At 42.0% G+C, this 139,539-nt stretch overlaps 1 protein-coding gene across 2 annotated transcripts; it reads left to right on the forward strand.

Moving 5' to 3' along the window:
- Positions 1-52,651: 52,651 nt before the first annotated feature.
- On the forward strand, positions 52,652-106,895 carry SMS (spermine synthase). 2 transcript variants are annotated; one of them, XM_054471800.2, is made up of 11 exons: positions 52,652-52,940; positions 79,262-79,382; positions 83,927-84,020; positions 84,532-84,596; positions 89,082-89,257; positions 89,978-90,132; positions 90,907-90,996; positions 96,355-96,469; positions 97,191-97,270; positions 104,642-104,757; positions 106,371-106,895. In XM_054471800.2, exons 1-11 carry the CDS (start codon positions 52,892-52,894, stop codon positions 106,408-106,410), a joined length of 1,101 nt encoding a protein of 366 aa, XP_054327775.1. In that variant the 5' UTR covers positions 52,652-52,891; the 3' UTR covers positions 106,411-106,895. The 2 variants fall into 2 exon arrangements, with proteins under 2 accessions (XP_054327775.1, XP_063516499.1); XM_063660429.1 differs by lacking the exon at positions 52,652-52,940 and adding an exon at positions 53,416-53,435.
- Positions 106,896-139,539: the final 32,644 nt, after the last annotated feature.

The following is a 139,539-nucleotide window of genomic DNA, read 5'->3' on the forward strand; positions in this document are numbered from 1 at the left end:
CTAGATTGGAGGTCAACAAATTATGGCCTGCAGGCCAAATCTTGCTCACTGCCAATTTTTGTACATAAACTTTTATTGTGTTTTATTGGAGCACATTCATTCATGTATTCAATGGCTGCTTTTGTGCTACGATGGCTGAGTTGAGCAGGTGCAACAGAGATCATATAACCAAAAGCCTAAGATATTTGCTATGTTTTACAAATATTCAGAACAACCCATGTTCCAGATCAGTCTACTTACAGAACAACCCGAGTCCTAGATATCAATCTCTTGTCCATTGTAGATGCTGCAAATAACTTTTCCCAGTTTGTCACTCGTCAGTAAATTTTATTTATGAGGTTGTTTGTTGAACAATGATCTTTAGTTTAATATAGTAAGATCCATTAATTTCTTGAGTTATTGTTTGTGTTTTGTGGGTCTTATTGAAAAAGTCCTGTCCTGTCCCAGGGTCACAACAGTATTCTCTTACATTTTCTTCTATTTGCTTTAAAGTTATACTTTCATGATGAGATCTTTAATTTCTGGAATATATGATATGAGGCAGGGAATCGAGGTTTATTTTTCTATATAGACTTAACTATCCTTAAAATAAACATCATAGTATTTTCTTTTGAAGACTATTATATAAAACAGCTTACATAAAGTAGTTAATATGGTGCCTGGGATGCTCAAGTTATTACTGGTATTATGAACTTAAAGTACTTATTTTCAGAATGCAGGATTAGGACTTAATTTGCCCTGAAATCTCAGTGTGTACTGGTGTTAGCTGTTGCCTCCTTTTGATATGCCTTCTAGGCTTCCAGCGTCTTCAAGCTGGTTCTGATTGTCCAGAGTATCTTGCAGGCCTTGGCTCTTTTAAGCATTTCTTCCCCCAATCAAAATGGACCAACAATCGCAGTATTTAAGCAAATGGCTAAGGATTTTGCTTCCTGTAACTAGTCAAAATAACCTGTGTTCATGAGTGTATTAGCTGATAGTAACATAGGCCAGCATTTACATCTGGTCTTATGAAAACAGCATATTAACTCAGAAGGAAGCACTATGAGAAACCAATATAGGAGAGAATTCAGGATAGGATGGCCTTTGAAGCCACCAAATCAGACAATAAAAAACTTTCTACTCTGTGCATGGTCTGGGATCTTATATTTCAAAATAATCTGTTTTTTACATGTTCATTTTAATTTGCATTTTGTTGTTGTTGTTAGAAAAGAGGCTAAAGTTTTTAATTTTTTTCGAGACAGGGTCTTGCTCTGTCACCCAAGCTGGAGTGCAGTTGGCACGATCACAGCTCACTACAGCCTTGACCTCCTGGGCTCAAGCAATCCTCCCACCTCAGCCTCCTGAGTAGCTGGGACCACATGCACGTGCCACCGTGCCCAGCTAATTTATATATATATATTTTTTTTTTTTGGCAGAGGCCTCGCTATGTTGCTCAGGCTGGTCTCAAACTCCTGAGATCAAGTGATCCTCCTGCCTTGGCCTTCCAAAGTCCCAAAGTGCTGAGATTATAGGCGTGCCCAGCTTAAACTTCTTTGTTAAAATGTGTGTGCTTTGGTAGATTCCTTATCCATATCCTTTGCCCATTATTTCCCTTCAGTGGTTGTCACCTTCTTATTCCTTTTCATTGTTCAGGAATCACATTTTTACAAAGGATTTACAAACATATTTGACCATACCTTACAGTTCCTTGGCTTTCATACTTTATTCCTAGCAGTATTTTCTTACCTTTGAACCTCTTTGTTTCCATCTTTTAATGGCTTCTACTTTTTTCCTAGCCTTTATGTATTACCAGAAATCTATAATGGGAGGTAGCACTTTGCAATTTATAACATATTCCCTTCTCCAGTTTAGGGTACCCCTTTTCTGTCGAGGAAATACCTAGGGAAAAGAAGTTAGAACAGAAGGAGACAGGCCTTTATAGAAAAATAATTTCTTATCAGAAAATAAATACACTTTTTTTTTTTTTTTTTGAGACTGAGTCTCGCTCTTTCGCCCAGGCTGGAGTGCAGTGGCGCGATCACGGCTCACTGCAAGCTCCGCCTCCCCGGTTCACGCCATTCTCCTGCCTCAGCCTCCCGAGTAGCTGGGACTACAGGCATCCGCCACCGCGCCTGGCTAATTTTTTTTTTTGTATTTTTAGTAGAGACGAGGTTTCACCATGTTAGCCAGGATGGTCTTGATCTCCTGACCTCGTGATCTGCCCACCTCGGCCTCCCAAAGTGCTGGGATTACAGGCGTGAGCCACCGCACCCAGCCAGAAATACACTTTAATCACAGAGAACAGGTTAATAAAAATAAATTGTGATTTTTTGAAAACAAACAGGGTTGTATTATGCATAAACTGGTAAGCCAGTGTTTAAACTTGACAATATATTACAAACACTTTTATGTTATTAATATTCTAATGTTATTTCAGTGGCCATATAATATTGCAGTGTTAAATATGCCATAATTTTATCAACCCCTATTATTTCTAATTTTGCAATATTATAAATAAAACTGTTAGGAATATCCTTACAACTAAATCTTTTTGCATTCTATGACTCTTTAGACAATTCTAGAAACTCTTAGGAAAATCCTAAAGATGACTTTCTTAAAGCATGAACAGTTATATATATAGTATACATTTAATTTTTTTTCTGTTAATTGGGTATCCGAAGATGGCATCTTGTTTTAATTTGTACTTTTTGATTTTTAAAAAAAGTTGAATATTTTAAAATGTGTTTATTGGCCATTGTCTTCTTTTTTTTAATCCACAATCTTTGCCCATTTTTCATGTGAGGGATTATCTTTTTACTGCTTTTCCTCGTAAGCTCAGCTCTACCATTCGATCTGTTACATGTAAATATATTAAAACTTCATTTAAGTATAATGCTTATTTTTGTTTTCAATATATTGTGGTCTGTCAATCTTTGTTTTGTTTACTGCCTTTGGTGATATGTTTTGAAAGTTTCCCTCACTCCAAGATTTTATAAATATTCACATTTTCTTGTAATAATTTTGTGATCTAATTTTTTAAAATATTTAACTCTTTAACCTATGTGGGATATATTTTCATGTTGGTGCAAAGTAGGGATATAATCTTATGTTTTGTTTTCCTCAAATGATTGGCCAGCCATCCAAAAGAGATGGCTAGTCTTCATATGAGAGGCAACTATTTATTAATTTACTTTTACAATTCAGTAATACAATGAAATGAGTACATACCTCATGTGTTTCATTAGAATAGAGTGCTTAAATCTTTTTTTTTCCTTTAGGTGGCTTTATGTTTTTATGGAAATAGTGTTTCTCATTCCTAAACAATATAGACTAGCAATCTGGAGATTACCCTTAACATATATCATTATCTAAAGGTACTGTTTTCACCACCTTCTTAATTAAAATATTTTTTGCTTCATAGATTTTCAAGCTTTAACTCTTCTATCTATCTCTGAATCATTTACTATTCATTTTTAAAGGTTAAAAAGGCAATCTGTCTTTAGAACAGATATCCTAATTTTAAAGTAAGTATTTTATCTTCATCTGTTTTCGTTATATAACGATTAAGCATGGAACATTGCATTTCTTGATTACTTGTTCAAATACATGCATTAATTTTTATTGTCATAATTTAAATCATGAAAATTAGGGGTAATGCAGATACTATGAATTTGTATTTTATTATAAGATTTAAACTGTTTTTTCTATTTATAATAAATGATGAGTTTAAAAGAAGTTGGTTAGCTGTGCTTTTTTCCTATTTGAAATGTTTTTCTTCTGAGCTCACTGTAGTTGGTTTTTAAGCTTGCCAAATTTTAGAATATGACTCTTACAAATATGATACACTAAGAGATGGCTATTGGTTTTAAAAAGTTCCATTTTTCATATTCATCCCTATTCTTTAATCACTGGAACCAATACATAAAGTCTTTCATTCATTTAACAAATGTTTATTACACACTTATTACGTGCCAGGCACTGTTCTAGGCTCTGGGGATACAGCAGTAAATAATACAATTTTTCTCTTTTGTATTTTGTAAGAAAAAAAATCCCATTTGTTTTTATATGTTAAGGAGAGTGTGCACTTTAGCCTCATCACAAATAGGAAGTCATTGAAAATTTCAAGCAAGATTTGCCTTTTAGATGGATTATCTCAGCTAAAGGTAAAGCATTGGTGGGAGAATAGCAAGTCTGGTAGCAAAGAAATTGGTTAGAAGACTATTTCACAGCTCGGCGTGGTGGCTCACGCCTGTAATCCCAGCACTTTGGGAGGCTGAGGTGGGTGGATCACATGAGGTCAGGAGTTCGAGAGTAGCCTAGCCAACATGGTGAAACCCTGTCTCTACTAAAAATATGAAAATTAGCTGGGTATGGTAGCAGGCACCTATAATCCCAGCTACTCGGGAGGCTGAGGCAGGAGAATCGCTTGAACCTGGGAGGTGGAGGTTGCAGTGAGCCGAGATCATGCCGTTTCACTCCAGCCTGGGTGACAAGAGCAAAACTCCATCTCAAAAAAAAAAAAAAAAAGGCTATTTCAGTAATCTTCAACAAGAGATGACAGTGATGGCGAATACAGTGGTGGCAGCAGAGGCGAATACAGTGGTGGCAGCAGAGATCAGAAGGAAGAAGAGAACAAACCAAAAGTAGACTCCACTGTATTTGATGGTTAGGTGTGTATTAGGTTCAAGGAGTCAAGAACGCAATGAAATGATGGAAATGCCGTTGACAGAGCTAGGGAATACCAGAAAAGGAGCAATTCAATTTGGAACTCCTTTTTTTTTTTTTTTTTTTTGAGATGGAGTCTCATTCTGTCGCCCAGGCTGGAGTGCAGTGGCTCAATCTTGGCTCACTGCAACCTCCACCTCCCGAGTTCAAGTGATTCTCCTGCCTCAGCCTCCCAAGTAGCTGGGATTACAGGTGCACGCCACCACGCCCAGCTAATTTTTGTATTTTTAGTAGAGACAGGGTTTCACCATGTTGGCCAGGCTGGTCTTGAACTCCTGACCTCAGGTGATCCGCCCACCTCGGTCTCCCAAAGTGCTGGAATTACAGGTGTGAGCCACTAGGCCAGCCTCAATTTGGAACTCTTGAGTTTGAATACCTGAGAGACTTCCAAGTGGAGATGACAAGTAGGTAGTTGTATGTACAGATCTGGAACTTAGGAGAAATTAGTTGGAGATGCCATCTGTGAGCTGATGCACCCCAAATACATAATTGAACCCATGGAAGTGCATATTGTCCAGCAAAAACAGGGAAAAATGAAAAGGGAAGGTGTCCTAGGATAAAGATCTCAGGAATACCAGCATTTAAGTTAAAAAAAAAAAAAAAAAGTACAGGAAGAGGAAACAAAGGAGCTTCAGAAAATTAGAAGGAAAACCATAAGAGTTTGGTATTAGAGAAAGGGAAGAGAATGTGTCAAGAAGAGGGGGATGTCCATAATATGAGGTGTTGCTGAAAGAGAAATGATGTCGGATGAGGACTGAAAAATATCCATGGGTTCTAGTAGAACAGCAGTCCCCAACCCTTTTGGCACCAGGGACTGGTTTCGTGGAAGACAATTTTTCATGGACCAGAGGTGGGGAATGGTTTCAGGATGATTGAAGCACATTACATTTATTGTGTGCTTTATTTCTATTATTATGGCATTGTAATATATAGTGAAATAATTAGACAACTCACCATAATGTAGAATCAGTGGGAGTCCTGAGCTTGTTTTCCTGCAAATAGATGGTCCCCCATCTAGGGGTGACGGGAGACAGTGATAGATCATCAGGCATTAGATGCTCATAATGAGCATACAACCTAGGCCCCTCGCATGCACAGTTCACGATAGTGTTCTCACTCCTATGAGAATCTAATGCTGCCACTGACCTGATAGCGGGGAGATCTCAAGTGGTAATGCAAGCAGTGAGAAGCAGCTGTAAACACAGATGAAGCTTCTCTGGCTCACCCGTCGCTCACTTCCTGCTGTGCAGCCCAGTTCCTATCAGGCCATGGACCAGTACCAGTCCGTGGCCTTGGGGGTTGGAGACCCCTGTAGTAGAAGAGTTCATAGATGATCTTGAGAGAGAAACTCTAGTGTGGCAGGAGAAGTTGAGCCAGGTTGGAGTGGATGGATGGTGGATGGTGGAGTGGGTGGGGTGTGTGCGTGTAGAGACTGCAAATACAGAAAATGCCATCGAGAAGTTCAATTTGGAAGGGGAGGAGAGAAAAACTGTGGGACCTAGTGAAGGATGTAGGAGAAAGTTGTTATCGTTGTTTTAGCAATAGCAGAATCGTGTGCATGTTTTTGGTGCTAATGGAAAGGACCCGAGATAAAATAATTGAGGGAAGAGATGGGAGCCAGGGCACGATAGAGCCTTCATTAAGAGGGATGCCCTTTCTAAGAGGGGGAAAAACGGATGCAAGTATAGTTGTCGTGGTTTTGATAGAGAACCTCATGTGGCTCTCCATCAAACATCACTTGAGTCATAGGTGTCTGGAACACTATTTTGCACCTTAGAAATATTTGAATAGACACCTTAGAAATCTTTGCTCAGTAAGACAGATTCCTTGCATAGCTGCAAGAAGCTTAGCCAACCCCATTTCTAGATTAAAACTACCAGCAAAGAGGTACTTGAGGAATAGGCACCGGTGCTCAGCTCTGGGCTAATAGCATTGAATGTCCTGATTTTTAGAATGTTCTGTGCTTAACTTCTCAGGCAACACAGGCTGAAGTATAAGAGTTGAAGGGATTTAGAATAAGTCATTATTTCATTAAAAATTATTTTTGGCTGAAGGAGAAATAAGATTTGGATGGGGACACAGCTAAACCATATCATATACCATCTTAATTGGGGATGGTGTTTTTTTTTTTTTTTTTTTTTTGAGACAGAGTCTTGCTCTATGGCCCAGGCTGGAGTGCAATGGCATGATCTTGGGTCACTGCAACCTCCACCTCCCGGGTTCAAGTGATTCTCCTGCCTCAGCCTCCCGAGTAGCTGGGATTACAGGTGCACTCCACCATGCCCAGCTAATTTCTGTATTTTTACTAGAGCTGGGGTTTCACCATGTTGGCCAGCCTGGTCTTGAACTCCTAGCTTCAAGCAATCTACCCACCTCGGCCTCCCAAAGTTCTGGGATTACGGTGTGAACTACTGCACCCAGCCAAGTTCCTGAAATCTCTTATCTGTCTAAAAGCAGAATCTTCCAAAAAACAAAACAAAACAAAACAAAACCCTCGATTGCCATAAATTCCCTCCCTGAGAGCAACATAGATGGAGATGAGAAGTTGGCACCACACCCAAACAGACATTGTCACCAAACTCATATCTCCCATCTATTCTCCTAAGGGTTCATTTATCTTTCAAAAAAAATCATTTTTTTTCCATAAGTGCCCTTCCCTAACCCCCTTCTAAGAAGTTATTAGTTCTCCCAGAAGTGTCCTCTGACCCTCCCCAACCCCAATTAAGATGGTATGTGATATGGTTTAGCTGTGTCCGCACCGAAATCTCATCTTGAATTGTAGCTCCCATAATTCCCATGTGTCATGGGAGGGACTCAGTGGGAGGTAATTGAATCATGGGGGCGGGTCTTTCTCATGCTATTCTCGTGATAGTGAATAAGTCTCATGAGATCTGATGGTTTTATAAAGGGGGCTTCTCCTGTACATGCTGTCTTGCCTGCCACCATGTAAGACATGCCTTTGCTCTTCCTTCACATTCTGTCATGATTGTGAGGCCTTCCCCAGCCGTATGGAACTGTGAGTCCATTAAACCTCTTTCCTTTATAAATTGCCCAGTCTCAGGTATGTCTTTATTAGCAGCATGAGAATGGACTAATACAGTATATAAGCCCCAAATTCTAACCACCTCCTTGAGTCACATTTCCTTGTTAATTTCCATGCCAACCAACATAATTAAATGTTGTTGTCTCTTGTGAATCTGTCTTTTATCAGTTTAATTTACAGGGCTCCAAGAAAAGAACCAAAGAGGGCAGAGGAACAGTTTTTCCTCTCTGACAGAATAAAAGGGCATGGTGTTTGAAGCTTACTTCCAAATGGTTCTGAGAGAATGAGCTAATAGAGCAAATGTAGCAAAACATTAACAATTGTCGAATCTGGGTGAAGGATTTGAGGGAGTTTTTGTACTGTTCTTGAAACTTTTTTTTGAAATTATTTCAAAATAAAATTATTTTTAAAAGAAGAATAAGCTTCTGCATTTATTCATCACCTCTGCTTTTTTTTTTTTTTTTTTTTTTACTCTATTTCCACTTTCAACGCTTTTTTACTCACAACTTCCTATGAGTGGAAAGGATGAGGAATTTGAAAAACAGAGCTGCCTTTTGGGTTTGTGCAAAATCTCTGTGTCTTAATTTTTCTATCTGTAAAATGAGGATAATATCTTCAAACGTTTGCTACATGAACTGAGATGAGGATACAGTAGGCCCTCAATAAATGTTATTGCCTACCCTTCTAAGACCAGTTCAAGTCCTATTTCCTTTATTAAGTCTTCCCTCATCATATCCATGATAAAAACTTATTTTATATCGTACCATACATTTAGCTAAATGGCTTTCTCATACATTACCTCATTGAATTATCCCAATAACCTTACAAGTTAGGTTATCATTTTCTCTACATCATAGTTAAGGACATTTAATGAAGTTAAAAGATTTGGCTAAAATCACACAGTCGGTCAATAGAAATAACAGAATGAAAACTCAGGCTCTTTTAGCCCCAAGTTGTATCCTTTATGTTATACCACAATTTGATATTTCTCCTACTCAAGTGTTTTAAGTGTGGTAAGAATATATTTAACATAAAATTTACTATCTTAACAATTTTAAAATGCACTGTTTAGTGGCATTAAGTACATTCACATTGTTATGCAACCATTCCCACTATCCATCACTAGAACTTTTTCATCTTGCAAAAACTGAAATTCTGTACCATTTCAACACCGACTCTCCACTCCTCCCTTCCCCCCAGCCCCTGGTAACCACCATTCTACTTTCTGTCTCTATGAATTTGACTGCTGTAGATATAAGTGGAATCAGGCCTATCGTGGTGGCTCACACCTGTAATTGCAGCACTCTGGGAGGCCAAGGTGGGAGGATTGCTTGAGCTCAGGAGTTTGAGACCAGGCTGGGCAACATAGTGAGACCTGTTGTCCACAAAAAAATTAAAAAATTAGCTGGGAGTGGTGGTGCATACCTGTAGTCCCAGCTACTTGGGAGGCTAAGGCAGGAGCATCGTTTGAGCCCAGGAGGTCGAGGCTGCAGTGAGCTGTGATGGCGCCACTGCACTCCAGTCTGGGTGACAGAGCAAGACCCTGCCTCAAAATAAAATAAAATAGGCCAGGCGCAGTGGCTCACACCTGTAATCCCAGCATTTTGGGAGGCCGAGGTGGGTGGACCACCTGAGGTCAGATGTTTGACCAACACGGTGAAACCCTATCTCTATTAGAAATACAAAAAAAAATTATCCGGGTGTGGTGGCGGGAGTCTGTAGTCCCAGCTATTTGAGAGGATGAGGCAAGAAAATCGCTTGAACCTACGAGGTGCAGGTTGAAGTGAACCAAAATCAGGCTACAGCACTCCAGCCTGGGCAACAAGAGCAAAACTCCATCTCAAAAAATAAATAAATAAAATAAAATAAAAATTTAAAACTAAAAAATAATTATACAAAAAGGGAATCATACAGTATTTGTCCTTTTGTGATTGGCTTATTTCACTTAGCATGATGTCCTCAAGGTTCATTTATGTTGTAGCATGTGTCTTAAGTTTTATAAACACTTGTGCTCATGGCACTCATGTACAACTTCGTGTGTACTTATTTCCTTTCCTGGTTTATAAACTCCTTGGGGGCTGAAATCCCAGGCTTTCTCTTGGTATTGCCACCCTCATAGTGCCTCGTTCATAACAGTGCCCAGTGAGCTCTCTTGAATGGATAGATACAGGCCACTCTAAAGTAGAAAACGATCCACCTCCTATACTTGATGAAACTTGTATACAGTTTCATCACTGCTCTCAGCTATTGGAGACAAGGAGCTGGACAAGCATAATTGTTCTCTCTACTATTGAAACGGGAGCCAGACAAATTAAGAAGATTCCCCAGGTTGGAAGTATGACAGGCAGGTGAACTTTAGTCAAGTAGAATTAGCTCTCTGCCCAGTGTAAAAACATATATGCAGTATTCTTCGAAGAGGAAAAAATCTCATCTTTTAGTCATATGAAGTGAGAGAGAGTTTGGTCATGGCTTTTTTTTTTTCCTGAGAAAAAGAAAAGAGATCTGTCAAGACTGAACTTTGCAGGAGAGAAATCATCAATCTTTGGTGTCATCTGAGTGCATTGGAAATGCATTTGCCTTGTCTTGCGGTTTGATTGTTTTCTAATCCCTGTAAACATTAAAGGATAAAAACAGGAGAAATGGAACAAGAAATATGTGGGATCCAGGTTTTAGCTGTGCTGCCCACTGGTGACTTTCGAGGTGAAGCTTTCAGGTCCCTTCTCCCTAGCACGCCCGTGCCTCCACCTCTATGAAGCAATAGAGCTTCAAGGGCAAATCTGGCCTCAGAGCCCAGAGGGGAATATGGCCACGTCAGGGGCCACCCCAGGAGACTCAAAGGCCTGCATCTCTTTGTCTTGCAGGAGTTGCTGCTGGACCACATGACACCAGTCCCATTCTTGAAGCAGAATGTTCAAAGAGTGTGTACAAAATGCAGAAGCCACCCATTTCCAAGAAAAATGGCTATGCTTCAACCAGCCTAAGTCTGCTGCAAGCGAGGGCACCCATAAGAGATGGACCTTGAGGGATTCAACCTAACTAACTGTGAGTAAGGGCGTCTAGCACATTTTGGAGAGTACTGGTGTGAAACAGATTCCAAATAAAATAACTGGAGGCAGGCTGGGTGCAGTGGCTCGTGCCTATAATCCCAGCTCTTAGGGAGGCAGAGGCAGGAGGATAGCTTGAGCCTGGGAGTTCGAGACCTGCCTGGGCAATGTAGGAAGACCCCATTCTCTACAAAAAGGAAAAAAACAAACAACAACAACAAAACAAAACAAAACAAAACAAAAAAACAAGAAATAACTCGAGGCAGCCTGTAACATACTAAATTATTTCCCATTAGCACATTAGCACATAAACACCATTAGCACATCTTTTTGAATACGTAAGGTCTGTGGAGACAAGACTACACACAGGATCTCAAAGAATCTCCCTTACTAAGGGGGAAATCAAGTTGGCTTTTATCCTAGCAACTTACTTAAGCCCTAACATACTTACAATTGTTTTACATAGTATATAATATTTCCCATACTTGATTGTGTTTCTTAAGTTTCATTTTTAATTTTCAAATCAAAACAGGAAATATGAGCTGGGCACAGTGGCCCACATTCTCAGCATTTTGGGAGGATAGCTTGAGGCCAAGAGATCAAGACCAGTCTGGGCAACACAGCAAGACTCTGCCTCTACAAAATTTTTTTAATTAGCCAAGCATGGTGGCATGCATCTGTAGTCCCAGCTACTCGGGAGGCTGAGGCAGGATTGCCTCAGCCCTGGAGTTCGATACTGCAGTGAGCTAGGATCATACCAATATACTCCAGCCTGAGTGAGAGAGGAGGACCCTGTCTCAAAAAACTGTCAAAAAAAAAAAAAACCCAGAAAATATAGAGAAGAGGTAGCTAGTTAGAATGCTTGTAGAACTTTTGTAACATTACTGTTTTTTAGACTTAGGAACATTCTCCAAAAATATGATTTGCACACACTTTTGATTGCCTAACCAAAAGTCATTTCTCTCTCTCTTTCCCTTCTGGCAGGGCCTGCTTCCCATAAGAAGGGCTAAACATGCCAGACACTCTCTTTCAGCCTCTTTTGCAGGTAGGGCTGGCCACATGACCCATCTGGCCAAATTAACCTTTCAGCCACACTCTTCCAAAGGCTTTTAGAAAGATTTTTCATGGTAATGAAAACAACAGATATTCAAGGAGAGCTTTTTTTCCCCACCTCTTCCTTCCTGACATTTCATAGGCATTTCATTTCATGGGAGCTATGGAGGCTATATTGCAGCCATTAAGCAGTAGACAAAGCGAACGTGCTGAGGATGGCAACAAACAGGGATGGAAAGAACCTGGATCACTGATGATGACACAGTTTAGCTTGGCACCATCACCTTCTGTATTAGTCAGGGTTCTCTAGAGGGAGAGAACTAATAGGATTTATATATATATATATATATATATATACACATAAAGGGGAGTTTATTAAGTATTAACTCACACAATCAAGAGGTCCCACAACAGGCGGTCTGCAATCTGAGGAGCAAGGAGAGCCAGTCCGAGTCCCAAAACTGAAGAACTTGGAGTCCGATGTTTGAGGGCAGGAAGCATCCAACACGGGAGAAGGATGTAGGCTGGGAGGCTAGGCAAGTCTAGTCTTTTCACATTTTTCTGCCTGCTTTATATTCTACCCATGCTGGCAGCTGATTAGATGGCGCCCACCCAGATTAAGGGTGCGTCTGCCTTTCCCAGTCCACTGACTTAAATGTTAATCTCCTTTGGCAACACCCTCACAGACACACTCAGAATCAATACTTTGCATCCTTCAATCCAATCAAGTTTACACTCAGTATTAACCAGCACACGTTCTAAACATCTTATTATGTAAAATGATACAATCCTGTTGGATATGCCACCTTTTTTTGAAACAGGGTCTCACCCTGTTGCCCAGGCTACAGTGCAATGGCGTGATCACGGCTCACTGCAGCTTCAAACTCCTGGGCTCAAAGTGATCCTCCCACATCAGCCTCCTGAGTAGCTGAAACCACAGGCGTGTGCCACCATGCCTAGCTAATTTTTTTTTTAGAGAGAGACAGGCTCTTGCTATGTTGCCCAGGCTGGTCTCGAACTCCTGGGCTCAAGTGATCCTCCTGCCTCAGCATCCCAAACTCCCGGGATTATAGGCGTGGAGCCATTGTGCCTGGCTGGATATACCACTTTTAGCTGGATATTGTTATTCACAGCTGAAAGCACCTTAACATATTCAATGCGATTTTAAATACAGTCCAAGAGGAAACTATTTTATACCAAATATTGACTAACTTTCTCTCAGATATTGGAAGGGCATGTTCCTAAACATAAGCATATGAGAAAATCCTTGTAATGACGAGATAAAGGGAGTTTGCCAGTTTAAACACCCTCAGGTTGCCCTGGCAAATGTCAGGTGTCACAGGGTCGAAAAGATTAGTTCATAATGTACTAGGAAAAACATCCTGCAATATATATGAAAATATATATTGTAAAAAATCTTTTTGGCTAAATGTATTGGCACAATTATTAGAATACAATCTAGAAACATTTACTTTAAATTTTAAGAGCAAAGACAAGACTTCTGATCTTAATTAGTCAAAGTTTTTCTTAAGGATTTCAATTCAAATGTGTCCTTTATTCTGATTGTGATGGGACTTTTGATTTGTCCTATTTGAAATGCCATGTAAATGCCTTAGAAAACCCAGACATCTGACCTTATATTTTACTTGATAAATAGAAAAAGCCACTTGCTGATAAAATTTTGTTATTCACAGGTAATTAATTACATGAGTGAATTCATTTTTCTACTTGCTATTTTTCTAGACAACTATCTTCATTAAAATTTTAGATTACTGTAATTTACATGGAGCTCATACATTCAATTTACAGATTTAGAATACTTATCAATTGATGTCCATTTTATTTTTTCTTTTAGTTGCTGAGATAAGACATCCATTTATCTCAAAATGTATCAGGTCAAGCTAAAAAAAAGAAGTGAAATTAATATGAAAATATCTATTAAAGGACATCAGTGTCCAAGCTCACCATCCTTTCTAACTATCTTTCATCTGGACATAGTCAGGGCTTATACAATAGAATTAAATATACCATCCCAGAGGACACCTGGCAGTGTCCGGAGACATTTTTGGTTGTCACAACATGGGGGCGCATTGCCACTGGCATCCTTGGTAGAGGACAAGGATGCTGCTACACATCCCACAGTGCACAGGACAACCCCCACAGCAAAGAATGCTCCAGCCCAAAATGTCAATAGTGCCAGGGTTAAGAAACCCTGTTCTACACCAAGCACCTTGATGTCTAAAATACAACACAAACTGGTTCTTTGTTCATTAGAATTCCTACAGAGGAAAGAATAGATTACTATCATTTTACAGTCATCTCAACAATTGAAGTCAGGAGAAGCCTTGATTCTTATAAACTGCAAAACATTAGTTTGAAGTCTAGTTTGTAGGTATCATTTGTTTTCTATGAGGAATTCCTTCTTTTGATGTTACATTTTCTTTCACTCAAAGACAGGACTTACATGAGCCTTCCTTTCTGCTGTTCCTTTTCTTAAAAAAAAAAAAAATTGTCTTATGGCTGGGTGCGGTGGCTCATGCCTGTAATCTCAGCACTTTGGGAGGCCAAGGCAGGCAGATCACCTGAGGTCAGGAGTTTGAGACCAGCCTGCCCAACATGGTGAAACCCTGTCTCTACTAAAAATACAAAAATTAGCTGGACGCGGTGGCAGGCACCTGTTATTCCAGCTACTCAGGAGGCTGAGGCAAGAGAATCGCTTGAATCCAGGAAGCAGAGGTTGAACCGAGATAGCGCCATTGCACTCCAGCCTGGGTGACAAGAGTGAAACTCCGTCTCAAAAAAAAAAAAAAATTGTTTTATATCTAGTGTGTCTTGAAGTGAACCTGAACTTCACTAACATTGCCAAGAGTCTTCCCCAAGATGTGGACCATAGATGTGAGTTCAGTATAAATTATATGGCTATAGGAAAGTCACTTAGAGAAACTTTCACTGTGCCTCGGTATCTCCCTGAGATGCCTGCCTTGCTTGTAGAGATAATGTGAAAACATTTCACTTGGAAATAAAGTCACCATCCAAATCTAAGATCTGATATAAAAGAGATGATAAAGAACACTAAGTTCACATTACCCTTCCTGGTATTTTAAATGTCTTTTCTATCTTTGAAAAGCTGACCTGGATCACAGAGAAGGGAATTTTTTTTTCCTTTTAAAGATCCCTATGGAGGATTGTTCTGGAATCCATCAGAATGTTCTAATATCTAGCCTCTAATTTTTCATAATAAGGCATGACATATTACAATGTAGATTGATAAAACTAGTTTGGAAAGCAATTTATCAACACTCATCAACCTCAAAAATGTTCATGCCCAATGCCTGTAGTCCCAGCTACTTGGAAGCCTGAGGCAGGAGGTTCGCTTGAGCCCAGGAGGTTGAGGCTGCAGTGAGCCATGATTGTGCCACTGCACTCCAGCCTGGGTGACAGAGCAAGATCCCATCTCTTAAAAAAAAGAAAAAAGTTAAAAAGAGTCCACGCCCTTTGAGGCAGTAATTCTTTTTTTGGAAATTTATTCTAAAGTTCTAAAGTAATAATCCTAAATATATACTAGGCTTTCTACAAAGAGATGTTCCTAAACCTGTGATTTACCACAGTGAATAACTGTAAACTACCTAGCTGTCCAACAACCAAAATAGTGGAATGGATACAATAAATTCACTAACTTAACTCAGCTTTATGTCTACATAAACATAGTAAGAATTATTTTTATAGAACATGTGTGATAACATGGGGAAATATTTTTATTAAAAAACAATATGAAACTATAGCCACTATATGATTATAATAGCATAAGAAATCAAGCAAAATCCTATAAATTGGTGTAATCAAAGCTGTGTACCCAGAAATTCCACTTCTAAGATCCTTAATCCTAGGGAAATGATTGGCTACAGGGATTTTTTTCTTTTTCTGAGACAGGGTCTCACTCTGTCACCCAGGCTACAGTGCAGTGGCACGATCACAGCTCACTGCAGCCTCAACCTCCCAGTCTCAAGCAATCCTCCTGCCTCAGCCTCCCAAGTAGCTGGGGCCACAGGCAGGCACCACCACGCCTGGCTAATTTTTTGTATTTTTAATAGAAAGGGGGTCTCCATACGTTGCCCAGGCTGGCCTTGAACTCCTGTGTTCAAGTGATCCTCCTGTCTTGGTCTCCTGAGTAGCTGGGACCATAGGCACGTGCCACCATGCCTGGCTAATTTTTTTTTATTTTAAATAGAGATAGGGGTCTCCCTGTGTTGCCCAGGCTGGTCTCGAACTCCTGGGCTCAAGTGATCCTCCTCGGTCTTTCCAAGTCCTAGGATTACAGGGGTGAGCCACCATGCCCAACCTGTTACAGGGAAATTAATCACCATGCAAAAAAGTCGAAACAATTTTAATTTTTTTTTAGTAAAAAAGTGGAAACAACTCAAATGTCCAACAACTCAAATAATAAGAGATTCGTAAAAATCAATTACGGTACAACAATACAGTGGAAAGATGAGCAGCCAATAAAATGATGTTGAAACACGTTTATTAACAAGACAACATGTTCATAATATATTAAGTGAAAATTCAGGCTTAAAAGGGTAGACGCATTAAAAATCCCTTAAAAGAGTAGGAAGAGGTAAGAATGTGTATGTTCAGTATATAAGAAGTCCAAAAGAATATTCTCTGCAAAAGTAGTTGGTTTTCTTTGAGTGGTAGAATTATAAGGAGATTTTTTTTTCATTTTGCTTGTATGTATTTTTCGAAATTTCTATAGTAAGCATGAACTATCTGCATAAAAAAAGAAATACATCAAATGTTATCAAAGCCTACAGAATAGAACTATGGATCTCTTCTTATTACATTTTGTTTCCTGTATTTTCCTAATGGTCTTTACTTATTTCACTTGAGAAGAGGTGAACCATTAGAAGAAAGCACTATCCAGTGTCTTCTTTAGGAGAAATATCTTGGGTCAGTCACTTTCCTTCTTTAAAATACCTGTCTCAGATGGGATAGGGTAGGTTATGTTGTTGTAACAAACAAGCCCAAACAACAAAGGTGTATTTCCCACTCATGCTACATGTCCATCACAGGTTGTCTGGCAGCTCTGACCGCCATAGTGACTCAGAACCTTAATCTGTGGATCAGCTACCATGTCAAACTGTGCCAGTTGCCACACTAGAGGAAAAAAAGAGCTCTGGAAAGTCACACATCAGCAACAAGTTGCCCCAGCCTGAAAGTTACTCTTATTACACAGTGGCCACAATTAGTCACATGGCCCTATCCAATTCATAGGAGGCCAGGACATGGGTAAGACAGATTGTGTTTGGTGAACGGCACCTAATTCACCAGCTCAGAACATTGTAAGCAAATATTGAAACAACTATAAGGAGACATCAACAAATTTATAATCACAGTGGTCATATTCCTGGCACCTGCTACTTGAGTCTGTGGCCAACTTTATCTTGTTAGATGCAAGCATTGTAGAAAGCATACCAATGTGTCAGATGGAGACCACTTACCACAAGCAAAATAGGACATGCTTTTTGTGAAATCAAAAACTAACAATGCATTTGTTGATTGTGTGGCAAAAAGAGGATAAAGGAGCATGCAATACATACACAATATATACATAGGTGACAGCATTTCACATTTACTCGGGATATACTCAGCTGGGCAAAGAAAATTGTAGCTTTCATGCCTTCTTGGCCTTTTGGCTAAGATCAAGTTATTGTAGCTTTCTTCTTTCTCTCTGACTGCTCTGATTTACCTTACAAGCCCCCACCCTCTAGGTAGAAGTAGGGAGGGGAAACAAGATTGAATTCAATTTATTAACCTCAATTCAGTCCCTAACTTAAAATGTCTTTGTGGGTAAATAGTCCCTACTTGGATGACTCAGTTAAGTGCTCAACCAGTAAGAGTTCCACCCCTTCCTCTGCTCCTTTCCAAGATGGCATCAGGTGTGTGAGGGAGGGGTGTAGCTTTCGAGACCTCTTAGTGGCAAAGGGCAGATGTTAATCCTCCCAAAGAAAAGCAAGATCCAGACCTTCCCATTTGCAGTCCTCTGCCTTCTCAGCAACCTAGCTAACATGCTTCCTGCCCTAGGACTTCAACCTAGAAGGAGGCGATCAGAACCACTGTGTCTTGTGACCTGCCCCCAGACTGGGAAGTGGGAAGGGGTTAGGGAGTGGGGAGAGTTTTTCTCTCTACTCTTTACAGCCTGACCAGGCCTCCCTTCTATCCTGCACACAGGCCTGTGTATTGAAAAGGAAGCTTTGTTATTTAGAAATCCCTTTCTCCAAAAAGCCTGGGTTTTACATATATTGTTTTACTCAAAAGGGGTCAAGAAAATCAGCTTTGAAATGCAAAGCTGGTGAATGGGCTCTGTTCTAGACAGCACCTGTTCGTCCTTTCTTTCCTGGGACAATAACCTTGATGACTCTATCAAAAGGCTAGCAGGAAGTGGGATTTAAAGGGGAAAATCAAAATGCATTGGTTTAATTATTATAAATGCATTGGTGTTCCTCAGAGGCGAGATTGGAAGAACTAAATTAATGAGGTATCTATTTTCTTGGGTGTCTTGTGAGATTTATCTCTTTTCTTCACAGAGACAAAGTAAAATTTTCAAAAATATGACCCTAATGAAAATACAGAATGAACACCTCACTGGTTTTATGCATTAATGAGGGAACCAGCAGGATGGTAAATCTGGTACAAAGGAGAATTCAAAAGATATGTTTAAAAAGAAAAAGCATGCCGAAATAAGCTTGCTAAGTTAGAGGCAAAACAGGGCAATAAAACCACAACCTTTGAGGTCAGCCCTTCTACTGCAAAGAAATCATTTGCATCTCTACTGGACAAAAACCTCCAAGTTGACATCCTGGGCTTTAATCAAGCAACAGTGCATTCTCACAGAGAACTGAATAATCCTTGGGTGGGCGCTTTAAATGGAGGCCTTTTAATAAAGCTTCAGTCTGGAAATTGAAAGGACAAGCAGTCATTCTGTCTCCTTGTTTGCAAGTGTTAGGGAATTTTTCTTCACATACTCAAACATTGCCTACATCCCACCCACCTTAACACACACAAAACCGATCTGCTGAGAGCTCATGGAAGAAAGAGTTATGAATGGATTAAAGAGCCTATAGGAATAAAAGATGGGGATTTAAAGCAAGCACAGGTTTCTGCTTCAGAGACACAAGTGAATGGGTATCTTTAAAAGCCTAAATATGTGATTTTGTTCTAAACCTACATATTTTAAAGATGTTTAAATTACGCTTTCCTTTTAAAATTACCTTTTCCTTTTCAAAATCTAGATAGACTTAACTAGGCCTGAATGATTCCATTACCAAAGCAGATTAATCTGGTTAAATGAAACCGTAAGGGCATGTGATAATTATTTTTCAGTTGTCACAGGTTACATAGGTTACCACAGCCCATTAATGTATGCTAGCCTATTAAGTTACTGAAATGACAAACATTATTGCATCGGTAAGGCATATTCAGTCCAGTTGAGATAGAAACCATTCTCCAAATGATAATAGTTTCCAAAAGAAACCTATTTTTAAAAATCTCATAACAGCTCATTTGTAATACAGCTTGCTACTCAGATGGTTTCTGAAAAATATCTTCTTAGAGAGAAATCAAAACATCTCATATACTTCATAAATATACACACCTATTATGTATGCATAAAAATTAAAATTTTAAATTTTAAAATTTTAAAAAACAAAACAGACAAAAAAAGAAAACAAATATTATAATAGGACAAAGCCTACTCTGAATAGCAGGTTCCCCATGGAATTTTGTTTTCTGAGTAGAGAGCAAGATCATCTGATTAAAAGGCTCAAATTCTCTGAAACTTTCTGTTGAAGGCTATGATGTGTAACCTGAGCACATTTCCATATGAAGGTTATTCAGCTGTGGAAAACACCAGAACCCACACAAAGCTTTTCCTTTAAAAGCTGAATAAAATCTAAGACACTGCATGTTAGTGCAGAAATGAGAAATCTTAAGTTGTTGTTCGCTGACTGCTTGGCTGTGTTTTTTTTTGTCCTGCAAGAAAGCAGAGACACACATTTGAGAAAGCATTGTAACTCAAACGCATGACCACAGCTAAGAAATTTAAGTAACCATATCACAGAAACACAGGAACGTAGAGTCTGTTGGCTAATCTAAATAGATAATTAATCATGTTCCTGGCAGTGTGGAATGCAGATTTGCATGCTATTCACAGAGACTTTGGCAGGCAGGCTGAGAGCTTTCTGGAATATCAGAATCTGGAGTGTCTTGAGGAGCTGGTAAGTCAGTCACTCTGAGATCTACAGATTTCTTGGATCAGTAACATTTAAAAGTAACGTTGAAGACCAACATGGTATTAACAACTTCTTGTTTTGGCAAATAATAATATTGTAAAAAATACTTACTCTTTATAATTGCCATTATTTCATAAAAGATATGGTTTCACAGACTCTATTTTTTTAGGCTAGTTCGTAATTGGATTTGCTGTTGGATTTGGGGGTGAAGATATCTTTAAGTAACTTATTTCTCAAACCTTTCATTAGTGACTGAAAGGCATATTGAAGTACCTGCCATGTCCAGTCAAAATGAATGTTACTTCTGAGACAGGTGAATGTGACAGGACTAGACTGGCTCTAGATAGGAGCTTGGATCTTGAGAGTTCTTCTGTGGGATCATCTTGTCTTAAGGAGGGTTTTTTCAAATGGTGGGGAGATAGGAGATTTAAACATTGACCAAATTCCAACTGTGGCATGTTTTCAGCTTTCTTCTGCCCTTCCTGACCTGTAAATAAGAATTAAATCAAGTAATACTGCCCAAATGCCTATTACTAAGAGTGCAGGGTTAAGCTTTGGGGCAAAACTTCTCAAACTTAAGTCTTCGTAAGAATAGTCTGAGAACCCATCAAAAGGCAGATTCCTGGGTCTTAGTGCCATGGGTTCTGAAGTCTGAGATGGCAACCATGGAATCTCAATTTTTAACAAGCATAACATGATTTTGGTGGAAATGGTCCATGGGCCCCATCTTTAGAAACATTAGCCTAGGAGTGAAAAAAAAAAAAAACACTTCCAATTTCTGTAATGACATACTAGGTATTCAGACCAACTTTCCTGCTGAACATAATATATTAAACATCTTCTTAAAAGCATCAAAAAGCTAACAAAATAGCAGTAAATTACTGGGATGCAATTCAGAAAAGAATGGAAATCCACAGAAGTGAGCCTGACATTCTGAACCATTTTTGCCTTCCCATTACTAGCAGATCCTGAAGAGACAACTGAGAGGGTGAGCTGTCTTCTTAGCCAGCTCATGGGAATAGGGAGACAAAAATCAGAGATCAGGACCTGCCAAGGGTGGACACATGGCAAACCAGTCCTCATCCCATACACATGCACACACATGTTAGGAGGAACGGTGAACTGGAAGTGGCTTGCTCAGAGAATCTCATATCTTGAACTTGGACTAGGGCGATCAACTTGGGCCTCAAATTATTCTAACAAGTAATTTTTCTTATATAGTGCCCAGCACACAATCAAAGATAATCAAGCCTAATTGGGACAGAAAACCTTGAGCAAGAACCACTAGGAAAAATGAACAACAAAATGGATTTAGAATGACTCCAGATACGAGTAAATCTAAATGAGTATTAACTATGTGAAACAATTAGTATAGTCCCCTGTGGGAATAGATAGATAGATAGATAGATAGATAGATAGATAGATAGATAGATAGATAGATAATTTATTTTAAATGCATGATAATCATAGTATAAAGTCTTGAGAGGAAAATAAATGGAGATAAAAATGTTCTAAATTCCTAACATTATCCAAAAGGAGAGGAAATGCATCAATTAAAGTTAGATATTTGGCTGGGTGTGGTGGCTCATGCCTGTAATCCCGTCACTTTGGGAGGCCAAGGCAGGAGAATTGCTTAAACCCAGAAGTTTGAGACCAACATAGGCAACATAGTGGGACTCTGTCTCTACAAAAAATAAAAAAAGTTAGCTGAGCATGATGGTGCACGCCTGTAGTCCCAGCTACTCTGGAGGCTGAGGCAGGAGAATTGCTTGAGCCCAGGAGGTCGAAGCTGCAGTGAGCTATGATTGTACCACTGCACTGCAGCCTGGGTGACAGCAAGAGACCTTGCTTCAAAAAAAATGAGATATTTAGGCCAGTCGCGGTGGCTCACGCCTGTAATCCCAGCACTTCGGGAGGCCGAGGCAGACAGATCACCTGAGGTCAGGAGTTCGAGACCAGCCTGGCCAACATGGCGAAATACCGTCTCTACTAAAAGTATAAAAATTAGCTGGGCATGGTAGCAGGCGCCTGTAATCTCAGCTAGTCAGGAGACAGGCAAGAGAATCGCTTGAACCCAGGAGGCGGAGGTTGCAGTGAGCTGAGATTGCACCACTGTACTCCAGCCTGGGCAACAAGAATGAGACTCCATCTCAAAAAAAAAAAAAAAAAAGGATATTTATAAGTGAAACATACATGCTGTAATTCTAGGGTAACCACCAAAAGAATAAAAGAAGAGTATATGATATATAAACTGTAAGAGATTTTTAAAAATTGAATGTAAAAGTCATCAATCCAAAAGAGGGTGAGGACAGAAAGAAAAAAAAACACAAAACAGACAAGAAAAGAAAAAGTACATAATAATAAGATTTTAACACAAATATATCACAATTACATTGAATGTAAATGGACTACATTTTCCAGTGAGAAAACAAAGATTATAAAATAGAAAATAGACAAACAAGCAGTACTACTATGTGTTGTTTAAAGAGACACATTAAAACATAAAAATAAAGAAAGGTAGAAAGTAAATAAATGACAATAATTTACTCCACAATTGGTAACTAAAAGCAAGTTGATATAGCTATATTAATATCACACAAAATAGACTTCAAGCAAAAAGCATTATTAGAAACAAAGCAAGTCACTTCTTAAGAAAAGTTAAATTCACTAGGAAGACAGAACAATTTTAAATTCGTGCATAACTAATAACCTGGCCTGAAAATATATAAAATAAAAATTGAGGCTGGGCATGGTGGCTCACACCTGTAATCCCAGCACTTTGGGAGGCTAAGGTGGGTGGATCACCTGAGGTCAGGAGTTCGAGACCAGCCTGGCCAACATGGTAAAACCCCGTCTGTGCTAAAAATACAAAAATCAGATGGATGTGGTGTTGCATGCCTGTAGCCCCAGCTACCAGGGAGGCTCAAGCAGGAGGATCACTTGAATGCAGGAGGCGGAGGTTGCAGTGAGCCAAGATCATGCTACTGCACTCCAGCCTGGGCAACAGAGTGAGACTACATCTCAAAAAAAAAAAAAAAAAAGAAAGAAAGAAAGAAAAAAAAATTGAGGCTCATACCTGTAATCCTAGCACTTTGGGCGACGGAGAAAGGAGAATCAATTGAGTACAGGAATTTGAGACCAGCCTGGGCAATATAGCAACACCTTGTTTCTACAAAAAAAAAATTTTAAATAGCTGGATGTAGTGGCATGTGCCTTTAGTCTCAGCTACTCGGAAGGCTGAGGTGGGAGGATCACTTGAGCCTTGCAGCTCGAGGCTGCAGTGAGCTACAATGGTGCAGTGCACTCCAGCCTGGGTGACAGAGTGAGACCCTGTCTCTAAATAAATAAATAAAAATAAATAAAAAATAAAAATGTATAAAAATAAAAATTGATAAAATCAAAATTAAAAGTACATCAAGGAGAAGAAAGAAAACCCCCAGTCATTTTGAGTGACATTAATACAACTTTCTTAGTAACTGGTGGAACCAATAAACAAAAAAAAGTCAAAACACATAGGTGTACTCTACACAGCCGCTACAGGTATGACCATGTGAAATAGTACACAAGGCCAAAGTCCAGGGAGGATCATGTACAAGGGAATTCCTCCCAGAGGGCAGGACCAAGGTCTGACAGGAGAACTTCCTTCACTACTAGGGAGTCTTTGCACATCTTGCCAAACACGATTTCATCATTTCTATGCACCAGTGACTGATGAGTGCTTTCCATTCTACATTTTCCCAAATGGGAGTTTTCTCTGTGTCTATCCTGTTCTTGCTCTATATGATGTGCCAAATGTTGAGTAGTGTTGGGGGAGTAATGTTCTATTATTATATAGATTTCTGGATCATGAGACAGTAGATCTAGACCTGATAGAAAAGACTGCACATTACACAGAGGTGTCAGACTTTGTTTTGTACTCAGGAAATGGATTGTACTTTGAGGGATGAGTGTATTCTGTGTGTATGGATATTTAGATGCCAGAGGTTTGGAAGTGTCAGAGTTTGCTAATTGTTCCCTGTGTCCATTTTGCCTTTCTACTTTTTGGTAACAGAGGCCCCCTGCATGTGAGCTCATCACATGGCTGCCCGGCAAGATACTACATTTTCCAGTCTCCCATGAGGATAGATGTGGTCACGTGACTGAGTCTGGGCCAATGGGATGTGTGTAGATGTGATGTATATTTATCTCCATAAAGATGAAGCTGGTTGCCCTGAATATTCTGTCCATTAGTTGGGAAGTGGCAATGAATGGAACAATGCCTTGGGCCCCAAGAGGGATCCTGAGTATGGCAGAGCTTCCCACCAGCCTAGGTTCCTGTATGTCATCATGGGACAGAGAGGCCTTGTAGACCCTGGACTGTTATGTTAATATAAAAAAGAAATAAACTTCTATCTTATATAAGCTATTGTACTTTAGGATTCCTTTGCTACAGCAACATTGCCTGTACCCTAACTAATACATGTGTTATGGAGTGACAAAGGTCAGTTGGGAAGGTGGGGGTGAAGAGGAAACACTTGTTGTTAGCCTTAATAGTAAAACTCAGGAGTCAAGATTTGACAGGCTTGGTAATGTGACGCATTGCCGAGGGACAGGGCAGATGGTGGTGCCATTAATGGTGATTGGGTAGCTGATTAAATGGCTTCAGCTACCTTTTGTGTGATGTTTGTAATTCCATATCTCTGGGTAATTCTCTCCAGCATATCATGTCCATATCTCTCTTGAGATCAAATAGGCTCCTCAAACTCAACATTTCAAAGCTTAGTTTTCTTCTCCCCAAAGCCTTTCCTTCTTCCTGTATTTTCTATAAGGTTAATGACTGTACCTTTCAATATCACCCTTCACCCACTTGTCAGTAGAAACTAGAATCACCCTTGATTCCTCCTTCATCACCACACAGTGTCTCACAAACATCACCTACTTCTATTCTTTTTCCTCTATTCCCATCGCTAGTGCCTTAATTCAGGTCTTCATCATCTCTTACTTCAAATATTGCAGTAGTCTCCTTTCTTTTTTTCTGTTTCTTTTTCTTCTTTTTTTCAGCATTCTTCTTTCTAGCTGATTTCTCTGATTTCAACCTCCCCCATGCCTCATACTGCTCTCAGGACTCTTTTTCCAAATAACAAATTTGATCACGTCACTTACCCTGTTTAGACATCTTCTTCGATTTCTCAATTTTCTTTTTTTGAGATGGAGGAGTCTCACTCTGCCACCCAGGCTAGAGTGCAGCGGCGCCATCTCGTCTCACTGCAGCCTTGACTTCCCAGGCTCAAGTGATCCTCCCACATCAGCCTCCCTAGTAGCTGGGACCACAGGCACACACCACCATGCCCAACTAATTTTTTGTATTTTTGGTAGAGATGGGGTTTTGCCATGTTGCCCAGGCTGGTCTCAAACTCCTGAGCTCAGGCGATCCACCCGCCTCAGCCTCCCAAAGTGCTGGGATTACAGGCGTGAGCCATCGCACCTGGCCATCTTCTCCAATTTCTTATAAGCTAAGGAGCCTGGACTGGTCCCCTTTGTACCCTTATCAAGCCCCTCAGTACACTGTGGGCCCCAGGCACAATGAGCCTTTATAATGTCCTCTCTGCCTGGAACACTTTTACTCTGTCTTCATTTAACAGACTCCTACTCTGCCTTCAAAACCCAGTTTAAACATAACTCAATGAAATATCTTCTCAGGCCAGGCAGGGTGGCACACTCCTGTGATCCCAGCACTTTGGTAGGTCAAGGCAGAAGGATCACTTAAGCCCAGGAGTTTGAGACCAGCCTAGGCAACATAGTGGGACCACATCTCTACAAAAAATTTAAAAATTAGCCAAGCATGGGGGTGCACGCCTCTAGTCCCAGCTACTGGTGCGGCTGAGGCAGAAGGATCACTTGAGCCCAGGAGATCAAAGCCGAGGTGAGCTGTGAGCATGCCACTGTACTCCAGCCTGGGAGACAGAATGAGACCCTGTCTGAAAAAGAAAGAAGAAAGAGAAAGAAAGAAAGAAAGAAAGAAAGAAAGAAAGAAAGAAAGAAAGAAAGAAAGAAAGAAAGAAAGGAAGGAAGGAAGGAAGGAAGGAAGGAAGGAAGGAAGGAAGGAGGAGGGAGGGAAGGAAGGAGGGAGGGAGAGAGGGAGGGAAGGAAGGAAGGAGAAAGAGAAAAGAGAAAGGAAGAAAGAAAAGAAAAGAAAGAAAGAAAAAGAAAGAGAGAGAGAGAAAGAAAGAGAGAAAGAAAGAAGGAAAGATCTTCCCAGAATCCCTTGGCTTAGTTGTTTAGCTATTCCCACCTCAATATTTGATATATGAATGAATGAATTAAAGATACATTAAGAACCAAATCCCAAAGAACACACCTGGCAGAAAGACAAAAAATTTCCAAAGTATAGAAATTTATGACTGGAAAGGGAGCTTATAGATTGTAAAGATCATCTAAATGTGTTTACAGATGAGGTTCAGAATTATTATGTGACTATCTCAGGATCAGACAGGGTCTGACTATGCTGCCCAGGCTGAAATGCAGGGGCTATTCACAGGCACACAGCACACTACACAGCCTCAAGCTCTTGGGCTCAAGCAATGCTTCTGAGTAGCTGGCACTACAGGTGCACATCATTGTGCCTGGCTCTTCCTGTACTATTTTTTTCTGTATTTTGCTGTGAATGCATTAGAGAATAATTTTAATAGAAGGATTTGTTTGAAAAGCTGAATTTAAAGGTTCAATGCTTCAGCTTGCCAACAAAGTTGCACTTCAAGTCAAATATGAAATGATCACAATGTCAGTGTGATCTTGTCACAAAGATAATTATCTAAGTTACAAGCCATTCTCCCAGAGAGACTAATAGAAACCCTGTGTACACACCAATGTAGACATTGAAAACAAGAGATCATCCAGTCCAAGAATTCTAAACATATTTTTTTTCACCTAGGAGTCCTTTGGCAGGCTGGCTTCTCAGAATAATGCTTTTGAATGCATAAAACATCACACATAGGAATACAAAGGAAATCAGTATATTGAAAATATGCCTATCAAAATAGTAAATATTATAAATGTGTGATATAGTATTATATATGTTTCTTCATTTAATCTATTAATTAACAACATCTATCAGGAGTCTAATTTTGAAGCGGTAATAAGCATAAATGATATTTCAAGATATATGCAACAATTGTCATGTGATACAAAAATATTTCTGATTTCTATTAATGACAAATCACAGGTTCTGCTAGCATGACTATGGTTTAACACTTGCATTTGCAGTTAAATAAAACACATGCTTTTGTTAGAGATTACTGAAAATAAAAAGGAAATGTTTTTCTCTTTCAGGTTCACTGATACGCTGAACCCCAAGTTAAGAATCCCTGGGTTAGCTCAATCCCTCATTTTAAAAGTAAGGGATCTTTTGTCTGAGATATGTAAAATTAGGTCAAATAAAATTAATTCAGAGAAAACCATTGATGGGTCTATGACGTTGGCCTTTTTCAAGTCAGCACAGTTCCCTTGAGGAGCTTGGGTTTAAAAACAAACAAAAAGACTTGAAAAGGGAGGCTGTTTTTATACAATTTCTGCTTTCTGCTCAGTGTTCCTGGTCCCTAAGTCCTGCTTGGTACAAAGGCCCTTGAACTAGGGGAAAGGACATGTAAGAACTAAACTCAAATTAGTATCTCAATATGTTATCTTGCCACCGTACTAAGAACAACAAGAAAGATGACACAATTAATTTTTGAATAAATGTCAACAGTAAGAAGTGTCCAAAAATGCCCTATTAAAGAACAGAATACCCAGCCTTGAAATGAACTGATACTGTACAGGGATTTGGGGCAGCTGGATCTTTCAAACCTTTGTGATTGCAGCTCACAGTAAAAAATAGACTTTTCATTGAGACCCATCACTCACGTGCATGTATACACATACGTGTGATTCAAACAAAAGTTTCCCCAAACAGGCTTACCTTAGTAAGTGATGAGACCCACTGATAGTTTTTGTTTTATTCCTTTCCATTTCATTCAAAAAATGCTAGTCAGTGACTCACTATTCGTGAGCAAGGATTGGGTTACAGCCCATAGTTTCATAAATATCGGACTGGATGAACTTCAAGGACTCTCAAATTCTAAGATTCTATGATGTATGAGTGGATCATATAAATGAATACAGTATTGCAGAGGTGGTAAATGTTTTTAACTTTATTTTTTATTTCCAACTCTTCATTTTGAAAAATTTCAAAACTACAGGAAAATAAGAAGAATGGCAAAATAAATGCCCTATATAGTTCACCAAGATTGACGTGTATTTTATCACATTTGCTTTTTCCCTGTCACTGAACACACACACATAGGTATTTATGTATATACATACGGAGACAGAGTCTCCTTCTGTAACCCAGGCTGGAGTGCAGTGGCACGGTCTCGGCTCACTGCAACCTCCACCTCCAGGGTTCAAGCGATTCTCCTGCCTCAGCCTCCCGAGTAGCTGGGATTACAGGCATGTGCCACCACACCCGGTTGATTTTTGTATTTTTAGTAGAGACAGGGTTTTACCATGTTGGTCAGGCTGGTCTCGAACTCCTGACCTCAAGTGATCCACCAGCCTCAGCCTCACAAAGTGCTGGGATTACAGATGTGAGCCACCATGCCCGGCTGGTATTTAAGTCTATTCTTGTTATTTTTGCTAAACCATTTGAAAATGAGTTGCAACATTATGATACTGAATCTTGAAGTGAAATACTTTAGCCTGTACTTCTTGAGAACAGGGATATTTTTCTACAAAGCCACAATACCATTGTCATATCCAAGAAATTTAGCATTAATGCAACAATATTGTCTAGTATACAGCTCACATTCACATTTTCCCAATTGCCCCAAATGTCCTTTATAGCTGTTTTTCTATCCAATCAAGAACTATGCAGTACACTTGTTATTTCTCATTAGTGTCCTTTCATCTTAGTTCTTCATGACACTGAGTTTTCTTTTTAATAGGTTTTTGAGGAACAGGTGGTGTTTGATTAAATGCATAAGTTCTTCAGTGGTGATTTCTGAGATTTTGGTGCACCCATCACCCAGCAGTGTACACTGTATGCAATGTGTAGTCTTTTATCCCTCACCTCCCTCCCACTTCCCACCTCCGAGTCCCCAGAGTCCATTGTATCATTCTTATTCCTTTGTGTCCTCACAGCTTACCTCCCTCTTATGAGTGAGAGCATACCATGTTTGGTTTTCCATTCCTGAGTTACTTCACTTAGAATAACAGTCTCCAATTCCATCCAGGTTGCTGTGAATGCCATTATTTCATTCTTTTTTATGGCTGAGTAGTATTGCATTACATATATATATATATATATATATATATATATATATATATCACATTTTCTTTATCCACTCGTTGGTTCATGGGCATTTTGGGCTGGTTCCATATTTTTGCAATTGCAAATTGTGCTGCTATAAACATGCGTGTGCAAGTTATCTTTTTCATATAATGACTTTCTTTCATCTGGGTAGATACCCAGTAGTGGGATTGCTGGATCCAATGGTAGATCTACTTTTAGTTCTTTAAGGAATCTCCACACTGTTTTCCATACTGGTTGTACTAATTTACATTCCCAGCAGCAGTGTAGAAGTGTTTCCTTTTCACCACATCCACGCCAAAATCTATAATTTTTTGATTTTTGATTATGGCCATTCTTGCAGGAGTAAGGTGGTATCTCATTGTGGTTTTGATTTGCATTTCCCTGATTATTAGAGATGTTGAGCATTTTTTCATATGTTTGTTGGCCATTTGTATATCTTCTTTTGGGAATTGTCTATCATGTCCTTAGCCCACTTTTTGATGAAATTGTTTGGTTTTTTCTTGCTGATTTGTTTGAGTTCCCTGTAGATTCTGGATATTAGTCCATTATCAGATGTATAGGTTGTAAAGATTTTCTCCCACTCTGTGGGTTGTCTGTTTACTCTGCTGATTATTTCTTTTGCTGTGCAGAAGCTTTTTAGTTTAATTAAGTCTCATCTATTTATCTTTGTTTTTGTTGCATTTGCTTTTGGGTTATTGGTCATGAAGTCTTTGCCTAAGCCAATGTCTAGAATGTTTTTTCCGATGTTATCTTCTAGAATTTTTATGGTTTCAGGTCTTAGATTTAAGTCTTTGATCCATCTTGGGTTGATTTTTGTATAAGGTGAGAGATGAGAATCCAGTTTCATTCTTCTACACGTGTCTTGCCAATTATCCCAGCACCATTTGTTGAATATGATGTCCTTTCCCAACTTTATGTTTTTGTTTGCTTTGTCAAAGATCAGTTGGAGGCCAGGCGCAGTGGCTCATGCCTGTAATCTCAGCACTTTGGGAGGCTGAGGCAGGGGCATCACTTGAGGTCAGGAGTTCATGACCAGCCTGGCCAATATAGTAAAACCCCATCTCTACTAAAAAATACAAAAATTAGCCAGGTGTGGTAGCAGGTGCCTGTAATCCCAGCTACCTGGGAGGCTGAGGCAGGATAAGAGCTTGCACCCAGAGGGCAGAGGTTGCAGTAAACCGAGATTGCGCCACTGCACTCCAGCCTGGACAGAGTGAGACTCTGTCTCAAAAAAAAGATCAGTTGGCTGTAAGTATTTGGCTTTATTTTGGGGTTCTCTATTCTGTTCCATTGGTCTATGTGCCTATTTTTGTACCAGTACCATGCTGTTTTGGTGACAATGGCTTCATAGTATAGTTTGAAGTCAGTAACATGATGCCCCTAGATTTGTTCTTTTTTGCTTAGTCTTGCTTTGGCTATGTGGGCTCTTTTTTGGTTCTATATGAATTTTAGGATTATTTTTTCTAGTTCTGTGAAGAATGATCATGGTATTCTGATGGGGATTGCATCAAATTTGTAGATTGCTTTTGGCTGTATGGTAATTTTCACAATATTGATCCTACCCATCCATGAGCATGTGATGTATTTGCATTTGTTTGTGTCATCTATGATTTCTTTCAGTGTTTTGTAGTTTTCCTTGTAGAGGTCTTTCACCTCCTTGGTTAGGTATATTCCTAAGTATTTTGGGGCGGGGGGCAGCTATTGTAAAAGGGGTTGAGTTCTTGATTTGATTCTCAGCTTGGTTGCTGTTGGTGTATAGCAGTGCTACTGATTTGTGTATATTACCTGCATCTCTGGTATGAAACCCACTTGATCGTGGTGGGTTATCTTTTTGATATGCCATTGGATTTGGCTAGCTAGTATTTTGTTGAAGATTTTTGCATCTATGTTTATCAGAGATATTGGTCTGTAGTTTTCTTTTTTTGTTATGTCCTTTCCTGGTTTTGGTATTAGGGCAATATTGGCTTCATAGAATGATTTAGGGAGAATTCGTCTTTCTCTATCTTGAGGAATAGTGTCTATAGGATTTGTACCAATCCTTCTTTGAATGTCTGATAGGATTCAGCTGTGAAACCGTCTGGCCCTGGACTTTTTTTTATTGGCAATTTTTTTATTACCATTTCAGTCTTGCTGCTTGTTATTGGTCTGTTCAGCATTTCAATTTCTTCCTGGTTTAATCTAGGAGGGTTGTGTATTTCCAGGAATTTATACATCTCCTCTAGGTTTTCTAGTTTGTGCCCATAAAAGTGTCCATAGTGGCCTTAAATGATCTTGTGTATTTCTGTGGTATCGGTTGTAATATCTCCTGTTTTGTTTCTAATTGAGCTTACTTAGATATTGTCTCTTCTTTTCTTGATTAATCTCGCTAATGGTCTATCAATTTTATCTTTTCAAAGAATCAGCTTTTTGTTTCATTTGTCTTATATATTTTGTTTGTTTGCTTGTTTCAATTTCGTTTATTTCTGCCCTGATCTTTACTATTTCTTTTCTTCTATTAGATTTGAGTTTGGTTTGTTCTTGTTTCTCTAGTTCCTTGAGGTGTGACCTTAAACTGTCTATTTGTGCTCTTTCAGACTTTTTGATGTAGGCGTTTAATGCCTTGAACTTTCCTCTTAGCACTGCTTTTGCTGTACCCCAGAGGTTTTGATAGGTTATGTCACTATTATTGTTCAGTTCAAAGAATTTTTTAATTTCCGTCTTGATTTCATTGTTGACCCAATGATCATTCAGGAGCAGGTTATTTAATTTCCATGCATTGCATGGTTTTTAGGGCTCCTTTTGGAATTGATTTCCAATTTTATTCTACTGTGGTCTGAGAGGTATGTGATATAATTCTGATTTTCCTAAATTTATTGAGACTTGTTTGTGGCCTATTATATGGTCTATCATGGAGAATGTTCCATGCGGTGATGAATAAAATGTATATTCTGCAGTTGTTGGGTAGAATGTTCTGTAAATATCTGTTAAGTCCATTTGTTCTATAGTATAGTTTAAGTCCACTGTTTCTTTGTTAACTTTCTGTCTTGATGACCTGTCTAGTGCTGTCAGTGGAGTACTGAAGTCCCCCACTATTATTGTGTTGCTGTCTATCTCATTTCTTAGGTCTACTAGTAATTGTTTTATAAATTTGGGAGCTCCAGTGTTAGGCACATATATATTAGGATTGTGATATTTTCCTGTTGGACTAGTCCTTTTATTATTATATAATGTCCCTTTTGACTTTTTTAACTGTTGTTGCTTTAAAGTTTGTTTCGTCTGACATAAGAATAGCTACTCCTGATCACTTTTAGTGTCCATTTGCATGGAATATCTTTTTCCACCTCTTGCACTCTCTTGGATGTCCAGTCCAGTTGAGTCTTCATCTGACTCCAGCCCCAGCTGCCATCTTATTATGCTGGATGAGAGACCCTGCTTAGCTGAGCCCAGTCAACTCACAGAACAGTAAGAGATAATAATAATTCAAAAAATATTTATTGACATAATTTCAGACTTACCAAAAAGTTGCAAGAATAGTACAATGAATTCTCAGATATCCAGAGTCCCCAAATGTTAATCCTTTACTATATTTGCTTTACTCTTCTCTCTCAATCTCTGCCCACCTATCATCTATCTCTATCCATATCTTTCACTCTTATCAAAAATAGTTAATTAACATTCATACAATACTATAGTCTGACCTATATACTTGATTAAGATTTCACCAATTGTCCCAATAATGTCTTTTATAGCAAAACAAAAAACAAAAACTTCTAAAATATGTGTTGCCTTCAGTTATCATGTCTCTTTGGTCTTCTTTCATCTGAAATAATTCAGCCTTTGTTTGTATTTCATGACATTGACATTTTTTTGAAGCACGCAGGCCAGTTATTCTGTAGATTGTCCTTCACTTTCAGTTTGTCTGATGTTCCTCGTGACTAGATTTAGATTATGCATTTTGGGCAGGAATCCCACAGAATTGATGCAGAGTCCTTCTTAGTGCCTCATATCAGGAGGCACATGCTGTCAATTAGCTCCATTACTGATAATGTTAACTTTGATCATTTGGCTTAGTTGGTAACTGTCAGTAACTGTAAAGTTACTGCTTTTCCCTTTGTAATTAGTAAATACTTTCTAGAGAGATACTTTGTGACTCCGTAAATGTCTTCTTACTACTCAAACTTTCACTCACTGGCTTTAGCATCCATTAATGATTCCTGCCAGAATCAATTATTATTATAATGGCCACCAAATAGTGATTGTCATATTTCCATTATTCTTTCTACATTTATAATTTGGCTTTCTACTGTAAGGAAGATCTTTCCCTTCTTATTTGTTTGTTTGTTTGTTCATTTAAGTGTGGACTCATGGATTCTCACTTTATTCAATAAATTATAACTCTTAATACTAGTATTTGCTTTCATGCTCAAATTGTTTCAGAGTTGACCAGTGGGAGTTCTTCAAGCTGGCTCCTGTGGCCTTTTAACCTGTCTCCATTATTTCTTGAGTGCTCCTCTACTTTTTAACACAAGATGATCCAGGCTCATCTTGTATTTTCCTTGCCCCAGCTCTGATTCCTTTTAGTGGAGAATGTTATGTAGAAAGCAAGATATGGGTGCTGGGTGTGTTTATCATTACTGAGGTATCATTGCTTCTACAGCCTCTCAACAGACAGAGCTGGGAAAGAGAGGTCTGTATGTACATATTTGCACATACATATATGTGTACACACACATGCATTTACATATGTATTCAATACATATATATACATATCTATATTCATTTCTATATCTAGCTATCTCTATCGATCTACATATATATATATATAAAATATATATAGTCATAACTTCCCAATGGTACCTCCAGCTCCAATCCAACACAATGACATTCAATCTGTTCTTCCCACTTTCCATAATGGTAACTGCCTTCCCCAATAATGAAAAAACTGGATCCCATTATCCACAATGTATTTACTTATTTGCTTAACCCTAGACCATACTGAAAGTAGTTTCAGAATTGTGAATTTATGCCTATGCCAAAAATAAGCTTTCTGACTAGAGGTCATTATTTGTTTAAAGTTATTTGAGGGCATGTGGTCCAAATTCTAAAAGTTACTTGGATTAATGCCCCCTTTCAAATATGGTTATGTTTTTATTTGAAAAATGCATCAGTTCACTTGTTTCTGTTTGTATTCAATTTTAAGGTCCCCTGATTGTTATTTTAAGCCACTATGGCTTATCATGCGACAATGGATAACCCTGACGCCATTGCATCACATCAGGAGGCATACGATGTCAGTTATTAGTGATGGAAGTTGGATCATATAGATAAGCTCTTATCTAGCCAGACCTCTCCATTATAATTAATAAGTAATCTGTGGGGTGCCTTACTCTATTTTTAAAGTAATTCTTGCTATTTGAACTTAAAACCACCATAACTACTACAATTGAGGGACCCTAAGTCAGATTTACATTTTTCTCTATGGAAATGCCTGCCTTGATGCCATAGGAATACAGACAGAAAGAAGAGCATCTATTGATGGATTACCCAGTGGGTGGGGTCCACAGCTGGCGAGAAGGGGGATATCCAGCTGTGATGAAAACATTGGATTCTACTTGTAGTTCAACAGCACTTAAAACAGAACACTACACACTGTGTGTAGGTTTGCCAAGTTGTGATTTGGATCCCAAGTCATGAGATAGGAAGGAAGGAAGGAAGAGAGAAAGGAAGGAAGAAAGAAAGAAAGAGAGAGAGAGAGAAAGAAAGAAAAAAAAGGAAAGAGGAAAGGAAAGAAGGAAGGAAGGAGAGAAAGAATGAAAGAAAGAAAGAAAGAGAAAGGAAAGAGGAAAGGAAAGAAAAGGAAAGGAAAGAAGGAAGGAAGGAGAGAAAGAAAGAGAAAGAAAGAAAATAAATAAATAAATAAATAAAGGAGAAAGAAAGTCTTTTTATTTTAGGTTTTTCATATGGAGTTAGAATTGGGTGCCTGCTAAGAAAAATGTCTGTTTGTAAAGAATGTTGCTTCTCTTTTTGACAATAATGCATTGATTTTCTAGTTAGGATAAACATCCTACTGTATAAAACTAGTCGAGTCTATGTTGCCCTCTTGATTCCGTGTCTTTTAATTTCTGTCATTACATATATTATTTGATCATATTCAAGCGATTGAATCACAGTCCTCTTACATTCCAAATGTACAGATGTTCATGGCTATATTCTCAGTGCCTAGGATGGCACAAAGTATGGCTGAGTGGGAATTCCTTTTTTTTGTTTTTTTTGAGACAGGGTCTCACTCTGTAGCCCAGGCTGGAGTGCAGTGGCGTAATCACAGCTCACTGCAGCCTCAGACTCCCAGGATCAAGTGAGCTTCCCACCTCAGCCTCCTGAGTAATTGGGACCACAGGAGCACACCACCATGCCTGGCTAATTTTTTAATTTTTCGTAGAGATGAGGGTCTCACTATGTTGCCCAGGCTGATCTCACACTCTTGAGCTCAAGCAATCCTCCTGCTCTGGCCTCCCAAAGTGCTGGAATTACAGGCGTGAGCCTCCATTCCTGGCCAAATTCTTATTCTTTCATTCACTCTTCACAGATTTATAGCATGCCCACTCCCCTGTTATATGCCAGGAATTATCCTGGGCATCAAACCACAGTGGTTAATAAAATATAGCCCCTGGGTCAAGAGCTCACAGACTAGATCTAGAGAAAAAGAAAAAATAAAAATTATTAAAATCTGTAGGGCCTAGGGAGAGGAACAGGCACTGACAGAACTATGCACTTGGTTTTTGTTGTTACATTTGTAAGGCGTTCTCCATTTATTCACAATTTAGGCACATGGAAGTATTATTCACAGGAAAATGCTTTAAAAAAAATGCACAGCATTTCAGTAAGCAGTTGAAAAAACAGCATAGTTATGGAAGTGACGGGTAGAGGACTCCAAATTCTTGTATATGTATTTATCATCATTATCATCGTTTTTTTTTTTTTTTTTTTTTTTTTTTTTTGAGACAGAGTCTCGCTCTGTTGCCCAGGCTGGAGTGCAGTGGTGCGGTCTCTGCTCACTGCAACCTCCGCCTCCTAGGTTCATGCCATTCTCCTGCCTCAGCCTCCCAAGTAGCTGGGACTACAGGCACCTGCCACCACGCCTGGCTAATTTTCTGTATTTTTAGTAGAGACGGGGTTTTACCATGTTAGCCAGGATGGTCTCGATCTCCTGACCTCGTGATCCTCCCGCCTCGGACTCCCAAAGTGCTGGGATTACAGGTGTGAGCCATTGCGCCCGGCCCTCATCATCATCATTTTTAAAAAGTAATATTTGAGTTATCTGAAAAGTACCCAGGATTACCACTGTTGCTAAATGTTTTCAGAGTAAGGCCTGGGTTTTATAGGATCAGAGAAGAGGTGATGAGAAAAAGCCCCCTGTAGTGAACCTGAGTTTAAAAGGATGTAATACTTGCGGGGTATTTTTCTCAGTACAACGGTAGTTTTAAAAATGAAGACAGCCCCCCAAAAATATTTCAATACCGTGCATAATCGCATCCACAGGTAATGGTAAACAATCTTTGTTTATATCCTTCCTATTTTTCCGGAATATAAATATATTTAAAAGCATATAAAAATATAACCAATCTGTATTTTTTCTTTTGCGATCTGCTTGTCTCACTTAACAATATTTTGTGAATATCTTTATGCATCATCAAATATTCTTCTACCATATCAAATTTAAGGGCAGCATTATATGGAAAGAAATAATGCTGAAATAACATTGCTGAGAGTAAGATATAAAGTTATATACAAATGCAACTATTGTTGTGTTCATTTTTATCTGGCAGAAATCATTTGCATTTCTACTGAACCAAATAAAAATTGCTCATAATCTTATCAGTCTTTTCTGAAAGTTAATATGCAAATATGTAGTTTTGCATAATCTAGGCCCTAATCAGTAGCCATTAGTAAGTTAAACAAAGTTACATTTCTCTGGAACTGTGCTTTACAATATGGTAGCCTCTAGCCACATGTGGCTACAGAGTACTTGAAAGACTAGTGCACCTGAGGAACTAAATTGTTCTTTTTATTTCATTTTACTTAAGTTTAATTTAGAAACAGTAGTGTCAAAATAGTTTTCCATCAAATTCAACTTTATTATTTAGGCAGGACAATATTTTACTTTAACCGTGGAATCTTGGCCTATGTTAAGTTATTGCTGCATTGGGCCGGGCGTGGTGGCTCACGCCTGTAATTCCAGCACTTTGGGAGGCCAAGGCAGGCGGATCACTTGAGGTCAGGAGTTCGAGACCAGCCTGGCCAACATGGCGAAACCCAGTCTCTACTAAAAATACAAAAATTAGCTGGGCATGGTGGTGGGCAATTGTAATCCCAGATACTCGGGAGGCTGAGGCAGGAGAATCGCTTGAACCTGGGAGGCAGAGGTTCCAGTGAGCTGAGATCACACCACTGTACTCCAGCCTGGGCAACTGAGCAAGACTCTGTCTCAAAAAAAAAAAAAAAAAGATATTGCTGCATTGTACTGTGTGTGTCCAGTGCATGAGTCATTTTCAGTATTACATGTAAATATATTATTACTCTAGTCACTGTCTGACATTGATTCAATTTAAATGATGTTTTTCTATGCACTGATGTAACACTGAAATGTGTTCATTTGAATATTTTATACAGACAGCACTAATTACAATGATACTTATGTAAATCAAAATTGGTAACTAAATTGAAGTATTTATGCCTTAAATTATGATATAATTAAACTGCTTTTTTTTTAATTAAAAAAAGCGTGAACTGTTTTAAATGTAAAACGAAGGCAGAATTGAGTGGAGAGGTAGAGATTATTACTGCTGTGCCTGGAATAGAGAAACAGAAACAGGAAGAAGGTATGTTGCAAATTTGAGGCAATTTGCCAAGGCAAAGCAAAACAAAAAAAAGCTGTTTGTTGTGTAAAAATTGTTCAAAGATAACAAAGCAGACAATATTAAGAGACATTTTCAGCAAATACAGAGTGAATTTGATAACAAAATTGAAAAAAATCAATAAAAGTAGTTGTCAGAATTCAAAATTGAATGTCCAATAAAAATTGTTTAAAAAGTGATAACAGGCTCTGAGCTTGGAACTTTGGCTAGCTTTATACTGGCTTGGATTCTTGCACAAAAAAGAAAAACAGTTTTAGATGGCAATAGTAAAAGAAACTATTTCAGTTATGGAAATTTTGTTTAAAAGTTGTAACGAAAAGACTTTAAAATATATTTTACAAAAAATGAAAGCTCTTCAATTAAACCACAAAATAACTGCCTGTAGAATGCAAGACCAGTATCCAAGATTAATTAATTTAAAATTTGAAAAATTGCAACTACTTTAGCTTTAGAGGATTCATGTGATCTATGACACTGCCCAATTAATACTTTGGGTATGTTTTGACTCAAAGGACTCCCATGTTTACAAAGAAATGCAATTCATACCTTTAAAAACTTATAGCAAAAATTTTTAAAATCTTTTACATCTGTCAAGGAAGAACTTCAGTTAGATATGAAAAAAAATCACAACGAATACTGCTCAGCCATGTTAGGTCAAAATTCCAGATGTATTGGAATTTTAAAATAGGAGTCTGATGTTTTCCTGGTGACTTCATATCACTGTATGACACATACCGAAAATATTTGGGCTCCCTTCTCTGAAACAGACTCTGTGAAAGGAGTCATGAATACTTTGTTAAAATTGTTCAGCATATACGCGCAAATGCTGTGTGACTCATCAACAGTTTCAAGAACTGTTGAAAGAAATTAAAGACAATGAATTTACTCTTGTGTTCATTGCCAGTGCTCATTGGTTAAGCCATAGAGTTTTACCAAGCTGTTAACTCCAATTCAAGATTTTCTTGAAACAAAAGGAGTGCTTGCCAAATATACAGCAATCAAAGAAAAAAAAATAGCAATGTGATTTATGTGTTTTCTCACGGATATCACACTGCATAGGAACAAGATAAATTTAAAACTCCAAGAAAAGGAAAAGCTTATTTGTGACTTAGCTAGACAGTTAAAGGATTAATGTTGAAATTGAACTTTTTTGTGATACAAGTCAATAATAATGATTTTATACCTTTTTCTAACATGAATCAAATATGCATAAGACTTTATTAATAGACAGTTATGTAAATTGGCTGCAAAAACTATAGAAAATTTTAAAGAATGCTTTGTTTATATTGATAAACTTAGAATTGCTTCTCAAATCATGCAATACCCCTTTGAATTCAATGTTAATAATATGGAGTTGACACAAATTAGTGAATTTACTTAACTTGGACAGACATGATTTTGAAACTGACATCCTTTTTCTTCAAAGTAAAATCACTTCTTCTAAAAAAATTAAAAAAATAAGCTAGTTTTGTCAATGAGGATGCAAATATTAAAGGAAAATAATTTTTGCTACTCAGTTCAGTTACAGGAAAACTTTTAGGTATGTTAAAACAACTTGGATATGTGAATCCACCTTTCTTCCAAATGCAAATTTTATGAAACCTAAATACAGATGAAGCACTTCCCGTGAAAATCTAGCATCTGAAGATGTGCTGTGAGTGTAAAATACTCATTGTATTTCAAAGGCTTAGGATGAAAAAGTCAATCTAAAATATCTCATTAACAATGTTTTTACATATTGAAAGAATAATATTTTAAATACATTAGGTAAAATGTTACGCATTATTAACAGCAATCTATCTGGTTTCTTTTTCTTTTTCTTTTTTTTTTTTTTTGAGATGGAGTCTCACTCTGTCACCCAGGCTGGAGTGCAGTGGCACGATCTCAACTCACTGCAACCTCCACCTCCCGGGTTCAACCAATTCTCCTGCCTCAGCCTCTTGAGTAGCTGGGATTACAAGCGTGCACCATCGCACCCAGCTAATTTTTGTGTTTTTAGTAGAGACAGGGTTTCACCATGTTGGCAGGGCTAGTCTCAAACTCCTGACCTTAAGTGATCCACCTGCCTCAACCTCTCAAAGTGCTGGGATTACAGGTGTGAACCACCGCGCCTGGCCTCATCTGGCTTCTTTCTACCTATTTTTTAATGTGGCTACTAGAAAACTTAAAATTGTATCTGTGGCTCAATTGGACAGCACTGCTCTGCATTAGGCAACGTAGATTTACTTTTTAAATAATACTCCAGTGGGACACAGAAAGACCAGAGAGTAATCTTTTTATTACTTAATATGTAATCTTATTTCCAAATTTTGGGTAACTTTTCTTAACATTATTAGCTCATGAAAGACCATGCTGGCCGGGCACGGTGGCTCACACCTGTAATCCCAGCACTTTGGGAGGCCGAGGCAGGTGGATCACGAGGTCAGGAGTTTGAGACCAGCCTGGCCAAAATGGTGAAACCCCATCTCTACTAAAAATACAAAAAATTAGCTGGGCGTGGTGGCAGGCACCTGTAATCCCAGCTACTAGGGAGGCTGAGGCAGGAGAATCGCTTGAACCCAGGAGGCGTAGGTTGCAGTGAGCCGAGACTGTGCCACTTGCACTCCAGCCTGGGCAACAGAGTGAGACTCCGTCTCAAAAAAAAGAGAAAGACCATGCTATGTCTAAGACTTACACCAACTTAGCAAGTTTAGAGTCCTGTGTCTTTGGAGGAATAATAGGAGTTGAGTGACAAAAGGCAGGCTAAAGCCAGATCATGAGATGTCTTTAAGCCACATGTAGCATTTGATCTTTCTTCTGTAGGCAACTGGCAGCCATTGAAGAGTTTTAATGAGGGAGTTGTTGCATTATTAGATTTGTATTCTGGAAAGATAACAGTTGAAGAAAGCAAGGCATGAATTGCAAGGAGCCAATTATTATTGTACAGGATAGAAAGAATAAAGGCCCAAATTTAGATAATTAGAAAGAGGGCATGGGGGAAATGATGAGATGAATTTAAGGAAGATTTGGTGTGGGAAAGGAAGATTTGGTGATAGGGTGTGGGAAGTGAAGGAAAGGAATCAAGAATGAGTCCAAAGTGTCTGATGTGGTCAGCTCCGTGGGCTGTGGTACAGAGTCTGTTCTTATTCACTATTTATGAGCATGTAAATGTCTCAAGTTTGAGATTGCACAAGAAAGACCAAGCGGGGGAAGAAGGTAAAGAGTTCAATTTGGTCATTTGACTTTGAAATTGTAGAGGGTAAAGAGGAACAATAAATAGATCCAAAGCTCAGGGGAAGGAATAGGAGCCAGGGATGGAGATTTGGGAATCTGCATACAGGTGGCTAGAACTGTAGGCATGGATGAGATCACCTGGAGAAAGAGGTTTTCCACCTTGCCTACACCTTAGAATCACTTGGAGGGATTTAAAAATAACCCAATGCCTGGGACATACCACAGACAAATCAGGGATGAGACCCAAGCATGACAATCTTTTAAAGCTTTCCAGTTGATTCTAATATGCAGCCAGATTTGAGAACCATTGGTACAGGGAAAAGAGAGAAGACGTGCCAAGGATGGAAGCTGTGAGAAGCTCAACATTTACAGAAAAAACATGGAGACAGGAAGAAGTTGGTGAAGTCACCATCAAATTGAAGAAGCAGGGGGAACCAGAAGGTAGTGATGTCATGGAAGCCACAGGAAGAGGAGGTTTCAACAATCTATTATAAAAACAAAGATCAAATAATGAAAGAACTGAGAAAAGGTCAACAAGGATTGCTGAATGGGATGAAAACCCAATTGCATTGAGGAAAACACACACACACACACACACACACACACACACACACGCACAGAGTATATATGAGTCAGCACCAGTGTGAGGTTTTCCATTATCCTGAACAACAATTGAGAAGCACGGGAGAAGGCAAAAGCCTGGATTGGTCCAGGGTTGGGAGTTTGCAGTGTCAAAGGATGAGGGATTGAAGAGTTGAAGACATGATGTGACTGATGTGAGCAACCATGGGGAGAGAACTAAAATGAGAAAGTGAGGGACCAAGTGAGGAGGAAATGAGGTGGTCAGGGGACTGAAGGTCCTGATATGGTCACAGAATGGGTATAGCACACATATTCTGAGTGGCCTCATTCCCTTTACACCAGCTGCCTCCTCCTCCTAACTCCTCCACTTCCTCCCTCCCACCCTCGATCTCCTCACCCACAAGTGCATCCAGAATGATTGGTGCTGTGGAGGTCAAAGAATTGAGATGGGGCATTGGCTGCCTCATGCACGGAGAAGCCAAAACTCTACCCAGGATGAGGCAGGCATTGAGGTAATGGCTGCATCAAAGTCATCAGTGAAGGTGGGAGGGTGACCTAGAGGCCTGCTAGAGTGGCTAAATGAGGCATGAATCTCCCAAGGGAGGAATGTGTTAGTTTTTTGTTGTTTTTAAACTGAGTTTGTGAACAATGGGGCTGAAAGTATAAAAAAGGCAACCTTCCTTTTTTTCCTCAACGCTGCACTTTAAAATGCAGAATGTTTCTCTTAAATCAAACTTGCCCATTAACAAAAGATTTAAACATGCCTTAGACTCCGCTGTGTCATGTACATTTCAGGAGCATTGCTTTTTTTTTTCTTTTTCTTTTGTAATATTCTTTTACCTTCTATACATCTATTGTTTTTTGATAATCTTTAATTTTGATATAGTTTTAAATGTGTGCACAAAAAGTTGCAAAAATAGTACAAAAAATTTTGTATATATACCTTTACCCAGCTTTGACAGTTGTTGACATTTTGCTCCATTTGCATTATCAGTCTCTTTCTCTCTCTTTTTATTTGTACATGCAATTTTTCCCCCAAACCATGTGAAAGTAAATTGGAAACATATTGCCCCTTTATACAAAATGCTTCGGTGTGTAATTCCTAAGAACAGGGATATTCTCTTACATAACCACAGTACACTGATCAAAGTCAAGAAATTTAACATTGACACAATGCTTTTGTCTAATCCACAGTCCTTCCTCTGCTTTGGTCAACTGTCCCAATAATGGCTTTTATGGCTTTTATGGCTTTTTTTTTTCTGGTCTAGGACATTATGATTTAGTTGTCACATCTCTATAATCTCTTTTCATCTAGAACAGTTCCTTACCCTTTCTTTGTATTTTTTTACCTCGACATTTTGTGAAGAGCATAGACCATTAATTTTGTGGAAGTTCCCTTAGTTTGAATTTGTCTGATATTTTGCCATGATTAGATTCAGGTTACGCATTTTTGGCAAGAAGATTACAGAAAGGATGTTGAGTTCTCAGTGCATCACAGCAGAAGGCACATGATGTCTGTTTGGCCCAACTGGCGATCATCACACCATTGCTTTGTCATAGCAAAGGAAAGTTCTTTTAGCTTTATTTTTTCAATTTAGAAGGCATCTTGCATTGCAGCAAAATTTTCTTTTTTACACAAGCATAACTAGAGGCTTTTAAATTATTTTTGATTAATTGCAAATAACCAAAGAGCAATAACCTAGGTTGCTTTTTTTTTGAAGAAGAAGAAGCAAGTTTAAAAAACTTGTGGAGTTTTACTGTCAACAAGTATACTTACACTGAAACAAAATCTATTACTTTCAGAGAAAAATGAGAAAACTATACATTTGTAAATAAGCTTGATAAAATGCAATTTAAGATTATTAAAGGACAAAGTTTCAGACACAATGTACATATGTGTGTGTGTGTGTGTATATATATATATCTTGTCTTGAGACAGTGTCTCACTGTCACTTAGGTTGGAGTGCAGTCACACAATCATGGCTCACTGGAGCCTCCTGGGCTCAAGCAAGCCTCTCACTTCAACCTCCCAAGTAGCTGGGACTACAGGCCCATGCCACCACGCCTGGCTACTTTTTGTATTTTTTGTAGATGCCCGGTTTTTCTATGTTACCCAGGCTGGTCTCAAACTCAAGGGCTCAAGCAGTCTGTCCACCTTAGCCTCCCAAAGTGCTGAGCGTGAGCCACCGTGCCTGGCCAAATGAACATATTTTTAAAATACTGATATGAATATATCCTTAAAGTACAAGGCCTTTATAACTAACATTGTAATATGCCAGGCAATACAATATAACCAGAAGAGACATATGGCTTAGTAGAGAGGAGTGAATCCTAGCAGTGATCGCTACGTAATGATTTTAGGCAGATACTCAAGCGTCTGACAGAGGGCAGTCATGGGACTGGTTGTGCCACGGGGAAGAAATTGAAAATGGAGTTTAAAAAGATTTGAAAATAAGAGTTGGGTCAACACGCATAAATTTACTTGCTTTGAAGATGTTGAAATGGGATCCAGGAACAGGAAAAAAGAATATTTATTGTTTTGCCTTTGCATGCCAAAATGTAATCTCTCTTTTTCTTCTAGACTTTCCTTAAAATAACAATTGTCTGCATGTAGAATGAGTGTGTTTTAAAAGAGCCATTCAGGGCTTTTTTCGGTGCTCATTTCCTGTACTGAGTAGCAACATGATGACAGACTAGAAATTCTACTGACTTTGAGTCAGACTGACCCTCAAGCCAAGCCTCACTCTGCCACAGACTGGCATGAGGCCTTGAGCAAGTCACTTGACCTCGGTGTCTCAATACAGTATTTAAATGAGAGAATGAACCTTGCTGGGTTCGGAAGGTTAGAAATAACACATATAAATAACTCATAATACTTTACGAATACCGTGGTCTATCCTAGGTATTCAATAACGGAATTTAAACATGAGGACAATTTCATGAAAAGTTTAGTTTAATGAAAAGAGCTCTGGTCTGGGAACCAGGACACCAGGGTTATGGTCCCTTTCTAGTTTATTTAACTAGCAAGCTCCTAACCTTGGCCTCAAACGTTTTGGACTGTAGTCCCATTAAGCAAGGAGTGTTGGCGAGAGATAAACAGGTCAAGTTCTTGGGGAGCTGGCAGGGAGCTAACATGGTACCATTAATCCAAGTTGGGCTGTTTTTCACTGGCAGGCTGAACATTGTGCTGTGGAAACACGGAGGTGAGTGAGTGAGTGCACAGCTCTGCCTGGGCCAGGGGGTGCCACTTGAACTGGGCCTGCTTGAATGCTCCTGTATGGATTTTTCCACTGGAGAAAGGAGGGTGTTCCAGGTACCCAAGATTTAGCAGGTGAAGAGACAGGGTGCTGCCACCGTGCAAAATGGTGCTTCACATCAAATGCCACTGCAAGCAGCTTCTGAGACTGCCCCTGACTATTAAGTTGTATCAAATACATGTTAAGATAAGTAGGCCAGGTGTGGTGGCTCACGCCTGTAATCCCAAGCACTTTGGGAAGCTGAGGTGAGTGGATCACTTGAGGTCAGGAGTTCAAGACCAGCCTGGCCAACATGGTGAAAACCCATCTCTACCTAAAATACAAAAATTAGCCAGGCATGGTGGTGTGCATCTGTAATCCCAACTACTCTGGGGGCTGAGGCCAGAGAATCGCTTGAACTCGGGAGGCGGAGGTTGCAGTGAGCCAAGATCATGCCACTGCACTCTAGCCTGGGTGACAGAGGAGACTCTGTCTCAAGAAACAAACAAACAAACAAACAAAAAATAGAAATAAAGATACGTAAAAAAGTAAGGAGTCCTGAAGGAGTGTGACACCTTCATAACAAAATCAATGCCCTCTTCAATGGAGCTGCTATTTAATGAATACTAGTCATGTGTCAGACACTGCCCTCAGTGTTTGCCAGATATCTATTCATTTAATTCTCACAACTTGATGAGGAGTTTATTACCTCGATGAGGTAATCATTAGCTCCATTTTAGAGAGAGGGAAGGAAGCACAGAGAGGTTGATGAACCTGTACACTGTCACACAGCTAGTAATAGGTAGGGGTAGGAATTTCACCCCAGAAGTTATTTGGTGGAGTTAGGGAATAGCTTCAGAGAGCAGGGAGAGAGGACACCCCCCTCCAATCACACACACATTGATGGGGATGGGGGTGCCTACTGGTGGGAGGTAAGCAGACTCACACACCTGAGGTTTGTGGAGTCCTAAGAAAAGTGGAGACACTTTGGGACAAGTAGGCAGGGCAATCGGAGTCAGCAAGGTGAGGGGGTAAACAGCCTGACTCCTGAGCCACCCGCTTGGGTTCAAGTCCTGGCTCTCCCACTTTCTAGCTACCTAACCTCTTTGTGCCTCAGTTAACCCATTTGTTAAATGAGGATAATTTCACCTACCTCTTAGAACTATTGTAAGCATGAAATAATTTTGTATTGGAAGCTGAAGAAGCTATCAAACCAGGTAAGTGTTAGTGGAGCTGGCCTCACCTTCCTTGTGGCCCAGGAAAGATATTTACCGCAGGGCATTCTATAGGCTTCACTGGTGAGATGTCTTTCCTCTTAGGCCATCAAATATTTAGAATTTTTTTACTTGCCCAGTCATGATGGCTCACATCTGTAATCCCAGCATTTTTGGGAGGCCAAGGCGGGAAGATCTCAAGCCCAGGAATTCCAGACCAGCCTGGGCAAGATAGTGAGACTTCGTCTCTACAGAAAATAAACAAAATTAGCCTGGCATGGTGGTGCGTGCTTGTAGTGCCAGCTACTTGGGAGGCTGAGGTGGGAGGATCAATTGAACTCAGGAGTTTGAGGCTGCAGTGAGCCAAGATCGTACCACTGCACTCCAGCCTGGGTGACAGAGCAAGATCCTGTCTCAAGAAAAAGAAAAAAAAAAGAATTTTTTGACTTAAACTTTATGGTGAAATGAGAGAAGACCTGAACTTAGGGATAGTGGTGGTCTTGGGGCCAAGACAGAGAAAAACGTTTCTTTCAGTCTCTGCAGGCACTTGTAACACTTGTAAAGTGCTAGGCCTCTGGGTTATAGGATTATCCCCACCTGTCCGCACATCTCTGGGAAAACCACAACCAGGTAGCTGGTTTCCCAGCAGCCTTCATTTTTGCTTTTTTCTGGCCAACACCTCACTTCAATTCCCTCCCATTAGGCATTTACCTGAAATTTTGGGGTGATGAAGTCTGCTTATTAAAAATTTCTATACAGCTTTACCTTTCAAACTTGGTGTGACTATAAGCTGCTTCTTTTTTTTTTAATTGAGTTAAAATGAAACAACATAGAATTAGCCATTTGAAAGTGAACAATTCAGTGGCATTTAGCACATTCACAATGTTGTGCAACCATTACATCTAGTTCCGAGACATTATCGTCACCCCAAAAGGAAACGCTTACCTATAAAGCAGTCACTTTCCCTGTCCCCCCCCCACTTCCTGCCTCTATGGATTTACCTATTCTGGACATTTCATATAAATGGAATCATACAACATATGGTTTTTCGTGTCTGGCTTCTTTACCTTGGCATAATGTTTTTGAGGTTCATCCATGTTGTAGTATACATCAGGACTTCATTCTTTGCATGGCTAGATAATATTCCATTGTATGGCTCTACTACATTTTGTTTATCCATTCATCTATTGATGGACATTTGGATTGTTTCCACCTTTGGGTATTGTGAATAACTGAATAATGCTGCTATAAACATTTGTGTTTTTGTTTGAACATCTGTTTTCAATTCTTTTGTGTATATACCCAAGAGTGGAGTTGCTAGATCATACAGTTATTCTGTTTAACCTTTCAATAAACCGCCAAACAATTGTCCACAGCAGCTGCACCATTTTACATTCCCGCCAGCAATGTACGAGGGATCCAATTTCTCCACATCCTTACCAACACTTATTTTCTGGTTTTTAAAATGTGTTTCTTTATTTACCTACATATAGCCATCCTTGTGGATGTGGAGTGGGATCTATTGTGATACAAGCCGCTTTTTGATGTGGCAGTGGTGCTCTTGGCTTTACATTGGAATCTCCTGGGTTGGTATTTATCTATTTATTTACTTATTCATTTATTTATTTACAATCCCAATGCCCAGGCTGTACCTGGGGCCAATTTCATTAGACACTAGGGCTAGGCCCAGGCAGTGGCAGTATGTTTAAGGTCCCCAAGGTGATTCCAGTGTGCAGCTGAAATTGAGAATCACTGTAAACATCCTAGCCCCCTCTTGCTTACATACTTTTTTTTTTTTTTTTTTGAGATGGAGTCTCACTCTGTCACCCAGGCTGGGGTGCAGTGGCCTGATCTTGGCTCACTGCAACCTGTGTCTCCCAGTTCAAGCAATCCCTCCCATTTCAGCGTCCTGAGTAGCTGGGATTACAGGCGCCTGCCACCATGCCTGGCTAATTTTTGTGTTTTTAGTAGAATGGGATTTCACCATGTTGGTCAGGCTGGTCTTGAACTCCTGACCTCAGATGATCTGCCCGCCTTGGCTTCCCAAAATGCTGGGATTACAGGCGTGAGCCACCACGCCTGGCCTTACATACTCTTTTTAATCAAAATTTTCAATAGTGTTAAAATAGCTGGGTGAGTCCCACATTCATCTGAAAAAATGGCGGGGAGTGATCCAGATCTTTGTCAGCCACTCTAACACTAATAGCTAATGCTAAGTTTTTAAGAGGGGACGTGATTTCACCACAGTGGCACACAGGGGCCAGGGAAGCAGAATGTCTCCAAGGGTCCCAAATGAACTGGTGAAAAAAAATTATATTAAAAAAAATGAAACAAAAGGCTACTGGCTTTGATGACCAGGGCAGCTGTTAAGGACTGCCAACCCCCATCAGCTCCCTCACCCGCCCTGCAATGAAAGTTTGGGACAGCAGCATGATGGGTGGCCTTACAGTGCAGGCCAATAGCCTATGGATATTTCCAATTAGCACCTCAGCTACCCATCCACTGCCACCACCACCACCACCTCCTCCTTTTTAACAGAGGGCTCTTTTCTGCTTTTGACTTCCTTCTTCCCAGTACACACTTGCTCACTGTGTAGGACAATGTGGCTCTTTCTCTGAATTTTTAGAAACTCTGTTGCTGATGTCCAGCTTGGCCTGTCTGCTCAGAAGCAAGTGGGCCCATTTGAAAGGGAGGTAGGGATAGGGCTAATACGTAATACTAGCATTTTGCTAAGTGGGTCACCAAAGCTTTCACTCTAAGCCTGGACTTCATCTTGTTGTCTATATTGTCACTGCACTGCAGCCACACACTCCCAGGAACACACCTAGAGTTGAAGAAGCAGTTTTCTTCTCCTTGCAGGTGGGGGAAACACATGCCATGGGAATAGAGGCAGTGATGGGGCAGGGGCTCTCAATAAGAGGGTGTGAGAAAGGATGACTTAGAGGATTTGCACCTGGGTATGTTAGTGGCACCTGACAGCAATAACCTGTCAGGTGAGAATGACCATGTATGTCAAGTGCACCTGAATGTGTGTTTGGAGTTCCCAGCATGGCCAACCAGAGAGTTATTCCTTATCTATGGGGAACATCTGAGCCTCTGGCCTGGCCAAAGCAGTGTGGGTCCTGAAGGGGATTGAGGCCCTTTGTTTAGGGTAAATGAAGGTTGCCAGGTTGTTAGGGGGAGGGTGTTCTCCTGTTGAGCCCACTGCCACTGGATTGTCCCCGTATGTAAGTTACCAATAAACTCTATGTCTTTGAGTCTCTTCTTTGGCCCCTTGAACCTGGTGCCATCCCTACTGAATAGGCATCTGGCATGACACTGTGTCAGGTGTTTTTGGGGAGCGTTTAGGGAAGCCAGGTGTTGCTCTGGATTGGAAGCTGGTGCGGGGGGCGGGGGTGGGGGGAATTCTATGATTGGATGGTTTAATAAATGTTCTCTAGAAGCAGAGAAAATTAGAGCCAGGCTACAGCTGTGGTTGGTAAAGAAGCAGCAGTCCCTCATATTAGCCAGGATTGGGGGGAGAGGTGGTGTTTGGTCATATTTGTGGTTTGGACAAGGCTTATGTTTTCTCTATATTCAGACATGATTACAGAGTGGTCTTGTTTGTGTTTTGTCCCACCCTGGTCATAGAGTGGCCTTGCCTGATGTTGGTGTTTTTGGGAGTTGTTTCTGATCAACAGGACATCCAGGCACAGCTGTGAGTGCCTGGCCAGCTCCGTGAAGGCAGGACTGCTTTACTCTTTCTCAGTCTTCCTTTTCGGGCAAGAGTAGTCAGCGGCAGGCTGCAGGACATGAATCCACGATATCCACATTTTCACCATTGGCAAGACTTTCAAGAATGCAGTCTCTAGTCGGACTAGGGTAAATCTAGTCTCTGCTGAGTCTTTTGTTGCAGGACGAGTCGCTGAAGAGTCTGATAACAGCTGTGCAGTATTTAAGACTCTGCACAGGATCCACTGGTCGACTGTAACACAATTACCACAAACAAAATGATTATTAGTCCTGAAACAGGCCTGGAAGCCAAGGGCCTAGATTATAAAACTCAGGTAATGAGAACATGTTCCTGAATCCAAACAGATACTCACGGCCCAATTGGAGGTGTTTAAAAGAGGCCTCGAGCAGGATTATGTTACTGCTCGACGTGCAGTGGGAACATCCTTGCAATAACTCCTAATGTTACCCCAACAATGTAGGTTCCTTATTGAGGCCAATTTAACTCTGATGCTGTGCTAACATCATGAAGCATTTGTTGTGGTTTTTTATTTTTTGTTTGTTGAGACTGTCTCGCTCTGTTGCCCAGTCTGGAGTGCAGTGGCATGATCGCGGCTCACTGCAACCTCCACTTCCTAGGTTCAAGTGATTCTCATGCCTCAGCCTCCCGAGTAGTCGGGATTACAGGTGTGCGCCACCAAGCCCAGCTAATTTTTGTATTTTAGGTAGAGACGGGATTTTGCCATGTTGACCAGGCTGGTCTCCAACTCCTGGCCTCAAGCGATCCGCCTACCTCGGCCTCCTGAAGTGTTGGGATTACAGGCATGAGCCGCCATGCCCAGCCAATGAAGCACTGGTTAAACTCCACTTTTGTTATGGCTGTCTGATAAGTTAAGCAAAAGCATCTCAGGTTTTTCATCTCTGCTTTGTACCTTGCAGGAAACAAGGTGAGGCACAAGTGCCGGGGATGAGATTTCAAGCTTGAGCCCGAGGGCCACCTGTGCTGCCAGACACAAGCTGCAGAGCATAACCAGCTACACAGTTTGCAGGCCAAGGGCAAAATAAAAACACGGGGCCCCTTGTTCGAGAGTTAAGAATTTCAAGATGGCAACAGCAGAGAATTAAACCAAGTGCAGGGCTCTTTTGATGTGAGGCCCACACTGGTGCTGAGTGGGGAAAGGCACACCTGAGGCCCATGGAGCCCTACTGCTCCTGCAACATGCAGGACAAAGACAACTCTATTGTCAGTGACCTGACTCCAGAGGAGTGGCAAGAAGTGAAGAACATCCCAGGAAGAAAGAGGAGCTGCAGACTGACATAGCTAACTGAAGGATGAGAATTGCAATAGTTAACAAAATTGAGAATCTAGGACACAGAGAAGAATGGTAAGACATGCAGAATAACAAACAGGTGGCCATGGGTAGACAAAAATTAATGCAGGTCCTAGAAAAAGATTCAGTTCTTAACAGAGAAAGGTCTGTTCAACAGACCCTTGTAGAACATTTGTGAAGACACTGCCCAGTTTTTGTAGAAAGGTGAAGAACTCAGCAAAACAGCCGTTGCCTGGAGGAAGAGATGAGTTTAATATCCAGGTGCTTCGTTGCTTTTGTGGAGGCACATGAGTTCATTGATTTAAATTTTGTCTAACCATTACAGCAATTCCTGTGGCCGTGAGAGGCACATAAGCCTGACACGATGATGGAGGCATTTGCCCAGGGATATTGTCAGTGCAATAAAGAATAATTTTAGTTCAGACGCTCATGCTCTCTCCCCTTTGCCATCATTTTGTTGAACAGCAGCCGTAACCCCAGTGTCAAAAATAAGCCCACCGCAAAGGCTATTGCCCTGAATAGAGGCGCCAGTGATGGAGGAGTCCTGCTAGACAAGCAACTCCGGAGTCTGCAGTTTCCTAATTCAATATTAACAACAATGCTGTCCTCTTACTGGTTTCTCCCTCATTTTATTTTGCGTGAAACTGTAGATAACGTAAATGCCCAAGCGCTTTCTATTCAGTCCTCAAATGCAAAGCAGACCCTTGCTAATAATGGTAATAATCCGAATGGGTTTAACTGCAGCATTGTAAGAAAAGGCAGGCAGTACTCTTAGACTACAGGGGTGGATCTCATCATTTGATTTTCCCGACTCCGCCAGGAAATAAGAGGGGCCTTGGCTTGGGGAGAGGTGTGTGGGGAGGCGTAAGGGGTGGGCCCCCCGGAAATCCTGCTGCGCTGTTTAAACCTAAGGTGACCTAACGGATGGCGGGAGCGGCCGCGCGAGCCTTGGAGCAGGGCGCGGCCATTGGTGACGCACGCCGGGGAGCACGGCGCCCACGTTTCCACCATTAGCGAGGCCTCACACCCGGCGCTCCAAGTTCGGGGCTGGAGGCGTCCCGGCTTCCTCCCTCCCGGAGGCGGGACCGGCCCCGCCCCCGCGCCCCGGGTCGCTCCCGGCGGCCCCTCCCACCTCCTAGTCCTGGCCTCCCCGGGCGCAGCGCACTCCCCGCCGGCCGCAGCCTGACACGCCGCGCGGCCCCCCAGTCTCCCGCGGCCGCTCCCCCAGGCATGGCACAGGGCCTCGCCTCACTATGGCAGCAGCACGGCACAGCACGCTCGACTTCATGCTCGGCGCCAAAGGTGAGGGCGTCCGCCGCCACCTGCGCGGCCATCCCAGCCGCTCCCGCCGCCTGGCGGGCTGGGGCCGGGGTCGGGCGGGGCGTGCGCCGCGGGCCGAACAATGCGGGCGGCCCGCGCGGCGCCGCACTCTCCCGGACTGCCGCGCACAGCGCGCTGCGGGGCCGCGTGCGCCGGCGGTCGGGCGGAGGCCGCGCTCCTGCTGGCTCCGCGCTCCGTCCCGGCCGCAGCTCGGGGCCTGGAGGGGCAGTCCCGGGTGCCCGCCGGCCGCGCCGCCCTTCCGGGCCCTGGCCGTCCACCCGCGCTCCCACGCGGGTTCGCCGTTTTCGCGCTCCCGCTCGGGGAGTCCCCGGGCTGCCGAGCGCGGGCGGACCCCCCCATGGGACGAGGGTTGCAGGGTCTGCGGCAGAGCGAGGCGTGACCCGCGCGGCGAGCCCGGGCTGGGGGCGTGCGCCGAGCGGGGCTGCCCGCGCGACCTTTTCCTGTTCTTGCAGGCGGGTAAATTTCCCTCTTGGGGGCGGGGGTTTCCCCTCCTAGGGAGCTGGGGCTGGGGAAAGGTCTGCGGACGCGCAGCGCTTGCAGAATTCTCAGCCGACTGCGTAGGAGACGGATCCCCCGGAAAGGAACTGGGGGACGGGAAAAGGAAACGATTATTATTATTGGGGGTGGGGAGGCATGAGGTCTGGGCGCGGGAATCGTTTACACCCCGAATCGGGGGGCTATCAAAAGACAACCGGCCGGGCGCGGTGGCCCACGCCTGTAATCCTAGCACTTTGGGAGGCCGAGGCGGGCGGATCACGAGATCAGGAGTTCGAGATCAGCCTGGCCAACGTGGTGAAACCCCGTCTCTTCTAAAAATACAAAAATTAGCCGGGCGTGGTGGCACGCGCCTGTAATCCCAGCTACTCGGGAGGCTGAGGCAGGACAATCGCTTGAACCCGGGAGGCGGAGGTTGCAGTGAGCCAAGATCGCGCCATTGCACTCCAGCCTGGGTGACAGAGCAAGACCTTGTCTCAAAAAAAAAAAAAAAAAAAAAAAAACCGACCAGAAGAGAGAGGCCTGCTAAAGTCGGAACTGTGTGCAGGAAATTTGAAGGGGAGGGATAATTTGCAGGCTTCTTTTCTCGGGGTGCCTCTGTCGTGGGGGGTGGGAGTCGCGGGAAGGATAGAACTGCCCTTTCTTTTTCTGGTGGCTTTTAAACCTGTGACTGCCGAAGACTTGAATCTGCACTTCCCATAGGTTCCACTTGGAGTGTCTCGCTCATACCTTGCTTTTCCCACTGTTTTCCTCGAATTGGATAGAGCAGGCTTTTCTCTTACCATTTTTAACACTGACTTTTTCTTTCTTTCTGAATTTCTGAGTACTCACTTTGCATTTTCTCCCGCAAATTTAAAGGATCTCCGAAGGCACAAGATTTAGTGGAGACAGGATTTGGAGCAGCACCTGGGTTTGAGTCTGGCTTCTTCCTGTTGGGGTCTGCGTGTGGCCTTGCGTTTATGTTAACCTTTCTGAGCCTTCCCTGTCTATTAAAAAGAAAAAAAAAAGTGTACACCTCTTCGGGCTTTTACTCTTAAGGGGGTAGCTGTGGAGCACACTGTAGGGTTTTTAAGCAATGTCAATGTATTTAGGTGGTCTGAAGTGACTTAGAGAAAACAAAGCATGTTAATTTTAGTTCCCACATTTCTTAGGTGAGGATGTAGGGCATGGAGACTGCTAGAGATGAAATGGTGCTTGAGTGGTGGAGCTGAAGAGCCAAGTTTTCATTAATTACCCTGCCAGCCTTAGGGCTGAATGGTTAATGAAAGCTCTAGCATACTGAATTTAGTGGTGAGGAGAAATAGTGTATTAGGGTCACCCAGCTAGTAAGGGGTGAGTCTGGGAAGTGTCCTTGTTGTGAGCACCTTGTGAACACTCACCTGTATTTATCGTCCATGGATTTTCTTAACTTTTTTTTTTTTTTTTTTCCCCTGAGATGGAGTCTCACTCTGTCGCCCAGGTTGGAGTGCAGTGGTGCGATCTCGGCTCACTGCAACTTCCGTCTCCTGGGTTCAAACACTTCTTGTGCCTCAGCCTACCAAGTAGCCGGGATTACAGACTCGAGCCACCACGCCCAGCTAATTTTTGTATTTTTTTTTTTTTTTTAGTAGAGACAGGGTTTTACCATGTTGGCCAGGCTGGTCTCAAACTCCTGGCCTCAAGCGATCCGCCTGCCTCAGCCTCCCAAGGGGCTGGGATTATAGGCATGAGCCACCGTGCCCGGCCTGTCCATGGGCTTTCTTTTATGCTTTAAGGAGGGTGATCTCAGCATGGGGCCCAAAGACTCTGGCACTTCCCTTTGTCCTTAAACCTCCTTGGCCAAATTTAGATTTAGTCTCTTGAAGTGCTGGTTCACAGTAGGATGTTTCTGTTGTTTTGTTAAAGTGGGAAAAGCGAATGAAGAAAAAGCGAGAGAATTTTAACACTTTGGGCTGACACTGTCCAGGAAAACCATGGATGTATAGTGTGGGAGGGAGGAGGAGAAACTGGCGTTTTTTTAAGTTGGAAAGGTGTGGAAGTGGCATCTTAATTTAGTTGTGCAACGAGGAAGTAAAAAGATTGATGATAAAGACATGTATAGATCAGAATAGAACGTTAAGAGGGAAAGAAGAAACATAAGCTGTTAATATTTTAATTCCCAGTCTGTTCTTAAAGATGAGAAAGCTTTGATGGCAAGGTGAACATTCTAGAAAGAAGTATTACATGTGTGTGGGGGTTGGGTGGGGAATGTGTGTATGTACGCATCTGTCAGACCTTGAGTCATTACAAGTGTTCTGGGCATAAGAACTCCGATTCATATTGTATTCTCTCCCATCACTTTATTTGGGGTGAAGCACATCGCCCTGTCAGTATCCACATTTGAAAAATAAAGAGATCCTGGCTAGATTGGGATCTAAGTTCGCTTAGTTTTTAGTAAGGGGAACTTGGTGAAAAATCGACTTGTGAGGTCTCCAAAAACATTTAATTGATAATGAGTCAAAAGGCATTACTCTTGGCATGTGAATATTGGATGTGACTCAAGGGTGAGTCAAATGCCTGTGGAGCCTGGATTCGTGTTCTTTTCCCCGTTTGTCAGTAATCCTTTCTAATGTTCCAGTTCCATGATGTGATTTTAGTGGAATTAAACTTGAACCACTTAGTTATTATGTTGTTACTGTGTTGGGAACGCAGCAGCCACCAGACCACCAAGAGCAACTGTAGGTTGGGCTTGATGGTGCTGGTTTAGTGTTCTGGGTGATGAGGTGTAACCCAGGAAATTTTTATTTTTGCTTTTAAAAAAACAACTCATCTGTGGTCATCTTGTAAGTGAAGTATTGGACTCTAAGGACTCTTGAGCCCGAAAAACATTTTGTGACTTAGCCTGAGGCTAACAGGAATAAATTTGTCCCATGTTTAGATAGTTTAGGCACATCTGAGCTGGTGGAGGAAATGTGATCTGTGCCTAGCCTTATGTGCTAGGCAGAATGCCTGGGTATCCAGACGGTGAGTGAGAGGCCGGGCGTGATGCCGCATGCCTGTAATCCCAGCACTCTGGGAGGCTGAGGTGGGCGAAGTGCTTGAGCCCAAGAGTTCAAGACCAGCCTGGGCAACATGGGAAAAACCTAGCTCTACCAAAAAAAAAAAAAAAAAAAAAAATTAGCCAGGTGTGGTGGGTTTTCTGCACCTGTAGTCCCAGCTAGTTGGGAGGCTGAGGCGGGAGGATCCCCTGAGCCCAGGAAGTCGAGACTGCACTCCAGCCTGGACAGTGGCATGAAACTCTCTCAAAAACAAAACAAGGGCCAGGCGTGGTGGCTCATGCCTGTAATCCCAGCACTTTGGGAGGCCGAGGTGGGCAGATCACCTGAGGACGGGAGTTTGAGATCAGCCTGGCCAACATGGTGAAACCCTATCTCTACTAAAAATACAAAAATCAGCCAGGTGTTGGTGGCCTGTGTCTGTAGTCCCAGCTGCTCTGGAGGCTGAGGCAAGAGAATTGCTTGAGCGAGGGAGGTGGAGGTTGCGCTGAGCCCAGATCATGCCACTGCACTCCAGCCTGGGCGACAGAGAGACTGTGTGTCAAAAAAGCAAAACCCGCACGCAAAAACAGTGGTGAGTGAGCTGCTATAGCCTCTTCTTGCCATGTTGGAGTGGAACATCTCTAACAGGCCAGCCAACTCTGAAAAGATCTAGCAATCCTATGTCCATTTTTTTCCTCTGGGCTGGGAATATCTTTTGAAAGCAGACCTCCACCAGGGTCTGTATCCTGGAGACAGCTCTGGTACATGGTAGATATTTGGTACACGCTGATTAAATAGACCAAGTTTATGTTAAGGTAAAAGTGGAATGCTGGTTCACGTCCATTAGGGGAAAGTGAGACACTCATTTACCTTGTAGAATTAGGAGGATGGTCCAGAATTCAGAAATGTGGCAGATACTGTTAGGTCTGTCATTTGGACCATTGCTATATGATTTGTGCAGGGACACAAAGTGATTTGTGTCGCTCAAATTCACAAATTCTATAACAAACCTTGTTTAATAATTTAAGAACAGAAGGCTACTTGGGAATTATGGGCTTAGCAGAGAAGGTTTGGGCCAGGGAGTTCTGTTGTACCCTTGACCCTCATCAGGGAAGCCCGTGCACCTCTTCTCAGAGTAAGAATTTTAAATGCGTGAAATAACCCAATCTTCAAAATACGAAACCCCCACCGTGTGGTATGGTAACATGACATGTGCTTCGCTTCCCACCCGCCCCCCCCACCCCCCCGCCCCCCCCACCCCCCCACCCCCACACACACTCCACACTCCCTCTGTCTCCCTGAGCTGGAGTGCAATGGCATGATCTCACTGTAACCTCCAGGTTCAAGCAATTCTCCTGCCTCAGCCTCCAGAGTAGCTGGGATTACAGGCACGCGGCACCACGCCCAGCTAATTTTTGTATTTTTAGTAGAGACGGGGTTTTGCCATGTTGGTCAGGCTGGTCTCGAACTCCTGACCTCATGATCCACCCGCATTGGGCTCTCAAAGTGCTGGGATTACAGGTGTGAGCCACCGCGCCCAGCCCATGTGCTTCTTTATTAACACATCAAATAACAAGATGTGGCAGCAAGGCTAATAACTTTCATAAGTAGAGCTGAGCAAATTGATATTTAACAAATTGTTAGGCAGGGAGAAAAACCTGATTGTTTGTGACAATGACCAGGTGTAGTTGACAATGTGTGATTTTTTGGCCTCCAAGCATAACTGAAGAAAGTGCTAAATTTCTATTAGTGAAAATAAGTCTTTGTGTTTTTTTCCATTCAAGTTCACAGGCCCCCTGAATTGTATCCATTGGCCCCTTGGGCATCCATGGACCCCAGGTTCAGACCCCAGGCTGGGAAGGGGGAGGACTGAGACAGCCCGTTCTGTATATTGTATGTTCCTTTTAGGGGGTGTAGGTTTCCATCCAAGGCCAATGCTGGAGGCGCATGTCCCTAGTTACTCTTCAAAAACAAAAGCGGCTCTTTGAACTATTTGAAAACATAAAAGTTGTACTTCGTAATTGCCACAGGGGCTAGGTGCCCTGAGTGCTTTGTGCGTTATTTTAGGTAAATCCTCAAAATAACCGTAGGTAGGTCTTGTTATCCTCATTTTAAAGACAAATAAATAGGCCTAACCTTGAGGTTTTTTACTTTTTGAGTGGCAGAGCTGGAATTCAAAGCCATGTCTGTTTGATTGGAAGGCTGGTTCTGCTTCCACGATTCTGAAGCCTCTTAGTTTAAGGCGATGATTCTCAGTGTGGGTGCTTCCCTCCATAGGTGACATCTGGCAATTTCTGGAGACATTTTTGGTTGTCACAACTGGGGAGATGCTACTAGCATCTAGTACGTCCTGCAGTGCACAGGACAACTCCCCCACAGCATTGACAGCCCAAAATGTCCGTAGTGCCCAGACAGAGAAACCCTGGTTTAAATTCATACTAGACCATTTCAGTAATTTGGATGACAGATCATCAGCAAAATTTCCCTGGTCCTTCTTGGAAGTGTCAGTTATGCCCACAAATTGTTAGGCAGGGAAGGAGGATGGGCCCTGTCTTTCTCTAAGGTTGGCACTGGGGTCTGTTAGGAGCTTGGTCATCGCTTCCTACTCAACTGAGCCTGTGGTTTGAGGTGACCTTCCCTCCTTGATTTCCTGAACCATCGCTCTTTTTAACCAGCTCCCACGCTCCCCTGTATTTGAGCTGCTGTCTGGTGGAGGCATGTCTTCTTTGTGTGTTTTAAATAGCTCTAACTGTCTAAATAATAAAACCTAAACAATGTAGTTCAGATTGCATCTAGCTTTCTCAAGAGTAGAGAAAGCTTCCTTCCTCCCCCTCCTTCAGCATTATTATCCCGTCCCACTACACTTTAATCCCCCATTGTGATAACACTGCAGGCGCAGACAATGAAGCCTTTCGGGGCTGATGACTGGGAGTGGGGAATGCATGGTTGGGCCCTACTCTACACGGACTGAATCACAGTTGGTGGAGGGGGGTGAGTTCCTGGATTTTGCATTTTTAATCATCTGCCTCACAGTAATTCTGTTGCTGATTAAAGTATGAGAACTCCTCTAGTAGGTTCCTTATTTAAAACAACAACAAAAACTTGTCTGAAACCTTTGGCACACCTACCTCACTCAGCCCAACCCAGTCAGCCTAGTCAGTCATTAAGTCCTGTGGCTTCTGCCTGCCAATGTTCTCAAATTTGTTGCTCACCACCTGTTCCTTACTTTAGTTTCCTGGCTACAATCTCCCCATTTGTCTCTGTTTGGGGATGGGTTCGATCATTAGGAACTCAACAGGATCCCTGTCCCTTTTCCTATTTAAAAACCCTTCCATGGGTCCCTATTACCCCATGGATGAAGTCTAAACTCTGTATCAGCACATACACGGCCAATTTTTACCCGGTTTTTCCTCTTCCCCCAGTATATTCCTTGTGCTTCCCAGTAGCCAGGAAGCACCTGGACTCAGGATTTGACAGCTTTGGAGAAGACTTTTTTGTGTGCTTTACACAGGAATTCTCATGCGTTAATTGTGTTTGAAAATATTTTATGGGCTGCTTCCGGGAGATCCCTTGTTGGCATTGCCTTCCTTTGGCATGCGCTTTTGCTTTGTGATTTTTTTTTAAATGCTCTTTTCCCAACTCTGCAAAATATTCTTAATTGCACAGGTTATGCTCTATATGACTCCAGGCTGAATAACCTCATGTTGCCGGGAATTAGTTTTGTGGGCTTGCCATTAAAAAATTGAGTAAACCATAATGATTCTTTTTAGATTGTAGTTTCCAAGTCATACCGATTTCTTTAAACCTATGGAGGTAGCATATGGTAAGACTTTAGTTTCTACTTTATATCTATAATCCTCATCTAGTTCTCATTGGGTAGTTCAGTATTTAAAATGCTTTGGAAGGGATGACAGATGTTTAACAAATTGACTCCATAATCAAGGCACTAGGAGTGAGCCCCATCCTGGCTAACAAGGGAGGGGTACTTTTTCAAGTAATCTGAAGCCCTGCATGAGACATTCTAATTTAATAACCAGTAGTCAGTCAATGTGTCTTTTTTTTTTTTTTTTTTTTTTTTTAGAAAGTCACTTTTGCATTTGCAGTGGAGGAATTACCAATTGGGAATCTTCTCATCCCCTTAATATGTAATTTACTCCGTTTTGTTTGAATTGGTAATTTCAGGCCTTAGCTACCTTCTCAGGAGATAAAGATTAAAATGCTCTCTAATAGCTTTAAAAAGTTAGAGCTTTTGATTTTGGATTTGATACCCAGAAGATTTGAAATTATGGGCTTTATAATTGCGATCACCATGGTTATACTAATCTTTCACAGGTAAGGATTAGTTATAAAGTTACTAGTATCTGTTTAAAAACGTCAATAAAGTTATTAGTTTAGTTTTGGGAGTCTGCATATTCCAGGTGTTTTAATTCACTATTTCACTGCAGTTGTAACCTAAGCCTGCTGGTGTGCACTGTGGCTCCAACCACCATTTCGTGGTATAGACTCAGTTCTTTTGAAAAGTCAGAAAACCTCCTCAATTGAATCTGCAAACCACGTATGTAAACCATGCACAAATGCTCTTTAAAACCCTTACAACTAGGCACTTTTCCAGACCCCAGGAAAAACAACCCTGCGGCCCTGAGGTGTGGTGGGCCTGGATTTCATTAAATTGACACTGTCATCTGTGTTCCGGAAGGAGCCACCGAGCTAGCTAGTGGTGATAGTGGTGATAAATGTGTTTACGTGCTAAGCCACAGATTCAAAAGGAGCTGGTAAGAGCCAGTAGCATGTTCTAGATTCCTGAACTGACTTGACTCTGGGTAGTTTTACACACACCTTAATTTTTCCCTCTCCATGAAGGTGCTAATGATACTAAAATCCCACACACTGTGTCGTTGGGTGGAATGTCCAATAAAATGTTTGGAAGAATGTCAAATGATACATAAAATACCTAACACTAATTGCAGTACTTAGGGCCGAGTACTTTGAAATTGTGCCAGTGGATAAAGATGCGCAGTTATAAAGAGGTGTGAATTTAACTTACTTGAAGGGTAACGAAAGCTGCTGGCAAGAGAAGAGGCAGAAAATAATGGGTTGCCCTATGTTTTGAAGGTTGGTCTACTTTATTTAAAGGGCTTCCTCTCTAAATTATAAAGCAGAAGTTTTAAAGGACACTTTGATTTAAGATATCAATTACCTGTGTTGCATGACTCCATTTTTTTTCATAAATGAAAATTTCTCCAGTGAGAATCCTGAGCAATTCCTAGAACACTGCTATATTTAATTCTGAATTCTCCCTTCTAGAAGGACTGTAGATCACAGTGTTCAAACAAGACTTATGTGCCTGTAGACATTCCAGATTCCTTTGCTGGCCTTAGAGTGTAGAGATGAATATAGAACTGTTCCTCAATCCTTTTTCTTAGAGTACAGGTTGAGCATCCCTAATCCGAAATGCTCCAAAATCTGAAACTTTGAGCACCGACATAACACAAAAAAATGCTGATTCGGGATTTCCGGATTAGGGACTTTCAGTCAGTGAGTGTGATGCAGATATTCCAAAATGGAAAAAAAAAAAAAAAAAATCCAAAACACTTTTGGTCCCAAGCATTTTGGATAAAGGATATTCAACCTGTATTTTCAGGGCCAGTGCCTTGGATCATGCTTTGGAAAACAGTAGTGGCATAGTTTTTTGTTTTTGGTTGCAAAGATGGGGTCTTGCTGTGTTGCTTAGACTGATTTCAAGCTCCTGGACTCAAGGGATCCTCCAGCCTGAGACTCCTGAGTCACTAATGTTACTGGTGCACACTGCAGTACCTGGCTGAAGTTTTATAAATGGCTTAACATTGAATCTTTTAACTGTATAATGCTATAGCTAAGTGGCCCAGTTGCATGTGGGATTTTGAGGAAGATGGTCATGGGTTTCTCAGTCCAAGTGTTTGTTCCTACGTGGAGGTTTGTCTGATTTGGAGCTGGAGGCTTGGTGTTGAGAGGAAAAGAGCTTACTATTAACTCCCTTTGGTATGAGATGCAAGAATATGACAGGACTTTTTTTTTTTTAATTTGAGTTCTGGGATGCAGTACAGAACGTGCAGGTTTGTTACATAGGTATACATGTGCCATGGTGGTCTGCTATACCTATCAACCTGTCATCTAGGTTTTAGACCCTGCATGCATTTGTCCTAATGCTCTCCCTCCCCTTGCCCCCCCCACCCCCTGACAGGCCCAGGTGTATGATGTTCCCTTCCCTGTGTCCCTGTGTTCTCATTGTTCAATCCCACTTATGAGTGAGAACATGTGGTGTTTGGTTTTCTGTTCCTGTGTTAGTTTGCTTAGAATGATGGCTTCCAGCGTCATCCATGTCCCTGCAAAGGACAGGAACTCATTGTTTTTTATGGTTGCATAGTATTCCATGGTGTATATGTGCCACATTTTCTTTATCCAGTCTATCATAGATGGGCATTTGGGTTGGTTCCAAGTCTTTGTTATTGTAAATAGTGCTTAGTAAACATACGTATGCATGTGTCTTTATAGTAGAATGATTTATAATCTTTTGGGTATATACCCAGTAATGGGATTGCTGGGTCAGATGGTTTTTCTGGTTCTAGATCCTTGAGGAATCGCCACACTGTCTTCCACAGTAGTTGAAGTAATTTACACTCCCACCAACAGTGTAAAAGCATTCCTATTTCTCCACACCTCTCCAGCATTTGTTGTTTCCTGACTTTTTAAGAAAGACCATTCTAACTGGCATGAGATGGTATCTCATTGTGGTTTTGATTTGCATTTCTCTAATGACCAGTGATGAGCTTTTTTCCCATATGTTTGTTGGCTGCATAAATGTCTTCTTTTCAGAACTGTCTGTTCATATCCTTCACCCACTTTTTGATGAGGTTATGTTTTTCTTATAAATTTAGTTCTTTGTGGATTCTGGATATTAGAGCTTTGTCAGATGGGTACATTGCAAAAATTTTCTCCCGTTCTGTAGGTTGCCTGTTCACTCTGATGATAGTTTCTTTAGCTGTGCAGAAGCCCTTTAGTTGAATTAGATCCCATTTGTCAATTTTGGCTTTTGTTGCAGTTGCTTTTGGTGTTTTTTGTCATGAAATCTTTGCCCTTGCCTATGTCCTGAATGGTATTGCCTAGGTTTTCTTCTAGGGTTTTTATGGTTTGGGGTTTTACATTTAAGTCTTTAATCCATCTTGAGTTAATTTTTTGTATAAGGTGTAAGGAAGGGGTCCAGTTTCTGTTTTCTGCGTATGGCTAGCCAGTTTTCTCAGCACCATTTATTAAATAGGGAATCCTTTCCCCATTGCTTGTTTTTGTCAGGTTTAGGGACATTTTTTTTTTTTTTTAAGCATTTTGTGACTGTTAAATTTTTAGTGGAGTTCCTGTAATTTATTTCTTTGAACAAAGGGTCTGGCTTTGTTTCAGAAGGCTGCAGGAACTGTTCAAGTAGTGGTTTGTGCATTTGTCTTTTTACTACATCTGCTCATTTTACGCTATGGGGTTAGGGAAATACAAAGAAAGAGGGGATACAACTCTGATACTATCACAAGTAGATAACCACTTTGATGTGTGGTACAAATGGCTTGCTTATTCTTGTTGCATATATAACAGTGTTGTACGTAAAAACACTGGATTTTGGAGCCCAACTGTTGGGGTTTGAATCCTGGTTCCACTACTTACTAGTGTGTGTGACCTTGGGCAAGTTGTTAATCTGTGTGCCTTACTGTGCTGGCTATACTTTGGTTACCCTTGAATAGCAGCTGTGAGAACAGACATCCTTGCCTTGTTTGGACCTTATGGGGAGAGCAGTCTTTTACCATTTTGAGTATTATGCTAACTGTAGGTTTTTTGTAGATACCCTTTATCGAGTTGAGAAAGCTCTCCTCTATTCCCATTTTTATGTGTTTATGTTGAATGAGTGTTGGATTTTGTCAGGTTCTTTTTTGCTTAAATTAATATAAAATGTGGGTTTTTTTCTTTAACCTATTATGGTGGATCACGCTGTTGTTTTTTGTTTTGTTTTGTTTTGTTTTGTTTTTGAATGTTGAACTAGCCTTGTATACCTGGAATAAATCTCACTTGGTCATGGCATATAATTTTTCTATATTGCTGAATCCTATTTGCTAATGATTTTGTTAAGGATTTTTGTGTCTATACTCATGAGGGATATTGGTCCATAGATTTCTTTTTTGGACTGTCTTGGTCTGGTTTTGGTATTAGCATAATACTGGCTTCATAAAATAGGGAGGCCTTCCCTTCTGGAAGAGATTGTGTAGAATTGGTGTTAATTCTTTAAATGTTTGGTAGAACTCTCCAGTGAAACCATCTTTGTCTCAAGATCTCTTTTCTGGAGTGTTTTTTTTTTTTGAGAGAGGGTCTTGCTGTGTCACCCAGGCTGAAATGCAGTGGTGTGATCTCAACTCACTGCAGCCTTGACCTCCAGGGCTCAGGCAATTTTCCTGCCTCACCCCCTTCCCCTCCCGCCCCGCAAAGTAGCTGAGACTACAGGTACGCACCATCATCACTGGCTAATTTTTGTATTTTTTTTTAGAGACAGGGCTTCCTCATGTTGCCCAGGCTGGTCTCAAGCTCCTGACCTCAAGCAGTTGATGCACCTTGGCCTCCCAAAGTGCTGGGATTACAGGCATGAGCCACCATGCCTGGCCTCTTTCTGGAGTTTTTAAGCTATAAATTCAGTTTCCTTAACAGTTATAGGACTCTTCAGGTTATTTCATATTGGGTGAGTTGTGGTAGTGTAGTGGGAACCATAAGGCATCAGAGAGACCAATGGGGTTCACGAGAATATTTATTATTTAGGTGCACCGGCCCAGTCGGATTAACATCCAAAGGACTGAGCCCTGAACAAAGAGTTAAGGTACCTTTTAAGCATTTCGTGGGGGCAGGGGGAGATCTGTGCAGGGGGAAGCATATTACAGAAGCAAGAAACAAAGACAGTTATTCAATTAATTGAGACATGCATTACATCATTTCTTACTTTTTAAGGAAAAACATGTTTTACGACTTGAGTTTGTCTAGTGACCTTGCAGCTGCACAGCTAGAGAAACAGGGTCTTCACAATGCCTGGGAAAGGAGGAGAGATAAGGCTCACTAGCCACAGAAAAACAAGCAGTTAATTTTTAAAGGACTCCAGCTCTTTCTCTTTCTCAGGGGGAATTGGGTTTTCTTACATACAACTGAGTTTCTGCTTACACATTCTTTAATTTCTTTTAATTCCTATTTCATTAGTTTGTGTTTTTAGAGGAATTGCCCCATTTCATTCTCAAGTTGCCACATCTATGTGTGTAGAGTTGTATTCCCTTATCCTATTGGTGCTTGCAGAGTATCCATAGTGATATCTCCTGTTATTCCTAATATTGGCAATCTGGTTTTTTTCTTTGTAAGTCTTGTTAGAATTTATCTTAATAATCTTTTCAAAGAAATAGCTCTTTGCTTAATTTTTTTCTCCTCTAGTTTTTATCAATTTTTTTTTTATTTTTTTATTTTTGCTGTTATCCTTTTCTTTTTGCTTTGGGCTTTTCTCTTTTTCTAGGTTCTTGAAGTACTAGTGTGGATTAGGGATTTGAGATTTTAAAGTGGAATTTGATACTCTTAAGTATTCTCATTCTCTAGTATGCGGTTTCTGTTGATAGTAGTTGATAATGTTAGTTTCACGTATTCCTTAAAAAGCAAGAGTCTTAGTTATGTTGGTTGTTAGCTGTTCTTTTTTTCAACACAATAAATTGCTAACTTGAATATAGGAAATATTCCTCAGATTATTCTAGTTTCAAATGCTAAGAATGTTCTAAGTCCTTGGACCAGATTCTGCTCATCTGGCCTATTTTTGTGTGACCCTCCAGCTAAGAATGATCTTTACATCTTAAAAGGGTTGTAAAGCACACACACCAAAGAATATGTGACAGAAACCTGATTTAGCCAGAACGCTTTACCATGTGGCCCTTTACAGAAAAAGCTTGCCCGCCCCTGCCTTTAGACCATCTAGGCACAGTGATTTTGGTTGCCTGTTTCAGAGCCATCTGGAAAAATTTTAAAGTACAGATTTCCAAGCCCTTCACGTGGCTGCCTTCTCATCTGGAATCCATCATAGTGCACGGCCCTCTCCGTGTTTGAGTAGTTTTGACTTGTGTCCTTTGTCTTTCATCTTTATTCTCCAGTGGCACTTACTTGTCCAGCACCTCCTAGGTGCGGAGTAATCTCCTTGGGGGCCCAGTTGAATGTGGACTTGGCTAATAGTACTCTGGTAAAGCCACAGGAAGGAAAGGCAGAGGGACCTCCTCAGCGACATGTGTATCAAGGACAGTCTAATATAAATGTGATTTTTTTTTTTTGACATCACGCAATTCCCAAAGTCCAAACTGTTTTATCTTTGGAAATGCTATTTCATTGTTGATACACAGCCTGGCATAGATGCTCAGACAGAACCCTTGAAGTATTGTTTTTTTTGAGACAGAGTCTTGCTCTGTTGCCCAGGCTGTAGTGCAGTGGCGTGATCTTGGCTCACTGCAACCCCTGCCTCCTGGGTTCAAGGGATTCCCTTGCCTCAGCCTCCCGAGTAGCTGGTATTACAGGTACCCACTACCACGGCTGGCTAATTTTTATATTTTAGCAGAGACGGAGTTTCACCATGTTTGTCAGGCTGGTCTTGAACTCCTGACCTCAAATGATCCGACCGCCTTGGCCTCCTAAAGTGCTGTGACTACAGGCGTGAGCCACTGCGCCCGGCCTTGAATTATTTTTAAACACAAAAATGGTATGACCTGTAAGGGATTCTGCCCGGTTAAGGTTAGTGAGAAGAAAGCTGGATGTTCATGATAGTGATACAGTGCTCAGAAAGCATATTTCATCCTTCCCATATAATAAAACTGGCAATCCCATGGTTTCGACTTTGGCAAAGAAATCTTGTTTGCCCTTCTGGACGGAGCTAAAGGAACCATTGTCATTTGACCAGGGCCAACCTGTGTCCTCTGTTTCAGCCTGCCCCTCTGTGATGAGGGGGTGAATGTAGGTTGGTGGCTGGGGCCGTCTCCACACGTCACATGCCAATTTTGAACTAAAAGTAGTGGCTGGTCACTTGACCTGGTCCAGATGCATTCCTAAGTCATCTCCTGTTCCCTGACCTCAAACACTGCAAGTCCCCTCTCAAAACCTTCTTTTTGTTACTTCTCTAACTTCTCCTTTCTGTTGGGTTGTAGCATGACCCCCACCCCCTGCTTTTCTGTGGGTTCTGATCTCTTTTCCTAATCCTCTGCCTTGGTTCTTCTCTTCCACAGCTCTGGGCCAGAGTTCCTTCCTCTTCTCAAAAAACATGGTCCTTAAGCTGATGGGGCCCACTGAAGAGCATCGTAGGATACCTTATGTTGTTTGCATGATTCCTTTCAGGAGAGGTCAAGTGGCCTGGTTAATCAGTGTCGCATAGCCACAAACTAATAGATAATATTCCTTGCAGATGAAAGGCAGGCTTTAGTATACTGTCTTTTGTCTGTGCCTTGTTTTCTAAGTCTTGACTAGACTCTCATATGGGTTAAATCAGAAGGGTGAGGATGGGTGAGTTTGAATCACTTGACAACCAGCAAGATGCTGCCCTCCCCAGTCCCAGTGTCTGTGGGAAATGCTCTCCCTTGCAGTGGGAATGACAAGGCAGGGCAGTGAAATAATTAGCAACACATTTAAGTTATGCTATAACTTAGCGCATTGAGTTTTAAGAAACAGTCATTGTGGCTGGTACTCTGTAAACATGCCCATATGGCTTCCCTTAGTGCATGTTTGCATGAAAAGAGCTTGGTGTCATTTCTGTGTTGATGTTGTGTTTTTCTTCTGTAGTTAATTTTTCTTGTCTGGTTGCCCTTCTCTGTGAACATCAGAAACCATTCTATGAAAAAGTCCTGTAAATTTTTCACGCCACTGTCCCTGTTCTGTCACCCAGGCAGGAGTGCAATGGCAAGATCTCAGCTCACTGCAGCCTCTGCCTCCTGGGCTCAAGCAATTCTCCTGCCTCAGCCTCCCAAGTAGCTGGGACTACAGGCACGCACCACTGCACCTGGCTCATTTTTTTTTATTTTTATTTTTATTTTTTTATTTTTTGAGATGGAGTCTTGCTCTTGTCACCCAGACTGGAGTGCTGTGGCGCGATCTCGCCTCACTGCAACCTCCGCCTCCCATGTTCAAGTGATTCTCCTGCCTCAGCCTCCTGAGTAGCTGGGATTACAGGCATGCGCCACCACGCCCGGCTAATTTTTGTGTTTTTAGTAGAGACGGGGTTTCATCATGTTGCTCAAGCTGGTCTCGAACTCCTGACCTTGTGATCTGCCTGCCTTGGCCTCCTAAAGTGCTGGGATTACAGGTGTGAGCCACCGTGCCCGGTGTATTTTTAGCAGAGACGGAGTTTCACCATGTTGCCCAGGCTGGTCTTCAGTGATCCTCCAGCCTCAGCCTCCCAAAATGTTGGGAGTACAGGCGTGAACCACCACGCCTGACCCCTGTCTGTATTTTTGCAGCCATACCTCACGGAGGCCTGAGATTGGCTGTAGGCACTTTAGTGTTAGGAAAGCTGTGTGGGAGCTGGGCACCAGCCACCTCACTGTGCAGTGACAGTGCCTTCACACAGCAGCCACTCAGATACTTGGTAGTCTATGATGGATGGGGACAGGTAGAGAAGACCACTTCTTGCAGCCCCTTTACCTGATGCGTGTTGCATCTGAGCCCGTGCCTGGTGGGCAGCTTGTGGTGGAGGAGGAGGAGAAACCAACTACTTTTTTTTTTTTTTTTTTTTTGCATAAGAATGTATGTATTAGTTTTCTATTGCTGTACAGTAAATTACCACAAATTTAGTCACCTGACACATAATCACAGTTTATGTGGATTAATAATCTGAGAATGGCTCAGTTGGGTCCATTTTTATTTTATTTATTTATTTTGAGACAGAATCTCTTCATGTCACCCAGGCTGGAGTGCAGTGGCACCATCTCGGCTCACTGCAACCTCCACCTCCTGAGTTCAAGCGATTCTCCTGCCTCACCCTCCCAAGTAGCCAGGGCTACAGGCGCCTGCCACCACACCCAGCTAGTTTTTTTGTATTTAGTAGGGACGGGGTTTCACCTTGTTGGGCAGGCTGGTCTCAAACTCCTGACCTCAAACCTTGGCTTCCCAAAGTTCTGGGATTACAGGCGTGAGCCCCTGCGCCCGGCCTTCTTTTTCAAATAATGGCTTTTTTTCCTCTGGGTAGATACCCAGTAATGGGACTGCTGGATGCAATGGTAATTCTACTTTTAGTTCTTTAAGGAATCTCCATGCTGTTTTCCATAGTGGTTGTACTAGTTGATATACCCACCAGCAGTGTAAAAGTGTTCCCTTTCACCACATCCACGCCAACATCTATTATTTCTTTGACTTTTTAATTGTAGTCATTCTTGCAGGAGTAAGGTGGTATCTGATTGTGATTTTAATTTGCATTTTCCTGATAACTAGTGATGTTGAGCATTTTTTCATGTTTGTTGGCTGTTTATCTTTTGAGAATTGTCTATTGCCCATGTCCTTTGCCCACTTTCTGATAGGATTATTTGTTTGTTTGTTTTTTTCTTGCTGATTTATTTGAGTTCCTTGTAGATTCTGGATATTAGCCCTTTGTCAGATGCATAGTTTGTAAATATTTTCTCCCACTCTGTGGGTTATCTGTTTGATGATTATTTCTTTGGCTGTGCAGAAGCTTTTTAGTTTAATTAGGTCCTATTTATTTATTTTTGTTTTTGTTGCATTTGCTTTTGGGTTCTTGGTCATGAATTCTTTGCCTAAGCCAGTGCCTAGAAGAGTTTTTCTGATGTTATCGTTATCTTCTAGAATTGTTATGGTTTCAGATTTTAGATTTAAGTCTTTGATCCACCTTAAGTTGGTTTTTTGTATAAGGTGAGAGATGAGGATCCAGTTTCTTTCTTCTACGTGTGGCTTACCAGTGGAGAAACCAACTTCTGAGACTTCTCCATTGCCTTGGCAACCTTGCAGTAAGTGGGATTCTGAAGGCTCAGCGTGTTAGTTTGGGATTTTTGGGGAACAGCTTTATTGAGATATGATTCATATGCTATATAACTCCTTTATCGAACATGTACAATTCATTGGCTTTCAGAATATTTGCAGAGTTGTGTGACCATCATGACAATCAACTTTAGAACATTTTCATCACCTCAAAAACAAACCCTGTGCCCCTCAGCCATCACCCTTATTCCTCCCCACATTCTTCCCAGCCTCTGGCAACCACCAATCTGCTTTACATCTCTATGAATTTGCCTTTTCTGTTTTGTTTTTTGAGGTAAAGTTTCGCTCTTGTTGCCCAGGCTGGAGTGCAATTGCGCCATCTCGGCTCACCGCAACCTCGGCCTCCTGGGTTCAAGCGATTCTCCTGCCTCAGCCTCCCAAGTAGCTGGGATTACAAGCATGTGCCATCACACGCGGCTAAGGATTTGCCTTTTCTGGACATAACAAATAGAATCACTTATTTCTCTTAGCATAGTGTTTTTAAGGTCCGACCGTGTTGTATGTGGCGTGTATCAGTACTTCGTTCCTTTTATGCCTGAATAGTGCATGGATAACCACAGTTTGCTTCTCCATCTATAACCTGATGGAAGTTTGGGTCGTTTCTACTTTCTGACTATTAACATATCATGCTACTGTGAACATCTGTGTCAGCTTGGGTTGTGTGTCATGAGCTTCATTTCATCATCGTGCAGCTGTTGTAAAAAGGACTAGACATAGGGCTATAAAGCCAAGCTGTTAAGTAAGGCATGCCAAAGGACCACCTGCTTGACCTAGAAATTCATTAAGCTTCTAATATCTGAGAAGTCTAATAGGCAGATCCTTTTTTAAAATTAAGTTAAACTTTTAATTGTAAACTAAAATTCTCTTTTGTGAAATTGAAGTCTTTTTTGCATATCACTTGATTTCTGTAATCTGGACCTGCTGCCTGTCAGTCTTCGTGCTTTTGATGGACCTAGCACATTCTGAGTTCAAAAGATGCTCTCAGACCCTTAGGCAGTGCTCAGCCATGGGCTAGGGTGAAAAGGAGACTTGAGGGATGCCGCGCTGTTTGTCATTCTTTTCAGAGGGGTTATGCCAGTGGTGTTGGTGACTCCTGAACAGATACTTCTTTAACTTGACTCCTGAACAGATACTTCTTTAACTTGGTATAATTTATGTAAATTTTAATGTACCAGTTCTGAGTTTTGACCAATGCATACAGTTGTGTAACCACCACTATTATCAAGATTAGAAACATCTGAACGTGGTTTTAAAGCAGCTACCTGATTTCAAATTGGATTGGAATCCAGTTTCCTTTTCTCTTTTAGGTTTAGGGGTCTATCAAGAAAAATCAGAAAGCTGCTTTATGTGTGAAGGGAAATTGTGCACAACCTGAGTCTGGCTGTTAGGTTATCTGATGTCAGGATCTGGGGTTTAGGGGAAAGGATGCCTGCGTTTGTGCTTCCCCTTGCGGGGGAGTTGCAGACTGGCCCTATTGCCAGCCAGGTCGCATGCCGTCTTCCCGTGGAGAGAGTGCAGATCCCTGAAAGGAGCAGGCAAGAAGGGGCTGGGTATAAGCCAGACCAAAGGTGGGCCCTTGGACTTAGGTGGCAAGTGGTAAACATGGGTGGGGAAGGCGTGAGTGAGTGTCTGTGTGTACATCTGTGTGTGTGTGTGTGTAGGGGCACTGAGAATAAAGTGTGAGTGAGGGCATGGAGCTCTGGAAATCTCGGCAGTTCTATGGTGGCTGGGGCTGCAGTTGCTGGAGCAGTAGGTGGGCTGGAGGTTCGGCTTTGGGTCTTATCACTTGGCATGATGCGATGATGGGGATGACTAAACACCCCTTGGAGCCAGTTCTGGGAGAGACCTAGGAGGGAAAGGGGCTTGATAGTGAGGTATGAAATTTTCAGCCTTCGTAACTAAAAATATGCTTGGCGAGAATAGAAATTCATCTCCCAGTTTCACAAGCCAGGTGCTCCTTGACCATGAGAGAGCTGAAAGGAATGTGAATGTAAATCTTCTGTTCCTTTTTTTTTTCACATGTATAGATCATGTATACAATAAGGTAGATTATCAAACATGTACAGCAGAAGGCTCATTTCAGATCAGAAGTTCTACGTTCAGTGTCACAGGGTGGTAGACATGAAAACATTGTATTTATTTTGCATGTTGCCTATATTTTCTAATTTTAAAAATACACATATTGCTTCTTTCTGTATTAATGAAAGCTTATTTTAAATGACCGTACTAATACAGTTTGTACCGTGATAAAATATACATGACCTTGACCATGAGAGAGCTAAATCTTCTGTTCCAACCGCCTCATTTTGCAGAGGAGAATGTCAAGGCTCTGGCCTGTCGAGTCTGATGGCTCTGCCTGAGGGGAGGGGTGGTGACGACACACAAGACAGCTGGAGTTGTGTAGCCTTCAGAAAGCCCCGTGTGCTCATGGCCTGAGTTTTCTTAGCTAAAGTTTTTGAAGTTGAAAAAACAGCCACAAGCCAAGGTCACAAGTAGAGAGAGGTTTTTTTGTTATTGTTGTTTTTTGTCTTTCTGGATGTGTGAGAATTGCATATTTCCTTAGGGCAGCCTCTAATGGAATTTCGTTTGTTAAGGAGGATGTTAGATTCTCAAAGCTGAAGGAGGAGCAGGAATATAACATGCATGTCTTTTTTTTTTGTGCCAGGTTCGATTTTGATTCGGAGTGACTCCCTGGCCTAGTAAGGTTGGCTAGTACAGCTAATCTACTTTATGCACACGGGGCTGCATACCATATGGATCAGTGATTAAATAGCAGTACAAGACCATGAGGGAAGGAAGGAGCTGATGTTGATTCTGGGTTCTATATAGGAACCCTACAAAGTAGTGTTTCTACCTTATGAGGAAGTTAGGTCCGTAAGTGAAAAGTCCTGGCCAGCGAGTTTGGTTGGGGTAGGCTCTGGTGGGAGCCTTTGGGGAGCCTGTTACGGGGAATGTTAAGTGGCTGGTGATGTAACCATTGATGAGAGTAGGGAACTAACAAGCCTGATTTTGATCCAAGGCTTGTGATTGAAACAGTGCTAGGAGCAGTTGCACAGGAGGCAGGTTCCAGCTAGATAAACAGATTTGGGCTTTGGGCATCTGGAGCTGATGCTTAGGGTCAGAAGAATGAGTTTCTCCATGACGGGCCTATAAATGGTTCCCTGGTAAAAAATGAGGCAGGAGGGTGAAGCTTAGGCCTTGATTCTTTTTTTCCCCTTCCTGTCTTCCCTTCCCTTCCTTTAGTAGTGGTGTATTTAATTTGGACCAGTTTATTCATTTTAAGTTGTTGTTGAACAAACACACAAAGTAGGCAGTGGGCTGGAAATGGGGACATTGCGTTGTTCAGTAGACAAAGGACACGTTTTGCCTTGGGAGAGGTCACTGCGTTTCTGAGCGCTTTGGAAGTCTGACTGATCTACTAGTTACAATATATTGTTCTTGCCTGGCCATTGAAGTGAATTTTCTGAGAACTTCTGCCAAAGAAGAACATTTCATTGGCCTAATATGGATGACTATGTCTCCTTCAAAGTAGTGTGATGAGCTCTTTCAGCATTTGAATCTGTCTTCACATTTTCTTCTGATTTGTGGACACTTAACGACCTTGCTATCCTGTGTTCTCAAGTTTGGGTATATTCTGACCTCAGGCTCGTTTTCACCTGTGTATAGAGCATCTAGTAGTTCTCAAGGGATTGTATTGCTCCTCTCCTGCCCTTGGGGCAGTTGGGGTGTGGGGTCTTTTATTGACAAGCAAGGGCATTCCTGACATTTAGTGGGTATGGCTGGGGTTACCAAAGTCCTGTGAAAGACAGGGCAGCCTTTCTTACCATGTTGTTAACCTTACCCCTGATATCAGGGAACCCTGATAGAGCAAGTCTGATTTGTTTGGTCATTTTACAAGTTCCATACTAGACAGGCATAAAAGTTGAAATTTGGAATAATTACAAAACATTTTCTGGGGCATGTGACAGGTTACCCGTGGCTTCAGTTAGTAAAGAGTTCTAACTTTTTTCAGCCCCTCTGTTGAGCATTTTCTATAACTTTTTGATGAGTTGAGTATAACTGGTATGGAAATGGTAGGGGGTTTCTTTTCCTTTTTTTGTGTTGGGTGATTTAGATTAGTGGTTCTCAACTGTGGCTGGACATTGGAATTTCCCAGGGAGCTTTTGAAAATACTCACCCCTGGGGCCCATCCCCACATTTCTACTTAATTGGCCTAATGTGTGGCATTGGAATTTTTTAAAACTCCTCAGGTGATTATTATTACTTATTTTTTTGAAATAGGGTCTCACTGTTGCCCAGGCTGAAGTGAGGTGGCACAGTCATGGGCCACTGCAGCCTTCACCTCCCAGGCTAAGGTGTTCCTCCCATCTTAGCCTCCTGGGTAGCTGGGACTATAGGGGCGTGCCACTATGTCCGGCTAATTTTTGTATTTTTGGTAGAGACAGATTTTACCATGTTGCCCAGGCTGGTCTCGAACTCCTGGGCTCAAGTGATCCTCCTGCCTTGACCTCCTAAAGTGTTGGGATTACAGGCGTGAAACACCATGCTTGCCCTCCCTGGGTGAATGATAATGCACAGCTAGGATTGTAAACCACTGGTCTAGATGTTTTTGAACCTCTGCAAAGATACAGTAATAAAGGATGATGAATTCAGCCAAATAAAATAATTTTTTATTTGCCATCAGACATTTATTGAGCACCTGGGATCAAGATGACTAAGTGAGCCACCTCATGCTTTTGCTTTGTTTTCACTTAAAAAGCCCTGATTTGGAAAGAGATATTACCGCGGAGTTTTCAGCTCTAGCTCCCCTTCCTGGAGTGTCTTCCCCAAGGACTGGGTGACAGGGGAGGCCCCAAATCAGGAGGAAGGTGAGGATGGAGGGAGATGAATGGTGGGCAAAATGGTGGTGTCCCCATAAGGCCCTGCAGACACCTTCCTGGCAGGGCTAGCATACTCAGATGCCCACAGGACCAGGCGGCCGCACAAATGAATAGGGCTTGTGGGTAAATGAGCTTCCAGAAACACGTTCAGCTTTGGCCTGTTTTTACTGAACTTGGCGGGTAAGCCTATAGTGTGGGAACAAGTAATACTTCAAATCAGATTTCTTGTGTAGTTTTTCCTTCAGTTTGAAACCTGGCCGGAGGACTTTCTTTAGCCCACACGGTGCCTTTCTGTTAATTGTGCCAGTTAGAAAAAGGGGATGGGCACTACACTGGGCTTGGCCAGCAGTCAAAGCCTTTGCATAGATCAGACAAAGACACCCCCTTTCCTTGGCCTAAGGGATGAGGTTCACCCCAGCTCAGCCACCCAGGCCAGGGTCCTCGTTCAGTGCACAGCCTGGTCAATTACACGCAGGGTGGCCTTGTCTAGATTGTTCGTTCACCAGCATGGGGGTTCGGGTTCTGTTTTGTAATGTGCCAACAGAACCATCTTCAGGCCATTACCAGGAGTGATGATGTGTTTTATATGCTTTCAAAACAGAAAACATCTGTTCTAGCCAAGGAGGGATTGCTTAATTTCAGAATGGCTCTTCAGATTCAGGGAAAGTTCTGCCTGGCTCAGTACACTTAAGCCACCTCCACAGTGGGCTGGCCAACCACACTTCAGTGACAAACACAAACTGAACAAGGTTAGTTTATCTTACCAAGTTTGAAATCAGATTTTTTTTTTTTTTTTTTAGTGAAGTAGAATTCAGTCTTAAATGCTACAGTTCTGGGGATATAATTCAGACCTTCGCTTTTAATTTCCTGAAACCAATTTCAGAATAGCAAAGCAAGCTAGATTATTTTCTGCCAAACGACTTTCCCAAAGGCACAGTTTTGCTAGGAACAAATGAGAGCTTAAGGATTCATTGGGCCACCACTGCTCGGTGTTTATAGATGCTTGTGCTGCTGTGGGAGTGTGACGTGGATTCTGCGCTGGTAGTTTCTCCCTGATGTGGGACTTTTTCTTGGAGGCTCTTTCATTTTGGCCATCTGTAGGGCTTGACCACCCTGACATCCAGCCCTACCCAAGTCCTTGCAAGTTTCAGCTGCATCCTCACTTTGACTAGCCGGACCCCTGCATTCTGAGGGGGAGGAAACCATTTCTTTGGGGGTGAACACCTGTTGGTGACTTTTGGAAGGGGTTCCTCTAGTTCTTAGGGCTGTCTGAAGTCCCTTTGCTTTTTCTCTTCTTCCTGTCTCAATTGCTGATACCCCACGGGTCTCAGGGCTGTGGCCCATTTATTTCTACCTATACCTGTTTGGGGATTTAGGGTTACACTCTGTCATCTAGTTTTGTTCCAGATGTTGTCCATGAGTTTTGGCTGGGCTATCAACTGCTCTGCTTGACAATTCTGAATATTAAATTATGTTTTCACTGCCACTTTTAGTATTCTGTTTGCTATTGTTAAAATTGAAAACGAATTTTGGGCAGGTGTATTAGCTTGCTGGGGTTGCTGTAACAAAGTACTACAAATTGGACAGCTTACAATGGCAGAGATGTATTCTCTCACAGTTCTGGAGGCCAGAAGCTCCAGATCAAAACATGACAGGCCCATGCTTCCCCAGAAGGCTCTAGGGGAGAATCCATCCTTGCCTCTTCAGCTTCTGGTGCGCTTCCGGCTGTCCTGGGCTTGGCGTGTGGCTCTTAATCACTCCAATCTCTGCCTCCGTCTTATGTCACCTGCCCCCTTTTCTCCCTGTATCTTCTCTTCTGTCTCTTATAAGGGCACTTATCATTGGGTTTAGGATCTGGGTACCTGGATAATCCAGATGCTTTTATCTCAAGATCCTTAACTTAATTACATCTACAAAGACCATTTTCCAAAGAAAGTCACATCCCCAGGTTCTGGAGATTAAGATGTGGATATATCTTTTTGGTGCCACCATTATACCCACTACAGTGGGAGAGGGTGAAATCTTCTGATTTTTAAATGGCAATTGATTTACACTTTTAAAAAGTCTGTGCAGGGACTGGGTGCGGTGGCCTACGCCTGTAATCCCAGCACTTCAGGAGGCTGAGGCAGGTGGATTGCTTGAGCTCAGGAGTTTGAGACCAGCCTGGGCAATATGGTGAAACCCCATCGCTACCAAAAATGTACAAAAATTAGTTGGACATGGGCCGGGCGTGGCGGATCACAAGGTCAGGAGATCGAGACCATCTTGGCTAACACGGTGAAACCCCATCTCTACTACAAATACAAAAAAAAAAAAAGCCGGGCGTGGTGGCAGGCGCCTGTAGTCCCAGCTACTCAGGAGGCTGAGGCAGGAGAATGGCATGAACCTGGAAGGTGGAGCTTGCAGTGAGCCAAGATCACACCACTGCACTCCAGCCTGGGCTACAGAGCCAGACTCTGTCTCAATAATAATAATAATAAATAAAAAACAAATAAATAAAAATTAGTTGGGCATGGTGGTTCGCACCTGTAGTCCCAGCTACTTGGGAGGCTGAAGCAAGAGGATCACTTAAGCCCAGGAAGCAGAGGTTGCAGTGAGCCGAGATTGCGCCAATGCACTTCAACCTGGGCGACAGAGGGAGATCCTGTCTCAAAAAATAAAGAGTCTGTGCAGGCCAGAATAAGTCATATCTGTCCACTTTGGCCTCTAAACTCCCCGTTTGTAGCCTTCATTCAGTGGCCTTGGGAACACAGTTCTAAGTCACTAGAGATAGACTCTTTATGCATAGTGAAAAAATCCTTAACTTCCCAGTTCTGGTTTCGGCACTACTTAGTTTATGGCAGAAATTCTAATGTAATTTTCTTGGCAAATCACACTGCAATCAGCTGTGACTCTGTTTTTTTCTTTTACCTCTGTTCAGGTCACAGAGATGCTTCGTTTTGATATTTACCAGGCTGTTTTTCCCCTTACAGGAGCCAGCCTTCAGAGGGCTGGTGGGAAAGTAAAGAGTAATTCCTCTTGTCTTATCTTGGTTCTTTGTTTTACATTTATTAGGGAATGCCTGCTTTGTAGATAGAACTAGAGAAGAAAAAAATGCATTTACTCCTTATTCTAAGTATTGTAATGTTGGATGTTCTTGAAGATCCTGGCTTCAAGTGAACCTGTGGAGGTTAATGTACTTTACCTGGGAACACTGATTGCACTTTTGGGAGTAGGACACTGGGCAGGATGGGAGACAGGAGGATTGGCTTCTGTGACCATGGGGGTGGGGTGGGGAGACCGACAAGCCAGCAGGTTGTCCCATATGGAATCGTTGTCCAGTTTCTACCATTTAGAGCTGTGTTACTGAGGATTACTGTTGGATGTTTTTTTCCAGTTATAAAAGCAGCATATCATTTTTGTAAAACATGGAAAAAAAAAAGCTTGTCATTTATATTACTCATCAGCAGTGGACAGGTATCCCCTTTCCAGTACCATATGTCCTCATTAATTTATTTAACCTGAAGTGGAATCTCATTTGTTGTACTTGAATTTATTTGCATTTCTTTAATTTCTGCTTAGGGTGAATATTTTGTTATGCTGTCTCTAGGCTGAATATGTCCACATCCTTGGCACAGCTATTTGTGATCGGCTTTTGTGTTCTTAACCATCGTGTAATCTGGTGGTCTACGTCGCCTTTCCTTGCAGGGTGGAGAATGTTTATCGCTCATGTCATGACAAGGGATAAGTGACACTGACAACTTTGTTCAGGTTTTTTTTTTGTTTGTTTTTTTTTTAAGCTCAGTCCTCAAACTGTGCCTCATTGGCCTTCCTTCTGAACGTTTCTTTCTGACCATCTTGCCTTCTTCCCCTTGTTCTCCAGCTGATGGTGAGACCATTCTAAAAGGCCTCCAGTCCATTTTCCAGGAGCAGGGGATGGCGGAGTCGGTGCACACCTGGCAGGACCATGGCTATTTAGCAACCTACACAAACAAGAACGGCAGGTGAGCAATCTCCAGTGCTGTTCTTCCTATCTGGTCACTTATGAGCAGAGAGGGTGACAGAGTGGAGGATGGGGGTGGCATCTGGCATTTTTTTTTTCTCCTTTGACATCTTTTAGGATGGGACTGGAACTTGGTGCTTCTCAACCCTAGCTGCACATCAGAATCTCCTGGTAGCGTTACTGACCACAGGTTCTTAAGCTCTCATGTATATAGAGATTGACAGGAGGCCAAACATGTTTCCCAGACAAGTTTTTTGTTAAGACTTATGCCCAGAGTGGGCATAAGGGAGGCAGCCCAGGAAAAGTTTTGTGGCTGACTCCCCCAAGGGTAGCTGCAGGTGATGTTTTGAAGGGAGTGACGTGAATAGTTCATGAGGTAGATGAGTGTCATTACAGGTACGCACCCAGGGAGTGGTGTGCAGACTCAGTGAGGCCTCTGCTGATGTATGCACCCTGAAGTGGCTGGTGAGCCCCGCTCTTGGTGGGGACTTTAGCGTAATAGTAAGACGGGCAGGATCGCTCATTGGGTTCATGCAAGCGGTAGGTCAACTCCCTGGAGTAAAAAGTTTATGGTGGAACTCAGCCTCTTAAGTCCCTGGAGTAAGATTTACTAGAGGATGCTGCTTATCTTAGTGTTTTCCAGGTCTCTGGTCAGCAGAGATGATATCAGAGGGGCTGGGGTCCAGATGGATGGGTTGGTTGGGGTGCCCACCACCTGTGGGGACCCACTAGTTTGCAGCAGAGGCCCGTAGAGGACATGCCGGGGCCTTCTCGCTGCGGGATGCTGAGCTGCAGCTGCCCTTGCTCAGCTCGAAGTAGGGTGGGTGCAGGCTGAGGGTGCCTGCTCTAGGATGGCCAGCAGCAGTGCTGCAGGGCCCCAGGGGCAGCCCGCACAGAGCCTCAAGCAGCGCTTTGCCATCTTCCTGGCTCCTAGAGCCTGGTATTTCTGGAAGTAAGTGTATTATTACGGTTGGGGGGAGCCCAGGTCCCTTCTCTACTCTGTTTCTTGAGAGCTTTCACGAAACACTCGTGCCTGGGCATTTCCCCCAGAAATTGAGGTCACAGGGCCTGGACATCTGGATTTCTCCAAAGCCCCAGTGGTTCTGTGTGGCCAGGACCAAGAACCCCTGGTGGCATAAGCAGTTTGAAATGGCAGGCAATGATCCCCTGGGCCCCTACCGTAAGAGTTCTTGAAGCAATAAGTGGATCTGCGGCAGGACCCAGATTCCATTTCCAGGAAGCTCCCCGGGGATGCGGATGCTGCTGGACAGCTGACCACACTTTGAATAGCACTGTTATGACTGATTATCAGCTACTGCAGACCATGGTAAAATGCAGAAGAAAACCTAAACTAAGAAATGACTGATAACAAGAAACCAGTGCCTTGAGCTCTTGGTATTTCCTTAAATCTTGGTTTGTATTATATCTGGACTGGCTTAGTATGTAAAACTACTAATTAAGATTCTTAGTAATTTGCACTATTAATTTAGAAATGTAATAGAGTGCAGTATATACTGCTCAGGTGATGAGTGCACCAAAATCTCACGAATCAGCACTAAAGAATTTACTCATGTAACCAAACACCACCCGTCCCCCAATAACCTATGGAAATAAACATTAAAATAAATAAAAATATGAACTCCAGGATGGGGTATTTTCGATGGCTTTTATTTTGTTACCTTAGTGGGTACCCAGTACTGGAATTACACGTGGCTTCCTTAATGTCCCACTTTCTCTCTCTTTGTTTCTCTATTAAAGGAAAAAGTAGCCACCTGCATGATATTCCAGAGACCTAGAGATGAGGGAAACCTGTACTTTTTGAGCTCACTGCCCCTTCCACTATTCTCTCTATAAGTCTCCATGGCCCACCCCTGTGGCATTAATTGGTGTTCTCTATCCTGATACCTCTCAAAGACATCCTAACCCCTTCTTCCCCAAGCCCAGACTTGTATTTCTAACTGTGTAGCAAACCTCCCTGTGTGTTTAGTAGATACCTCAAATGTATCTAAGATGATGATTTCTTCCTCATATGAACACCACCACCAAACCCTCCTCTCCCCCTGTGTCCTTTTCTTCCCTGCTGTGACCCAGTTGATGGATGGTCTCTTGGAAGCAGAGGCTGTAGCTGTCCTAGAGCCCTCTGGCTCCTGCAGGATTACACTCAGCCTCTCCCTGTACCTGCCGCCTCTCACTGTTTTTACTGTGGTCCATCTTTTGGGGACTACAGCAAATTGGAACTCATCATCCACCGCCTCTGGTGGCAGGCTCCTCAGCCAGCACCAGGTGAAAAGTTGCACTTCTTATCTCCTAAAGACCTTTGCAGCTGGGCCCTGCCTACCTCTCTATGACAGTTATTGAAGTTTCTACCATAGGCACCAATTCCAGTTGTACAGAAGACTTAGAATTCTTCCCAGAAGGGGTTTTTGAGTGACAAGAGCTGTTTGAAAACTGCTTTGAAAAGCAATCAACAAAAATAAAAACCCCAAATGAACTGCTTAGGGCTTTTGTTGTTGTTGTTGTTGTTGTTGTTTTTGAGACCGAATCTTGCTCTGTTGCCCAGGCTGGAGTGCAGTGGCGCAATCTTGGCTTACTGCAACCTCTGCCTCCCGGGTTCAAACAGTTCTCCCACCTCAGCCTTCCAAGTGGCTGGAATTACAGGCACTCACCACCACATCCAGATAATTTTGTGTTTTTGATAGAGACGGGGTTTCACCACGTTGCCCAGGCTGGTCTCGAACTCCTGGCTCAAGCCATCCACCTGCCTCGGCCTCCCAAAGTGTTGGGATTACAGGCATGAGCCACCGCGCCTGGCCAGCTTAGTTTTTAAGAGTTTTCTTCTTGGTCTCCTTCCTCTCTCACTTGGTCAACTGGTACCCACCCCGAGGTGCCTGTCCTGAAACCTCACCTCTCCTACCCATGCATGGGCTTGGGGAAAGGACCTGAGCCACCTTTATTCAGGTTCTCTATTCTCTGCCCCCCGACCCCGGGCACATTTTCCCCCTCTACTTCTGGTTTTATCCCTAGGAGCACCTTAATCCTTGACACTGCCTTCTAGCATTCTCTGTGTTCATGCTAGAACCACCCAAGTGGATAAAAGGGACCTTACTTCTCTATTGTTCCTTCCCCCTCTCCTGTCTGCTGCTGGTGAAGGAGGGAAAGGAAAGATGATCCTCTCATTCTGGTGTAGAAGAGTTTGTGGACTCTGGGCAAGAACATGATTTTTGAGGTCACTTAAGGGCTGAAGGTGAAAAATTAATAGTTTTGTTTTATTTTAAATTTTTTATAGAGACAGGGTCTCACTCTGTCTCCCAGGCTGGAGTGCAGTGGTGCGATCATGGCTCACTTTGGCCTTGACCTCCCGGGCTTAAGGAATCCTCCTGCCTCATCCTCCCAAGTAGCTGGGACTACAGGCATGTGCCACCATGCCTAGCTTATTATTTTTAGTTTTTTTTTTTTTTCCATCCAAGCACACTGTCTGTATTCTCTGAACAGAATTGATCTTCTAATTTAGTATTTTTCAAACATTTCATTACCTATAATTTATAGTAGAAGGTAATCATAACCCTGGAAATACACATCTGTGTAAATGCAAAACAAATACATGCATAGGCCGGGCATGGTGGCTCACGCCTGTAATTCCAGCACTTTGGGAGGCCGAGGCAGGTGGATCACCTGAGGTCAGGAGTTCAAGACCCACCTGGCCAACATGGTGAAACCCCATCTCTACTAAAAATACAAAATTAGCCAGGTGTGGTGGGACACGCCTGTGGTCCCAGCTACTCGGGAGGCTGAGACAGGAGAATTGCTTGAACCCAGGAGGTGGAGGCTGCAGTGAGCCGAGATCATGTCACTGCACTCCAGCCTGGGCAAGACAGAGCGAGACTCCATCTTAGAAAAAAAAAAAAAAAAATGCATATAACTGAAACAAAAGTTTCATCAAATACATCTTAGTGCATGTGATACACTCGAATATGTTTATTTCATTAAAAAAGAAAAAGGGCTGGTCAGAAAATTTTGTGTAAAGGTTGCTGTCACATTTTTAAAAATCTTTAAAAATGTAAACCATTCTTACTTATCCTGCAGGCTTTACAAAAACATACTGTGGGATGGATTAGGTTTGCAGGCAGTTGGGCTGGATTTTCCAGAGTGCCTACTAAATTAATTTACCTACCAGCAGCCTGCAGTTAGGAAAAAATGGCTCTGGTTTTTTCTAGTAACTAAGGCAGTAGTTACTAGACCTGACAAAATTACCTAGAGAACCTTTTTAAAAACTACATTCACAGAACTGCTACTGAATCACTTTCTGGGCTTAAGAACCAGTTTTGAAACCCTTAACATTTGGTAATGCCCTCTAAACCTTCCACAAATGATTGGTAGTTTCTCCCCGCAAGACGCAGCCCTAGTAAGAAAGCAAAAAGGTTAACTGTATACTTCTAGGGAAATAAAGAGCAGTGGTCTTTTAATTGGGTGACATCTCTCTCTCTCTCTTTTTTTTTTAATGCCCTGATATAATTCTTAAGCTTAAAATTATATTTTCCTTTGTAGCTTTGCCAATTTGAGAATTTACCCACATGGATTGGTGTTGCTGGACCTTCAGAGTTATGATGGTGATGCACAAGGCAAAGAAGAGATCGACAGTGTCGGTTTTTCACTTTCATTTACTTAGTGTTTAAGGATCATAGTATCTGCTTAGCTTAGTGTTAAAATAATGTTCTCTTCATTGCTTACTTTCCAGTTAATTTTAAACTCCCTCCACATAAGTGATTTTAGAATAGAAGTAGTTGTTTAGTTGTTTTTAGGAACCTGGGTGTCAGCGGTCCCTTTTAACTGCCTTACTATGAGTAATCTTATTTTCTACTGGAGAGAATAGAAAACCTTTAACCAGGATTTCATAGCTGCAGTACCCTTTAGCCTTCCTCTTCCATGTTATTTTGTTGCTAACTTACGCTAAGGTTAGGTCAGCAACATGAAGGGATAGTTGGTATGGGAGAGTGGAATTGGGCCAGGCGTCTACAGGCTGCTAGAGGGTAGGAGGAGGGACAGGTCAGTCTTGCACAGCTCTGTCAACACGGCCCCAGTCGTTGGGTCTGTAATTTACTTCTTCCATGCAGCTTATTCTACAAGCCCATTGATTTTTCTTTTAATTGTAGATTTTGAACAAAGTAGAAGAAAGAATGAAAGAATTGAGTCAGGACAGTACTGGGCGGGTGAAACGGTAAGTCCACTCTTGAATGTCCTTTTATATTTAATCGATTGAAACAATCATAGTTGGCTGGGCGTGGTAGCTCACACCTGTAATCCCAGCAATTTAGGAGGCCGAGGCGGGCGGATCACTTGAAGTCAGGAGTTTGAGACCAGCCTGGCCAACATGGCGAAACACCATCTCTACTAAAAATACAAAAATTAGCTGGGCGTGGTGGTGCATGCCTGTAATTCCAGCTACTTGAAAGGCTGACGCATGCGAATGGCCTGAACTGAGGAGGCAGAGGTTGCAGTGAGCCGAGATTGCACCACTGCACTCCGGCCTGGGTGACACAATGAGACTGTCTCAAAAAATAAATAAATAAAATAAAAAGTCAGAATGGCGGTGTGGTCCCCAGTAGTGTCTGCTTAAGATATGGAAAAGATCAAACTCAGCACCTCCTTCTGGCAACATGGTGAACTGAACTGCTGAGCCCCTCACACCAAAACAAGACAGTGTATGAACATTCATGTGCATGGATGCACACACAGAAATGCTAGGTAAAATGAAACTAAGGCAGAAAGGGGATATGGACCAACTCCAAGGAGTTGGAACTGCCTAAAATGGAGACCCAGGTAGAGCTGCCACCTCATCAAAGGGAGCTAGAAAACTCCTGACTTCAGTTTGAGACCAGCCTGACCAACATGGGTGAAACCCTGTCTACTAAAAATAGAAAAAGTAGCCAGGCGTGGTGGTACGTGCTTGTAATCTCAGCTTCTCAGGAGGCTGAGGCAGGAGAATCGCTTGAACCCGGGAAGCGGAGGTTGCAGTGAGCTGAGATTGCACCACTGCACTCCATCCTGGGCAACAGAATGAAACTCGCCTCAAAACAAAACAAAACAAAAACCTGACTTCAACCCTTCCAGGAAAGAGAAAGGTCACTTTTTCTCCTTTAGGCTCTAGGCCCCAGAGTAAAGTTAAGCAATTTTAAGAGACTTCCGACAGGGTGGGGTGATAAAAAAATTTGCTTCAAGGCTTTCAAAGAAGAAAACTTTCCAAGATACTAAGAATTGATAGGCCACCAACTTTAAGCTGCCATAGGCAGGTTATTTTCAAGTGATCATGAGGAAAATGAAGCTCTCCCTATCCAGTGGGATGGGCACTAGCCCCACATGGCTATTTAAAGTTAATTAAAATACACAGTTCAGTTCCTTAGCCACAATAGCTAGTGGTTAGTGCCTGCCATGTGGGACAGTACAACTACGGAACATTTTCATCATCCAAATTTCTATCGGACACTGCCGAAGTGTTTGCCAGTGGTGTCAGATTTTAAAAGAATGCAATTTGGACATCGTGGGAAGGAACTAGTGTCTGGTACATCATGGGAATTAAGAAGTGCTTTGGATACACAGCATGTAAATGCAGGACAATTTACTCTTGCCCTGCCTTGGTGGATCCTCATCAGGCCTTAAGGCATAGAAGGCCTGTCCCTTGCTCATAAAATTAACCTCATAGTTGCAGACACCAACACAGAGGGACTTCCTCATTGCTGAGCAACGGAAATACAGGTTTCTCCAGTTCATGGCACTTTCCAGAAGAAGGAATCCTTACTGGCAAGTGTTAGGATGTTTAAGTACTTAATTACTCACCATGCTAAGTTTGATCAGCCCACAAGAAAGCTCCAGAGCAGATGTAAGATAACTAGGTAATTGTTTAACCTCCTGTAGTTAAAGAGGAAAGCAGGAAACTGAAAGTGAAAAGAAGATGCCACAGTAAAGAACTGTCTATTTTTTTGAGATCTGTTAGAGCACTCAGGCTCTTTTGGAGCAGCCAAGCTCAGTTTAGGGTCCCCAGCCATGTCTCTCACCCTTCACCTTCCTTTAAAAACACATCCACACCCATATACCCATACCACTTTTTGGACATTTCATCTTTTCCTGTTTGCAGGGTTTTCCTTATCTGCACCCATTTGCAATGAACAGATTCCCCACTGTCAGAAAGGGTCTTAACTTGATGATAATGAATTGGTCCACATCAAAATGTGGTCTGATTTTTATCAGTTGCCTCTAGGAGTGAGTAAACAGAATACATTTATGGGCTTCAGCATTCATGAGAAGTCTGGTTCTTTTTTTTTTTTTGGTATAGGAGTTTCCTAAGAGTGGAGTTAAGCTTTAGATCTTCAAAATACCTTGCTTATGCTTGTCACAGTTTTTATTATCTTTTCATGAAATAAGGTTGACGAGAGCTAGAAATTGGGAATACCTTGTTGTAAACCCTTTGTTACTGGCCTCAAAAGGACAAGGATTGCTGTCCTTTTTTTTTTTTTTTTAATCTGGAGAATAAAGATCAGAGGTTAAATGTTAGAGATTAAATCATTAACAAATAACCCAGTAACATTATCTGGAATTATTCCCCTTTGATAAGTTAAGTCTGAATTTTTGACTAAGAAGCTATAGGATGTACTTGAATTTTTGTTTTCTACTTTCAAGTGAAAAGGAACAAGAAAACAAGGTCACATAAATTAACTTTGATTTAAAAGGTTCTTGCAATTTACACAGTATACCTAAGGCCTGGGCTATAATCTACCTGAATTGGTATAGTCCAGTTTCATTTTTCAGCAGTGAAGGTTGAAACGAGTTTGGTAGGGTGCTCTATAGTACCTCCTGGTAGCCTGTTATAGGGCTACCAGCGAGATGCCCTTTAATGCTAGGTTGAGCACTTCATCAGGGTAATGGCATTTACATCCTGTTAGGATCCTTCTTTCTTTGCCAGTCTTTAAAAAAACCATAGTGTTACAATGTAGGAAAGAGCTCTTCACCTTAGCCAAGGCACTATTGACACAATTGAGAACAGGCACTGTTTATTTTCAGTGGGTTTGTCTGTAGTGCAGTAATTGCCAATAGGTGGCTGTCTGTCAAGGAGAGGGTAGTCTCCCTCCCCTGGAAGTGAGTGACTTTGTCTTTCATCCAGTGCCATGGGTGGCTCACTCTCACCTCACTCCCCACCATCAGCCAGGGGTGGAAGAGACTTCCTCCAAGTCCTGTTCACCTGCTCTCTAGCAGTTGTCCTGATTGGTGCTTCACATTTTACAGTTTACAAGAAAAACCCTCTAGAATTCCTCACATTCTGAAAGCTGAATTTGTTCACATGGAAGGTGAAGAAGTGGTTAAATCAAGAGTTGTCAGGATGACATGAATTTATGGGAGTTTGCCTTTTCAATCTCGGTGTTCTTTATAGATGTTAGTATTCCCTCATAGAAAGCCTCGTTAACTTGTAACAGGTTGAGACTGTACTCTTGGAAGCTGGTGAGCAGGGAAGGGAAAGAGACTCATAAGAGTAAGTCAGGCCGCATATCCCAGCATTTTACATGTCTACAGCTGTACATCGTGGCGTTTTAATGTTGAACACTACTGTGTTTGAGAACACATGACTCACACAGTTGTGTTATGTATGCAGTGAGCTCTCCTTTTCTTTGTGTTTGGGTTAGACTTGCCAAGCCCCTTTTCCAGGTCTTTTTTTTCCTGTCATTTAGTGTCCTCTGCTGGTGCCTTCTAGTACATTCATCCTGTGAAAAATACCGGGTATTTACAAAAGAATGAATGAAAAAATCATCATTTTGCAGCCTCTCTAGTAGTAACTGGTTCAGGCCAGAATCTTCTGCATGCTAAAACCACTGGTAAAGGTTTGTTGGGGGGTGAGGACTTTTACCTAGTTTCAGAGGACCACCCCACAGCCTGCTTAGTAATTTCAGAGGGTGAAAAGGTACCTTTGCAAATGCAGAGATCCCATGAATACCACTTTAACCAAGTGATCACAGACTTAGCATCACCAATAATAGGACAGATACACATCTTGTGTTCCCGATGTGATCCCTGTGTAATATATGTCAACCTGATTCTAACCATGAAGAGTGAGAGATTATCAGGTAAACCCACGAGTCATTTTTCAGCAGAATAGCTGGTCTGTACTTGGAGATATCAGTGTCATGAAACATACCAGTAAAAAAAAAATTCTACGTTACATGAGGATAAAAAAGAAAAAAAAATAGGGAAATGCAGTGTATGAGCCTTTATTCAAGAGCAGAACATCTATAAAGGACATAACTGGCATATAACTGGGGACACTTGAAGATGGACTCTGTACTAGATAACCATATCATACCCATGTGAACTGGTGTAAATGTGGTAATGTCAATGTAGTTATGTAGATAGTCTTAAGAGACACATGCTGCTGGAGCATTTGAAATATGAAGTGTGCAGTGGCCATCTTCTCCTCCAGCTTTTTGTTAGAGAAAATCTAAAGCATGACAGGATTTTTTAAAAAGTGAACTGTGTACAAGAGTTGTCAACATTTGGTGGTGGCCGTGATTATATAAAACTAAAAGCCCAAGCTTTGGATTCGTTTTGTGCTTGTCAAAAGTCAGCAGTCATGTGGCTTTCTTTTGCACACTCTTCATCCCAGGTCCACTTGTAAGATAGTGTTCTAGTAAGCTACATTTCTGTTTTTCTCTTTTTCCAGATTACCACCCATAGTGCGAGGAGGAGCCATCGACAGATATTGGCCCACCGCCGATGGGCGCCTGGTTGAATATGACATAGATGAAGTGGTATATGACGAAGATTCACCTTATCAAAATATAAAAATTCTACACTCGAAGCAGTTTGGAAATATTCTCATCCTTAGTGGGGATGTTAGTAAGTATTCCATCCCTGCCCCGATCGCGTAACAAAGTGGTGATGTGTTGAATGATGGTGTTTTCCTGACAGTTACTGCTGTTGTGGATTTGTTTGAGTTTGTTTTTGACACTGCTGGTTTTTGAGATGCACATTTATGTCATATTAACCTGTGGATTGTCTGGGCTTTCACATAAACTTTGTCTTGACGTTGCTTCCTTAGTGATGAGTATTTGGATTGTATTTCAAAAGAAAATGCATTTGCATATTAAAAAAAAACCTTTTTGTTACAGAACAATTCAAACCTAAGTAGACAAACTAGTGTGATGAACCCACATGTACTTACCATCGAGTGTGAACAATTACCAACTCCTAGCCAGTCTTATTTTACCTAAACCCCAGTCCACTTTGTCCCTCTCATATTATTTTGAAGCAGCTCACAGACATCATATTATTTCATTTGTAAAGATGTAATTGCTTTTAGTTATTCGGTATATTGACACATTTTTAAGGCTGGATTTTCTTCCCACTGACTAATGTCCATTTGTATTAGGTGTCAGATGATCAGGGTTGATGAAAAAGTCCTCAATGGAAAAAAAGCTTGCAAATTGTTCACAGTTTTAAAAAATTGAAAATGAAAAATTTACATTTTGGTCTAGATCCCAGCTCTTCAGTGTGGTGGGGCCAGGTGGTTTGTGTGTTAAGGTAGACTCACCATTTGGATCTGTTTCTCCTCCCTAGATTTGGCAGAGAGTGATTTGGCATATACCCGGGCCATAATGGGCAGTGGCAAAGAAGATTACACTGGCAAAGATGTACTCATTCTGGGAGGTGGAGATGGAGGCATATTGTGTGAAATAGTCAAACTAAAACCAAAGATGGTCACTATGGTAGAGATATCCTTTGTTGTATAAGAGAACAAGTTCAGTGGGCTTCTTTTGTTTCCTTCCTTCCTTTAGTGTCTCACAACTCAAATTAATGTTACCACAGACTAGAGGCAAATGTGTTACCTAGACTGCCTTGAACAGACAATTTAGTAACAGTACCCTTTTATGTGGCCATCAACAAAGAAATAATCAGCTGGGTGCAGTGGCTCGTGCCTATAATCCTAGCACTTTGGGAGGCCGAGGCGGGTGGATCACCTGAGGTCAGGAGTTCAAGACCAGCCTGATCAACATGACGAAACCCCGTCTCTACTAAAATTACAAAAATTAGCCAGGCATGGTGGCGGGCACCTGTAATCCCAGCTACTTGGGAGGCTGAGACAGGAGAATTGCTTGAACCCGAGGTGGCAGAGATTGCAGTAAGCCAAGATTGCGCCACTTCACTCCAGCCTGGGCAACAGTAAGACTCTGTCTCAAAAACGAACAAACAAGCAAATAATCTACCTAGTTGAGGATTAAAGGGCAAATGACTTTGATACTGTGTCTGCTGCCCAGCAGTTTCCAAAATGGCTTCTCTAAAGCCATCTCATGAGGAGAAAAGAAGATTAAGTTCCTTTTGAGTGTCCTTAGCATGAAAATAAAGTCACTGCCTCATTCATCATTTTGTTAAATTTGTGATACCCAAGTTAGTATTATAAAACCTTTGTTTGTCTTAACCCTTCCTTTAAAGTATTACTATTTCAGAATTCTTTGATATACCCAAATTCTCCTTAACCTGTTTCGGACATTGACCAAATGGTGATTGATGGGTGTAAGAAATACATGCGAAAAACATGTGGTGATGTCTTAGACAATCTTAAAGGAGACTGCTATCAGGTAATTGTTTTCTGGATAATGTAGTTTTAAGTCAACTAATAATATAATTTAAGTTATTGATCAGAATTGTGCCTTATTAAAACAGCTTTTAGTATAATTGAGAAGATAAATACATCATCTGTCTCTTCATATGAGTTATATGTATATTTGTATTTAGGTTGTACACGTACCAATGATGGGAAAGCACCAACTCCAGATTCTCTGAATTAAATAAAATTAATTCTTTTTTTTAAATTATACTTTAAGTTCTAGGGTACATGTGCAGAACGTACAGGTTTGTTACATAGGTATACACGTGCCATGGTGGTTCGCTGCACCTATCAACCCATCATCTAGGTTTTAAGCCCTGCATGCATTAGGTATTTCTCCTAATGCTATCCTTCCCCTAGCCCCCTACCCCCCGATCGGCCCCGGTGTGTGATGTTCCCCTCCCTGTGTCCATGTGTTCTCATTGTTCAGCTCACACTTATGAGTGAGAACATGCGGTGTTTGGTTTTCTGTTCTTGTGTTAGTTTGCTGAGAATGATGGTTTCCAGCTTCATCCATGTCCCTGCAGAGGACATGAACTCATTCTTTTTTATGGCTGCATAGTATTCCATGGCATATATGTGCCACATTTTCTTTATCCAGCCTATCCTTAATGGGCATTTGGGTTGGTTCCAAGTCTTTGCTATTGTGAACAGTGCCGCAATAAATATACATGTGCACGTGTCTTTATAGTAGAATGATTTATAATCCTTTGTATGTATACCCAGTAATGGAATCGCTGGGTCAAATGGTATTTCTAGTCCTAGATCCTTGAGGAATTGCTACGCTGTCTTCTGCAATGGTTGAACTAATTTACACTCCCACCAACAGTATAAAAGTGTTCCTATTTCTCCACATCCTCTCCAGCATCTGTTGCTTCCTGACTTTTTAATGATTGCCATTCTAACTCCAGCCTGGGCCGCAGAGCGAGAATGTCTCAAAAAAAAAAAAAAAAAAAAGAAAGAAAATCTTAATAAAAAAAAAAACCTTAATAATAAAAAAAGAAACCTTAATAGTAAAAAAAAGAAACCTTAATAGTAAAAATCAAGTAGTACACAAAGCTAAAGATTGCTTTTACATATGTACAAAATTTCCAAGTAAAATAATAAGCTAAATCTGGCAACTTAAGTCTATATTATGCTCAAGTAGGATTTAGTTAGAAGTGTAAAGATTTGAATTTTAAGAAATCTGTCAACTTAATTCATTATGTGAATAATTTAAAGGAGGAAAATAACAGATGACAAAGAATTTGAGAATATTTAGCAGTCATTTTAAATAAAAACTAATGCAGTATAGCTATGTAAAATTAGCCAGGTGTGGCAGCGTGTGCCTGTAATTCCAGCTACATGGAAGGCTGAGGCAGGAGAATCACTTGAACCCAGAAGGTGGAGGTTGTAGTGAGCTGGGATTGCACCACTGCACTCCAGCCTGGGCAACAGAGGGAGACTGTCTCCAAAAAAAAAAAAAAATATATATATATATATGTCTCCATCTAACAAATCTGTACATGTACTCCCTGAATCTAAAATAAAAGTTAAATTATAAATTACTTGAATAAAATAAAATTGCAATAGAGATGAAACTACCCAAATGTTAATAGAAACTTAGGTTGTGGTAAATAGAAAAATAGAAAATATAATAGATAGCAAAAGCCATTTCCACTGAAAATAGGAAGAAGATGAGGATGCCTATTATCTTTTTCAACATTATTTTTTGAGGCAGCTGAGATAGTAAAGTAGATGAAAACAGTATGAATCTAATTATTTGTAGATGATGTGAATACTAGAAAATCCAGGAAACTTACATAGGAAATTATTTGAATTAATGAGAATTTGATAAAGTGATTGGATAAAAGCCAGCCTAGATTTTTTCTCTATACTAAATGCTAACTCATTTAAATTGGATTTCCTTCCCACCCATTTCCTTTCAAAGTAATCAAGTGTTAAATTCCTGGGAATATATTTAACAAGAATGGTATTGTGAGACTGGTATGAATTATGTTAAGATCTTATTGAAAGACATCAAAGTCTGAATATGTGGAGAGGCATGCTGTATTTCTGGTATTGAAATAACAGAACAGGCCGGGCTTGGTGGCTCACCTGTAATCCTAGCACTTTGGGAGGCTGAGGTGGATGGATCACTTGAAGTCAGGAGTTGGAGAACAGCCTGGTCAACATGGTGAAATCCCGTCTCTACTAAAAATACAAAAATTAGCCAGATGTGGTGGTGCATGCTTGTAATCCAGCTACTCTGGAGGGTGAGGCAGGAGAATTGCTTGAACCCAGGAGATGGAGGTTGCAGTGAGCCGAGATTGCACCACTGCACTCCAGCCTGGGTGGCAGAGCAAGACTCCGTCTCAAAAAAAAAAAAGGAACAATGTCTATTCTTCCCAATTTATTATGAGTAATCCCAAGGAGGGGGGAGGGGTTTAAAAGTAGACCAACTGATTTTGAAGTTTATTTGTAAAAATAAGTATTTAAGAATACCCAAGAAAACTTGAAAAAAGAATCATAGTGTGAAGCAAAATATGTCCTATTTGTTGTTAATGTACTATAAGGCACGGTAATCAAATAGGAAGTATGAAAGGAATACACAAGGACCTAGGAATGTCAAAGGAACTTGAACAGGTCTGAGTATGTATTCCTACACACTGCTAATATGGTCTAAGATACATTTTAGTTGACTTGGGAAAAGGTTTAGTTGAGTTAATGTGTTATGCCGGTATAAGAAATTATCCATCTGCATGAGAACCAAGTTAGCTAACAATAGAAATAGGAATTTTGGTGACTTAGGCTCTAAATGTAAAAACTAATACATTTAAGACAATTTAGAGTACTTCACCTTGGAGTTCAGAAATCTCTTAAAGATAGGACACTCAAACTGTTAATGGTATTATAATGTCATTACCAAGCCAAAAGTCAGACTAGAAGAAAGACTAGTAACAAGCATGACAGGGAATTGATCCCTTGAATAATGCAGAGTCCCTACAACTTAGAAATGAAGTTAGCTAAATTTAAAAAGGTATAAAGGATATTTACTGGTACTTCTCAGAATAAGTCACATAACCTGTAAAAAGTACCATAAGACAGGCTGGGTGCGGTGGCTCACGCCTGTAATCCCAGCACTTTGGGAGGCCGAGGCGGGCAGATCATGAGGTCGGGAGATAGAGACCATCCTGGCTAACACAGTGAAACCCCGTCTCCACTAAAAAAATACAAAAAAAATTAGCCGGACGTGGTGGCGGGCACCTGTAGTCTCAGCTACTCGGGAGGCTGAGGCAGGAGAATGGCATGAACCCGGGAGGTGGAGGTTGCAGTGAGCCCAGATCACATCACTGCACTCCAGCCTGGGCGACAGAGCAAGACTTGTCTCAAAAAAAAAAAAGTACCACAAGACAGTCAACCCTGTTGGTGGCCCAGGAAGTTCTAGTGAAAACTTAGCAACAGACTTCACAAAATTTAGTAGAGGGGCAATATCCCATGCTGGGGAGGTTGCGAAGAGACAGGTGCTCATATACATTGTTGGTTGGCGTGTGAATTGCTATCAAAACCGAAACACATGGCTTCTACCCTGTGTTTGAGCACACAGCCCACAGTTAAAAAGGTGTCACTACAAGGTTTTATTATAGCTGTGCTTGTAGTGGCCAAGGCTTGGCAATGACAACAGAAAGAATGTTTTTAGTGGAATGGTGTATTTTTTAAAATGTGTGTTATTACCTGGAGAGATGTTAGGTGAAATGTTCAAGTTCCAAATGATGTGTGGGATCCAAATTTTACAAAAGAGAACATACATTTGTGTTTGTGTGCAAGTATTTGTAAGAATCTGTGTGAACGTATGGAAAAATTATGAGCATATCAAACAGGATTAATATGTGGATTGAAAGCAACAGTGGTGTTAGTACCTCCTATATTTTTCCATAGTTGGACTTGTATGATGCATTGAGGCAAGTTATAAAACAACAGGACAGAAAAGTCCCAGTTTCTTAAAATTATAACTGAGGCTATAAGAAGAATGATGAGAAATAACATGGGATAGGTTATCTTAGGGAATTGTGGTGAACTTTTTTTTTTTTTTTTTTGAGACAAGGTCTCACTCTGTCACTCAGGCTGGAGCACAGTGGTGCGATGATCATGGCTCACTACAGCCTTGAACTCCCAGGCTCAAGCGATCCTCCCACCTCAGCTTCCTGAGTAGCCGGGACTACAGGCAGATTCCACTAGGCCCAGCTGATTTTTCTTTTATTTCTAGAGACCGGCTTTCACCATGTCGCCCAGGCTGCTCTAGTACTCCTGGGCTCCAGTGTTCCGCCCACCTCAACTTCCCAAAGTACTGGGATTACAGGCATTGGGCCACTGACCCCAGCCTGGCAAACTCTTAAACTCTTGGTTTCTGACTATTATATTTAATTTTTCTTTTACTTAATGTATCTTTGTTTTTGGAATTAGAAAACTAAAAGATGACAGTAACTCCTGTTTAGTTCAGGATGTTGCTTAGATCCAGATGTGTCCCCAGCGTAGAGCCTCAGTACTTCAAAGATACAGCCGACCTCAAACTTCTTTCCTGTATTAATTATATATGATGTGTATGGGAATTCCAGCTGGTCTCTGTATTGACTCTGATGGTGGGAGCTGTTATATATAGCTTTATTAGCAGTAGCCCAAGCGTTAGAGAAAATTGAGAAATAACATGTTAATAGTTTGAGTAAGATGCAAAAGTGAATCCATAAACAATGAAGTCATTCAGTGCTTAGTATAAAAGAAAAATTAGGCTGGATACGGTGGCTCATGCCTCTAATCCCAGTGCTATGAGAGTCTGAGGTGGGCAGATTGCTTGAGCTCAGGAGTTCAAGACCAGCCTGGGCAATGTAGTGAGACCCTGTCTCTAGAAAAACTTTTTAAAAATAGTTTATTAATTAAAAAAATAAAAATGGAAAGAAGATGATACGAATAGTGATAGGAGAGGCAGTATAGATTAGAGATGAAAGTATGAAGTTGGCTTTCAGATAGTAATAGGTATACTTCGTGGATCTGTGGGCAAGCTGGATAACACCTCAAGTTTGTTTCTGCGTTGGTAAAATGGGGATGATAATAGTGCCTCTAGGATTGTTGCTTTATTGAAATGAGAAGGCATATAAAGCATATATGGTAAGCACTTAATTTTTGCTGTTAACAGACATAGATGAAAGTTTTTTGGTTCCTGTAGCAGATGCTGTGGATAGCTGTGGATATAAGCCCATACTTGGCGCTTTTTTCCTCCTTCCTTCACTATTGTTTTTTTGTTTAACTACATCCACATGTTGGCTCACTCATTTATTCCTGTTCTTTCTGGAAGGTTCTAATAGAAGACTGTATTCCGGTACTGAAGAGGTACGCCAAAGAAGGGAGAGAATTTGATTATGTGATTAATGATTTGACAGCTGTTCCAATCTCCACATCTCCAGAAGAAGGTAGATTTTTTTAACCAAGATATTTATGATGGAAATGTTTCTCTTGGTACCGTGTGAGGGTGAAAGGATCCTAGAGATTGTGTAGTTCTCTCACGTTTTTAAAAAAGGGAGTTAAATCGAGGTCCATGGTGGAAAGATGACTGGATTTGGCTTCAATTCCTGTTCTGCCAGTAAATGAGTGAACTAATTCAGTCATTTGAAACAAAAATGAAGTAAAATGACTCATTACATTGAGACAGTAAATCATTTGACAATTTATTTAAATTATGTGATTTTCAACCTATATTGGTACAAACTGGTCACTTATCTAAGCAACAACAGAGATAATTCCCTTTCTCAAACCAGATGTTTGTTCCAAATCACAGCTAGTTCGTGTTTTTTCTATAAACTCAAGTTCCTGCTGAGTTTGCAGGCTCTGCATTTCTCTCAGGATTTTGCTGCTTGCCCCCTTATTTAAAGCAGTTTTCTTTCACGTTTCAGCCACTGCCTTTGTGTTTTGAGAATCTATTGGTATTTTGAGAGCAGTGCTAGGTTGATGTGATTTTGGCATCCAAAATCAGTTTCATTATCGTTCATGAACAAGCTCGTTGAATAGTGGGTCTTACACTCGTGGCTCTTTTTCTTCTTCCTCTTTTGGTATTGAGTATTTGAATATTTTACTTCAGGTGTTGTGGATACATACAAACCCATATTTATGAAACTTCTTCTTTTAAACATTCAGATTCCACATGGGAGTTTCTCAGACTGATTCTTGACCTCTCAATGAAAGTGTTGAAACAGGATGGGAAATATTTTACACAGGTAGGCTACTTAACAGTTTTTTCCCTCAAAACGCTCTAAGACTTTTATATTTTGAAATCTGAATGCATATTTTTGAAATTTATATCTATTAAGGATAGAGCGGCATCGGATTATGTTCTTTCAAACAGTAAGCTTCTAAGTGACCTGTTGTCTGCTGGGAATTAATGAGTTATCAGCCCTGGTCTTTCGCTGTAGTATGAGCTGCTGCCACCAGATGGAGACACAGACTGATTTTCTTTTTTCCCCTCCCCTCATGAACATACACTTGATGAAATAGCTCTGGCTGTACTGTGAACTGCTGCCACCAGATGGAAGCCGATTGTGGTGTTTTTCTCATTCTCTAGGGGATTCTAAACTTAAACTTTAAAGATTACATTTCTTGGTGTTAAAAATATACATATATATCTCCTATTGAAATCCTTAAGAAAATTTTGAAAATGACAGCAAAGACAGCTAATTGATAATCCAGTCTCTTGGTACAAAATTCCTTGATGCATAAACATAAGATAAGCACTTACGTAGCATTGCACTCTGGATCTCTGAATTATTCTGAGTTTACAGGAAAATCCCCTCCTCCATTTTTTTAAAAAAAAGGTACTGCCAGCCTGGACAACATAGACTCCATCTCTACGAAAAGTTTAAAAAATTAGCTGGGTATGGTGGTGCATGCCTGTAGTCCTAACTCTGGAGGCTGAGGTGGGAGGATTGTTTGAGCCTGGGAGGTTGAAGCTGTAGTGAGCTATGATCGTGCCACTGCCCTCCAGCCTGGGTGACAGAGTGAGACCTTGACTCAAAAATAAACACAGTATTAGTATACTGTATTTAAATGTTAGGAACAGGCCAGGTGCAGTGGCTTACGCCTGTAATCCCAGCACTTTGGGAGGCCGAGGCAGTTGGATTATCTGAGGTCAGGAGTTTGAGACCAGCCTGGCCAACATGGTGAAATCCCGTCCCTACTAAAAATACAAAAATTAGCCAGGCATGGTGGCAGCAGCCTGTAATCCCAGCTACTCAGGAGGCTGAGGCAGGAAATTGCTTGAACCTGGGAGGCGGAGGTTGCAGTGAGCCGAGATTGCACCACTGTACTCCAGCCTGGGCCATAGAGCAAGACTCCGTCTCAAAAAAAAAAAAAGGAACAGGTAGAGGTTTTAACTTTATCCTCTTGAGGAGGTGTCTGCCAGCAGACCCTATCCTGGACATTTTATGAAATCTGAGATTAATAATGCTGAAAACAACTTAGCAATTCTAAGAGACATCTTGATTCAGGCTCCAGCCTATCCTGTTGTTCCCCTCTTCCCTCTGCGTGCAAGACCTGCAAGCACATTGTGCTTAATCTTGGACTTTGCGCTTGGCGAAATTGTTCGGAGGCTTTGAGGAGAGCAAAGCACTATCAATGAATGGAGTGTCTCCGCCCCCCACAACATTTAGAAATGATTTTTACAAACATGCTGTAGATGGATATAACTATGCAAAGCAGGAGTCTGCAAACATTGGGCCAAATCTGGCCTCCTGCTTGCATGTTTGTAAAGTGTTCTTGGCATGCAGACACGCCCATTTATTACATAGTGTCTGTGGCTGCTTTTGTACTGAGTAGTTGTAGTAGATACTGTATGATCTGCACAGCCTAAAATATTTAAAATATTTTCTATCGGACCCTTTACAGAGGAAGTTTGCTGATCCCTGTCTTATAGGAAACCAGTGAAACCTGCTCAGATGAAGCTTTCTTATTGTAAAGAAGCAAGTTGGATTTATGATGGTTTTTTTTTTTTTTTTTGAGATGGAGTTGCGCTCTTGTTTCCCAGGCTGGAGTGCAATGGCGCGATCTCAGCTCACCGCAACCTCCACCTCCTGGGTTCAAGCGATTCTCCTGCCTCAGCCTCCTGAGTAGCTGGGATTATAGGCATGTGCCACCACGCCCGGCTGATTTTTTGTATTTTTAGTAGAGATGGAGTTTCTCCATGTTGGTCAGGCTGGTCTTGAACTCCCAACCTCAGGAGATACGCCCCCCCCCCCCCCCCCCCAGCCTCCCAAAGTGCTGGGATTACAGGCGCAAGCCACTGCGCCCAGCCATGATGGGTACTTTTTAAGCAGAGCATATAGAAATTTTTTCATTTTTTTGAGCTAGGTTCTTGGTCTGTAGACTAGGCTGGAGTGCAGTGGCACAGTGGCACTCATTGCAGCCTCAACCTCCCAGGCTGAAGTGATCATCCTGCTTTGCCCTCCCAAAGTGCTGGGATTTCAGGTATCCATTGCTATGCCTGGCTAATTTTTGTAGAGATGAGGTCTCAACTATGTTGCCCAGGTTGGCCTTAAACTCCTAGATTCAAGTAATCCTCCTCCATCAGCCTCCTGAAGTGTTGAGATTACAGCCATGAGTGACCATGCCCAGGCAGAATTTTTTCTTTTAGGTTTCTGCAAATACAGAGAAGGAAATCTCAAGCAGCTTAAATTAATCAAGGAAAAATGTGAGGCTCTGGGATCTTGAACAAAAAGAGACTGAAAAAAATTTGGATCCACTACAAACTAGTCAGTCTGTAGTACAAAAGGCAGGACAAAAGAAGACAGCCACACTAAGTCTACCTGTTGTCTACTACAACTGAGTGGCTGTTCTTCTTTTGTTCTGAATATTGGCATGGCAGGCTGCTTCCTATGGAGAGCTGTTATCTTAGTATGAAAGGCTAATAGAATGCTTGCTTAGAATACTACCACAGCCCATTTGTAAATATTAATGACCCAGGCTTTGATATCTTGCCTTTGCCAATAGACTTTTTACCAAAATCAAAAGGATTGTATGCCCAGGGCTGTCTTGGTTTCTAAGAATTGTCCAAAAGACATATGATATGTTTTCTGTCCCCATGTTCATTACAGTTGGAACCACAAAACAATCTCATTATATAACACCTGGGGTTCATTCAGTACATTTTGTGATTGACACTGTCACATGGTAAGATTTATGTGGACCAGCATGTATAGCCCTTTCAAGAAGTAGTAATTAAGTCAGAAAGCAAGTGATTTGACTCAGGATGTATTGATGTACTTGCCACAGTGCAGTTTTTTTTTTAACTGCCAGGTGACATGCTTAGGAGGTAACCCAGATTCTTGGCATGTCCACCCGCTTTGTGCAAGTGTGCAGCTTAGAACTGGAGTCAGGTTGGCCGGGTGCAGTGGCTCACACCTGTAATCCCAGCACTTTGGGAGGCCGAGGTGGGCGGATCACGAGATCAGATCAAGATCATCCTGGCTAACATGGTGAAACCCCGTCTCTACTAAAAATACAAAAAATTAGCCGGATGCGGTGGCAGACATCTGTAGTCGCAGCTACTTGGGAGGCTGAGGCAGGAGAATGGCGTGAACCCAGGAGGCGGAGCTTGCAGTGAGCCGAGATCGCGCCACTGCACTCCAGCCTGGGCGACAGAGCGAGACTCCGTCTCAAACAACAAAAAAAAAAGAACTGGAGTCAGGTTAAGGGTGGGATGAAAATGTTGTGTTTTACAAAAGCTAAATGTTCCCACCCAAAACTGCTAGCTGTGAGTTCCTGATGTCATTGGTGTTACTGTGGCTGCCTGAAGGCAGCCTTGTCAGTATCCCAGGAAGCTGGGGAATGCATCATGGAGGGACGTGGGAATCAAGGTGGGCCAATAGAATTTGAATTGGGGAGGAAGTGTTTTCATGGAACCTAGGAGGCAGATCCTGGGACTTGACCTTCCTCTCTTCTCTCCCCACAGCCCCATTTGAAAAAAACTATAGGTTATATTTCTCTCTCCTTTCTGCTTGCCTTCTAGAAGCAACCCATCCTTGGTCTCACTTTTTTCCGTTTCTGCATTTTATAGATGGTTCTTACACGTATGATTTCCTAAATCATTATACTATTTAATTTTACTTGCTTTTGAACTAGATAAAAGTTGCTAAGGATGTATTCTTCTGTACCTGTTACTGAGGTGTCATGTGCCTGTAATCCTAACTACTCAGGAGGATCGCTTGAGCCCAGGAGTTCGAGGACAGCCTGGGCAACATAGTGAAGACCCCACCTCTAAAATAAACAAAAGCAAATGTCACCTGTCCACACCTAACATGGGGAAAAGAACTTTCTAGAACTGAAGCTATCGAATTTGGATTTAATCCCCTAGTGAAGCCTCAAAGGGTTAAAGAAACCAATGACTAATAAAATCTTGAGTTTGCAGGATTGCAGGTAAAAAAAGAAACAGCTTGCTGAAACACTGAAGCTCCCTCCACTTAAGAGAGAAAATCATTGGCTAAAATCTGTTAAAACCAATATGGCCAATTAGAATTTGCACAGAATAAGCTTGCTGATGTCACAGCCTAAGTTTCCACCACTTGCTTCATACTAACCACTTCCCCGCCCTCAAGTTTGCACACAAGACCCATTAGTGGGCATAAAGAGATAACTATACATGTCTGAGGATTTTCCAGATCTACCCTTTCCTTTCCATCCACGAATCAATCACCTGCAAATCTCAGAACCTACCCTTTAAACTTTTTTTTTTTTTTTTTTTTTTGGTTGAGACGGAGATGGAGTCTCACTCTGTGGCCCAGACTGGAGTACAGTGGCTCAATCACTGCTCACTGCAACCTTTGCCTCCCGGGTTCAAGCACCTCTCCTGCCTCAGCCTTCCGAGTAGCTGGGATTACAGGTGTGCACCACCACACCTGGCTAATTTTTGCATTTTTAGAAGAGATGGGATTTCACCGTGTTGGCCAGGCTGCTCTCAAACTCCTGACCTGAAGTGATCCGCCTGCCTCAGCCTCCAGAGTGTTAGGATTATAGGTGTGAGCCACTGCACCTGGCCCCTTAAACCTTTTCTAATAAAAGGACTGCCTTTAAGCCCAACACAGGGAGACATATTTAAGCTGGACTCCTGTCTCCTTGTTAGTTGACTTACAATAAAAAGCTTTTCTTAGGCCAGGCACAGTGGCTTATGACTGTAATCCCAGCATTTGGGGAGGCTAAGGCGGGAGGATTGCTTGAAGCCAGGAGTTTGAGGCTGCAGTGAGCTGTGATCACAGCACTGTACTTCAGCCTGGGCAACACAGCAAGGCCCTGTCTCTGAAAAGAAATTAAAATAAGCTTTGCTTTTCTTAAAACCCCAGTGTCCTAATATTGACTTATAGCACATTGGGCAGTGAGCCCCTTTTTCTTCGATAATGCCAGGTGTGACCCCCCCCTTGTTCCATCCCTTCTTCTTACCCTTAATGACTGCTTAATTCTTTGCTATTAGATTTTTATTCTGCATCTCCCATTTGTTTCTGTTAAAAAGAAAAAATGTCATTCCATTTAAATAGACAGGAAAGTGAAATGTATCATGTTACTTTTTTGGGGTAGGTGTCTATTTGTGGTGTGTGTTTTCTTCTTCTTTGAAACTTCTTGACAATGTTGGGAAAGAACAAACTGAAACTTTCCTATTTTCTTACCACAGTCTGTGTAAGGAAGTCTTCCCATATAACCTCTATAAAGAGAGAGTGTGGTGTCAGTTTTAATATGGCAAAGCCATTTACTGTGCACCTTGGTGGCATTTTCATTCTATAGCTTCCCCAGTGGTGATGTGTTCTAAAAACAACTGGGCAGTTTTCTATTTGTGAATCTTAAATTACACGTGTGGTGTTTATATGCTCTCATGGTGAACTTGATGTTGAAACCAAATTACATGCTGGCGAAGGGCACTTTGGCCATGGCCATATCCCACTGCAGGACCCTAGATGATGGGTTACTAAACAGGCTGGCACTGAAGGATGACATCACGTTGAGTGAATGTGCTAAGTTAAAACCACCAAGGCCAGCTCTCAGAATAGTTCTAACCTCTTGCCCGTGACTAGCTGGCTGGTTGGTTTTGAAAGCCATTCTCAGGAGTTCTTACATCACAGGCTGCCTTTATTTGTAAATAATTTTCATCTTGTATTATACTTGGCTATTTTGAGGCAAATTAAGAGTAACTTTTTTTTTTTTTTTTTTTTTGAATTGGAGTTTCGCTCTTGTTGCCCGGGCTGGAGTGCAATGGCGCAATCTCGGCTCACTGCAACCTCCACCTCCTGGGTTCAAGTGGTTCTTCTGCCTCAGCCTCCTGAGTAGCTGGGGTTACAGGCGCATGCCACCACGCCTGGCTAATTTTTGTATTTTTTAGTAGAGACAGGGTTTCACCATGTTGGCCAGGCCGGTCTCAAACTCCTGACCTCAGGTAATCCACCTGCCTCAGCCTCCCTAAGTTCTGGGATTACAGGCCTGAGCCAGCGCGCCCAGCGAAGAGTAACTTTCTTAAGAAATAGAATCAGCCACCTGGATTCAGTAGTCTTGTGAATACCAACTTCAGAGATTAAAAGGAAATAGGCAGTATTAAATACCAGTTTTGTTTTCTAAATTCACAATGAAAAGCATTTGGGGAAAATTGTGCTAAGAGGATGATAAATGCTTCCCCAGACTTAATCCAAATCTACATTTTAACAAGATCCCCTATGATATCATGTACATTAAGGAGTAAGAAGCATTGCTGTAGAGTTAGGCAAATACTGTATCCGTTCAGCAGCTCTGCTGTACCTTGGCTGGCATCTCTTGATTATCTTCACCTTTTTTTCCTCGTGGTCACAGGATGGCTGCTGCAGCTCCAAATAGCACATCTGGGTTATAGCTTGGAAGAAAGTTGAAGAGGCGGGTGGCTCTCTCTTTGTTCAGAATCAAAAGCTTTTCCAGCAGCTACCAGCAGACTTCCAGTATATCTCATGGACTACCCCTAGCTGCTGGAGATGCTGAAAATCGGGTGACTGGAAAAGGAGAAATGTTAGAATAATGAAGTTGAGAGAAAGTTTTTGATAAGGTGTGCAACTAGGGGATATCCCTAGCATATATATCCTGAATAAACTTTTGTTCTCTTATACACAGATTCTAGGAAAAAAAATGGGGGTGAATATAGTTCTGTGTCAACATTTTAGACTCTTAGGAGAATTGTAGTTTAAACCATTGTGGAAATCAAGAACACTATCTTTTTGATACTTCATTTGTAATATAATGGTGACCGTTATTGAGAAAATTTCCTTTGAATGAGTTATTTGTATGAATCTTTGCAAATTGCATGGTTTTAATTCAGTGAGTGTCACTAATAAGAAATTGGTTTCACTGCTTTATATCATTTCATATTCTAATAATTTGAAATGGCTTGGTAAATGAGGTAGAAGGATAACGAGCTCTAATGGGTCTATAAATAGAATGCAGTGTGATTTGTGAAAATACAGAAGCCTTATCTTGTTTTTAAAGATGAACTTTTATCTAAAGCTAGAAGTGTTCTCCTCTATTAAAGACCTTCAGATGAGTGGGGCCTTTGGAAGGACTCAAGAATCCCATTTCCTTATCTCTCTTTGGTTTAGGGGAACTGTGTCAATCTGACAGAAGCGCTGTCGCTCTATGAAGAACAGCTGGGGCGCCTGTATTGTCCTGTGGAATTTTCAAAGGAGATCGTCTGTGTCCCTTCATACTTGGAATTGTATCCTTTGACCATGACATTCTGTTGCCAGATCAAAGCACCCAAGTAAATCACATGCCAATGAAAAAATTTAAATCACAATAATAAACAATTAGCTTAGCCGTAGAGTATATAAAGCCCTGGTTCTCAAGCTTAGGTGCACGTTGGAATCCCCTGAGCAGCTTTAAATAAAATCTAAGATTCTAGACTTCCATTCTCAAAAGTTTTGGGGTATGGCTTGCCACAGCTTTCCAGGTGCTTTTAATGATCAAGCACTACTGGTCTAAAGCATTGGTTCTCAAAGGTGTTGCCAGACCTGCAGCATCGCTCAAGAACTAGTTAGACATGGACATTCTCAAGCCCCACCCCAACCTGCTGCCCAATCAGAGGAATTCTGGAGGTGGGGGCCCAGTGACCTGTTCTACCAGCCCTCCCAGGGATTTATGTGCATCTGAAAAGTTTGAGAAGCCCTAGTCTAAAATAACCACCCTACCTGTGGCAGGTAAAATGTCTAAAGACACTCATTCTACTCTTACATTAAAATTACCTGTCATTAATACTAGTTTCGACACTTGATGTTAATTTGCAGTAGAAATCGAGAACTAGAATGATGTTGGGGACTGCACAGTTAACATTGGTGTTCTCTGTTAGTTCCGCTTAGTAAAGTTAGTCTAGAGAAATAAAACACGGAGAGAAAAAAAGAAATGAGCATTATCATTGGAAATTTGTGCCGCAACACAGCTGTGGGCTGTAGTCTGCAGACGACAGCTTCCTTATCTGCTGTTGCCAAGTCCAGGTTCCTGTGACAGCAGGTTTTTTTTTTGCTGTCAAGGGAGAAACTGCTGCTGACCTCCAGTGAGGCCTGGTCCCATCAGGCTGGGGCAGAGCCCGACAGGGCAGACTGCCTGCTGAGACCAGATGGCCAGCAAGAGGCAATGAGAACCCTCTAGATCCTCCATGTGAGGAGGGGAGTACTCCACCTGCTGGGTGGCTCTGTCCTTCCACAGCCTGTACAGAGCTTCAGCATCTCCTACCAACTGTCCACCTTTGTTTAGGGTTCCCCTCAACATTTTTGTCAGGCCTGTGTTTGCATGTTTGGAGATTTGAGAAATTGGTTGATAACATTTGAGGCAAAGGCTTCCACCTGCTAGTTCTCTCTCCCTCCTTCCTTCCCTCCCTCTCCTTTCCTCCTCTGACCTTTTTCCCCTCTCCTCCTCCTCTCCTCTCTTCTCTCCCCCTTCTCTCCCCCTTCTCTCCCTTGCATCTCCCGCTACCCCAGCTTTCCCTCCCTCCCTCCTTTCCTCCTTCCTTCCTTTCCTTCTCCCTTCCTTTCCTTCTCATACTAATTCCCTAAAACTTGTGAGACTTTGGAAGCAGTAGTGTTACCTGAGAGAATATTTGTGTTCCTTTAGCCTTCTGTTGTCCACTCAGTACCTCCTTCGGACCTCCCAGGTGGTGAGGATGTCCCCAGGCTGCAGAGTGGCCTTATTCAAAGTCCTTCGTTCTCATTCCCACAGTGCTCTAAGCCATGAAGCTTTTCATCCATCTTTCAATTCGTAGGCCAGCAAACGAATTACGAGTGATGCCTTTTCTTCCTTGAATTACCTGCTTTTATTCCTTGACTCTTTGTCCAGGTGGGTATTTTACACTGTTTGGAAGAAAGCTAAACCCTGAAGATCAATAGCCCCTAATCACATGTGCTGCAAATAGCCTTCCTGACCTCCATATGCTGTACATGACATCAAAATGAGTCAGGCAATTGATTGTGAATTCCTTAAAGTTTTCCTTTTTTTAATAATTATTTTTAATTTAAAAAAGCAAATGGAAAATGTATATTTTGATGAGCTTAGGGTGTTTTTTTTTTTGAAAGTCAGCTGAAGGATGGTTAGACAGCACAGCGAAGACTGCTAAATGCACTGACCCCCCCATTAGAATGTGATTTTTGTTCCTTTTTATTTCTCTGTGGGCTTTTGTTTTTGTTTTTGTTTTGGTAGATCTTCAATTTGGATATTTGGAGGAGTGAACATCGTTGTTTCGCTGGAGGGAAGATCTTGATGGTGATTCTTTCCCCAAAAATTGACTTAGATATTAAAATTTGGTGCTTATAAGAGAGAGTTAAAAAAAATAGGATTGCTTCAATTAAAATTACAAAAGAGACATTTCATGTGTTCTGTCCTTTTATTTCAGCTCAGTCCCCTCTTTCTGACTTGTGATCTCATAGAGCAACGGTATCTCCTGGTCTGTTTTTAGTTCTGTCACTCGATGTCATTTATCTCTTTATAATAGGATGGCCTTGGGGCCTTTTTTGAACAGTAGTAATGACTTCATTTGCCACCGTGCTAAATGATACACAACCTATTACATTCACCAGTCCTTCATTATACCATTGACCTGAGGCTAGCAAGAGATTTTGTCTGACTGTAAAGTTGAAAGTCAAAAGCTTATTTCTGTTCCCACTCTTAGCAGCGTATTAGATGTGGAAATAAAGGTCATTTTGGGTAGCTGCTATGAAACTTTCTGAGCAGATTCTTGGCTGCACCGATGTATGACAGAATTTATGGAGAGGCCTGTGGCAATATCAGCAACTTGAAAACTCCTAAGGAAGTGCAGGTAGCTAACAGCTTGGTGGTGTTTGTGGGTAACGATCCACATCAAAAGTGAGCTTTACATTGACTTGGATTGTTAGACATCAGTGAGTTATTCTGTTGTTTTTATAAAAGGTTTATACTGTATCAATGGAATGAGTCATTTATGGTGAATTTGCAATAAGCATTAAAAATGAAATATTCAGTGTCCATTTTGAGATAGAATTGGTGTCAACACAGAACATTCTTCCTCTCAAGGTAGGAATCAATAGTATGGTATGTAAAAAAAAAATTTTTTTTTTGAGACAGAGTCTTGGTCTGTCACCCAGGCTGGAGCGTAGTGGCCTGACATTTTTTTCTTAAGTGAGTGAATGTCTACTTTTTCTTTTTCTTTTTCTTTTTTTTTTTGAGACAGTCTTGCTCTGTCGCCCAGGCTGGAGCGTAGTGGCGCGATCTCTGCTCACTGCAACCTCTGCCTCCCAGGTTCAAGCGATTCTCCTGCCTCAGGTTCCCGGGTAGCTGGGATTACAGGCGCCCGCCACCATACCCGGCTAACTGTTGTATTTTTTAGTAGAGATGGGGTTTTGCCATATTGGCCAAGCTGGTCTTGAACTCCTGACCTCAGGTGATCGGCCCACGTCAGCCTCCCAAAGTGCTGGGATTACAGGTGTGAGCCACCACGCCCGGCCACCTACCTTTTCTTTGTATTAGATTGGCATGGAAGAAGATGAAGAAGAAAGGAATTAGTCATGTTGTAATTAGATAGACTTAACTTAAATTTTTCTTGTGCATGTAGGTTAAAAATAGCATTAGTAGACATTCTCCCCATCCCTTCCAACTCTACTATAGTGCTTTGCAAAGCTCTGTGTACTGTGTAAGATATAAAATGATGGTACTGTTACTGTAGAACACTGTTTGGGGGTCAATAGAATTGGATTTTTTCTACTTTATAAAAGAAACCGGGTATATGTACCTGGTGTCTGGATATCGTGTTTTTAATAACTGGGCATGACTTTGTACTTGAAGACTAGCTTGAGGCTGGGGCAGCAGATCCACTGATAAATCTGTTGACACACGTCCTGCAAAGACCTGAGAGGTGGAAATGAAGTGGATCAGGTTGTGCCAGGCCGTGGGAGATAGATTCAGGAGAGAATAAGGGATGTGGAATGGGAAAGAAAGGAATGGAAATCTCTGTCTTTTCATTTGGGTTGATAATAGTGAATTTTGACCCAACTCACTTCTTTGTATTGGAGAAAGGATGATGTATGTTTTGAACATCTTTGTTACTGTTTTAAAACAAAAGCATGTAAACTGAACTCTGATAACTGAAAATCCCCTCTGCTTTTGCTGACTTTTAAAGAAATGTTATAAGATCTAGCATTGTTGTTTTACTTTAATGGCTGTGGTGTTATATAGTGTATTATAGTCTCCTTTATAACTTAAACTGGAATATACCGTAGTATCCTATAGCTGCTTTTTAATTAGAGAAAAGACAAATATGACTGTTTAAAATTCCATTTAACATATCAGCAGATGTCAATAGTTTATTTAAAAAATGAAATGCTGCTTTCTCGTAGAAGTGTGATCGATTGAATATTTTAGAGACTTGACTAATGGTGATCCAGCAGGGCTAGAGGAAGGCTGGGTTGACATTGTTTTTAATGGGCTGGAGCAGTGCTGATGTCGAAATAAAAATGTGCTAGTACTTCCTGTACAGTCTGCATAGTCACTTCCTTGCTTGCATTAACTATTGCTGACGCAAGACTTTGCATTTCTACCATCTGTCTCAGTAGATTCATCAGTTTCATTCTGGTCCCATGACTCCTGGGATAGGGTGGGGAATTGTGGGGGTGTGGGTTTTGTGTTAAATATCATTGGCCTGTGTTCAAGGCTCTAGAGCAGGACCAGTCAAAAGCGTGGTTTGTCAACCAGCTCTGTTTTCTAAGCACTGCACTTCAGCTGACCTGTTTTTCACAGCAAGACTCTCACTGAAAGAAGCAGTGTGCTGATTTTTCCCTGTGGCACAAGCTCTTTACCACATCTTGGAGCAGCATTTTTTTGAGACTGAGTTTTACTCTGTCACCCAGGCTGGAGTGCAGTGGCGCGATCTTGGCTCACTGCAACCTCCGCTAGGGTTCAAGCAAATTCTCGTGCCTCAGCTTTCCGAGTAGCTGGGACTATAGGCGTGCGCTACCACACCTGACTATTTTTTTTATTTTTAGTAGAGACGGGGTTTCACTATGTTGGCCAGGCTGGTCTCCAACTCCTGGCCTCAAGTGATCTACCCGCCTCAGCCTCCCAAAGTCCTGGGATTACAGGCGTCAGCCACTACGTCCGGCCTTGGAGCAGCAATTTGAGTACTACTCTTCCAGAAGCCAGTTGGGCCGCATTATTTGAATACCTAGTTCCTAGATAAGAGCTGTTATGTGACCTTGAAGAAGTACTCTATCTCCTTCAATTATCCTCTTGCCGCGTGTCTTTGTACTAAATCTTCAACCTTGCTGTTCTTTTGGCTAATAAACCACTTTCATTTACATTATCCTGCTCTGTCTTCAAACAGCTTTGTGAATGAGATGTTAATAACACTAGGCAGGCTAGCAGTCCAAGTTTGAAATGTGCCTGAGGGTCCTATGAATCTGGGTTCCAGCATTCTTAATTTCTAACGTGGATGCTTCCATCAGAGGTGCTTAACTGTTTTTGTACCTTGGACTCATTTAGCAGCTGCCTGGTGAAACCTGTGAACCCCTTCTCAGAAACATTTTAAATACATAAAATAGGATTCCAAGAAACAAGTTAAATTTTCCAAAAACTTACGATAGAATATTTGTGCTGCTTTATTTGTTATATAGCTAGATCAAGTGGTGGGTCACATACCATAATTGTGAAGTAGTAATAAGCATAAGATCTGTAGCAACTGAAATGTGATGAAAACACATTTGATTTCTCTTGTTGACAAAGTTACAGGAACTGCTGTGTACTAACATGGTTTGTCACCCGTGTTCATGCTTAAAGGAAATGCTAAATTTCAGTGGGAGTTGATAAAGATAGAAACATTTTCCCATCCAAGTTTATGGAGTCACAGAATTCTGTCCATAGGCCCCAGGTTAAGAACTCCTGACCTACAGTTTTTGCTTCCATTGTTTTCATTGTATTTGAGCGGTGGGGAAGGGTAGGTGGGATCCCTTCACCGTTCTGTCAGAACCTGAAATCAACACTGGCAGATCAGTTCACCTCAGCCAGAACCATTTAAAATCTCAATTACCTCATGTAGTAATCCTACTGATTTCTGCTTTACTCATTATTTCAAAAATGAAAAATAGAACATGGGCAAGAAATAGCCCAGTGCTTTTGGAAAGCTATTTGAATCCTCTTGGATGTGATTTCCCTGGGAAATTGGATGATAAATGTGACTGGACAGGTAGACTTAGCTCCTGTATCTGGGGGTCCTGGGGTGCTCAGGCCAGCTAATTAATGCAGACAGTTTTCCCATACACCAATCAACCATGTGATCATTTCAGTGAGCAACTTTTTTTATGATGAAGCATCAGGGAATAGGCCCTCCTCTGTGCAACTTTGCACAGGAATGTAAAAATAAGTGAATTTGGCAGCCTTTCTGGGAAAGAAGCAGGCCAGGTATATTTTAATGGAAGGCCTCCCATATCCAGAGAAGGGAGGGTTGGGTGTTGCTCCACCCCATTTCCTAAGAAAGACTGGCAGGAGGTCAGTCTCTGTAGCCATTGGCTTTGACCATAGAGTTACTTATTAGAGATCATTCGTAGTTCCACCTATTAGGGAATACTTTTTTCTTGACTTTGTTCTGAAATAGTCTTAATCTTGGTAAGTGATTATGATGGTAGCTTAGGTTCTTGCTAAGTGATTCAGACTGCTCCTGTCTGTTCATTGCTAAGGGACAGAAACACTACTTGGACTTGGTCATGCACATAGCTCTACACTACATTCCACATCCTCTTATACTTTCTAGATGTTCTTTCTCCAGTTTAAATTTGGCATGTGAAACTCCCCCTTTGTCCGTCTTCCCAATGCTAAGGGGGAGCTTTTGCCAGCATGTCCTATGCATTGCATGTTCCCTTCAGTGTTTCTGTTTTATAATCCTCATCCCATATCTACTGACCATGTATGTTTACTTTTTATTATTATACTTTAAGTTCTAGGGTACATGTGCACAACGTACAGGTTTGATATATAGGTATACATGTACCATGTTGGTTTGCTGCACCCATCAACTTGTCATTTACGTTAGTTATTTCTCTTAATGCTATCCCTCCCCCAGTCCCCCACCTCATGACAGGCCCCGGTGTGTGATGTTCCCCGCCCTGTGTCCAAGTGTTCTCATTGTTCAGTTCCCACCTATGAGTGAGAACATGCGGTGTTGGGTTTTCTGTCTTTGTGATAGTTTGCTGAGAATGATGGTTTCCAGCTTCATCCATGTCCCTGCAAAGGACATGAACTCGTCATTTTCTATGGCTGCATAGTATTCCATGGTGTATATGTGCCACATTTTATTAATCCAGTCTATCATCGATGGACATTTGGGTTGGTTCCAAGTCTTTGCTACTGTAAATAGTGCCGCAATAAACATACGTGTGCATGTGTCTTTACAGTAGCATGATTTATAATCCTTTGGGTATATACCCAGTAATGGGATTCCTGGGTCAAACAGTATTTCCAGTTCTAGATCCTTGAGGAATCGCCACACTGTATTCCACAATAGTTGAACTAATTTATACTCTCACCAACAGTGTAAAAGCATTCCTATTTCTCCATATCCTCTCCAGCATGTGTTGTTTCCTGACTTTTTAATGATCGCCGTTCTAATTGGCATGAGATGGTATCTCATTGTGGTTTTGATTTGCATTTCTCTGATGACCAGTGATGATCATTTTTTCATGTGTCTGTTGGCTGCATAAATGTCTTCTTTTGAGAAGTGTCTGTTCACATCCTTTGTCCACCTTTTGATGGGCTTGTTTGTTTTTTTTCTTGTAAATTTGTTTGAGTTCTTTGTGGATTCTGGATATTAGCCCTTTGTCAGCTGGGTAGATAGCAAAAATTTTCTCCCATTCTGTAGGTTGCCTGTTCACTCTGATGATAGTTTCTTCTGCTGTGCAGAAGCCCTTTAGTTTAATTAGATCTCATTTGTCTGTTTTGGTTTTTGTTGCCATTGCTTTTGGTGTTTTAGACATGAAGTCCTTGCCCATGCCTATGTCCTGAATGGTCCTGCATAGGTTTTCTTCTAGCGTTTTTATGGTTTTAGGTCTAACATGTAAGTCTTTAATCCATCTTGAATTAATTCTTGTATGAGCTGTAAGGAAGGGATCCAGTTTAAACTTTCTACATATGGCTAGCCAGTTTTCCCAACACCATTTATTAAATAGGGAATCTTTTCCCCATTGCTTATTTTTGGCAGGTTTGTCAAAGATCAAATGGTTATAGATGTGTGTTGTTATTTCTGAGGCCTCTTTTCTGTTCCATTGGTGTATATATCTGTTTTGGTATCAGTACCATGCTGTTTTGGTTACTATAGCCTTGTAGTATAGTTTGAAGTCAGGTAGCGTGGTGCCCCCAGCTTTGTTCTTTTTGCTTAGGATTGACTTGGCAATGCGGGCTCTTTTTTGGTTCCTTATGAGCTTTAGTTTTTTCCGATTCTGTGAAGAAAGTCATTCATTGGTAGCTTGATGGGGATGGCATTGAATCTATAAATTACCTTGGGCAGTATGGCTATTTTCACAATATTGATTCTTCCTATCCGTGAGCATGGAATGTTCTTCCATTTGTTTGTGTCCTCTTTTATTTCATTGAGCAGTGGTTTGTAGTTCTCCTTGAAGAGGTCCTTCACATCCCTTGTAAGTTGGATTCCTAGGTATTTTATTCTCTTTGTAGCAATTGTGAATGGGAGTTCACTCATGATTTGGCTGTTTGTCTGTTATTGGTGTATAGGAATGCTTGTGATTTTTGCACATTGATTTTGTATCCTGAGACTTTGCTGAAGTTGCTTATCAGCTTAAGGAGATTTTGGGCTGAGATGATGGGGTTTTCTAGATACACAATCATGTCATCTGCAAACAGGGACAATTTGACTTACTCTTTTCCTAATTGAATACCCTTTATTTCTTTCTCTTGCCTGATTGCCCTGGCCAGAACTTCTAACACTGTGTTGAATAGGAGTGGTGAGAGAGGGGCATCCCTGTCTTGTGCTAGTTTTCAAAGGGAATGCTTCCAGTTTTTGCTCATTCAGTATGATATTGGCTGTGGGTTTGTCATAAATAGCTCTTATGATTTTGAGATACGTCCCATCAATACCTGGTTGATTGAGAGTTTTTAGCATGAAGGGCTGTTGAATTTTGTCAAAGGCCTTTTCTGTATCTGTTGAGATAATCGTGATTTTTGTCTTTGGTTCTGTTTATATGATGGATTACATTTATTGATTTGCGTATGTTGAACCAGCCTTGCATCCCAGGGATGAAGCCAACTTGATGGTGGTGGATAAGCTTTATGATGTGCTGCTGGTTTCGCTTTGCCAGTATTTTATTGAGGATTTTTGCATCGATGTTCATCAGGGATGTTGGTCTAAAATTCTCTCTTTTTTTGTTGTGTCTCTGCCAGACTTTGTTATCAGGATGATGCTGGCCTCCTAAAATGAGTTAGGGAGGATTCCCTCTTTTTCTATTGATTGGAATAGTTTCAGAAGGAATGGTACCAGCTCCTCTTTGTACCTCTGGTAGAATTCAGCTGTGAATCCTTCTGGTCCTGGACTTTTTTTGGTTGGTAGGCTATTATTAATTATTGCCTCAATTTCAGATCCTGTTATTGGTCTATTCAGGGATTCAACTTCTTCCTGGTTTAGTCTTGGGAGGGTGTATGTGTCCAGGAATTTATTGATTTCCTCTAGATTTTTTAGTTTATTTGCATAGAGGTGTTTATAGTATTCTCTGATGGTAGTTTGTATTTCTGTGGGATCAGTGGTGATATCCCCTTTATCTTTTTTTTATTGCTTCTATTTGATTCTTCTGTCTTTTCTTCTTTATTAGTCTTGCTAGCGGTCTATCAATTTTGTTGATCTTTTAAAAAAACCAGCTCCTGGATTCATTGATTTTTTTTTTTTTTTGAAGGGTTTTTTGTGTCTCTATTTCCTTCAGTTCTGCTCTGATCTTAGTTATTTCTTGCCTTCTGCTAGCTTTTGAATTTGTTTGCTCTTACTTCTTTAGTTATTTTAATTGTGATGTTAGGGTGTTGATTTTAGATCTTTCCTGCTTTCTTTTGTGGGCATTTAGTGCTATAAATTTCCCTCTACACACTGCTTTAAATGTGTCCCATAGATTCTGGTGTGTTGTGTCTTTGTTCTCGTTGGTTTCAAAGAACATCTTTATTTCTGCCTTCATTTTGTTATTTACTCAGTAGTGATTCAGGAGCAGGTTGCTCAGTTTCCGTGTAGTTGTGCAGTTTTGAGTGAGTTTCTTAATCCTGAGTTCTAATTTGATTGCACTGTAGTCTGAGAGATAGTTTGTTGTGATTTCCGTTCTTTCACATTTGCTGAGGAGTGCTTTACTTCCAACTATGTGGTCAGTTTTGGAATAAGTGGGATATGGTGCTGAGAAGAATGTATATTCTGTTGATTTGGGGTGGAGAGTTCTGTAGATGTCTATTAGGTGTGCTTGGTGCAGAGCTGAGTTCAAGTCCTGGATATCCTTGTTAACCTTCTGTCTCATTGATCTGTCTAATACTGGCAGTAGGGTGTTAAAGCCTCCCATTATTATTGTGTGGGAGTCTAAGTCTCTTTGTGGGTCTCTAAGGACTTGCTTTATGAATCTGGGTGCTCCTGTATTGGGTGCATATATATTTAGGATAGTTAACTCTTCTTGTTGAATTGATCCCTTTACCATTATGTATTGGCCTTCTTTGTCTCTTTTGATCTTTGTTGGTTTAAAGTCTGTTTTATCAGAGACTAGGATTGCAACCCCCGCTTTTTTTTGTTTTCCATTTGCTTGGTAGATCTTCCTCCATCCCTTTATTTTGAGCCTATGTGTATCTCTGCACATGAGATGGGTCTCCTGAGTACAGCACACTGATGGGTCTTGACTCTATCCAATTTGCCAGTCTGTGTCTTTTAATTGGGGCATTTAACCCATTTATATTTAAGGTTAATATTGTTATGTGTGAATTTGATTCTGTCATTATGATGTTAGCTTGTTATTTTGCCCATTAATTGATGCAGTTTCTTCCTAGCCTCGATGGTCTTTACAATTTGGCATGTTTTTGCAGTGGCTGGTATGGGTTGTTCCTTTCCATGTTTAGTGCTTCCTTCAGGAGCTCTTGTAAGACAGCCCTGGTGGTGACAAAATCTCTCAGCATTTGCTCATCTGTAAAGGATTTTATTTCTCCTTCACTTACGAAGCTTACTTTGGCTGGATATGAAATTCTGGGTTGAAAATTCTTTTCTTTAAGAATGTTGAATATTGGCCCCCACTCCCTTCTGGCTTGTAGTGTTTCTGCAGAGAAATCAGCTGTTAGTCTGATGGGCTTCCCTTTTTGGGTAACCCGACCTTTCTCTCTGGCTGCCCTTAACATTTTTTCCTTCATTTCAACCTTGATGAATCTGACAATTATGTTTCTTGGGGTTGCTCTTCTCGAGGAGTATCTTTGTGGCATTTTCTGTATTTCCTGAATTTGAATGTTGGCCTGCCTTGCTAGGTTGGGGAAGTTCTCCTGGATAATATCCTGCAGAGTGTTTTCCAACTTGGTTCCATTCTCCCCGTCACTTTCAGGTACACCTATCAAACCTAGATTTGGTCTTTTCACATAGTCCCATATTTCTTCGAGGCTTTGTTTGTTTCTTTTTACTCTGCTTTCTCTAACCTTGTCTTCTCGCTTTATTTCATTCATTTGATCTTCAATCACTGATACCCTTTCTTCCACTTGATCGAATCAGCTTTTGAAGCTTGTGCATGCATCACGAAGTTCTTGTGCCATGGTTTTCAGCTCCATCAGGTCATTTAAGGTCTTCTTTACACTGTTTATTCTAGTTAGCCATTCGTCTAACCATTTTTTCTGGTTTTTAGCTTCCTTGTGATTGGTTTGAACATGTTCCTTTTGCTTGGAGAAGTTTGTTATTACCGACCTTCTGAAGCCTACTTCTGTCAACTCATCAAAGTCAGTCTCTGTCCAGCTTTGTTCCATTGCTGGGCGAGGAGCTGCAATCCTTTGGAGGAGAAGAGGCACTCTGGTTTTTAGAATTTTCAGTTTTTCTGCTCTCACCATCTTTGTGGTTTTATCTACCTTTGGTCTTTGATGTTGGTGACCTACAGATGGGGTATTGGTGTAGACATCCTTCATGTTGATGATGGTGCTATTCCTTTCTGTTTGTTAATTGTCCTTCTAAGAGTCAGGTCCCTCAGCTGCAGGTCTGTTGGAGTTTGCTGGAGGTCCACTCCAGACCCTGTTTGCCTGGGTATCACCAGCGGAGGCTGCAGAACAGCAAATATTGCCTGTTCCTTCTGGAAGCATCGTCCCAGAGGGGCACCTGCCTATGTGAGGTGTCTGTAGGCCCGTACTGGGAGCTGTCTACCTGTTAGGCTATACGGGGGTCAGGGACCCACTTGAGGAGGGAGTCTGTCTGTTCTCAGAGCTCAAACGCTGTGCTGGGGGAACCACTGCTCTCTTCAGAGCTGTCAGACAGGGATGTTTAAGTCTGCAAAAGCTGTCTGCTGCCTTTTGTTCAGCTATGCCCTGCCCACAGAGGTGGAGTCTATAGAAGCAGTAGGCCTTGCTGAGCTGCGGTGGGCTCTGCCCAGTTTGAGCTTCCTGGGCTGCTTTCTTTACCTACTCAAGCCTCAGCAATGGCGGACACCCGTCCCCCAGCCAGGCTGCTGCCTCGCAGTTGTATCTCAGACTGCTGTGCTAGCAGTGAGCAAGGCTCCGTGGGTGTGGGGCCCGCTGAGCCAGGCACGGGAGAGTATCTCCTTGTCTGCCGGTTGCTAAGACCTTGGGAACAGCACAGTATTTGGGTGGGAGTGTCCACTTTTTCCAGGTACAGTCTGTCCTGGCTTCCCTTGGCTAGGAAAGGGAAATCCCCCGACCTCTGGTGCTTCCCCAGTGAGGTGACGCCCCGCCGTGCTTCGGCTCGCCTTCCTTGGGCTGTACCCACTGTCCAACCAGTCCCAATGAGATGAACCAGGTACCTCAGTTGGAAATGCAGAAATCACCTGTCTTCTGCATCAGTCACGCTGGGAGCTACAGACCAGAGCTGTTCTATTTGGCCATCTTGTAACAGAAGAGCGTATGTTTAATTTTTTAATGTCTGAAGAAGATAGTGTGCCTTGGGAAGAATACAGACACCTGGGTTTGGGTTCTGACAGCCACTTAAGAACTGGAGGTTTTTAACTTAAGTGTAGTGAGGGCAGGGTCAGCAAGAACTTCAGCCCAAGTCCAGTTGGCATGAGCTAAAATGGAAGCTCTGAAAGCCACTGGGTCCCCCTTTTGCCTTTGATGCTTCATGCATGTAGTAGGCACTTAGTCAGTATTTGCAACCTTGGGAGATTGAAGCGTACTGTAAAAGGGAATTCTTAGAATTGCATTTTCCATGTAGAACATGGAGGAAACAGGTTGGCTGGAAGAAGTTATCCATAGCTGGGCTTGTTGAAGAAGAAAAGCAGTCTGTGATGATTAAGGGAGAAGTCCCTGCAAATTCATTTTGCTCAAAGGAGCAAAAACATCTACTTGGCACTAGCAAAGGTGCAGTCTCCGTAATGGTGAAAGTGCTGTGTTGGCGAAAGGGGTCCTCAAAGTCCAGCTCCTTCCTGGTTCTCCTAAGGGCTGAAGAGGAACAGAAACTGGAAGATGTACAGTGGTCAGACTGGAAAATGGAAAAAGTGGAGGATCTGTAGCCATTTGGACTGTCAGCCATTTCTGTGACTGAGTCTTCTCTCCTTTCTCCTTGTTTGATCTTCACTGACCTGAGTCTTGAATATCTTAATTCCCCACCCATTTGTATGGAGTTTCTGCACCAGGCCTCCAGTTTGATCCGGGGCAGCCCACAGAGGACTGTCTTTGGCTCAGGTGCCGACACCAATCTGCAGAGGCCAGGGTTCAAGGCCACTCAACTCTGATTTTGGTTGCTTGTGTTTAGTTTGAGCCTGTCCCTTGGCTCTCATTTGATGAATCTACTAAGGATTTGTGCATCAAAATAATTAGGCATAGTGATGAATTATAAACGTTTTAAAAATTGGAAATCATGGCCGGGCATGGTAGCTCACGCCTGTAATCCCAGCACGTTGGGAGGCCGAGGTGGGCAGATCATGAGTTCAGGAGATTGAGACCATCCTGGCTATCACAGTGAAACCCCCTGTCTACTAAAAATACAAAAAATTAGCCGGGCTTGGTGGTGGGTGCCTGTAATCCCAGCTACTCAGGAGGCTGAGGCAGGAGAATTGCTTGAACCCAGGAGGTGGAGGTTGCAGTGAGCCGAGATCGCGCCACTGCACTCCAGCCTGGGCAACAGAACGAGACTCTGTCTAAAAAAAAGAAATCATAAGTATGTATAGATGATAAGTAGGGGACATAAAGGGAGCTCTTTTTTACTGTTCAGTGGCAAGTGGCTATGGGAGAGGGAGTGCTGAAATTGAAAGACTAGTATTTTATAATCATAATGAAGACTGAATCAGGCAAGAATCATCCATTGGTGTTAGATCTTAAGGGAAATCTCAGCAAGGATCATATTTACATGGCTTTAAAGTATCTCCCACAGATTGCTTATGAGTTGTGTATCAGTTCCCTATTGCCTCTTTAACAAATTACCGAAAACTTATTTCCTTAAAATAACACGGATTTCTCTTACAGTTCTGGAGAGTCAGAAGTTCAAAATGCACCTTAGAGGGCTAAAATGAAGGTGTTGGCAGGGTTGGTTCCTTCTGGAGGCTCCTGGGAAAATCTGTGTTCTTTCTTTAATTTCAGTCTCAAAGCCAGCAGTGGAACAGTTTCAAGTCTCTCTGCTCCTGTTGTCACATTGCCTTCCATCTCTGTCTCCTGTGTCTCTCTTGTAAGGCCACTTGTGATTACAAGTCCTACCTAGATGATCCAGGATTCTCTTCCTGCTTCGAAATCCTCAACCACTTCTTCAAAATCCTTTTGCCATATAAAGTAACATTCTTATAAGGCTCTGGAGATTACATGGGGTGGGGCGGGGTGGCGGGGCGAGGGCATTTATTTCACCTACTGCATGTTGCAAGATAAAAGTAACTTTACAGTGCCGAAATTGGACAGCATCTTGACCAGGTAATCAAAATCGTCATCCACAAGGGCAGGTAGACATCCTGTGCCTCCAGAGGTGACACTCTGAGAAGGGTCTATCACCACCTATGCAGTATTTGGCTTAGGATCCATTACCTGAATCAAATCGTGAAACCTGAGATCCCCAAAGGAGGAATGTTCTATTAAGAAAGAGGCCTGGTACAAAAGTATTAATGTCAAAAAAGAGAAAGGCTGTGAAAAGATTCCAGTTTAAAGGAGGCTAAAGAGACATGGCAACTAAATGTAATACCTGAACCTATCCTAGATACTGTATTGGAGGAAAAAAAATGCTGTAAAGGACATTGTCAGTTGACAAGTTAGAATGTAGTTTAATACAAATATTGTATCCTGTTTATTGAAGTTCTTATTGCAACTCTGAGCTTGAAGTTATTTCCAAGTAAAATGTTAAACATTTTAAAATAGGGGAAGGAATTCTTTTGGCACAGTTTATCTCCCATCTGCCTGAGGGGCATGCTAGCCAGACTTCTGGACATAGAATTCAAGACCTGAGAGCAATAAGGCTCAAGGGACCCGTGTAACACCCAAAGGAGCATTCTTCTGCTTTACAGTTAGCCCAGGAGGCAGTAAGGTGGCAAGCTCCTCAGGCAGAAGTCCTAGTGGTTAAGTTATGTCTTTGAGGCTTTCTGTCTGCTACGCAAGAAACCGAAGCTGCATGGGCTCCCACCAGAGACTACGGAGGCCAGAGGAGCAGGGTCTGCCCGTGATGTCTGTGGTAGGAGAAACAAAAAAGGGAGATATGAGCAAGAGGATGGTGTGGCAGCTGGCTGTACAGCCGCATTCCAGTCCTGCTGGCTTAGAAATAAAAGGCCCCAGGGAAAGAGCCTGCTTTAAAGACTTCCTGAGCCCGAGCTGCTGCTAAGACATTGCAGACGTTGAAGGGTTTTCTTTTTTTTTTTCTTTCCCTGATGTGTGTGGCAGAAGGGAGGGATGAGAGTGGGTTCAAAGACTTAAGGCAAAGAGCCCCACGTTGTAATATTTCAAATTTGAAAATAGGATCTGATTAAAAAAGTTGTCCTATTAGTTTTACAACGGAAGTGACCAAGGACTTCAAGAGGTTCTGTTGGAACAGTAGTTGTCCTGCTTTCTAGAAGTAGGACTTGGCCGGGCATGGTGGCTGAGGCCTGTAATCCCAGCACTTTGGGAGGCCGAGGCGGGCAGATCACTTGAGGTCAGGAGTTCGAGACCAGCCTGACCAACATGGTGAAATGCTGTCTCTACTCAAAATACAAAAAAATTAGCCAGGCCTGGTGGTGGGTGCCTGTAATCCCAGCTACTCAGGAGGCTGAGGCAAGAGAATCGCTTGAACCCGGGAGACAGAGGTTTCAGTGAGCCAAGATCACGCCACTGCACTCCTGCCTGGGCAACAGAGTGAGACTCCGTCTCAAAAGAAAAAATAGGAGTAGGACTAGAAAAACTAGGGCAGTGCTTCTGAAACTTGAGTGCATGTGAAAATCACTTGAGGATCTTGTTAAAACAGAGTCTGATTCAGTAGTTCGGGAGTAGGGCCCAAGAGGCAGCATTTCTCACAGTCTAATTAGTAGATGTTGATGGTGCCAGTATGTGGACCACACTTTGAGTAGTACTGAGCTAGAGTAATGGTCAAATGGAAAATTGGATGGGTCACATTACAGAAAAATGAAGACAGCTGTTGCATGAACCACTGCTGAATTTAAATGTAAATATCAATGTACTGCTCTAAGTGGCCTTGAAAGCAATAGGTGTTGCCATAGTAATTGCTAAAATGTGTGTCTGATTTCCAAGGGTTGGAAATTTTCTCATGTATATGATTAAAAAGCCAATTTGATACCACCCAAAGCAATGTACAGATTCAATCCAATCACTACCAAAATACCAATGACATTCTCAACAGAAATAGGAAAAACGATCCTAAAATGTATATGGAACCACAAAGGACCCCAAATAGTCAAAGCAATCCTGAGCAAAAAGAACAAAGCTGGAGGCATCATGCTACTGGACTTCAAAATATACTACAAAGCTGTAGTAGCCAAAACAGCATGGTACTGACATAAAAACAGACATCAATCAGTGGAACAGAATAGAGAACCCAGATGGCCGGGCGCAGTGGCTCATGCCTGTAATCCCAGCACTTTGGAAGGCCGAGGCGGGCAGATCACGAGGTCAGGAGATCGAGACCATCCTGGCTAACACGGTGAAACCCTGTCTCTATTGAAAATACAAAAAATTAGCCGGGTGTGGTGGCAGGTGCCTGTAGTCCCAGCTACTCGGGAGGCTGAGGCAGGAGAATGGCGTGAACCCAGAAGGCAGAGCTTGCAGTGAGCCGAGATAGCGCCACTGCACTCCAGCCTGGGAGAAAGAGCAAGACTTCGTCTCAAAAAAAAAAAAGAGAACCCAGATGTACATCCACACACAGTGAACTCATTTTCAACCAAGGTCCCAAGAATATGCAATAGGGAAAGGACAGTCTCTTCAATACATGGTGCTGGGAAAACTGGATAAACATATGCAAAAGAATGAAAGTAGACCCCATCTCCAAATCAAATCAAAGTGGGTTACAGACTTAAGTATAAGATCTGAAACTATGGAACATCTAGAAGAAAACGTTGGGGAAATGGTCAGGATGTTGGTCTGGGCAAAGATTTTTTGTGTAAGACCTCAAAAGCACAGGCAACTGAAGCAAAAATAGAGAAAAGGGATTACATCAAACTAAAAAGCTTCACAGCAAAGGAAACAGAAAAGTGAAGAGACAACCCAGAGAATGGGAGAATATATTTGCAAACTAATGATCTGACAAGGGGTGGATAACTAGACTATATAAGGGGCTCGAACAACTCAGCAAAAAAATCCATTCAAAAGTGGGCAAAGGACATATCCTCAAAAGAAGACATACAGATGGCCAACACGCATATGAAAAAATGCTCACTAGCACTAATCATCAGAGAAATGCAAATCAAAACCACAATGAGATATCATCTCACCCTAGTTAAAATGGCTTTTATAAAAAAGAGAATAATGGGTGCTGGTGAGGATGTGGAGAAAGGGAACCCTCCTATGCTTTTGGTGGGAATGTAAATTACAGCAGCTGCAATGGAAAAGTATGGAGGTTCCTCAAAAAACTATAGATTATATAGATATACCATACATCTATATATATAGATATACATCTATATCTACTCCCTATCTCCAAGAGATCTACCTTTTTAGCTCCCACTTTGATACTTCTCTTACTGTGCTTGGCATGTTTCATTTAACGTGACCTCCAGTTCCATCCACATTTCTGCAAATGACAGGATTTCCTTTTTATGGCTGAATAATATTCCATACTATATAATATATATAGATATAGATGTATATCTATATAGACATATAGTATATATCCGAAAGTAAGGAAATCAGTATATTTAAGAGAGATTTGCACTCCCATGTTTATTGCAGCACTGTTCACAATAGCCAAAATACAGAATCAACCCAAGTGTCCATCAATAGATGAGTGGATTAAATGTATTTGTACACAGTGGAATATTATTCAGCCATAAAAAGGAAATCCTGTCATTTGCAGAAATGTGGATGGAACTGGAGGTCACGTTAAATGAAACATGCCAAGCACAGTAAGAGAAGTATCAAAGTGGGAGCTAAAAAGGTAGATCTCTTGGAGATAGGGAGTAGATTGGTGGTTACTGGAGGCCAGGAAGGGTGACGGGAGGGGATGGAGAGAGGTTGATTAATGGGTGCAAATATACAGTGTGATAGAAGAAATGAAACCTAGTGTTTGATCAGTAGGGTGGCTGGTTTATAATTATTGTATATTTCAAAATAGAAGAAAATAGTTCTAATGTTTCTAGCATAAATAAAAGATAAATATTAAGGTGATGGGTATACCAGTGACAGTGATTTGATCTTTAAAAGTCATAGGGACTTAGGAAATTATCACATGTACTCCCAAAATATATTATGTATCAATAAAAATAAACACTAAAAAAAGGCAATTTGATAAACCATTAATCTGGGGCTTCCTTTTAAGCTCTCCCCAAAAGGCATGGATACCCCCAGCCCTTGAAAAATTACAAAACAGTGCTGGTGGATAGAGGCCCATTAGGAGAGACTTTGAAGCAACAAGCAGTGCAGAAATGATCAAGGATTCTGAAAGGGTATGGACTCTGTTCATTTTGCAGACACTGCCCTGACAGCTAGAAGGTTCTAAACACAAGGATAAGGGATTATACCCTTTATTCACCTAAGCATGCAACTTACTGAAGTCTGGATTGTGCTTTGATTTCATGGCTTTAGGTAAGTTTATTTCTGTGGAGAGTAAAACTGGAACAAACTTCACTTTGTGCTTGAGTCTTTTGCAAGTTTATTGAAAATAGAATAATAAGGGGAAGAATTAGAGGTTATATGATTCTGTCCTGATGCTGTACTAGAACAGCTTTTGGCAGCGCTTATAGACCACTTTTGCTGTAGCCTCTGTAAAGGGTCATAGGCAATGTGTGGGATATATCCATGGCAATGTGTAGAGGAAAGAACACATGGGCAGCCTCTTTAGCAGCAAAGAAAAATAAAAGCCATAGGGCACTAGGAGGGCTGCTGGAAACAGAAGCATGAAGGGGAAATTAAGACTTTATAAGGTGAAGGCTGTAAAGAAAGTGCACAAGTTTTAGTTTAAGGGAGGGCAGGGCTGGAGGTGATTTATTACAAGTACTTTATAAAACACTGAACATTTAGAAGATACTGCAAAGCCTAATACTATTTAGCCCTGCTATAGCTATATAAAAAATAAACTCTTAGGTTTCTCCATAACCAAAAAGCCATCAGGCCCTTCCAATCTTATTCCCTCCCCTAACTCCCCAAGCTAGAAAGATATCTGGGCTGGTGTTAGAGATTGAATTGTCTTCCTCAAAAAGATGTTGAAGCCCCAATCCCCAGTACCTATGAATGTGACCTTATTTGGATATAGGGTCTGTGCAGATGGTAAGATGGGGTCCTTAGGTTGAGACCTTATCCAATGACTGATGTCCTTATATTAATGGCAAAACAGCAGTTACTTTTGCACCAACCTGATAAAGGAAATTTGGACACAGAGACATGTGCAGAGGGAAGATAATGTGAAGACACAGGGAGAATACCATCTACAAGCCAAAGAACAGCTGAGGCTACCAGAAGCTAGGAGAGAGGGATGAAACTGAGTCTCCCTCACAGCCCTCACAAGAAACCAGCCTTGCTGATGCCTTCATCTGGGACTTCCTAGCCTTAAGAACTGAGACAATTTCTGTTGTTTAAGCCACCCAGTTTATGGTACTTTGTTATGGCATCACCAGGAAACTAGTTCAAATGGTCTACAAAATAATTAGCAGATGGAGGAAGGTTTGTGTATCAGTCAGCTGTCACTGCGATAATACCGCATAGCAAGCAAACTTGAAATGTCAACAGCTTCTAGCAACAAGTGTTGATTTTTCTCCTCAGCCATCTGCAGGTTGGCTGGGGTTCAGCTGATCTAGGCTGGGCCCTATTTCAAACTGTGTTAGGTCCAGGTTTGCTCCACATGTCTCTCATCATCCTTGGATCATTGGCTACCTGAGACATGTTCTCACAGCAAAAGGCACGGAGCACAAGAGGACGGGCACAATGACACAAGCACATGTCAAGCCTCTGTGTGTGCCATGTCTGTCAGTATTCCATTGGCCGTAGCACACTGCATAGCCAAACCCAGGGCGAAGAGACCGGGCAGTACCCTTTGCCAATCATGAGGCAAGGAGATGGATGATAGGGGAGTGAATAGTTGGCAAAGAGATTTCAATCTACCCCATTTGACTCCTGAATTTATTGTAAGAGGCCAGGAGTTCAAGACTAGCCTGGCCAAATGGTGAAATCCCATCTCTACTAAAAGTGTAGAAATTAGCCAGGCGGGTTGGAGCACTCCTATAATCCCGGCTACTTGGGAGGATGAGGCATGAGAATCACTTGAACCCAGGAAGCAGAGAGTGCAGTGAGCTGAGATCCCACCACTGCACTCCAGCCTGGGAGACAGAGTGAGACTCCATCTCAAAAAAAAAAAAAAAAAAAAAAAAAAAAAAAAGGTGTTTTAGGAACTAGGAAAGTTCATTTCTCAGGGATAGCAGCAGTCTAGCTTGACTCTGACAAACGTGGTGAAGACTAAATCCTGTAGCCTGCTATCACACTTCAAGTGAAGCATTCAACAGATGACCTTTTATTAGCACAGATGTTAAAACCTTTGCAGGAAATAACCAAATGCACTAATGGGCATCTTATATGTAAAATAATACTGTGAAGTGCACAGACATCCTACATTGTATGAGATGCTAACATTTGTGGTTTCCTGGAAAGAACATTGTTCTGAAAAATGAGGAAAGGTGCCCTCTGGTGAACATATTCTTTTGGTAGTTAGAGAACCTGAAACACAGGCTAAATTGTATTCCATCCTTTGACATGAAAGTCGAGAGTTACAAGGCAGTGTCGTTCCTTCTCTCCACTCCTTGCTATTAGTAGTAGAATCAAGACCCACTTGAGAAATCATCCTAAATTTCCAGGCCTAAAAGTCAATAGTGTTGTCTGTTTACTCTGTTGATTTTTTTTTTTTGGTGTGTGTGTGTGGTGTGTGTGTGTGTGTGTTGAGATGGAGTTTCACTCTTGTTGCCCAGGCGGGAGTACAATGGCGTCATCTCAGCTCACTGCAACCTCCATCTCCCAGGTTCAAGTGGTTCTCCTGACTCAGTCTCCCAAGTAACTGGCTAATTTTGTATTTTTAGTAGAGATGGCGTTTCACTACATTGGTCAGGCTGATCTCGAACTCCTGCCCACAGGTGATCCACCCGCCTCAGCCTCCCAAAGTGATGGGATTACAGGTGTGAGCCTCCATGTCCGGCCAAGTATCAGGTTTCAAAAATTAATGTGCAAGCTCAGAATTTATATCAGCGCAGCCAGTCTGCCTACTATGTTGTGCCACTGCTGCCTTTAAAAGAAATCAGAGGCCAGGCGCGGTAGCTCACGCCTGTAATCCCAGCACTTTGGGAGGCCGAGGTGGGCAGATCACGAGGTCAGGAGTTCGAGACCAGCCTGGCCAATATAGTGAATCCCTGTCTCAACTAAAAATACGAAAAATTAGCCGGGCATGGTGGTGCACACCTGTAGTCCCAGTTACTCAGGAGGCTGAGGCAGGAGAATCTCTTGAACCTGGGAGGCAGAGGTTGTGGTGAGCCTGAGCCGAGATCAGGCCACTGCACTCCAGCCTGGGCAACAGAGTGAGACTCTGTCTCAAAAAAAAAAAAAAAAAGAAATTCAGATGGCAGAATCTGGAGAAATACTAATGGCCACACCTGCTTTAGTATTTACATTTACAAAAAACAGTTGTACAAAACTGGTTTCATTTTTAAGACCTATTACTTTAATTTCCCCAAATGCTCAATTTTTCCCTCCAGTTTCTCCACATGTCCCCAAGTTCACTGGGTATGTTAGATGATAATTAAATGAGGGCAGTAAAGATGTTAGATGTCCTTGATGTATCCTGGAAGGACTCATTTAAGGGAGGATAGGGTGATCTTCCATTTGTATGTTAAAAAGGGTTAAGGTTAGATATTTACTTTAAGTAGCTCTGTAAGTTCTTGAAGTCATAGGGCCCATGCCCTGTTGAGCTTTGCACCCTAGGGTTGGGCAGGCACACAGGACCCAATAAAAAGAAAATGAAAATATAAACGATCAAAGGGATGAGGCCGGGTGCAGTGGCTCATGCCTCTAATCTCAGCACTTTGGGAAGCCGAGGTAGGTGGATCACCTGAGGTTGGAGCTTGAGACCAGTCTGGTCAACAGGGTGAAACCCTGTCTCTACTAAAAACACAAAATTAGCCGGGAGTGGTGGCAGGTGCCTGTAATCCCAGCTGCTCAGGAAGCTGAGGCATGACATATCTGGTGGTTTGGCTGTGGAAGACCCAGTAACATGCCAAGGACTTAACAGGGGATTCAACATAACAGTAATAGTAGTTACTAATTGATGTTTCAACTTGGCACAGATATGTGGAGAAAGAAATCCACGTGAAAAAGATGAACAGCCATCTCTTTCATGGAACAAATGCATTTAACTAGGCCTGAATTCACAGGCCTTCAAAATTTGTAAGACTGATGATTCAATATCCTCATGGAAGAATCAGAACACCACAATAATGTTACTAGGAAAAAGACGTGGAGAAGTTGGAAAATATTCACATTACTATAGGGTTTTGTTATGTGCCAAAGAGCTCCTTTAAAACATGCGACCAGCCACTGAAGTCACTGCCTGTGAAGGGCTAAAAAACAAAAACTGTTAGAAATTATAAAGATACTTGGCAAAATTTATCAGAGGTGACCTACACTTGTGCCCTTTTCATATATTACCACCCAGTGCTTGGTTCCTGGATTTGAAATTTGTAATTCCTGCACATTCATTTTAAAAAAAGAAAACCACAGTTCTTCCAGTACCTTCCATCTTCCCACATGTCTGCATCTCCAGGCTTCAAATGTATCATATGTTGTTAAATTGCTTTTCAAAACGGTGTACCAATTTACACTTACGATTAGGGTTATGAGGATTGAAAGTGCTCCATTGCCAATTGACATTGTAGACTTTTAAATTTTTTGCCAGTCTCTGCCGGGTGCAGTGGCTCACGCCTATAATCCCAGCACTTTGGGAGGCTGAGGCGGGAGGATTGCTTAGCTCAGGAGTTCAAAACCAGCTTGGGTAACATGGCAAAACTCCATCTCTACCAAATATACAGAAATTAGCCAGGCGTGGTGGCGGGCGCCTGTAATCCCAACTACTCAGGAGGCTGACGCATGAGAACTGCTTGAACCCAGGCGGTGGAGGTTGCAGTGAGCCGAGGTTGGAGATTGTACCACTACACTCCAGCCTGGGTGACAGAGCAAGACTCTCAATCAATCAATCAATCAATCAATCAATTTTTGCCAGTCTGGAGATGTGAAATGGTCATTTCTTATAGTTTAAATTTTCATTTAACTGAGTATTAATGAGGCTGGGCATATTTTTGTAAGTTAATTGGCCAGTGTTCCTCTTTGGAAAAATGCCTGCCTTTTTGTCCATTTGGCTATTGGGCTTTGATTTTCTTATTGATCAGTTGTACTTTAAATCTTCAGGATAATAATCCATTGTTGCTTGTATTTTTGTTACAAGTATCTACTCTCAGTCTGTAGTGTGTCTTTTTCATTTTTAGTAGTATTTTTGGATGCACAGAAGTTTTTTATTTTGATGTAGTCAAATTTGTCAGTCTGTTTCCTTTATGATATGTGTTTGTGTCTTGTTTTAGAAACCTTTCCCTAACCTGATTTTCTATATATATTCCAGTGTTTTAAACTTTTGCTTCTCATAATGAGGGCTGTCATTTGTCTGGTATTCCTTTTGGGGCGGGGGGGCTTTTAAAAGAAGGTAGCTGAAAGTAGAAGAGAAAAAAAGGCAGTAGCTGCCATATTGCATTGATCACTTGTTGCAACCCCATTCAAAATGATTCCGTTTTAAGTATTTCCAGAATCTGATGTATTTTCACTTCACCTCTAAAAAAATAATCAAGACTCCGTCTCAAAAACAAAACAAAACCAAACAACCTTGGATTAAGTGCAGTGTTGTACCATTTTTCAAAACATAGCCAAAGCTAGTGTCCTGATGATTAGATTATGTTATTAAAACAAAATGCGTTTTTAAAAAACAACATTTTCACAAGGGCATGCCTTGTCAGTCTTGTCTTTGCCACTAAATGCTGGGAGTTCTTTGTATGTCTTTCCCTACCCAGTGGGATTTGGATGGAATTATCCAGGATCTTATATCTGGACTTTCTGATTCTCAGATTTCAAAATTTATAAAGGTAACACACTGGGTTAATTCACTTCCATGGAGAATGGACTCTGATATTCTTTTTTTTTTTTTTTGAGATGGAGTCTGGTTCTGTGGCCCAGGCTGGAGTGCAGTGGCATGATCTCAGCTCACTGCAGCCTCCGTCTTTTGGGTTCAAGTGATTCTCCTGCCTCAGCCTCCCGAGGAGCTGGGTTTACAGGCATGTGCCACTGTGCCTGGCTAGTTTTTGTATTTTTAGTAGAGACAGGGTTTCACCATGTTAGGCAGGCTGGTCTCGAACTCCTGACCTCAGGTGATCTGCCCTCCTCGGCCTCCCAAAGTGCTGGGATTACAGGCATGAGCCACCGTGCCCGGCCTACAACTCCTGATATTCTTCATGCCAGAATAACTCTCAATGTTACGTAGTTCCTGAGGACAATAAGGTGATCATTTATTTATTTAATACATTATGGGCACTTCCTATATTTCAGGCTCTGGTATGGGTAAGTGAAGCAAGATGACAAAAGGCCCTTAAGAATGTCCCCCAGTCTAAGGAGACTAACTCACAGGCATAAAACAGTGGGCTGCTGTCTCCTGATGCTGCGTGGTGTGCCCCATGGACATTTGAAACAATGCAAGTAACCATGTAAAATGGCCAAAAAAGGGCTGGGTGTGGCAGCTCATGCCTGTAATCCCAGCACTTTGGGAGGCAGAGGCAGGAGGATCGCTAGAGCCCAGGGGTTTGAGACCAGCCTGGGTAACATAGTGAGACCCCCATCTCTACAAAATATCAAAAAATGACCTGGTTGTAGTGGCACATACCTGTAGTTTCAGCTACTCAGGAGGCTGAAGCAAGAGGATTGTTTGAGTCTGGGAGGTCAAGGCTGCAATGAGCCATGATTGCGCCACTGCACTCCAGCCTGGGTGACAGAGTGAGACCCTGTCTCAAAATAAAATGGCCAAAAAGGGACAGAGGAAGGAGAGAGTGAGTGCTTTTAAGCACTCGAACGGAAACTCTGATGGTTAGGTGGAAGATACAGTCAAGGAATAGCTGTATATTTCCCATGTTTCTTTTTTCCTTTTTTAATTCATCATCCTTTTAGATAGAAATGTTTAGGGGAAACAGCAGGGAAGGGCTGCCAGGAACATAGCAATTTGGTTTACCAAGATCATTATATTTAGTACTTTAATGTCTAGCTTTTGAGGTGGGGGTGAGGGGTGTTGGATTTAAGAAAAAGTAAACAGTTGTTCTTAATTATACCATACTATAAGACTTGGTGTGCTAGCTTCAAACAAAATAATACAGTCTTTTCACCATTGCAGGAACATCAGTGACTAAACAGAATCGATCATCTGAGTGGTTATGATTGGAAGTTATTGCAGTTAAATAATGCTAAGCCTTTGAGACAAGCAGTAAACTCCAAATGGAATTCATGGCTAATATCAGTGAGGCAGTCTACTGTGCAATGTAGTATTTATCACCTCCTTTGGAAGACAAATGATCTTTTCGGTTTGCATAATGTATTACATTTTTGAAATTCATATATCATCTGTGTTTTATATAATAATAATACAATAAAACGTTCCTAGAATGTGACATGTTGAAAAACATTGTCTCCTTAAACAAATGAACATGCATAAATTATTTAAGAACCCATAACTGAGGTATTTTCCTTTTTGCTTTAACTGTCAAGGCCCTCATTTGCAGTGGGTAACTCATCCTCACTCTCTTTTCACCTAAGATCTGTATTTCTCTGCTTTAAAAAAATTCTTATAATTTAAATCTATTTGAGTATTTTCAGTGGGAAAGGATTTAATATCATAAGCTACGGGATAAGGAGCTACAGTTTTGCCCTTAGCTCTGGGCAACAGGGACCCTGCCCTGGGTCCTGGCTTCAAGAGGGCTCCACTCTGGCTGTCCTGGGGCTATGCCCTTCGCCATGGAGTGAAGGATCTGCAATGCCAAGGGGATGTACCTGTGTCCCTTTCTAAAACACAATTTTTATCTCTGAGACTAGAAATGTTCTGTTTAAACTTGCTCAGAGCTCACATCCAGGGCCCATGGGGGTCTCTTTCTCAGCTTGTCATCCCATCCTCCTGAGGGAAGACTGTGCCTGGGCTCCCATGTGTTGTCAAGGTGCTGCTGGGATGGGGGATGTGAAAAGAGAAAGGGGATGGGCCAAGGACTGGGGCCCGCTCTCCAACGTGTTTCTATCTGAAACTCCCAGGAGTCTGAGAATTCTGAATTGGAATCAGGCCTTCCAGGTGGGTATGAAGTATATTTCCAAGGTAGGAGGAGAGAATGTATTTGATTGAACAGTTTGTAGCCTGATTTACAGCTTTAAATGGTATGTGGCTGCCCCTCCATCTTCACTCATGGGTACTCTTCGCTCAGACCCATGTAGTGATGAGCATGGGGAACTATATTATAGTTTTTTAGAAATAGGGACAATGAGTATTCATTAAGCTATGTTTGGAAGAATAATGGCAAATTTATTATGTCAAACAAGCTCTTTTAGAGTTGAGGTCTTTCAAATGCATTACAAAGCTGAAAATAATCAGTAAAAATTTGAAAATCGTATCTTAGTTCCCATCCCCCATTTGTAAATGATGCCCTATTTTATGTCCATCCATCCTTTTTTTTTTTCTTTTCCACTGAGTATTCTATTGGCAGAAAGTTCTAGAGAAGTGAGATATGTTTTGATTTGAATAAAGTCAGGCTTGGTGAACTCAGAGAATACTTGACATCAAGGAATTCGATAGTAAGTTTTAAGGCAACCCATCAGAGGAGATGTGAACCACGCTCGGTAACCACTATCTTGATCATCCCTGACCATGACTAGTAACTACAGAGTCTGTTATTGCTCCTCTCTTTTCCTTTCTCTTCGTTCTGGCTACACAAATCACATACTGAACCTAGCCTTTTCAGGCCGACTTCGGTAATCTCATTGTGATTTCAGTTGCATTCATCCTGCAAGGTTAAATGCCTTCTCGGTCAGGTCCCAGAGGTATAAAGCTGTCCAAATCGTGGTCCCAACCACCAGGTGGCTGAAAGACTGGACACCTGCTGTCCTTACTACCAATAGGAACACAACAACCAACTAGGGTTAGAGGTTGACCAGGGTCTGCAGTGAAGAGCAAGAGACCAAAGAAGAGGTGATGTTTCCTTTCCATTCCCTTCCCTCCCCTCCCCTCCCCTCCCCTTCCCTCTCCTCCCCTCTCCTCTCCTCTCCTCTCCTCTCCTTTCCTTTCCTGACACAGTCTCACTTTGTCACCCAGGCCGGAGTGCAGTGGCGTGATCTTGGCTCATCCCAATCTCCACCTCCCAGGCTCAAGCAATTCTCCTGCTTCAGCCTCCCGAATAACTGGAATTACAGGTGCATGCCACTACTGCCCAGCTAATTTTTGTATTTTTAGTAGAGACGGGGTTTCACCATGTTGGCCAGGCTGGTCTCGAACTCCTGACCTCAAATGATCCACCCACCTCGGCCTCCCAAAGGTGATGTTTTCTTAAATTGTGGTAAAAAAAACACTTCCCTTCCCTACCTCTTCTCTCCTCTTCTCCCCCTAATTCCTCTCTTCTCCCGTCCCCTCTCCTTTCATTTCCTCTTCTTTCCATTATTTCTTCATCCCTTCCTCTTTTCCTCCCCCAATAAGTCTGGACTGAATACCTCCCATAGGCATAGACAGCCCTGAATAAGAATTTTAAAACACAAACAATAGAGACATCTATAAGGCATATCTATGGGTGACAAAACATGAAATATTAAGAAACAGAACAATAATAATGCCTGCCACTTCTTCAGAAACCATTTTAAGCGCTTCATAACTATTATTATCATAGTTTATTATTATCTCCCATTGCCAGATGACAAGATTGAGACCCTGAGAGATTAGGCAATTTTTTCAAGGTCACATAGCAGTAAGTAACAATGCTAGGAATCCAATCCAGGTAGTTTGTTCCCAAATACCAGGTATTTAACCACTGTCACACTGCACTATCCTGCCTGGCAGCGTGGAAACATGTATCAACGTGAATCAACATATATCAACGTGAATGGTGCAGTTAGCAGTTACAAGAAAAAGAGAAGGGAGCTCTGTTATAGTGTTATGTGAGGAAAGCAGAAACCACTCTAGGTATTTCAAACAAGTGTATTTAATGTAGGGAATTGGTTTCAAAGGTAGTGGAAAGGCAGAAGGAACAAAGGACAGGATGTTACCCAGAGTTCAGTGACTGCAAAAGGCTGCTACTGCCCTTAAGACTAGAGAAGCAAAAAGGGAAAAGGAATGTGGTCTAAAGTCCACATCACACTCACCTCGGAGGCTGCTGCTGCTGCTGCTGAGTGGGACTCTAGGAGCCACAGTCCCACTGATGCTACCAGAGTCTGCAGTCATCTGCAGCCATGTGCCCCTGCGGCTGTCACATTTGCGGTCTTTATGTAGGATCCTGGAGTTTCCTCCTGTGGCCCTGGATAAACCCAGGATCAGTAAAGAAAAAATAAACCAGGCTTCTACATTCCTCCTGTTTTTGAATTTCCTATTAATGCCTTCCCTTGACAGAGTCTAACAGGAACCCAGCTGGCAAGGGAGCCTGGAAAATGTAGTTCATGGGCTTCCAGCTGCCAACCATACGTTGAACACACTGGAAGATCACAGCGGGGCTGAAAGCCAAAGCGTATTCTACATGCTCAGTGTTGCATAAGAAAACGTGGGTACAGGGAAGAAAAAAACATTTAACTGAATCTAAGATTCAATCGATTGTGAGATGTATCATAATACCACCATAATAATACCATCGAGAAAGAAAAATACCGTCAAATTATGCCACATCACCACTTACGAGGTACATTCTACTTCTAGAAATGTTAAAGCTTGAAAAAAAGTCCCTGTTAAAATTGATAAGATATAGTAAATGTCTGATCTCAACTTACATGCAGTCTAATGGGGCAGACTTCTGCAGAGACTATTGTAATACAACCTGACATCCTGTGACCCTGTGAGCTTACTGAGAAGAGGGGTCTGGGAAGATTTTCTCGAGGAGGTAAAATCTGAGCTGAGTCTTAAAAGATGAACCCGAGTTTCCTAAAGAAATAGTTTTCCAGGCAAAAGGAGAAACGTTTTCTTTTTTATTATTATTATTATTTTTTGAGATGGAGTCTCGCTCTGTCGCCCAGGCTGGAGTGCAGTGGCGCGATCTCGGCTCACTGCCAGCTCCGCCTCCCGGGTTCACGCCATTCTCCTGCCTCAGCCTCCGGAGTAGCTGGGACTACAGGCGCCCACCACCACGCCCAGCTAATTTTTTGTATTTTTAGTAGAGACGGGGTTTCACGGTGTTAGCCAGGATGGTCTCTATCTCCTGACCTCGTGATCCGCCCGTCTCGGCCTCCCAAAGTGCTGGGATTACAGGCGTGAGCCACCGTGCCCGGCCGAGAAATGTTTTCAAAGCGCAAAAGGCTGGGTAAAGTTTAGTGCATTTGAGAACTTGAAGGGGTTTAGAATGACTGGTGTGTAGGGTGTAAATTGAGAAGCCGTGCAGAGGTGAGCCTGGAGGATTGCGTGGGCTCAATCATGCAGGAACTCCATGTGAAGTATTTTTACATTTTCCTAAAAACTGACAGCAGCCACTGAAGGATTTTAAGAACATCAAAAGTCCATTTGAAATTTGACTCAGGACTGCAATTTAGTTGGTTCATACCAGTGTGGCTGCTGCTGTTGTGAAATAGTGAAATATCTCCTTACTAGCTATGGATGGCTGCCCCTCTGGGCCCCCTGCAGCCTCATCCAATCCACCTCCTCTCCTAGAACCCTCCAGATCCAGCAACTAAGATAGTACAGTAGGGGCCACTGAAACTGGCCCCAGTCCCCTGGTCAGTGCCATGCCGTGGTGGTTGTTAAATATTTTGAATGGGCTCACTGTTTTCACTACATAAGTTTAACGTTTAGTTTTGTTGGTTCTTCAGTCCACTTTACCACATTGCAGAGAGATTTAATGGTTGCCCTACACCAGTGTTTCTCAAAATGTGGTCCCCGGACTAGCAGCGTCAGCATCTCCCAAGAGCTGGTTAGAAATTAAAATTTCAGGCCGGGTGCAGTGGCTCACACCTGTAATCCCAGCACTTTGGGAGGCCGAGGCAGGTGGATCACCTGAGGTCAGGAGTTCAAGACCAACCTGGCCAACATGGTGAAACTTCGTCTCTCCTAAAAATACAAAAATTACCCGGACATGATGGTGGGCACCTGTAATCACAGCTACTTGGGAGGCTGAGGAAAGAGAATCGCTTGAACCCAGGAGGCAGAGGTTGCAGTGAGCTGAGATTGTGGCACTGCACTCCAGCCTGGGTGACAGAGCGAGACTCCATCTCAAAAAATAAATAAATAAATGAAAAATAAAAAGAAATTTAAATTTCAGCTCATCTCAGACCTACAGAATCAGAAACTCTAGGGGTGGAGCCTAGCAATCTGTTTTTTAATTTAATTTAATTTTGAGACAGGGTCTCATTCTGTCACCCAGGCTGGAGTGCAGTGGCAAAATCAAGGCTCACTGCAGCCTCGACCTCCCGGACTCAGGCAATCCTCCCACCTCAGCCTCCTGAGTAGCTGGTACTACAGGAGCTCACCACCACACCCAGCTAGTTTTTGTATTTTTTGCAGAGATGGGGCTTCATCATGTTGCTTAGGCTGGTCTCAAACTCTTGGTCTCAAGCCATCTACCTGCCTCGGCCTCCCAAATTGCTAGGATTACAGGTGTGAGCCACCATGCCTGGCCACAATCTGTGTTTTAACCAGCCCTCCAGGAGATTCTGGTGCCCACTCAAATCTGAGACCCACTTCTCTAAGCCTCTTGTCCTCATAAACATCTAGGTAAGCCATCCTTGAACAATTGGTTGTTATTAATCAAGGGCATACAAACTTCTATAGGTTAATAGTCTAACCAAGGAGTAGGGTGAGTATGACCAGTTTGAGGATACAGCAAGTAAACACTAGTTGGATGAATAGTTATTTCATTTTAAAATTGGTACGCAGTGGAGTGCTTTGGAAAAGGTATTAACATTGTGGGTTTGGGAGCTGTATCAATCATATTTTTTATTTTCTATATTTTATGATGTGTTGACATCTTGGTGCCTTGCAGACCCAGGGAAGGTCTGTCCCTCCCAGGGTTAGCTAATTCCTAGAGATAGTAACTGACTTGCCTGTGAGCATGCCTTTGATATGCAAATCAACCAATTCACATTCATATACCCCCCCACTTCCTTTTACCAGACTCCTGCAGTCGAGGACACTATACCCCTACCTTTCCACCCTAAATCATCCCAGGGCTAGGTACGAGAGCGCTAGAGACCACCTCTAGAGACCAGGGCCTGCTGAAATTATTCATGCTATCCACCCAATCCTAAACCTGCTCAGCTGCTTACCCTGCCTTGCCCATTCCTTTCTTTGAAAATCACAATAAAGTGCCTATGGTTTTCCCTTGCTCCTTCTGCTCCTTCATGCGCCCACATATGGCCCTGTGTGGCAAAGCATTGAAATGGGGGAGTTCCCTGATTCCCCTCGCAGGATATGAGACAGGGGTGTGGCTTGCCTGTTTGGTTGCCCCCCGCAGCTCAGACCCCTTATGGGAGGGGGAGCATGCAGATGAGCAGGTGCAGGAACCGGGGTGAGCGCTTTTGGGCTCTGGCCCTGTGGCAGCATCTACGGGTGGGTGTTTGTGACTCCCGAAGCCCAAGTGGGCATGTGTTACAGTGTGCTCCTTTAGCTTTGCCATCTGCTTGTGTGTTAATCAGCTCAATGGATGGCTTGTGTGTTAATCAGCTCAATGGACCCTCTGCCTTATCACAAGGGCGGGGGGCGAGTGTGACAGCCTTCTGTATCCCAAGCTCTTCCCCAGTGTCCCAAAAGAATCGGATCACACGTGGGCTTGAAGGATGAGTGCAGGGTTTTACTGAGAGGTGGAGGTGGCTCTTAGCGAAATGGATGGGGAGCCAGAAGGGGGGATGGAGTGGGAAGGTGGTCTTCCCCTGGAGTCGGGGTGCCTAGCAACCAGACTCTTCTTTGACTGCCCCTGGCCGAACTCCCCTTGGCGTCCAGACGTCCCTCCTCTTCTCTCTCTGCTGCATCGTTCTGCCGTCACTGGTCTGCTGGTCTGCTTGCCTCCTCCTCTCTTTGCTTGGGGTTCTCTTCTGGAGCTTGGGGTTCAGGGTTTATATGGGGCCAGGGTAGGGCGTGTGGTGGACCAAAAGGCAACTTTTTGGGCGTGAAAACGGAAATGCCTGTCCTCATTAGGGCCTCTGGTCTTCATGCTTGAGGGTGGGGCCTTTGCCAGGGAACCGCCCTCTTCTACCCAGTATTTCCCTGTCTCCTGTCCGTATCAGTGTGCCCTCTCATCTTCCAAACTGTGAGTAATAAACCCTTTTCAAGGGCTGTCTCCATGTTTGTTATCTTAACCATACCAGATTAAAACAAATTCCAAGTACATTTCAACACAGGAGCCACATCGATTTGAGTTCCAACTGGGCTCTGTCATTTACCCATCACGTGACCTTTGGAATATTACTTATCCTCAGCTGGCTCCAGTGTCCTTATCTGCAAAAGATTCCTATATTGTAGGACTGCTCTAAGGACTGATGATAATACACATAAAGTGAGCAGGCACTGAGGAAATAGTAGCTGTGTGGAAAGGAGGTGAGAAAAATCAATGGATAAAATCCCCTTTAAGGCTCAGAAATGAACAAGTATAACACATGGATAGATAGCCTCTCAGATGTATATATCCTTCCTAATGTTCAATTACTAGCAGCAACACATCAGGAGATAGTTCATGTATTGCTATTTTTGTTCCTCAACTGAAAAATGTATCCCCCAACAAATTAAATGATGGCTGCTGTTCCTGTTAAGGAAATAAAGCCTGATAATTACTCTTTTAAACAAGAGAATTAAAGGAAGCATAGTTTATCACTTTGCCTCTGCTCAAGTGTCACTTTGAGATGCTACACCTACCTTCACTAATTACCCGATAAGGAAACTTATCAAGAACCACAGCAGAGAGACAAGAGGTTGGAATTTGAAACCATTCTGGCCTTAAGACAAATACTGGCCCTGTGACCTTCGGCAAATCACTTAATAGCTTCAAACTTCAGTTTCCTTATCTGTAAAAGGAGATAAGAACACCTACCTAAGGAAGATGTTTAAAAAGATAAGATACAATGTAAGTAATGTATCTCATTAGTGAAAGGCCTGGGATTTGAACTCCTCCAGTCTGAAGGACCTGCCAATAAGTAACAGAGCCCACCACAATCCCCAGATCTGAGCTTTCACTATTTATTTTAATAGCTCTTCTCTCCCTCTCCTCCCTTCCCTCTTCCCTCCTCCCTCCTCCTTCCAATGGATGGATGAAAACATTTTTCAGAATTTGAATCATTTCCTTCTTTCTCATTAAAATTATGGCCCACATGGGATTTTACTGCTTGAAACAGAGGACCCTCTACATCCAAATAATGACCAGATGCACTCATGTCTAGCATAAAGACGGCTTCAGCTGTCATCCCGGCCAGTTAGCAGCTTGGGCCGTTGTTGCTGGATTCCGTTACCTCGGATAAATCATTGTACCTGTGAGTCCTGCAGGGAGAGCAGTAAATGCCCAGGCAAGTCCCTTCCTGGGGTGGGGCTCGGTCCATCTGGAAGCCTTCCTCTTGTCCTGCAAGCTGCCCGTTCTCGCAAGCACTCCTTCTGGAAGTCTTCCCAATGAATCTACTGCTCTGGGATTTCTGCTTCTCTGGGCACTGACTGCCCTTATGGTCAGGCCTGCGTGCTTTAGCGTCATGTGGCCAAGTTGGGTTTCCCATACAGTATTTTCATGGCTGCATCCAGTTGACCAGTCCAGAACCTCCGGCATGGGTTCTTGGTCTTGCTTCATGAGGGTTTGCACAGGGCTAGGCACCTGAGAAATGCTCAAGAAACGTCTGTTGATTCATTCATTGATCCAGTGAATGTCCAAGGTAGTCCTGAATGTTCTTAATTGAAATAATTGGGTGGGTGTAGAGCAGACTATTAACAGACTTACCTTGCTTAGTGACTTTTCAATGAACTAATTTT

Source organism: Pongo pygmaeus, chromosome X (genome assembly GCF_028885625.2).
Source record: "Pongo pygmaeus isolate AG05252 chromosome X, NHGRI_mPonPyg2-v2.0_pri, whole genome shotgun sequence".
Classification (NCBI taxonomy): Eukaryota; Metazoa; Chordata; class Mammalia; order Primates; family Hominidae; genus Pongo; species Pongo pygmaeus.

Excerpts from the sequence above, each read along its gene's own strand:
- SMS (XM_054471800.2), top strand. The coding sequence starts at position 52,892 with ATGGCAGCAGCACGGCACAGCACGCTCGACTTCATGCTCGGCGCCAAA. Across the intron at positions 52,941-79,261 it reads CTTCATGCTCGGCGCCAAAG|CTGATGGTGAGACCATTCTA; the intron begins GTGAGGGCGTCC and ends CTTGTTCTCCAG. Across the intron at positions 104,758-106,370 it reads GTCCCTTCATACTTGGAATT|GTGGGTATTTTACACTGTTT; the intron begins GTATCCTTTGAC and ends CTCTTTGTCCAG.